The 144,179-nt window shown below is 43.9% G+C and overlaps 2 protein-coding genes across 5 annotated transcripts; both read right to left on the minus strand.

Moving 5' to 3' along the window:
• Window positions 1-3,506: 3,506 nt before the first annotated feature.
• UQCC1 (ubiquinol-cytochrome c reductase complex assembly factor 1) lies at window positions 3,507-111,736 on the minus strand. 4 transcript variants are annotated; one of them, XM_037994976.2, is made up of 11 exons: window positions 111,636-111,736; window positions 95,544-95,648; window positions 91,297-91,422; window positions 85,003-85,095; window positions 82,898-83,005; window positions 75,245-75,317; window positions 67,669-67,726; window positions 48,409-48,517; window positions 15,612-15,689; window positions 7,559-7,672; window positions 3,507-4,993 (listed from the first exon to the last, which is right to left on the minus strand). In XM_037994976.2, exons 1-11 carry the CDS (start codon window positions 111,657-111,659, stop codon window positions 4,859-4,861), a joined length of 1,023 nt encoding a protein of 340 aa, XP_037850904.1. In that variant the 5' UTR covers window positions 111,660-111,736; the 3' UTR covers window positions 3,507-4,858. The 4 variants fall into 4 exon arrangements, with proteins under 4 accessions (XP_037850904.1, XP_007961371.1, XP_007961381.1 ...); XM_007963180.3 differs by lacking the exon at window positions 91,297-91,422; XM_007963190.3 differs by lacking the exons at window positions 85,003-85,095; window positions 91,297-91,422.
• A 22,859-nt stretch (window positions 111,737-134,595) lies between these two features.
• On the minus strand, window positions 134,596-139,636 carry GDF5 (growth differentiation factor 5). The gene is made up of 2 exons (XM_007963220.3): window positions 138,645-139,636; window positions 134,596-136,022 (listed from the first exon to the last, which is right to left on the minus strand). Exons 1-2 carry the CDS (start codon window positions 139,267-139,269, stop codon window positions 135,148-135,150), a joined length of 1,500 nt encoding a protein of 499 aa, XP_007961411.1. The 5' UTR covers window positions 139,270-139,636; the 3' UTR covers window positions 134,596-135,147.
• Between the last annotated feature and the right edge of the window lie 4,543 nt (window positions 139,637-144,179).

Below are 144,179 nucleotides of genomic sequence, written 5' to 3' on the forward strand. Positions count from 1 at the left end.
ACAACACAGAGAAGATTCTTCTGCCAGAAGTCACCATCTCTGGGCCCCAGTGAGCTCCATGACTGCACCCTCTTCAGGCTCCACGTTATGCCTCAAGTCCTGGTGAGTTTTTTCTCAGAAGTGTCTCTGGGGTTTGGGCTTCCCTTTGAATTCCATTTGTCACCCCCAGTATCTCAAGCCCAGATGGCTAAACTCCCTTCCTGACAGAGCCAGTCCATCCTGGTACCACTGTCTCTCCACTGCCATCACACCCCAGTCTTTACCAAGAATGCGCACAGTGGCTCCCTGCTGCCTGGCAGCTGATGTGTAATCTGTGCTACCCCTACTCATGGTCCCTCCTGATCTCTGCAACCCTTCCTTCCCTTAGCAGCTAACTCAACAGTCTGAAGAGCTTCCTGTTCTGTGCCTTCACCTGGACAGCTAGTCCTCAATTCCCGTTTTCCCACCTCCTTAAGCAGTGGACTGGGTCAGAGCCACCATACAGGGTACATCTGGGCATTTCCCTCCTGGAACACGAGCTTAAGAATCCTCACCTGCAAGGCGGCGAGTGAGGTGACAAGTGAAAATACCAAGCAAGCCTGGCACGGAGGAAAAACTCAAAAGATGCCGGCTGAAGTGCGGCCTGGGCTTCAACCGCAGTTTAAGATTCACCCCGTCTTGTATAGCATCGCTATTTCTCATCGGAAGAAGGAAAGGAAAGGAAAGGGAAAGGAAAGGGAGGAGAGGAGAGGAGGGGAGGGGAGGGGAGGGGAGGGGAGGGGAGGGGAGGGGAGGGGAGAGGAGAGGAGACAACACAGAGAGGATTCTTCTTTTCTAAAGAGGCTGCTTCTGCCAGACGTCGCCATCTCTGGGCCCCAGTGAGCTCTGTGACTGCACCCTCTTCAGGCTCCACCCTCTTCAGACCCCCACGGGGGTCTGTCGTGGGCTGGAACACTCTTGGCTATTTCTCATCAGAAGAAATAGCGATGATTTATTTTTTCAAATTTTTAGGTAAAACATAAATCTTAAGTGGTACTGTTCATTACATTGTTCAGTGCTTCTCATTTGAAAACCTCTATAATACAGTCTTCTTTGAAGAGTAAGATGTGTTTCTTCTGATGAGTAAGTACACTTCCTTTTCTGTGACAATGGGAACTCTATAACCTTAGGGCTTTCCACTTTCCACCTTTGACCAGGAAGCTCAGAGCCAGACCTCATACTCAGTTGCAAATCTCCTGGCTGACCTGGGGGAGGGAGGCAGTGTGACATGAGGACAAAGCAGGGGCCCCGGGGTCTGTCGTGGGCTGGAGCACTCTTGGCCCCTTCGTACCCTCAGTCACTCTCTCTAGGCCCCTCTTAAGCTTCAGTTCCCTCACTTGTGTTAAAGGGATAATAAAAATGATGAGGATAACACCTGTTTTACCTGATTGTTGTGAGACAATGCATTTACAGTATTTTATAAAATTTTTAAAAAGTCATATGAAGGTTGCTCATTAGCAGTCCAGGTTTTCTAACATAATTATTTTCCCTCTTTTCCCTCCCAATACCTGGATCTGATCTTTTAAACTTTAAGGTTTTTTTTTTTTTGAGACAGGATCTCACTCTGTCACCCAGGCTGGAGTGTGGTGGCACAATCTCAGCTCACTGCAACCCCCACCTCCCAGGCTCAGGTGATCCTCCTACCTCAGCCTCCTGAGTAGCTGGGACTACAGGCTCATGTCACCACACCCAGCTCATTTTTTGTAGAGACAAGGTCTCACTGTATTGCCCAGGCTGGTCTCGAACTCCTGGACTTAACCAATCTGCCCACTTCGGCCTCCCAAAGTGTCAGGATTACAGGCATGAGCCGCTGCGCCCAGCCTACAATTTTATTATAAACTATGTCTCTTAATTTGCTGTGATCTTTTCTGGAAGAATACAGAATACAAATATTAATAAATGACAAAATCATTCCTACAAAGGAGGCTCCCTGAAGGCAAGAAATTGTGTCCTTCCCTTGTTTCATACAATAATGATTTACATTAGAAAAACTCTTAGCTATGGAAAGAACTTTCCATTTTGGTTCCTATGCTAAGACCAAAGGAAGTACTCAATATTGTTAAAATAAGTGGAACTGTATGGGTCACACTGAGAATGGTCCCGAAGGGGGCTTTTTGGTTTTTTGTTGTTGTTGTTGTTTTGAGACGGAGTCTTGCTCCGTTGCCCAGGCTGGAGTGCAGTGCTGCGATCTCAGCTCACTCTGCAAGCTCCACCTCCTGGGTTCACACCATTCTCCTGCCTCAGCCTCCCAAGTAGCTGGGACTACAGGCGCCCACCACCACGCCCGGCTAGCTTTTTGTATTTTTAGGAGAGGCGGGGTTTCACCGTGTTCGCCAGGATGGTCTCCATCTCCTGACCTCATGATCCGCCCGTCTCGGCCTCCCAAAGTGCTGGGATTACAGGCTTGAGCCACCGCGCCCGGCCCAGAAGGGGGCTTTTTGGTTGGGGTTGTACTGATAACACTTGGTGATTTAGTCACACATTCATTATTTCATTTATCCAAGTATATACTGATGCTGATAATGAACCAGGCATTCGGCTGAGAACTGGAAAAACAACGGTGACCAACACACAGTGTCCACTCCACACTGAGGCGGCTCACAGTACAGTGTGGGAGGTGGGTAAAAAAATCATTTCAACCTGGTAAGGTAAGTGCTATCAGGGCCAGGTGTGGTGGCTCATGCCTATAATCCTAGCACTTTGGGAAGGCAAAGTGGGAGGATCAACATAGTGAGAACCTGTCTCTACAAAAATGAAAAGGTAAGTGCTCCAGAGCAGAGAACCATGTGGGGAGCAGCACGGATAGTGTGCCTGTACCTGGAGGTGACAGGAGAGAGAGGGACGAAGGTTCTAGATAGAGGACACATAGCATGATCTCTCCAGGTAACCCCAAAAGGTTCAGTGTGCTCAGAGAAAAGATGGGTAGAATCATAAAACCAGGAATGGAGGCAGAGGCCAAACCAAGAATAAAGACAGCCTCCAAGGAGCCTGGAATAGATCTTAAGGGGAGGGGGTTGGCAGAGTCAGGGCAAGGTGCTGACGGCCAGGAAGTGAGGGCTCACCGACATCAGACATGACAGATCCAATCTTGCTCCTTCAAAGGCAGCTCCATACTGCAAGTTACTGTGTTTCACGACCACAAAGTCCTGAGCAGACAGGACTAGCTCTCTAGGCAGGGACCGTCAGCTGCTGGAGGGATTCACCCAGGGCCTGCATGAACACTGGCTGACCGGGATGCTAAGAAGGGGAGTCAGGTGCTGGACCAGGGCTGGACCCAATGACCTTTCAAGTTCCTTCCAAATCTGAGCTTCCAGGATTCTAAAGCAAGCCCGGTAGCTGAACTGGTGCCATGGGCTGGGATCTGTGGCTGGGGAGCTACCCTGGGCAGCAAATGGGTTAACGCTCAAATAACTTTTATATATGAATTAATGTGTAGAGTTGGGAGCCAAAATCTGTTCCATTAATTTTTCCATCCATTCCAGGAGCAGTTAGGTACACACAGTAAAGTTTATTTTGGTGCATGGTATACTTCACTCCATTAAAAATAAATTAATCAGCAAATTCCTGCCTGGCTCAGCTCTGGTTTATGTAAATAGTGCCCAGCTGTAATGAGTTACAAGGTGTTATTATCTCACACACACACAGGAGGCTTCACTCTAGAGCTCCGCTCGCAACAAAAGCATCTTAAATAAACTGAGAGAAGGCGGTTTGATTTGTAATGTTTTCACAGAAGTGGGATATACCTCACCCATATAGAGTTTCTTTATATGACTCATTTTATAGCAAGTTAAATGAAGGAAGTTTGATGGGGGAGGAAGGGGCAATATGGCTCCCCACTCCCTTTCTTCACTTTAAGAAAATCCCCCAAGAGATGACCTGCACTGAGGGAGGAGGGGCTGGTCCTCAGGTGCTCAGACTAAGGAGGCTCTGCAGCACGTGCTTCAGAAGTTGGGAAGGGGGCCCAAAGCTGGGCACAGGTCTGGGTCTGCTACAACTAAGCCAGGAGGAATGTTCTCTTCTCCCTAATATCTCATGAAAGGGGAGGCCAAGAGAGGAGACAGCATGTTCCTCATTCAGTTCACTGTGACAAAGGTGACTTTGTTCTCAAGGCCTCCTTCCAAATGACGTAGGATGTGAAAGCCCTTGGTCATCAGAGGCCTCCTGGGTCCCAGACGAGGGGCCTGGCTGGCTGTGCCTTGGCCTGAACAGAGACACATCTCCATGAACTAGAGGCAAGAGCAGCAGCAGAGACCATCCCAGCCTCTTCCCTTTCTCCGTCACTAACTGAGCTGGGTGGTGCCCTCACTACCGCATCCACCAACTCAGGCAAGTTTCTAAGTCCCTGGAATAAAGAAGGGCCATGGTAGAGAGAAGTCTGTTTCTTTTAATGGCCAACTCAACCCCATGGCTGGAAGCCGAGGGACAACGCATGGTCGCCGTCCAGACTCCGCAGCATTACAGTCCACTCCTAGGCCACAGCAGGCCCTGGGGGGTTTCCCTTTTGAACCTACGCCATCCCTTCCTCGGCCTTGGGAAAAGCTGTCAGTCACAGGTAGCTGCTGGAGGGGGTTGGGGACTGTGTGCTGGGGGACTCTCACTCGGGGCTTCCCGAGGGAGAGGACACGCGGGAGAGCTAGGGGTTCTCCCATCCCTGTATCCCAGCAGATCAGACTCCTGGGCACACTAATAGGAAACTCAACACAAATGGGGCCAGGTTATTTGACAGATGCTGTTCAGAGGTCAGTTCAGGCCACTCTCTGCGGGGTCCTGGACCAACAGGCACTTCTCTCCTGGCGGTTCCTCGAAGCCAGCTGGCCAGCCGTGCAGAGGGCCCAGCCCATCAAAGTCCCTCGTCGTTGTAAGTGGGAGAATGGGGCTTCAGGATGCTCTGAGGATTCTTCTCCACTAGAGGGCGCCAGCTCACCTCCCCTGTCAGAAGCAGATCCTCCCCGTTCATGGAATCCAGGTACTGCATCTGCAACCACAGGAGCGGGAAGGAGGAAGCAACAGAGGCAGGACAGACGTGAGGAGCCAGCATCAGGAACTAGCCTCCCAGAGGAGAGGAAGGAAGGGGACGGGGCATGAGGGGGGTTTCTGACCATCCCAGGTCCCAGGCCAAGCCATCTCTGATCTAGATAAATTCACTAAGGTGGTTTGGAGAAAGCAATCACTGGGGAGCTGGGGGCGGGGGGGTGGTTAGGGAATTCCCTATCACACCTCTGAATGGAGATGGACACACATCTCCCAAGGATACTTCTCCCCTACATGACCTCCCTAGACAGCTCCTGCAGGCCAGGAAGTCAGGGCTTGCAGCGCACACAGCCATGCTGTCCACCCCAGAGCTGCCGCGTGACAGTCCTGATTCTGTCCCTTCCCAGTGCTGCTATCCAGGGTGGCCGCTTCCCCTCTCTGAGATTTAAGTTCCCTTGTCTGAGAGAGGGGATAGAAACAGGTACCTCACAGGACACATGAAGAGATTCATATATGCAGTGCTAGTCACTCACACTTTAAGCATATGTATGCCTCTGTTGTCCTCTAGTGGGCCCCTGGTCAGTAGGCCCTAGTATCACCCCTCTAGGACAGTAGGGGCAGACAGCTCTGCCATTAAAATGGTCATCATCCAGAGAAGCCACTGCTGCAAGGCCAGGAGGCTTCATCTTAGGCTTTAGGTCATTCCTCCTTCCAAGAATCCACCATTCCGGTTGCTTCTGCTTCCAGCTGCTGACACTTGAACTCAACCCCAGCCTCTCGCACGCGCCTCAGCTCTGGATTCCCACCTGCCCTGCCATGTCTTCCCTAAAGCCCACTCCTCCTTACAGTGACTCCATTTCTGTCCCCAGTGCCACCACTCTGCCCACCTCCTGGGTTGAAAATCTCAACAAGACCTGTGGTTGGCTCTTGGGCCATTGGCCACACCAAGCAGTCTGCTCAAGGTCCAGCTCCTGCTCTTCCTTTCCCGGCCTTCAGCACTCTGCCCTCTCTGTATCACATTATGGGCTGGCTTACTCCAGGGTTAGCCATGTGCCTGGGCTTCCTCACCAAACCATGAGCTGGCCCCTCGAGGGCAGGACTGGGTCTTATTACTCCTTGCTTTCCCAAGAGTGCCTGGAGCAGCAGGTGCTCAAAAGGTTTTGCCAACATAACTGGGTCCCCACAAAAGCTCCCTGATTTCCCAAGAGCCCCTTCGCTGTTTTTCCACTGCCTCTCACTGGGGCCACATGGGACCTCTTGTAGGGACAATGGTTGTGGCAGCCCCTTCCTAGAGGGCCCTCAGAGAAGTCCCAGGTGTGTCTTGTTGTGGCTTCTGGCACAAGCCCACCATGGCAGATGGAAATACTGGGCAGGTCTCTCAGAAAACACAGCATCTGCTTTGCGAATTGCTACTCCTGTCTGAGGGTGAGGCCAGTCAACAGGTAGTATGAGAATTCTCTGTGGGTGGGGCCCTCTGGCCATGCCATGCCTTCTCCCTGGCTCTGGCAGATTTGAAGAGTGGTCAAACAGGAGTCCTGGCTCCTGGGATTCTCTACCCTGTGGGTCTGCAGAGCCCCAGTATGCGGTTTTTCCAGCAGTTTACAAGCTAGTCCTATGGGCCCTGTCTTCTCAAGAGCTGAGCTCCAGCCTTGCCTTTCCTGGTTGTTGGAGGCTTGAAGACCATGGATACAAGTGAACAAGAGAGTAACTGTGGGGTGACACCCCTTCAGCTCCAGGGGCCAGGTCATGAAGCAAAGGTGTGACTCATGGCACAGCCTGAGTTGTCTGAGGCAGCTGAGGCCTCAGTGGCCACATGAATCACGCAGCTTGGGGCCCTAGGGCAGCTGTGCAGGCTGACTCACTGGGAAGCCCTGGAAGAGCCTCTATGTCCTCTTCCCTGCCAGTCAGCTCACTCATCTATCAAGTATGAGTCTCCCATCAATACAAGATCTGAGGGCAGGGAGGCCAAGGAATTAATTCCCTGGGCTTGAGAAGAGCTACATGGGTAAGCAGCCCCCACTACAGAGCTTTCTCCTAGAAGCTTCGATGTCGGGGAGCCCAGGGGAGCCAGAGGGGTGAGAAACTGAAGTGGGGGGACCCTGCTTGACCATGGACAGCATCTAGCAGGAAGAGGCTGTCTGTGAAATGCTGCCTGCTGCCCAGTCCTGCTGGAAATCAGGAGCAGGAAACAAATCCAAGTGGGTAGAGAAGGGGTCCACAGCGGGCGGCTGCCCGTGCTCATATCTGCCAGGACTCTGTGGGCCCAGCTGCTAGCATAGCACTGGACGCATAGTAGACAATGAGGTGCACAGTGAATGAATGACTCAAAGTTCCTGAGAGCAGGAGACTACTTGATGCCCCTTTCTCTTTCTTCCCATTTCCCGCTCCCTGGCCCAGTTCATGGTTGGACATACAGAAGGCGCTCCTTCTTCAGCGTCTAGCTGATGTGATCTGGTCAGAATTCTCTCAGACTGCTCCTTGGTAACTCAACCTCTCATGATCCCCTGAAAGCCCAAGAGGAGGGCCCACTGTTGCCAGGACTTGGGAGGGGAGGGAAAGGGTCGCTCACCTGTTTCCTCACATACTCTACCAGCAATTCAAGATGTCGAGGGTCTTCACATTTCCCGTTGAAGAAGGTTCTCCAGAGGGCAGCGGCCAGCCCATGATCATCTGAAAGGATCCCCTGGAACACACAGCACAGCAATGGTCTCCGGAGGGATCCACAGAGCCAGGACACAGACGCTAGGGATACTGTGAACATGCTAGCAACCATGGAACCGGCTCAGAAGGACCCTCCACACATAAGAGGAAAATGGGGTAGTCACACAGTAGAGGTGGAAGGGGTCTTACAAGGGCATCTGGCCCAGTCCCTTCATTTTATTACATACAGAGGGAGAACAGGGGGTCCAGAGGGGCCAAGCTACTAGTTAGGTGATGCAGAGTGGGGACTCAGGCACAGCTCCCTCTACTCCGTACTGCGCCTGGCCCAGGCAACGCTTGAGAGGCCAAGAAGAGAAACAGTAGCAGCAATGTTCCCCTTGCTGTCCACAGGGCATGGGCTGGGAATATTGTGAATGTATTTTTCTCCCAGGAATGGAGGTGGGCATGGACTGTGCCTTCTTGCTTGGTCCAAGGACATATATCTGCAAGGCAACTGGCTCTTTGGGGAAGGGAGCCAGCTACCTTGTCTTCACTGTTACCCAACTCTGGGCCCAGCCTCTCCCTAAGTAGAGGAACAGGATGTTCAGCAGGATTGCTGGGGCCACAGAGGGCCAGGCTCAGAGCCTGCATGTGTGTGTGTGCCTAACACTGCCTCTTTTGGCACAGAGGAGACTTCTGTTGGGAAGCTCAAAGATTACAGAGCAAAATGAGAGCCCCAGCCACCAGCTAAGGACATTTTCTAGCTTGGACCTCTAGAGGAGGGAGGGTTGAGAGTCTTGCTTCCTGGGGTGAAGGTGACTGATGGAGCAGGCCCTGAGAAGTTGCTCTGTCCAGGTGCCAAGGTAGCGTGTAGAATCGATGTGCTGACTTGAAGTCAGAAGGCAGATCAAGTCCTAGTTCCACCTCTGCCAAGATCAGTGATGGTGGCAGTTGACTAAACCAAAGTCTCAATCTTGTACTTCTTAAAAACAGATGAAGTTACCTGTTCTACTTACAGCATTCTTGAACTACTTGTTAAGTGTAATCTATTGGATACAAAGATTAGGAGTATGCTTTGGCAGACAGCTGGGATATAGTCAAAACAGTGGGGTCTGGGAGCCAGAGCACAGAGTTCAAATGCCAGCTCTGTTATTTGATGGCCGTGTGGCCTTTGAGAAGCTATTAGCCATTCCTGAGCCTCAGTTTTTCATGAGTTAAACAAGCCTAATAATACCCATCCCACAGAGTTGTGAGAATTAAGAGATACTGGCCATGAATGGCTCTGTAAGTGGTAAACATTAGGCAAAGACCCAGGATCACTTTATTTGACATTATATTGTGGTCTGTCCTCTTGGGCATTGTGGTATATGAGGTCTGGCTCCAGGCCTGCTGCCAGGAAGGGCCATGTCCAGTATGGGGTGCTGACAGTTTGGTAGAAAAACATTCCACCTGTTCCAAATGCTCTCTGATAAACACTCCTTACAGTTCCACAGCTTAGGACTGTCCTGGCACAATGGCTGAGTCAGGAAAACTGGCTTCTTTTGGCAGATGGGGAAAGGAGCAGAGGACAAGCTCAGGCACATCACCCTTCTGCAAACGATTTGCTAGCACAACAGCATGCCTGTGTCTACTGTGCCTGGGCACATGCCAGAGCACTGCTGGCAGCAACCCACATGTGCTGTGCAGAAAGGAATGGGATTGGGAGTGGGTGTTATGGGGACCTGGAGAATGGGCAGAGCTCAGAATGGGAAAATAGGCAACTTTAGCAGCGGGTGAGATGGCTGGGAAGGGGCAACTCCATAATCAGGAATTCCTGAGCCATCAGAAAGAAAAGGATGACTCAGGACTCACTAATAGTGAGAACAACCCAACTGTTCCAGACTGTTAGGGTTCCCTCACACACCTGGCTCCTAATGATTATGTATGCCAAGTAGAACAGATATTCGCATTTGCTTTGCTTTGCTTTGTTTTGAGATGGAGTCTCACTCTGTTACCCAGGCTGAAGTGCAGTGGCGTGATCTTGGCTCAATGCAACCTCTGCTTCCCAAGTTCAAGTGATTCTCCTGCCTCAGCCTCCCGAGTGGCTGGGGACTACGGGCATGCGCCACTGTACCCGGCTAATTTTTTGTATTTTTAGTAGAGACGGGGTTTCACCATGTTGGCCAGGGTGGTCTCGAACTCCTGACCTCAAGTGATCTGCTCGCTTTGGCCTCCCAAGTGCTGGGATTACAGGCGTGAGCCACCGCACCTGGCCTGTATCCCCATTTGAAAGATAAGTAAACTGAGGCTTAGAGACTAGCTAACTGATGACTAAACTAGAACTAGCATGCAATGATGAGGTGGGGGATGGTGACTGACCCACTCTAGTCAGAACACAGAACATAGAGTGGGAGAGCAATCAGAATGGCTGAATACCCAGCATTTTGGGAGGCCAAGCTGGGTGGATCACTTGAGCCCAGGAGTTCAAGACCAGCTCGGACAACATGGTGAAATTGTTTCCACAAAAAATATAAAAATTAGCCAGGCATGGTGGCACACGAGTCGACTCGGGAGGGATGAGGCGGGATGATCACCTGGGCCTGGGGAGGTCGAGGATACAGTGAGCTGTGATCACACTGCTGCACTCCAGCCTGGGCAACAGTGAGACCCTGTCTCAGAAAAAAGAAAAGAATGGCTGAATAAATTAACGAACACAACATCAGCCTTCTTCCCACCACACTGCTAGCGTAAGGCAGTGAAAACAAATGAGACTAATCTGAGGGTGCATATTTCAAACTAAGAAAGCAGAAAAGGAAGAAGGGTCCTGGGAACCAAACATGAGGACACACTATAATTTCCACCCAATCTAATCAGGTGCCTACTTGTTTTCCCTCACAACACAACAAAGCATCCTTCAGAAATTAAGACACCTACGTCTAGAGTAACTGAGAGGAAGCCAAGGGGATTGTTTTGGTTTTGGAGGGTTCTGGTTCTGATTAACGGTTTAGAGTGGCAGAGTTCCACTCAGTGAAGATTGATTTGACATCACTATGTGCTCAGCATAATGACAGGAACACAAGAGTCACCGCAATATGGTCTGAGCTCTCAGGGAACTTGCAATCTAGCTGAAGGGACAAAATCAGTGCACATCTAACAGCAGCACAGAGTAATATCCTGGAGAATGAACCCATGCCAAGCTGCAGAGTGAGACTCAGCTATACTCTACATGGCTGCCTCCTTGTTCTACAGTCTTAGCTTTTATGACAACTCCTCAGAGAGACCTTCCTGGTCCACACTAAGTCATTCCCCCTGTTATTCTCTCTCACTGCACTGTATTGTAGTTAGATATTTATTGCTTGTTTATCTGTTACTTGTTTACTATGTCTCTCAATTAGAAGGTAAGCTCCAGTGGGAAAGAGCCAGACCATGTTTGTTTTATGCACCAATGTATTTTCATGTATCACACATGGTAGACACTCAAAAGCTACCTGTTAAATGGATAATGAATAGATGGATGGGTGTTGAAATTCACAGTAAAAACACAAGACAGCCAGAGAGGTCAGGGAAACCTTTCTGAAGAAGGGGGCCTTTAAGAATTGGGAGAATTGAGCCGGGCGTGGTAGCTCACGCCTGTAATCCCAGCACTTTGGGAGGCCAAGGCGGGCAGATCACAAGGTCAAGAGATCGAGACCATCCTGGCCAACATGGTGAAACCCCGTCTCTACTAAAAATACAAAAAAAACTAGCCGGGCACAGTGGCACCTGCCTGTAGTCCCAGCTACTTGGGAGGCTGAGGCAGGAGAATCCCTTGAACCCGGGAGGCAGAGGTTGCAGTAAGCCAAGATCGCACCACTGCACTACAGCCTGGCAACAGAGAGAGACTCCATCTCAAAAAAAAAAAAAAAAAAAAAAATTGGGAGGATTTGTAGAGCTGCGGATTTTTTTTTTGAGATGGAGTCTCGCTCTGTTGCCCAGGCTGGAGTGCAGTGGTGCGATCTCGGCTTACTGCAAGCTCCACCTCCTGGGTTCACGCCATTCTCCTGCCTCAGCCTCCAGAGTAGCTAGGAATATAGGTGCCCACCACCACGCCTGGCTTTTTTTTTTTTTTTTTTTAGTAGAGACGGGGTTTCACCATGTTGGTCAGGCTAGCCTTGTGACTCTTGGTGACCCACCCACCTCGGCCTCCCAAAGTGCTGGGATTACAGGCGTGAGCCACTGTGCCTGGCCAGCTGCAGATTATTCTAAGCAAGAGAAAATGTTCAAAACATTTACAGAGGGAGTGCCTACAAGGTACGCCAGGTCCTGAACCAGGGCCTAAAGCCGACCAAGACTCAGCTACTGCCCTCAACCCCTCGTTTTAGGTAGAGTCTCAGTCAGACACAGCATATCTATGGGGCAGTACGGCAAACGGCCTAAGAGAGAGCACAAGAAATATAAAGGTAGATAGGGCACATAGCAATGGCAACAGTTCACAGAAGGCCTGGAAGTTCAGGGAGCAATTTGGACCTAATGTCATAGGAAACAGGGAGGTTCCCAGAGCGTCCAGTGAGGGGAAAGAATCCAACCAAGATTCTAGGAAAAGGCTGCTGTACAACAGCGCTGTCCAACAGAACTTTTTGTGACTATGGAACTGTTCTGTATCTGCACCGTCCAAGACAGTAGCCACATATAGTAACTGAGTATCTGAGGATCTGAATTTTCCATTTTATTTAATTAATTTAAGTCAAAATAGTTGCATGTGTTTAGTATCAAATAGCTCTAGAACCTTGTGATTCCAATTGTGGTCTGTGAAATGGCTGCACCCCGATCACCTGCAGCCGTTAGCAATGCAGAATCTCAGGCCCCACCCCAGACTTGCTGAGTCAGAATCTGAATTGTACCTAGGTCCTCTAGGTGACTCACAGGCACATTAAAATATAAGAAAAACTTCTAGAATTGCACATTAAAATCACCTGGGAACTTTTACAACTACAGATGTCCACCTCCACCAGTTAAATCAGAACTTTGGGGGATAGGACCCAGACACTGATATTTCTAAAAAGTGTCCCAGGTTATTAGTATATTTCCCCAAATTTCCTGCTCTTAAAAGTCACCGTGGAGTGACATATTGAACCACCAGGCAGCACTCCTACTGAATTGGAATCTTCAGAGAGGTGATAAAGATTTAGATTTTAAAAGCACTCCAGGTGACTCTTGTGGTCAGGCACAGTTGGGTAAAATGGCTCTGCCAGAATGGACTGGATGGGGGACCGGGAACAAACAATTCGGTACATTTTTATTAATATTGATGAAAGGATCGACTGAGCCAACAGAGCCACCTGCAATAAAGACCATAAACAAAGGCTCATAGAGAGGTGTAGTTCTTCACTCCTAAGCCTCATCCTTTTCTATATAGTAAGGCTTCTATAATTACAATTCGTCCTCTTTTATAATTGATATGTAGGCCAGATGCGGTGGCTCACACTTGTAAACCCAGCACTTTGGGAGGCCAAGGCAGGCGGATCACCTGAGGTCAGGAGTTCGAGACCAGTCTCAACATGGAGAAACCCCGCCTCTACTAAAAATACAAAATTAGCCGGGCGTGTTGGTGCATGCCTGTAATCCTAGCTACTCGGGAGGCTGAGGCAGGAGAATTGCTTGAACCTGGGAGGTGGAGGTTGCGGTGAGTTGAGATTGTGCCATTGCACTCCAGCCTGGGCAACAAGAATGAAACTCTGTCTCAAAAAAAGAAAAAAAAAAGATATGTACACTTGAGCAATAATTCTCAATTCCCATCCCATAACCACCAAAAGCTCATGTTAAGTTAATGATGTGTATAGTATGCAATCTAAATGCTTCCTTCTAATTCAGGATATCTAGTAGAACAGGAATCAGGAGACCCTATTTTAACTGGTCCTATGACCCTAACCAAATCATTTAACTGGATTTTTTTTGTAAGCTTGTCTCCTGGCTTTAATTATTATCTTCAGGCTGGTAACATTTCCTCCAATCTGAACTCCAGTTTCTTACTTTTGTCCTTTTGTGCATTTCTTACTCGGTGACTATCACATGCCAAGCACTATGTCAGGCCACATAAATGCAAACACAGTAGGCATTGCCACTACCCAAAAAGAAATCCCCACCCAGCCAGGGTGACAGATAATGTGAATATAGTAAGCACTGTGAGAGTGCAGGGAGGATGGAATGAGCTGAGCCACAGCAAGTTCAGGAACTGCTTCCCAGGAGGGGTCATGCTTGCATTAAATCTGGAGGTAACCATAAAATCAGTATAAAAGCATCTGGTTAGTTTAAAATATCAGGTGTTCATTACACCATTCTTTCTACATGCTTGAAATCTCCACAATAAATGTTGGGGAGAAAAAAGATGAGATAGATGAACCTCGAGGGCATTATGTTAAGTGAAATAAGCCAGTCACAAAAGGTCAAAAATTGTATGATTCTACTTACATGAATTATCTACAGTAGTCAAATTCACAGAGGCATAAAGTCAAATGAATGGTGGTTGCTAGGGGATATGAGGGAAGGAGGGAATAATTATTGTTCAATAGGGACAGAGTTTCAGCTTGGAAGATGGAAAAGCTCTGGAGATGAATGGTGGTGATGGTGCAAAGCAATGGGAATGTACTTTATGCTACTAAACCATACAGTTAAAAATAGTTAAAATTGTACATTTTATGATATGCATATTTTACAATTTTTTTAAAAAGATGAGATAGATCCAAATGTCCTGATGTGGAAGGACACCCAAGATACACACTTCAGTGAAAAAAGCAAGTTGCAGAATCACGTGTCTAGTGTAACTCCAGTTGCATAAAGAAGGAAAAGATAAAGGTGCTTGTCTATGCACAGACAACATTTGGAAGGACATCCAATAAACTAGGAATTAAGTTTTTGTCTGGAGCAGGGTAGGAAATAGGTCTTCTCTTTTCGTGGTTTGTTTTTTTTTGTTTTTTTTTTTTGAGACCAAGTCTCACTCTGTCGCCCAGGCTGGAGTGCAGTGGCACAATCTCAGCTCACTGCAGTCTCCGCCTCCCAGGTTCAAGCGATTCTCGTGCCTCAGCCTCCCAAACAGGTGGGATGACAGGCGCATGCCACCATGCCCTGCTAATTTTTGTATTTTTAGTAGAGACGGGGTTTCATCACGTTGGTCAAGCTGATCTCAAACTCCTGACCTGAGGTGATCCATCCGCCACGGCCTCCCAAAGTGTTGGGATTACAGGCGTGAGCCACCATGCCCAGCCAGGTCTTCTAATTTCTACTTCAACCATTTATGTACAGCTTTACAAACTTTTATTTTTATTTATCTTTTTTTGGGACAGAGTCTCACTCTGTCACCCAGGCTGGAGTGCAGAGGCATGATCTCGGCTCACTGCAACCTCTGTCTCCCAGGTTCAAGCGATTAACCTGCCTCAGCCTCTGGAGTAGCTGGGATTATAGGCACCCACCACCATACCCGGCTAATTTTTGTATTTTTAGTAGAGATGGGGTTTCACCATGTTGGCCAGGCTGGTCTCGATCTCCTAACCTCAAGTGATTCGTTTGCCTCAGCCTCCCAAAGTGCTGGGAGCCACTGCGCCCGGCCAGTTTTACAAACTTTTAAAATGAGTATGTATTGCTTTCATAATTACAGCCAAAAAAAAAAAAAAAAGTGTATACCACGCTGTTTACATGAATGTCCTCCTCTCTCTGGGAGTACACGGGGATAAGACAGTGTCTCATTTGCCTCTGTCCCTCCATCCAGCACCCAGCAGTCACTCAACAAATGCCAGTTGAATGGTTTGACCATATTAAATACTGCCTTCTTTCCCATACATGTGGCATATTTCCCAAACATGCTGAGTATATTCATTCTCACTGCCCAGTTGATGAATATGAAGAAATAAATACTACGCCATGGTGGTAGCCAGTAACAACGGTCCCTGCAGCTTCCCTCAGAGGCTCTCATCAAAAGCTTTTGCTGGGGGAGGCCACTGTTCTGCCTAAGCCTTGGTAAATGATCTTACCTCATCATATCCCAAGATCGCTGCATAGAAATGATTTGTCATGAGGATCATGTTCTTCTTCAGGATATAGGGATTAACCTACAGAAACAAATGGCAAAAACAAAAGTATGAAAGAAAGAATGAAAAAAACCCAAAAAGTATGATCTTTGACTCTTGGCTATCACAGACTCTTAGTAGAACAGAGAGACAGCCACTAACAAGTCAAGCTGCCGGTCCATTCTCAATTCCCTGACCTGTCAGGATTCTCCCCAATTTGCCAACTTCTTTTAGGTTTTGATCTCAAATTATACAAGTCAGCTTAATGAACTGAGCCCCAAACACATGTTTAGTTTTGTGCTAGATCCTATGAACCAAGTATAAGAAAAGGTTTCTTGATTGGAGGAGCTCAGTCCAATGTAGGAAAATAGGCATATAAAAAATAATTACACTGCAACATGTTGCCTCAAATCCTATTCCAAACATGCTGAGTGATAAATGGGTTTTAGTTTTACCTGCTTGAGGGAGCTGGTAAGTGCTCTCCAGGAGGTAACATTTAAGTGAACCTTGGAGGAGGAGGAATTTGACAGAGGAGGGAGAGAGAGCATTCTAGACAGAAGGAGGTGTGCAAAGGTGCAGGGGCTGGAAAGAAAATGACTGGCACAGGGAGGGTGCCACTGACAGGGAGGGTGAATGGGCAGGATCACAGGAAAGGTATGTTGAGACTAGGTTAGGAGACATCTTAAGGGTCACTCAAGAGTTTGTTGTGATGAAAAAACAAAGAGAAGGAAGTGGTCAGAGATGGGAAGAGGAGGGAGAGAGGCAGGACTGTGAGAGACATGCTGAGGAAAATGGGGGGCCTCTGAGGCTATAGAAAGGAGGGAAGAACAAAGCAGGGGCAACTCTGAAGCAGGAAGAATGTTAAAGTTAAGAGATCATCTTGGCTGGGTGGTGGTTCACACCTGTAATCCCAGCACTTTGGGAGGCCAAGGCAGGCAGATTGCTTGAGCCCAGGAGTTCGAGACCAGCCTGGGCAACATGGTGAAACCCCATCCCTACAAAAAAAATACAAAAATTAGCCTGGTGTAGTGGTGCATGCCTGTAGTCCCAGCTACTTGGGAGGCTGAGGTGGATTACTTGAGCCTGGGAGGCCGAGGCTGCAGTGAGCCAAGATCACGCCACTGCACTCCAGTCTGGGCAACAGAATGAGGGTCTGTCTCAAGCAAACAAACAAAAACTCAGAGACTGTTTTAGAAATGCAATTCTGGTGAGATGGTTGAGAGTCCGGTAGAACTCCTCTCTCCTCTCGGGAACAGCCTGGCCTGGAGGATCTTCAGGGCCCAGAGTGAAGTTCGCTGAATGCCTTCAATAGGGAACAACTCTGACCTCCAGACAGTAACATGCTGTAAGGCAGGGTCCACGTTTTATTCCTCTTCAGGATCCCAGCAGAAAGCCAGTGCAATGTAGAGCACAGAGTAAGGACTCACTGACTATCTGAACTGATGGTTTTGGAAACAGCCAAAAGGCATTTGGAACTTTATATGGAGAACAAGATTTCTGCTTAACAACTCTGATGGTGCCCATGCCCACGGTCATCTCATTTACCAAGTACCTGTCATGGGCCCAGAGCTTTATGGACACTATCTCCTCTAATCGTCACCAGAACTCAGAGGTAGATGTGTTACAGTCACTCAGACTATAAGTGACTGTGTGAGAGACTCAGCCGGGTGAAGTGATGCCTTGTGTCGCAGAGCAAATTCATGATAAAGCTGAGATCAGCATCCAGGTTAGTCTGAATCCAGAGTCCACGCTCCTTTCAGTCTGCCAGGGTTCTGCTTCTGGGAGGATAATTTTACTTTGGGTCACAAATCAAAGACTGAGTGATTTTATCCTGTGACTCATAACTAGTTGGAAGAAATGCAGAAAGGGAGATCTGGATTTAGACTCAGAAAACCTGGGTTCAAGTGATAGTTTTGCTATGTACACAGGATGTTATCTTAAGCAAGTCAACCGGAGACCATTTCTTTTTTTCTTTTTTTCTTTTTTGTTTTTTTTGAGACAGAGTCTCGCTCTGTTGGCTAAGCTGGAGTGCAGCAGCATGATCTCAGTTCACTGCTACCTCTGCCTCCCAGGTTCAAGCGATTCTCAATTCTCCTACCTCAGCCTCCCGAGTAGCTGGGATTACAGGCACCTGCCACCATGCCTGGCTAATTTTTTTGTATTTTTAGTAGAGATGGGGTTTCACCATGTTGGCCAGGCTGGTCTCAAACTCCTGACCTCAGGCAATCAGCCTGCCTCGACCTCCCAAAGTGCTGGGATTATAGGCATGAGCCACTGCACCTGGCCCCTTTTCTTTTAAATGCCCTACACACAGGGCTGTTTGGAAAAGCACGTGAGTTAGCATGCATTCATTCATTAATTTAATAATATGTGTATGCTGAAAGCCTTGGTAAACTGCAGAATGCTCTGCAAATGTAAGGAATTATAAGTAATAACTTCTGGTTTGTTTACATAAAACCAAAACCAGTTCCAATGCTTTACAGTCATGGATAATTTTCAAAAATGAAAGGACTGTGAAGCTCAAGGCTGGAAAATGTAGACTGGACGTAAGTAGGAGTGCAAACCATGACCTATTCCACACACCTTCAACCAGGGCCACATTAGCCATCCATCCTTGGTGTTCTCACAGCTCTCTGGGCATACTTTCTCCCCTGGGTACACACACGGTTTAGAGCTGCTTATGTACCTGTCTCTCCCACTAGTCTGGGAGCTACTCAAGGGTCATAGGAACCATGTCTGATTAATCTCAGCACCCCCATCATCTGGTCCAGAGCCTAACCCAGAGCAGGGGCTAAGACAGGCTTGCTGGTAACTGAATTTTTACAAGGGCCTGTATACTACGCTATGCATAGCATGTTCTATCCAACTAGTTTTCTGGGGGGTTTTCTTCTTCTTTCTTTCTTTCCCCCTGCTGAATACGTTCTGTGTTTCTGGAATTTCAGAAACATATACTGCCAAACTTCTACTGTCCCATCTTCCAGAAAGGGCTGGGGTAAAGGGAAGAGTCAAGAAACAGGCCAGAGCTAGAGGTCGTTCCTTCTGTCATGTGAGGATGAGACTACAACTCAAACCTCCTGATACCCACACTTGGAGGCTCTCCCTACTCCCACGTGAGTTGTTCTCCTGTGTTAGGAATAATCGCAGTGATATCATAATAATATAACGGACAATATCAGAGATATCAAACAGTAAGGCAGGAGCATCTCTCAGAGGAAAACATTCACTGAACCTGCCTAGCAGAGCTAGTTTATGTCATGTATCACACCCTTAAGCTCTGGAGCAGGAAGGGCCCTCAGAGATTACCTAGCTCAATACCCTTGAGGAAAGGGTGAACTGAAACCCAGAAAGAAGAGACTTATTCAAGGTCACACATCATAGTGTCAGAGCCAGGATTAGAACCTGATTTCTGGGTGAGTGCTTTTCCTACTTTACCATCTGCAGGGTATTTCCAGAGATCACCAACACATTCATCTGCAAACCTCAGTTCTTGCTTTCCAGCAAGGCCCACATACATACAAACACATTTTCTCCTCTTGGGATACACCTGCATTCTGGTTGGCTACTGCCCAGGAAAAACAGAGCGCAAGAGTAGAGTTCCTTACTAGCAAGGCTCCTTGACCTTCTGGTCCTATATTCTAACTCCAGTGACCTGTAAGCTGCCTCTCCCTTCACCTCTAGCTGAGACAATGGCAAGCTGCCACAGCTAGAAATGCTTTTCAGAAATCATCACCCAGGCTGGATTAGATTATGAAAAGGGCCCTTCCTGGAAGAGGGTGAAAGTGCAATCAGCACAGACACATGATCTGCAGGGCAACAGGTGAGGGCAAGTGACAGCAGCTTCCTCAACTACCGGACTCACTTGGCGGGGCCCTTCTAGCTAGTTCAGCAGCCAAGGGGAGTGGGGTATTCGCTCTGGTGAATCCCTGCTGGATTTTAGTCCCTCATTTAAGTTTTTGGTTGCTGGTGTGCAGGTTCCCCGCCTCTCCACTGCCAGATCACACCATATGGAGCACTCTGCCCATGACTACACAGCTGCACCCAGCAGAAGAGAAACTCCTCCCAGATAGTGTTGGGCTGTTCTCTTATTAAACTCATCCTTTCCATAATGCTTTGCTTTTCATAAAAACCCATACATACAACGCCACAAGGAAAAGGTTCCTTTTATATCAGTTACTCATATTTTCCCATTTATTTAAGCCATTAAAATTCATGCAGATATTTTATAAGCCATCAGGATTCAGTGACTGGTATTACTGAATGTTTAATAATAAACTAAACAGAAGAAATCAGAGGGTTAAATGATGACTGCAATTCCTGTAATGACTTAATTAAATTTTTATTGAGTACATAAACTATGATGTCACTTCTAGCCAACCATGGGCCTGCTTTCCCAGCATGTCACAGGGAGGGAGCACTCAATAGGAGGCTCGGCTAAATGAGCAGCAGGTCTCAGCTGAAATGGGGAGGGGAGTGAGGCTCATGTAACACACTCAATAAATTATCCGTTCATTTTTAAACAAAGTCCATGAGTTATAATATATTTGCCATGCACTTTTTATGACATAATAAAAATGTTACCTTAAGGATTACTTAACACATACTACAAATGTTATAGCAGAGGCAGGCACAAGGGGCAAAGAAAACAAACATGAGCAGGCCAGGGACAGGTCCTGGAGTTTATGTCCCAGGGGAAACAGCATAGTATATTAAAAAGGGAATGCAAAAAAAAAGGAGGGGATACAAGAGTTCAGGGTTACTAATCAGCAGATTAATGAATGAGACAACCAACAGGGAACACAAGTAAGGCAATAATGAATCTTGCAGGGCACATGTTTAATTAAAGTAGCATTCTCAAGGAGGAATATTAGCTTTAAAGAGATGCCAGTTCATTCGAGGCCAATTCGCTGCTCTCTTTCCCCTTTTCACTGTTGCTGCTCTTAAAGATATTTATGTGACTGCTTAACAGAGGAACCAGACTATGTGGATATAGGGACTGACGGGAGATCAAGTTTTAACTCCTCCGTGAACTCTGCAAGGCTTCTAGTGATCTGCTCTTGGCCATTGTTTCTGCCTCCCCTCCTCTTGCCTCCCTACTGTACCTCACCCTGCAGTCAGTAAAGTATGTGCACAGATACATCATGTTCTCGTCTATTTCTTAGTCACACTGCTGCCAGGAATCCTTCTCTTCTTTATCCACTGATGGAAGGGATGCTAACTCCTTATCCTCTAAGACTTAGCACACATACTATTTTCTCTACTAAGTCTGCTCTCTCACCAGTCTACAGGTGCCCCAAAGTGATTCAAGTCTGGAGACGGACCCCATCATTCATTATTTACCAAGTGCCAATAACTGTGTTACAACTTTACACATTAGCCACTTAAACCTTCCCAAGGACTCTAAGAGACAGGAACTGTTACTGTCTCTGCTTTAGAGAAGAGGAATCTGATGTTTGGGAAAGTTAAAGTTAGACAGCTAAGAAATAGTGAGGTCAAGATAAGAATACAGAGCAATCCAACTCCAGTGCCTAACTGTGTTGGAACAGACACCGGAATGAATGTAGCTGCCCCTTCCTGTGCCCCATAGCTCAGGCTATCTGCAGAGGCAGAAGAAAGAAATGCCAGTGTGGTCCTGGGTAAACACAACTCAGAGATTCCAGTTCCAGTGGCAGCTAGAGACACCCACCAGATGGGTCATCAGTGGCCAGTTACTAATACATCTGATATTCCTAGGATAGCCAAGCTCCACTCCTGGGAAAACCTGAGGTTGGGAGTGGGTGTAATTATGGTGGGGTGGGGGGTGGGAAAATAGAAGAAAGTTGGCATGGAAAACACTGATAAGCACGAAGGTGAGAATAAGCTTTAAGGTTACTGGCTTGAAGCAAAGTTGCTAACAGCAGCAGACTAAGAATTTGCTGGAATGAATGAATGACAAAGGACAGCCAGAGTTGCTGGCTGAAGCCTAAGGACTATATCAAATTCATCATAAGGCAACAATGCAACACAAGATTGTAGGTCATGTTTTAGCTGTGCTGCAGTAGACAGTAATGCCACCACCCATGCTTTGCAGTGCCAACGCCATGTTCTACAGTCATTGTGTGGCAACAGGCTGATGTGCACTGAACATCAGCTAGCCTATTTAAAGTTCAGGTTAGAAATTAGCCCACTGTGGAATATTTTATGAGATACTTAGAGTAAGAGTAGATAGACAAGAGACGGGGACATGGAGAGACCAAACAAAAAAGTCTACCTGTTACTCACATGCATTATGACTGAGAGATCTATTGAGGGTGTTTTAGCAATGATGACAAAATACAAACCAAACTCTGTGTGTGTGTGTGTATGTGTGTGCGCGCACACGCATACACACACACATATCGGGCAGTTCCAGAGAAAATTGTTAATACCAAGAATAAAAAGAAGAATATTTCAAATGAAAGACAATTTCTTTCTTTTTATAAAATAATGTGAACATTTAAATAAAGTATGTTCCCGTTGCGATGAAAGGCCAACCTAAACTCAGCATGAGGAGATCCATTTTAAAATCCATTTTAAACATTTCAAACTTTTAATGTACAAGGGAAGTTTGCTATATGATGACATGCTTTTTAAAAATATTCCCTTCTTGGCTGGGCAAAGTGGCTTACATGTATAATCCCCATGCTTTGCAAGGCCAAAGCAGGTGGATCACTTGAGGCCAGGAGTTCAAGACCAGCCTAGACAACAAAGTGAGGTCCTGTCTCTACAACACAATAATAATAATACGAATCCCTTTCTTATTTATTTTGAAAATTCCTGTTTTGCTGCTTGGGATCTACATGTTCAAGACTGCGTAGCCTGATAATGTCCTGAAAAACAAGGGATATGGTTGGCAGACAGAATTGCAGAACCAGTAGCCCTAATTTCTATACAGTCACGGAGTACAGCAGTCCTTCCCTCAGGCTTGGAAAATAGCCAAGAGAGAAAAGATGTATGTCCTCAGAAATTCTAGTCATTTGTCCAGCTGAGAAAACATGCAAACACATAATATTAAGTCTACAATCATCTTCAAAAGGAGCTGATGAGGTACATTAAGGTTCTGAGATGATCAAACTACCATGGCTATTTAATTTTCTTCTCTTTAGGGCATTTGAATAAGGGGAATATTACAGCTATAATCTACTTTGGTTTCTGGAAGCTTTTTATAGTATACCACATGACAAGTCTCAGGCATACTCATTAGAGAAGCCAACACCTGGCTTGAAAGAGTCGCAGTTTTAACAACAGCACTGATGGTGCGGAGTCCTAAAGGAAATAATCCTGGGGACTATCTAAAATCTGTACTGATAATAATGATGGCAGTCATGGTGGTAACAACGATTACACAATGCAGTTGATAATATTTTCATTTTATGATCTTATTTGTGCCTCACAACCACAACCCTGCCCTCGAGGAGCTCACAGCCAAACTGCTATTGTTGTCCTGACTCTATCAACAAGGAAACAGAAGCTCAAACGTGGCTCATGCCTGTAATCTCAGCACTTTGGGAGGCTGAGGCAGGCAGATAACCTGAGGTCAGGAGTTCGAGACCAGCCTGGCCAACATAGTGAAACCCCATCTCTACTAAAATACAAAAAAATTAGCCGGGCATGGTGACGTGCACCTGTAGTCCCAGCTACTCAGGAGGCTGAGGCAGGGGAATCATTGAACCCGAGAGGCAGAGGTTGCAGTGAGTCGAGATTATGCCACTGCACTCCAGCCTGGCAACTGAGCAAGACTCTGTCTCAAAAAAAGGAAAAAGAAAAAAAAATGTTAAGTGACTTGCAATCAGATCACATCCTGCTTGTAAGTGACAGTGCTGGGACTTTTAACTCAGATGGCCAGTCTCTAAATCTACTGTCTAAGCCATCACACCTTTCTGCTTCTGATGAGTCATACGAGAAACGGAAGAACTATACAAGCACAAAGCTAAAATTGCTCATTTCTGCACTTTGGAAAGCAAGAGTAAAACAGACTCTTTTTAAATTTAGAAAAACTGTCCTTAAAAAGAAGATGAGATTCGACAAGGTCAAATGCACAGTATTATGTCTATATCAAAATAAAAAAAATAACAAGATGTAGCAAGGGTCTGGCCAAGTAAACGTAATAGCATACCAGAGCAAATCTCCCTCACGAACAGATAAATCAGAAATATGAAAAGGTAATTATTATTACCTATATTAAAGGAAAAGTCATATGCAAAGGTCAAAAAGTTTTCTTTCCTCATTTATTTTAATAGTCAAAAGTCTTTGTCTTAGCAACCATACTTAAGAATGAACATGGAGAAACCAGAGAGGTTTCAAGGAAGAATGTCAGATATATATGGTTACAATGGGTTGGCACTGGTCACAGGCCAGGGTGTTCAAGATTCTATGGCCAACAGAAACACCCAGAGGCTATTCCATGGATTGGTTAGGTTGCCTCCATCATCTGCCTCAATGGATCAGTAGATCTTAGAAGTACTCCGACACTGAGGTCTCTATCTCTCTCTGCATTTCTTCCTTATGTTCAGGACCTACTCTTCCCCAGTTCCATGAGTTGGCAGGCTGTTGATCCTAGAATGCTGTCCCCTCATCGCAGAGATGGACACATAGCTGAAGCTTAGCTAATCAGACTCTTGCTTCTGAGAGCAGAAAAAAACAAATATGAAAGGAAGCTAAAGTTGGATCACCCTTGGCAGGACACGGTGGCTCATGCCTGTAATCCTAGCACTTTGGGAGGCCATGGCGGGAGGACTGCTTGAGGCCAAGAATTAAAGACCAACCTGGCCAACACAGCAAGACCTCATCTCTAAAAAATAATAAATAAAATAGTAAAATTGGGTCACCCCAAAGAGACTATACATAAGTTCCTATTGCTAAGATCACTTAGCTGCCCTGTATCTTTCCTTCCTGAGCCCTGTTATTAAACTCTCCATTCTGTGAGCCTTAGTTACCTTCCAATAAATACTTTGCTTGCTTAAATTAGCTAAAGTCAGCCTCCCGAGTAGCTGGGATTACAGGCACGCACCACCACACCCAGCAAATTTTTTTTTTTTTTTTTTTGAGATGGAGTCTCACACGCTCGCCCAGGCTGGAGTGCAGTAGCGCGATCTCGGCTCACTGCAAGCTCCACCTCCTGGGTTCACGGCATTTTCCTCCTGTCTCAGCCTCCCGAGTAGCTGGGAATACAGGCGCCCGCCTCCACGCCCGGCTAATTTTTTGCATTTTTAGTAGAGACGGGGTTTCACTGTGTTAGCCAGGATGGTCTCAATCTCCCGAACTTGTGATCCGCCCGCCTTGGCCTCCCAAAGTGCTGGGATTACAGGCGTAAGCCACCGCACCTGGCTGAGCAAGATAATTCCATTTACACCCACTAGGATGGCTATAATTTAAAAAGAAAAGAAAAATAAGTATTGCCAAGGATGTAGAAAAACTGAAACCCTCATGCATTGCTGAAGAAAATGTAAAATGGTACAGTCACTGTGGAAAAACAGTTTGGTGGTTTCTCAAAAGGCTGAACATAGAACTACTGTATGGCCCAGCAATCCCACTCCTAACTATATATCCAAAAGAATTGAAAGCAGGAATTGGAACCAATATATTTGCACACCAATTTTCATAGTAGTATTATTTATGACAGCCAAAAGGTGGAAACAACCCAAGTATCCAATGACAGGGAGAAACAAAATGTGGTACACATATACCAAGGGATATTATTCAGTCATAAAAAGGCATGAAATTTTGAGATATGCTATAACATGGATGGACCTTAAAAACGCACTCATAAATGCATTATGCTTAATGAAATAAGTCAGACACGGGAGGACAAATGTTGTATAATTTGATTTATATGAGGTACTTAGGCACCTTCAGAGACAGAAAGTAGAATAGTCTACCTGGGGCTGATGGAAGGAAGAAAGGGAAAATTATTATTTAATGGGCACAGAGTTTTTGTTGGGGATAATGAAAACGTTTTGGGTATAGATGATTGTTACAAAACACTGCGAATGTACTTAATGCCACTGAATCAAGCATTTATGAACGGTCAAAATGATAAATATTACATATGTATATTTTACCACGATAAAGGAAATCTCAGTTATAAACAGTTCTTCTCAGACAGTCATTTCAATCTGTGACTTAACCATGTGTATATTAAAGCCTCTCTTAGGACACTTATCCATTCGGCACAGTGGTATTATGAGCTAACTGATGTTCCTCACCAGACTATAAACTGTCTTGGTACAGAACTCTACACTGCATTGTACATGATTGATAAGCATGTATTGAGTACCTGCTGTATTCTACTGTGATATATGCTGGAGGTAAAAAAACCCAATAAAACACAGTACTTGTCCTCAAGAAGTTTATAATCTCATGTGGAAGACACACCTAGCACGTTGTATATAAAAATAGCAATGGTATAGGGACTGAAAGGCTTGAGAGAAGAGGCAACATTTATTATAGTGTGCATTAAAGGGTGAACAGGTATGTTCAGACAGAACGGTATGTATAAAGGCACAGGGACGTGAACAAGTACAGCATTTTCAGAGGAAAGTTTGTAAAACACACACACAAAACCACAGAAGCTGCTCATGGTGGCAAGAATCAGAAGGTGGAGCTGGAAGGGCAATTTTTGTGAGATTGTCAATGGCCCTGAATGCCACATGAAGGAAAGAACAAGGAAGGGGTCTAAGCACAGGGAAATTGCATGGACAGATTTATTTTCAAAAAGTAACCCTAGAAGTACAGATCACGAAGTTGGGGGAAGGTCCAGAGGCAGGCAAACCAGAGGAGACTGCTACAATGGTCTAGGTGAGAGTCTGTAAGGAACTGAAACAATGTTAAGTGACAACAGGAACAAAGACGAAGGCATGCTTTCCAGAGAAATGACTACAGCCAGAGCAATCGGATTTGATTATCGAGTAGATGAGGAGGAGGAAAGGGGAGGCCATGACTTGCACATAATCAGACTTCACTGAAGAAAGTGGAGAGAACAGAAAGATGAAGACAGAAGGCAAGTTATATGCATCATACACTGATGACTTTCTGACCCTGGCAGCACCAAGTGTAGACAACCAGTCCTGTATGATTTTAGCCATCGCCATGCCCTTCATGTCTCCTATGTTGTGGTAATGGAAAATCTTACTTGGATAAGATGTAATATGAGCAAGATGTGTATTTAGTTTGAGCCCGGCAGGCGTCTCCAGTGGAGCACAGGCATAACACACCAGGGCCTAGGAGCCTGAGCCCCTTTTCCAGTGATTTGTTCACTACATGTAGGTCGGTATCATTCCTCCCGGCCCTCTGCATTCTGACTGCAGCCATGAGGTCTGATTACGGTCAGCAACAAGATGCTGACACACTCAGGTTTCCAGAGACACTTGGAGGCTGCTAATTGCACCGTGAGCCTCATGACTACATTTATGAGTGCAGAAAAGCTGCAGGCACTACTTGGCTTTTTTAATGATTTTCTATTAAATTTAGGCAGACTGGGTACAGTGGAAAACTACAGGATGTTTGTTCCCCATCACTAACAACCACATCAACTGCACAGACACAAAAGGCAAACAGATGAATATACATCAACAAGTTAGTCAGTTCTCTGCTAATAGAGCTGAGCCACTGTCACTTGTCATGGATGCTGAGGCTCTGAACAACCTAGAGGATCTAAAGGCAACACTGAGATCACTGACCCGAGTCCTTTCCCAGTGATCCCAATATAGATATCATATTGCCCAGATAGCAACATTTTCTCAGAGGACCCAAAATTTAGCCCCTTACTGATCTTGAGGTTCCTGACCCTTCATCCAACAGCGCTTCCTTCTTCTTCTTCACAGCAATGAAGAGTGAAAGGGGCCGGGCCACCCTGATGAACCGAATCACAGGAGTTAACTGGTAACTCCACCTGGGCACGATGGGTCAGACCAAAGTCTAAAGCCCAAAACAGTAAAGCAGACATTTACATTGTTTTACACAGGTCACAGAATGTTTGTCTTTCACTGCTGTGTCCTAACTGCTCACTGTTCAGAGCTGTACAATTGCCAAAATACTGACCCAATGGTAATCTGAGAAAGAGGCTGTTCCCTGCTGAAGACATAAGGAAGCAAAGGCTCAGAAAGGTCAAGTGACTCACCCAATTATCACTTGGCTAATAAATGGTCAAGAGGTTCACAGAGACAGGGTCTTCTGGCTCCTAGTCCAAGTTTTTTTGTTTGTTTTAAGGCTCAAACAGAATTGCCACTCAGCAGATAGCTTATACATTCCTGTAGAAGCATCCCGGGAATGGCTGAGCCCGGATCCCAGGTAGAAGCCATATGATCATTCTTACTTAAGTAGTGAGGTGGTGAAGGTTGAGGCCAGGAGTGAGGTTCAAATATCCCTTAAAATGGAACTGACACAGCCGGGTGTGGTGGCTCATGCCTGTAATTCCACCACTTTGGGAGGTTCAGGTGGGCAGATCACCTGAGGTCAGGAGTTTGAGACCAGCCTGGCCAACATGGTGAAACTCCGTCTTTACTAAAAATACAAAAATTAGCTGGGCATGGTGGTGTATGCCTGTAGTCCCAGCTACTAGGTAGGCTGAAGCAGAATTGCTTGAACCGGGAGGCAAAGATTGCAGTGAGCCGAGATTGTGCCACTGCAATCCAGCCTGGGAAACAGAACAAGACTTTGTCTCATAAAAAAAGGAAAAAAACAAAAAACAAAACAAAACAAAAAAATCATGGAACTGACATGGCCTGTGAATTCTGAGAGTGACCCCATCTTTATACGGTAATTCTCTTTTGTCCTCTTTTCTCAGTAAAATGTTCTTAGAAAGGTATTTTATCCAAAGGAAAGAGACAAACTCAGAATGCTGTATGTTAAAGAGATGCTGTCTTTGGTGTTCTGTATTTAAGTCCCAACTCAGACCTAGGAAACACACTGAAATCTGAGTAAATTTTGGGCCCCAACAGCCCTGTTTCCCCACCTTGTGAGTCTGAAAGATTAATCACTCTGAGCCTCAGTTTTTCTCACAACTATGCAAAACTGCCTTTCCTTTTCCCTTTTTATTTTATTTATTTATTTATTTATTTATTTTTTGAGACGGAGTCTCGCTCTGTAGCCCAGGCTGGAGTGCAGTGGTCAGATCTCAGCTCACTGCAAGCTCCGCCTCCCGGGTCCATGCCATTCTCCTGCCTCAGCCTCTGGAGCAGCTGGGACTACAGGCACCCGCCACCTCGCCCGGCTAGTTTTTTTTGTATTTTTCAGTAGAGACGGGGTTTCACCGTGTTAGCCAGGATGGTCTCGATCTCCTGACCTTGTGATCCACTCGTCTCGGCCTCCCAAAGTGCTGGGATTACAGGCTTGAGCCACCGCGCCCGGCCTCCCTTTTTACATTAACAGATGAAAATGCTTAACAGTAAGTAAATTAGTGGCAAACATCTATTTTGCTCTCAGGCATTGTTTAAAGAACCTCACATGTGATAACTCATTTATCCCTCACAATGCTACAAGTGATGTAAGGTGGGTATTACAGTTATCTCTATTTTATGGAGAGAAAACTGAGGCATAGAAACGAAATAGGCAGAGACCTTGCCCAAGGTCACATGGCTAGGGCGGGATTTAAGTCCAAACTGGCTTCAGTATGTGAGTATTCTCAGCTACTCTGTGATACTGCACTGGAAAGAAGGTTATAAACTCAACCCAATCCCCCATGTGGAGATGAGGGCCTGGAAGTCTCTGAAGCTTCTCTCGGGACCTCGGGGTTTACCTACTCTCCTGCCTCATCCTCCCATCATACTCAGCCCTGCCCTGGGATAACTCCTAGAAGAAGCATGCAGTGAAAACAAAACAAAAAAGCAAGTGAACTCCTATCTTTCTCGTTTGTCTGTTTCGTGAGGAAGTGAACCCAGGAAAGATTCAACTTCCTTTCTCAGAATAAACTAGATTGTAAGCCCTGTAAGATCCCTTATCTCTGGTATATTCTCTACCAACCACATGCAGGGATTGGCATGTGCTGAGAGACAAAAATGTTCCTTGAATAAATAAATGAATGAAGCAATCCTTAATAAAACCATACAAATTAATAACGTTCCTGGATCTAGAGGAAATACATTCAATATTGCCTTCATCAAATGTATTCAGCACTAACCAGGCATCAAGCACTGTTTTAGGAGCTGAGGCTACAGCAGTAAACAAGAGACAATTTCTGAACTCCGGGAGTTTAGGATGATTAGTCAGGCTGCTGAATAATTTGCAGAATGAATCTGAGATGAAGAGTTAAGAGGCAGGAGGACCGGCGAAGAAGCAGCTGACAGCGAGTTTAGGTGAGAGGTCAGGACTGGATCTGAGCATCAGTAGGACAGTTGAGGCCCTGATAGTGGTTGTTTTAAAGAAGGGCTCCTTACAGTTCCTCCTGCTCCTTTGAGAACCAGGCACATCATATGGATGGCAAGGATCACTGACATTCAGAAAGACCAGCTAAACAGAGGACAATGAACATGGAAAAACAAGTCCCTCCACTCCAGCCAGGCCCCTTCAGCTCCAACCAACCCCATAGGGCCATTCACCTAGCATTTTGGGGAAAACAAAGCAAGAAAAGAGTGTTACAGCAGACTCATCAATGGATCCAGAAATACTCATGGCGCACCCAGGGCAGCTGAAAGGAGCATCTACCTCTACTGTATCCTGGGTCTGACCCTAGAGCCTCCAGAACTTTTTTACATAGCCCCACCCAGATCCTGGTGGAGCCACTGCCCTCTGGTGGTACCCAATGCGGGAGTTAAGCCCACAGGAGAAAAGAGCAGACAGCTGCCCACCTTGTGGTAGGACATGGAATGAGAGGCATATTCAGCCCCAAGAGCTCGTCACAGTGCCTGTATGTCTTACTATTGCAATCACTGCTCTTCCCAAAGACACTATTTACAGAAAACTCTGGTTAAAATGCAAGAGTTATCTGGGACCATTAAAACAGATCTTACTGGCATCCATTAATGATTTGGCATGAATTTAATCAGGTAAATTGCAGTGTAAGTATAGAATTGATTCTAAGAAGATGGGGTTAGGAATAGACTCTGTGAGTTCACTCACTCATTCACCATTCAACCAACATTGGATGAAGCCTTATCATGTGCTAAGCACTGTGCTAGACACTGGAATGCTGACCTTAACAGAAAAGGATCAGGAGGTCTTTGATTAGAGGCTTCTCCCAGCAAGACAAAATGCAGGGTATGTGTAGTGGCTCTAGAGAACAGCAAAGATGACAGTATCATGTAATGAAAAGAGCAACAGAATGAATCAAGGGAAGTGAGTTTTAGTCTCTGCTACTACCACTACTACACGACACTGACCAAGCCTTTTTCCTGCCCAGGACTGAGTGTCCTCACTTGGAAAGGGTTGAATTAGGATCATCTTTGCGGCTGTCAAGCTTCTAGGAGCTTGGCGGCCACTGAAATGATTAGGAGATGGCATAAAATAAACACACTGACTGCTTGGCAATTCTGACCAGCTAGGGCTAGCCCTGGGTGGGGCTTCCCGTCATCAGCCAGGGCATTCTAAAATTCCTTTACATAGTCCCTGAGGATCATCATCAAGTGAGATTCTTCTGACATCCATACCCAACCACTTCATCAGACCAGATACCCCTAGCATGTTATGAACCCCACATTTGTCCCCAACTACCCTAGTCTCTTCTAGTCCTTTTGAACTGAGGCTATTAGGGATGGAGCCAGTTCTTCCAGTGCTATCGGGCAAGAGAGGCTTGGAGAAAAGTAGGAAGTTTTGCAAACTGCTGTTCACTGTTGTAAATTCTACCCTGGGCTGGAAAATTTTTGTCTCATGGATTTTTTTTCAAGCAGAAAAGGCCCTTAGAAATAACCTGGTCCAGGCTCTGCATCAGAGCCTGCTGGTTAAAGAACTAAGTCTAACTCCACTCCTGTAGCTCCAAGACTGGTGTTTTTCAGTTCTCCTACACTGTCCTTCTAGAGGGAGGCTCTTCTCTGGTAGCCAACTCACCCTGGGACCTAAAGCACAGAAGACGATAAACACCTTCTGTCTTTGAAGGAGAAGGAGTATAGCCACAAACACCTATCGGAAATGCCAAAGACAATAAGGTTCACTTGAAATCTGAAGAATCTTAGCAAAAGAGCATGGGACAGGGATGAAAAGAAGAGCAGGAGACAGAAGGCTGCTTAGCGCTTAACAGGAACCATCTCCTACTTGCCCCGTAACCATACACACACCACAAGCCAGCTGATTCCTAACCCCAGCAGCTAAACTGCCCAAGGCCTAGGTAAGGGGCAACACACACAGTTTACACCTTTTATTATTCTGATCAAAATTTCTCTCCTGGGAGCAGAAAGGGGTCAAAAGTCCAACACCAAAAATATATATCTTTATAAGTCATGGGCAAAGAAGTATTACAGCAGACAGTTATTAAAAAAAAAAAAAAAAAGCTACAGTGAACACAGCAGAGTAGGAGGTGTGAGAAAACTCACTCCAAGTAATTTATTCACTGGGAACCACAAAGGGCTTTCCCAAGAACAGCAAAAACACCATTAATTTCTCCATTACCCTCCTTTCAAAGGGCTCCAAACACTTCACACATATCGTTTTAAATTGTCCTCAAAGGCTCCAAAATAAGGGGTTACTATTTCCTCAGGTACAGATGGAGAAACTAAACCATTTACGCCCACCCTGCTCTGCCCAAGTCATCCTAAAAGATTCAGCCAACATCAACTGAGTGCCTGCTATGTGCCTTACTCATGCCAGGCAGAACAGGAGACAGAAGGATGAAAGATAGGATCTTTGTCCTCCAGAAAGCCAGAATCTAGTGGGGTGTCACAGATGCACCTATAAATCCCTTCAAAAGATGACAGCTTATGCTAGGTGCTATTGAAAAGGTCCAAATATAGCATCCTGATAGCTCCAATTTATCAAGTACTTAGTATGTGCCAAACACTGTGCTAGGCCATATTGTTTAAGTGACATAACTGTGCATGACTTACCTTATAGAGGATGGAATGGAGACAAGGAGAGGTAAAGAGACTTGCCTAGGATCTCAAAGCAACATTGTGGAAGAGCAGAGATTAGAACTCATGTCTGTCTGGCTCCAAAGCCCACATGATGGGAGGTGAACTGTTTGGAAAGGTGGGCACTGGCCTCTCAACTTTTTAGCACTGAATGCCACACTTCGGAGGCGAATAGCAGAACACACAGGGGCCCTCACTAGATTTTGGGGGAATGGCCTGTTTCCCGGGCCCAGAATTGTATGTGCATGTACTAACTGGGATTCTCCATGATAGGGACATCTGAAGCCAAAGGTTGGTGTGTCTACCAAAAGGGAACAGAGCTGTCTCTGGGAAAAGAAGAGCTGAAAGGTCCTGAGCTCTTCTTGCTACTTTGTTAAGTACTAAAAATGGAGCAGGACTAGAGGGTATGGGATTCCCAGGCTGGTTTTAACAGAAGGTTCACAGCCTGCAGGACAGGCATGGCAGCTGCAGCACACATGCAGTACAGTATCCTTTTCTCAGAGCCAGAGTGGAAGGAACTCTTGCTGGGGAAGGAGTCCTCTGCCGGAGAAGGGCCTGGCTTAGTGACAGCTCTGCAGAGCTTACCTGGTGGCAGCAAGTGCTGCCTCTTTTGCCAAAGCCCCATTTTGGAGGCCAAGGAAGAAAATACCAGACTTGGAGAAAGGAGAGCTCCCCACACCAGACAGGTTACAAAGAACATGGTCAGTCCTGGGGAATGCCTAGGTCTTAGCAAGGGCTGGGCTAATAAATCACTCTATTTTAAGCCCATAAGACATAAGACAGATGGGAGAAAGAGAAGGTCCTCCAAACTCTGGGACCAAAGTTGAGCCTGGAACTAGGAAGCCTAATCCCCAGCCTAGCATTCTCCCCACTTAACTCATGGCATCCTTCTGTAATTGTTTCATATCTTAATTTCAACCTAACGAAACAAGAACAAAAACCCTTTGATGGAGCCAGGTACTTCGGTGTATTATTATCTCATTTAACGTAAGTGACTTGTGCTTCTATCGATGGATCAGTTAGTCCATCAGTTCACTCATTATTACTTATATTCTACCTATTTCCAAAAAAAGGTTCAAGTTGGATTACAACAAAAGGCACATGTTATGGTCAAAAGAGCCAATTTTTTTGGAGCAAAGATTTTGAAATCCATCAGATCTGGCCTTGTGACTTACTATGGCGGCCACAGCCAAGTCCTTTAAGTTTTCTGCCCCTTGGTTCTCCTCAGTTGTAATATGGGGACACTCTCAACTCTATTGCAAGGTAATTTGTGAGGATTAAATGAGATGATGTCTGTAAAATTCCTGGCACATAGTTTTGCCCATAGTATGCACCTCAAAATAAAAGTAAGAGAAAAGAGTTAAGTAATAGTCTGTGGGGGGCGGGAGAAGAAAGGGGATAATGAATACTTATATCAAAATATCTAAATAAGGGAAGCTCTGTACTTGTTGGCAGTTGTGGCAAAAGGAAAGCGGGACTGCTATACCATTCTCATTGTTTAATAAAGAGAAGCATGGAAATTCATCAGGACAGAGAAAGTTCTTATCTCAATGCAGAAGGGCGCATAAATACACGAGTGACTGTGTGACTGTGTATGTTACACACATACACATGCTTATACCACTTCTCTCTCCAACAGGAACAGGGCAAACAGCTCTCCAGAGTCCTGCTGCCCCCCGACACCACACTATTGTGGTGTACAGAGAAGTACTTCAAGAGTTAAAACATTTTTGTGCCAATATTTTAAGAGTGCAGAAGGTTCCAAATTACATGTAAAATAAACAATGCCAGACTGTGAAAACTCTTGGCTGCAATGTTCTCTGATGTTAACAAGAGTTTCTTTATTACTGTAACCTTTCAGAAGTGAATAAAAATTATTTCTCTGCCCTAGTTTTGCCCTCCAGTAAAAGTGAAGAGAGCAGTGACCATGGAAAGAGCTGTACAATGACCTCTCATGAAGGCCGGGGGCTGGGAAGGGGGCAGTTTAGAACACAAAGCCTTCCATATATGCTTCTAGGTTAAAGGCTAGAAATGTAGTTTGTGCTGTGCTGATCATATTGTAAAATTTTACATTCCTAATACTTTTATGTAACCAAAACCCTTAGAGAGACAAGAAGGCATTTTCGAGAGCCCAACCTGAGCTGGTGCTATGGAGAAAACCCAAATCTGGACCATGATCCCTCAACTACTCAGTGAACCCCCTTACTCAGAAATTGAGTCTGAAGTGTCCTTAACAAAGAAGGAAGAAGTACTGCGTGTGACCAGTACTTAAGACAAAGCATGTTACTTCTCAGACCTTTAAGTGTGGATGAGTCTGTAAATATCACACATACACAAGGATCTCAAAATGGAGCTAGTCTGGATAAGGAGAATCTGCATTTACCACTGCAGGAAAAGGAAGAATGTCACCAAACAAAGCCAAACATTGTTTGCCTTCTCATACCAACTCGGTGCCCTTATCCACACTATTCCTCTGCCTGGAATTCTCTTCTTGTCTAGCAAACACCTACTTATCTGAAAAGATTTAACTCAAATGTCATCTATTCCCAGCCTGTCTCCTCTGGGCATTCTCAGCAATTTAAAAACATTATAATTTCTTAATATTATAATTATCTGTTTATGTTTATCTTCTCCTACTAGACGAGGGAGTCATGGAAAATGTCTTAATCATCCTTGTATCTCCAGTGCTTTTAGCACAGTACCTGGAAGCTAACAGGCCACAATAAAATGGATGGATAGATGGGTAAAACTTTGTTTGTGTCTGGGAACAGAAATCAGACAGAGAGTGATGAACTGCTAAAAAAACAGAACACACGCTCTGGGATTTAACACAAGGCTAGCTTTTCAGACTTCCACAGAGTTGCAGAATGTTAAGTCTGGAAGAGAATGTAGAAATCATCTAACTCTTCTCCCCAGAGAGGTGATGTGATGTGACTTACTCAGGCTTACCCAAAGAGTGGCCAGGCCAGGCAGAACTCGTTCCATTATGCCACACTGTCCCTTCTTATTACTGTCTAAGCTGTAGGTAAAATAAGTAATGATTAAGGTCACATGTCTAATGTTTTTTCATTATAAACAAATGAACAATGGAAATCATCTAGGAATTCAAACAACTTGAAAAAAGATACAATATCTGAATTCTTCAAAAAGTTTACATAGTGTCACCATGTGACCCAGCAGTTCCACTCCTGGGTATATCCCTCAGGAAAGCTGAAAACATATGTTCAGACATAAACTCACATATGAATGTTCACAGAAGCATTATTCACAAAAGCTAAAAAGTGGAAAGTGGAAAGACTAAATGTCTATTAACTGATTAACAGATTTTTAAAACATGGTATCGCTACACAACAGACCATCCCAAAAAGGAAAGATGTTGGTGGGGGGAGTTGGGCAAAAAATAAACAAATGAAGAAAAATGACAAAAAAGGAATGAAGTACTGAAAATATGCTACAACATGAGTGAACTTTGAAAACATTCTGCTAAGTGAAAGCAGCCAAACATAAAATACTGCATATCATATGATCCTATTTATATGAAATGTCCCAAATATGTCAATCTGTAGAGACAGAATGTAGAATAGTGGTTTCCAGGGGCTGGGGATAAGGGGAATAGGGGTGACTGCTAATGGGCACAGGATTTCTATCTAAGGTGATTAAAATATTCTGGAATAGTGGTGATGGGTACGTAACACTGTGAATTTACTAAAAAGCAAATTTACATGTTATGGGATATAAATTATATCTCTATTTTTAAAAACATAAAAATGGAATATCTGCCCTCTAGAAGCTAACTAACTGGAGAAGCTAGGACCAACATATAAGATGCTTGGCCAGGCATGGTGGCTTATGCCCAGCACTTTGAGATGCCAAGGTGGGATGCTTGTGCTCAAGTGTGGGCAACATGGCGAGAACCCATCTCTACAAAAAACCCCACAAAAACAAAACCTCAAGATGCTTAAGGACTATAAGGTTCAATGCTACAATACAAGTGGATACTGTGGAAGTTAGAAGAAGAAAAAAATAACACTTAGGTTAAAAATCTTAATGCCAATGCTAGAGCCATAGTTTTTAGGTAAGTACAGAGTAGTAATTAAAAGCACAGGCTCTAGAGTCCAGAAGGTTTGGGTTCCAATCCAGGCTCCCATATTTACTGTGTAAGTCTAATTAAATTGCGTAACAGTGGTAGGTAGGCTGAATTTGGTCTCCCAAAAGATATCCATGTCCTAGTTCCTGGAACCTGTGAGTATTACCTTATATGGTAAAAAAGGATTTTGCAGGTAGGGTCAAATTAAGACACTTGAGACGGGGAGGGAATCCTGGATTACCCAGTTGAGCCCTAAATGCCATCATACATATTGTTCCTTTTAAGAGAGAGGCAGAGGGAAACTAGGCTCAGATAGAAGAAAAGGCAACATGACTACAGAAGCAGAAATTGCAGTGATGCAGCCACAAGTCAAGGAACATGATTAGCCACCAAGAGCTGGAAGGGGCAAGAGTTTCCCCTAGAACCTCCAGAAGAAGCACAGCCCTGCCGACACCTTAATTTCAGCCTCATGAAACTGATTTCTGGCCTCCAGAACTGTAAGAGCATAAATTTTTGTTGTTTTAAGCCACCAAGTTTATGGTAATCTGCTGTACCTGCTATGGGAAACTATCTCTGAGTCTTAGTTTCCTCATCTGTAAAATGAGGCTAGAAATGTTACTGATCTCACAGGTAAGACTGTTGTAAGATGTTATAAAATTCAAATGGTGCTTGTAAAGTGCATGAAAAAAAGAAAGTGCTCAATAAATGTTAGCTATTACTATTGGGGAACTCTGCTTCTGAATTATACTGAAATCCTCAAGTTTCACATGTCGTTAGCCCATGCCTAGACCCTGCTCCTCTTAGCAAAGAGAGCAGCAAGAGTGGCAACCAAGACACCCGAGTTCTACTCTTCAGTCCGTTTCTAATTTGTACGCAGCTCTTCCAGAGCCAATTTCCCAATCACCTAAATGATAGAATTAGTTTAGGAGCAGTGGTTCTCAAACTAGAGAGCTGGTGAGAAGACAGACTGTTGGGTCCCACCCCGAAGATCAAGGGTATGCCCTAGAGCTAGCATTCTTTTTTTTTTTTTTTTTTTTTTTTTCCCTGAGACGGAGTCTTGCTCTGTCGCCCAGGCTGGAGTGTAATTGCAGTCTAGCCTCATTGCAACCTCCACCTCCCAGGTTCAAGCGATTCTCCTGCCTCAGCCTCCCGAGTAGCTGGGGACTATAGGTGCACGCCACCACACCCGGCTAATTTTTGTATTTTCAGTAGAGATGGGGTTTCACCATGTTGGCCAGGCTGATCTCAAACCCCTGACCTCATAATCCGCCCGCCTCGGCCTCCCAAAGTGCTGGGATTACAGGCATGAGCCACCATGTCTGCCCTGAGCTAGCATGCTTAACGAGATCCCAAGCAATGGTGAGGCTGCTGGTCTGGGGACCACACTTTGAGATCTCTGGATCAGATTATTGCAGTGTTCCTTTCCAGTTTAAACAGTCTAAGATTCCCCAGTAACATCCAACAGATGCAGCACTCAAGGAATAAACACTGCTGTACCATGCTGAAATAGCCTTAAAACGAAGTTCTTTTCCTAAGTAAGAGTGGGAGGGTGGGAGTGTGAGTATGAACTACATGGTAAAGACTAGTTTTAACTCCTGAACTAAGCAGATTGAGAAATCTAAAGCAATGGTGGAAACAGGAAGAGACTGTCCCCTTATCCAACACGCTGGCCCCATTTTAATTTATCTTAATCCCACCTTTCTGCCTTTTCACCAGACCCCTTCCCCTCACAGGCTCCTCTAGAAACACATCTAGGTGTCTCCTGAATTCATTTATTGGCTTTGCCGCACACAGTATAATACCGCCTTTGTTAGTCTCCTGGCCTGGCCCCTTCAAGCACGGTGTTCAGTCTCGGTGTTCCTCTGCCCTTAAAAAACACACAACCAAGGAGTCTCTGAAAAATAATTGTAAAATCAACTAAGGCAAATTCAGACGATGTAGAGACATTCAGACTCTAAACGATGGAAAAAGAAACAAATTCAGAACATTGTCAGCATTCTCATGTCTTTTTTTCCCCCCTTAATCTCTATTAGTCCTGTTGAGTAGGAAGTCTCTGCCGTATTGGATTAGAAATTGAGTAAAAGAGGCCTCAGGCTTGGGAGTGCACTGAAGAAATAAATGCAATGCCTTTAGATTCAAGAAAAGCTGTCCTCCTGGTCTTTGGCAGTGCTTGGTAATAAGACAGGAGAAAAGGTTTCTTTCTTTCAATTGGAAGGTATCATGGTATAGTAAAGAGGACACTGGACTGGAAATTGGCGTAATCTGGTCTTGGTCCTCATTCTGCTATTCTCTAGTTGTATGAGCTTGGCCAAATCAATGAACTTTTCTGGGCATCCATTTCCTCACCACAGAAATGAGAGGGTAGAACCTTAACCAGAAATATGCATTAGAAATCTTTTGGGGCCGGACGCAGTGGCTCATGCCTGTAATCCCAGCACTTTGGGAGGCCGAGGCAGGTGGATCACTTAACGTCAGGAGTTCGAGACCCACCTGGCCAACATGCTGAAACCCTATCTCTACTAAATATAAAAAATTAGCCGGGTGTGGTGGCGTGAGCCTGTAGTCCCAGCTACTCAGGAGGCTGAGGCAGGAGAATTGCTTGAACCTGGGAGGTGGAGGTTGCAGTGAGCTGAGAACACACCACACACTACTGCACTCCAGCGTGGGTGACAGAGTGAGACTCCGTCTCAAAACAAACAAAAAAAAAAAATTTGGGATTTTTCAAAATGCATATACCTGAGTCTCTTCACAGACTTAAAACCTCTGAGGCACCCAGTCTGACATTCCAAGGTTCACCCATCCTATAAAGCAGATTAAAAGTATAACCAGGATGAAACAAGAGCCAGGGAACCCATGAGGCAGGGCAGAGAGAGAACGGACCTTTTTCAAAAGGGGAGGATGGTAAGAGAAATTGAATCCAAGTGTAATCAGAGAAGATCATTCTTAAGTCAGTATTTGGAAGACAAGGCTAGCCAGACGCTAACAAAAGCAGCAAGTATTTATGTTCATCTAACACATATTTGAGTAGTGACTACTGTAGGCACGTGGTTTAAGACACCAGAATCCAAGAATCCTTATCCCATCTAATAGGAGTGACCTACATAAACCACGAGCACACCATGGTAAGTTCAGAGAAGGCCAGATATATTAACATTATTGGTGAGTACCGGGAAAAGCTTCTTAGAGGAGGTATTATCCAGTTTGTGTCTTATAGTGCCGTGAGCAGAGTAGACGGGGGAGAAGACCAGATCAGATGGAACAGCATAAACAAAAGCCTAGAGGCATAAAAGAACATAGCACACTTGTGGCACCAGTGAAAGCCTGGCATGAAAAGAATATGTATTTGTGTGCATGCACTTGAACTTTTTTGGAAGGAAGGGGTATGATTTGTTGGAGATAAAACTAGAAGAATGGGTTAGAGGCAGAACATGAATACTTCTTTTCTCTCCAATTTTTTTGCTTTGAAGAATTTCAAAAAAATTTTAAAGGACATAAGAGTAATATAACAAAAATGTATATAAGTTGTTTTGGTATCTGCAACTTCAAATGGTTCAGCAAAAGAAAAGAGTGTGTAGATGCATGGGTAGAGATAAAGCAAATGTTGCAAAAGATTAAACCTTTTGCACAATCTTAGATGCACATCTTTAGATGCACAATTTTTAATTTTCTGCAACATTTGCTTTATCTCTATCCATACATCTACACAACCTTTTCTTTTGCTAAACCATTTGAAGTTCCAGATATCAAAACATTTTACCCCTAAATACTTCAGTATGTATCTGCTAAAAAGAAGCACATTCTCAGCTGGGCGCGGTGGCTCACGCCTGTAATCCCAGCACTTTGGGAGGCCGAGGCGGGCGGATCACAAGGTCAGGAGATCGAGACCATGGTGAAACCCTGTCTCTACTAAAAATAGAAAAAATTAGCCGGGTGCAGTGGTGGGCGCCTGTAGTCCCAGCTACTCGGGAGGCTGAGGCAGGAGAATGGCGTGAACCCGGGAGGCGGAGCTTGCAGTGAGCTGAGATTGCGCCACTGCACTCCAGCCTGGGCGACAAAGCGAGACTCCGTCTCAAAAAAAAAAAAAAAAAAAAAAAAAAAAAAAAAAGCACATTCTCCTATGTAACTACAAGGGTTCTATATGCATCCTTACCCAATCTAATAGGAGGGATCTATATAAACCAGTAATTACAGGACACCATCGTTAAGTTCTATCTCTGAAGTTGGTGTAGTGCTGCAGTAACGCAGAGTCTGATGTGCCACTGAGAAGGACAGGACTGGCACCCTGACTGTATGCACCCATGCGTCTGACCAGTTGTAAAACTGCTTGAGGCACCTACTCCTCTAACTCTTGCTACCTCTTAAGGCCTAGGGGTAGGAAACATGTGTAAAGAAAGGCATGTATCTTCCAGAGGTACATTTTCAGTAGGACCCTGCTTAAATTCGTAAGCCAATCCCAAAATGGAATTACTCTGACTTCTAAGAATTTAGCCTTCTCTCCCAAAACTGACTATCCACTCCAACAGCTCAGGCCATTTTAGATACTTTCAAAAGAACAGCTGGTATCTGAGAACATGTGTTCTTATTTTCATGGCCTCAAGCCCAAGGGATTGTCCTTTAGTTACACTCACACCATTTTTCCCCCCACCCAAGGAGTGTAATAGTGCGATCACAGCTCACTGCAACATCAAATTCCCTGGCCCAAGTGATCCTCCCACCTCAACCTCCCGCAGAGCTGGGACCACAGGCATGTGCCACCATAACCGGCTAATTTTATTTTTGTAAAGCTGGGGTCTCCCTACATTGCCCAGGCTAACTATACCTTTTGATGTGCTCCTTGTCTTTAAAAACAATACCTTTGGCAGTGAGTTTTAATTCTGACCTAAAGATGCAAAACAGTACAATTTTTATATCGTTGTAAAATAGAAGAGGTCTGAAAATTTTTGTGGGGAAAGAGAGGAGATTTGGTGATGGGTGGTGATTACAGAGGCCTGAAAGGAAATTTTCAGAAAAACTAAAGTATCTTAAAATGTAATGCCTTTGTTAGTTTAGACACAAAAAATACCAGCCGGGCGCGGTGGCTCATGCCTGTAATCCCAGCACTTTGGAAGGCCGAGAAGGGCGGATCACCTGAGGTCAGGAGTTCGAGACCAGCTGGGCCATCATGGCAAAATCCCGCCTAAAATTACAAAAATTAGCTGGGCATTGCGGTGCACGCCTGTAATGCCAGCTACTCAGGAGGCTGAGGCAGGAGAATCGCTGGAACCCGGGAGGCAGAGGTTGCAGTGAGCCAAGGTTGCGCCACTGCACTCCAGCCTGGGTGACAGAGAGAGACTGTCAAAAAAAAAAAAAAAAAAAAAAAAGAAACATAAAACACCCTATGTATAAACTGGCGTTTTTTAAAAATCAAGTAATTCCGTTAGAAGATGGAAAAGTATGGGAAAAGCAACTAAACAGTTGATGGTGGGGGAAACGATTTCTTATTTCCTTTTCTTCCAATATTTAAGACTAACATAGCAAACAAACATCCTTAGAATAAAACACAGTATCTCCTTGCCCCACTTTTTCCAGTACACATTCTGGGCCTGCAGGACTGTCTTCTTTCATTCTTCAGATAGTTACTGGGCACCTATTCAGGAAAGGGGCAATAACAGGCACTTTGGAGACAGATGCACGTGATCCTGCACCACAGGAATTCACCTGGAAGACAGTCAACATAAGTGAATGACAACGATACAAAACAGAAACAGTAAGAGCTGGAAGAAGGGTAGATATAAATCATTAAGGTACTTCCTTAGGGGAAACTGGGATTGGCTTCCAGTTAGCTGTGGAAGGATGTGAAGGAATTGAGGCTGGGGTGTTAGGGTAATCTAGGCATATGCACCAAGTGAGCAAAGACACAAGACAGAAATAGCAAGGAATTTAGCTTGGCTGGAGTGAAGGGTATGTGAAGCAAGGATGGAATGTGATGTTCACTGAGTGCTTACTAAGTGCCAGGCACATGTGCTAGTAGGTTTCACATATTTGAGGTTCAGGAAGAACTAGGGGAAATGAATTTGGAGAGGTAGTCTAGAGTGTGATCATAGAGGACCTTACGAAGCAAAATGGTGGTTCTGAGAAGCAAGGCAGAATTACACAAGAGTCCAGTTCAGCCCATAGTTCCTCCATTTTTCCTAGGCCCTCTGCACCATCCCATGAAGCAGCTCTGCTACAGAGACAGCAGGGGACCATGAGGTGACAGAAGGTGCATTCTTACTCTGGAAGTCTCGCTGAGGCAACAGGCATGCCAGGGACCGCTAATAAGGGTAAACTGTAATTTCTCAACTACAGCCCACTCCCATCCCTTCCCATCTCTGTCTTGGAAAGCTTGAGCCTGCTCATTGTGAGCCACAAGGTGGAGATGTCTGGCAGGGCAGAACTGAGAGGAAGTCGTTTAGCCAGCCTAAGGTTACCATTAACACTTTGAGCCACTGCCATGAGCTAATTTTTATGTTTGTTTTTTAAGTTTGGTTGAAATGTCACAAATGGAAAAATTAAGTAAAGCGCCCCGGTTAGCCACAAGACTGGACACACCTGGCTGCAAACCCAGCAAAAGAAACTTACTTCATTAGTAGGAGAGGCAGAGAGTGAAATTTACATCTGAAATCTGCCTGCACCAGGAGAAAGTGCTGAGGCCAAAGGCGCTGTCTGTTTTTACAGCTGTGTCAAGTCTTAGTTCTTTACTGTTACCAACACTCAGGAGTGCGGCAAGGGCCCAAGGAAAAACGGTCTCCAACCTCTTCAGCTGCAACTCAGCTCACAAAGATTTTTAAGAAGCAGTTAATGAAATAAAACAAGACCAGATGAGGTGATATAATGAACTTTATTTCCACAGCTAATTTATAAGTTTAAATCCCAAATAATGTTTTTTTAAGTCAGAACACTCTAAATTATTGATGTGATTTTTGTAACCTCAAATTTAACACCTGCTTTTTGTACCAGCTTCACGATGATATATGAGTCTGCTCCATTTTTCACAATAGTTGGGCTCCAAAAAGTTGGTGAAAAGCAAATTTTCGTAAAATAAAAATTTTCCCACCAAATCAGAATAGAATTCTAATTTCAAAGGAGTTTTTGATGCAAATTTATTATTCATCACTAACTCAAAAGTGGCTCTCTTATTTCTTGATCTTCCACACACCAATCCACTCAAAGCAATCACCTCTAAGATTTTGGCATGAGAAAAATCACTACTACATTGATCAGTTTTATAAATTCTACTTTTTATATGAGTTTTCTTACAGAGGTACACCTGGGATGCCAAATAACACAGACATAGATTTGCAAATTACCACCTTCAAATCAGATTTTCAAGCTGAAAAAAAGCTGAAAACTTGGGGCTCTGGCAGTTAGGCCTCCCCTGTCCCCCCACCCCTTTTTTTTTTTTTTTTTAACACAGAAACTGAAGCACAGAAGAGGAAAGATTTGCCTGTCAGGGCGAGAACCAGGCCAGACTGGCTCTACACTGCCTATTACTTCTCCCTAACCATATGTCCCATTTATAGGTTGTACACACACAGAAGACTGAGATCCCCTCAAACACACACATGCACTCACACTCATTCATGCATGCATTCACAACCCACTGGTTAATATACAATTGTCTTGCCTATATAAGGCGTGTCTATTTATGCCATGAGGTTAAAAGGAGGTATCAAGTCAACTATAGCAGAAAAGCAATAAATAGTAATTCCCCAACTCTTCCAAATCTGTTATTTTAAAACCATCATCCTTTACTTACAGTCTTTGTAACTAAATCGGAACTTGGGCACTTGTCTTCATAAAGGCAATTTAAGAGCCTGTATTGGGGTACCACCTAAAGCCTTGTTATTGGCCCCTACCCCACCCTCGTCACTAGCAACATCCGCATCACCTGGAAGCTTTTCAGAACTGTAGATTTTCTGACCCCTGTTCTGAAACTTACTGAATCAAAATCTGTATTTTAACAAGATCCTCAGGTGAACCACAGGCACATTAAGGTCTGAGAAACGCTTACCTAAAACACTTCCTTATGGGCAGCACCCTATCTACAACAATCCAAACAGAAAAAATGGCTTGATAAAATGCAATAGGGGAAAAATTCCCCTAATTCCTGCAGGACTGCACTGATATACACTTGGATCAGAGACTAATAAATCAGGTATGATTTATCTAATAAATGTTAGCTTAAAAAAGAATTCCAAAGGCTGGTATTCAATATATTCATTCATTTGACAATTATTCAATGTTTACTGCATAAGCAAAAAACTGAATAAGATGGTTTTCTGCTTTTATAAAACTTACAGTTAGGTAGAAGGGACACTACATAAGAATTAACATGGGAGAAGGCTCAAGTGTTGACTACTGTGATGAAGAGAGATGGATGTCCAGAAGGAAATTCACCTGCGGGCAGAGGCAACTAAAATATTCCTGTGGTCCAGGAGTCAGCAACCTATGGCTCATTAAGCTATTCAGGATAGGGACAGCTGTGGCCCATAGGGCTCTAGTGAGACAACTTCCAGCATAGTCAACAATGATAAGAACAGGTTCACTAAAGGAAGAGCTACTGCGTAACTGCCTGGCAGTCAGCCAGGACTTTGGCAGACCAGGAGGTATCTCTGGCCGTCATTAAATACGACTGAGATTGCCAACACGACCTTATGTCCACTGTGCGCTGCCACGGAGTCGGGTGGTAAGTACTTGAGGGCATGTGGGAACACTCAGCTGGGTGAATACCTTAAAGGCTGCTGATCTCACTCCGGGCAGCTGTGATATTGTGAAATATATATTTAGTCTTCAACTCCTTTCCTGGCATACAACTCCTAAAATCTCTGGCCTCTCCAAAGTGGTGTCTTTTTGTATGCTAATGATTGACTGGTGGCTGGCCAGCACTTAGGTAGCTTCAGGAGAGGGGCTGGTCACTGAAAAGATCAAGGGAGGATTAGGTTAGGACTTTCTGTCCCATCTCCCAAACTCCAAGGAGGGCAGAGAGGCTGACTGATTTCCAATGGCCAGTGGTTTAATCAGTTGTGCCTACATAACGCAGCTTCCATAAAATCCCTAAATGGACTGGGGTTGGGGCACTTCAGGATAGCTGAACAGGTGGATGCTTCTGGATGGCTGCACACCAGGAAAGGTATGGAATCTCCTCACTCCTTCCCACATCTTGTCCTATGCATCTCTTCATCTGTATCCCTTGTAATATCCTTTATAATAAACCGGTAATGTAATAAGTGTTTCCCTGAGTTCTGTGAGCCGCTCCAGCGAATTAACTGAACCCAAGGAAAGGGTGGGAAACCCCAATTTATAATCGGTTGGCCAGAAGCACAAGTAAAACAGCCTGGAGCTTGCAACTGGTGTGGCAAGTTGGGGGCAGTCTTGTGGGCAAAGCCCTCAACCTGTGGGATCTGACACTATCTCCGGGTATACAATATTGGAATTGAATTGGGTTAGAGGACACCCACCTGCAGACCTCTCTCCAGAATTGATTGCCTGTTTGCTGTGTGGGAGAAACTCCCACAAATGTGTCACAGAAACCTTCTGTGTAATTGTAATTGAGTGAGAGAACAGAAAAAATACTTTCTTTTCCTATATTATACAGCAGCCAAGACAGTAAGAAAGCATAACAGTGAGAAAAATGAAAAAGGAACCAAAGAGGATGATTACAAAGATAGCTCTCAGGTGAAGGATACGCATCAACTCAAAAATGGTTACTTTTCTCCTTCCTTGAAGGTAAGAAAAAATAACATAAAAAATAAAAAAGGTTACTTCTGGGGAGTTAGACTGGGGAGAAAAAAGACACTTTTTTTTACACTCAATACTTTTTACTCTTTGATTTCTATTCTATGAGCATATGTAACTTTTATAATATGTCCATAAACTTTGTTTACTTCTCAGTCCACAGGGATAACTTTGCCCTGTAACAAAAGAAACCAAATTAACCCATTTCATGACCCAGTCATGGTTCTAATTTGGATGCTCCCAAGCTGGGAGGCAATGAAATGAGAAGTAACAGGGAACTACAAGCTACTAAAACATGATCTAGGTACACAAAATACACAACACAAACAAAAGAAGATACTATTGAAAGGTGAAGCCAGCTGGGCTTCTGGGTCGAGTGGGGACTTAGAGAACTTTTCTGTTTAGCTAGAGGATTGTAAATGCACCAATCTGTGCTGCGTATCTAGCTAGAGGATTGTAAATGCACTAATCAGCATTCTGTAAAAACGTACCAATCAGCGCTCTGTGTCTAGCTAAAGGATTGTAAATGCACCAGTCAGCACTCTGTAAAAATGCACCAATTAGCGCTCTGTGTCTAGCTAAAGGATTGTAAATACACCAATCAGCACTCTGTAAAATGGACCAATCAGCAGGACATGGGCAAGGACAAATAAGGCAATAAAAGCTGGCCACCCTAGCCAGCAGCGGCAACCCACTTGGGTCCCCTTCCACACGGTGGAAGCTTTGTTCTTTCGCTCTTCACAATATATCTTGCTGCTGCTCACTCTTTGGGTCCATACCACCTTTAAGAGCTGTAATACTTGCCGTGAAGGTCTGCAGCTTCATTCTTGAAGTCAATTGAGACCACGAAGCCACCGGAAGGAAGAAACTCTGGACACACCATCTTTAAGAGCTGTAACACTCACTGCGAAGGTCTGTGGCTTAATTCTTGAAGTCAGCGAGACCAAGAACCCACCGGAAGGAACCAACTCTGGACACACTATGATCTGTATAACCAACTACATTCTAGTGTTTTGGTTTCATTTTTCTTTTTTTTCTTTTTTTTTTTTTTTTGAGACGGAGTCTTGCTCTGTCGCCCTGGCTGGAGTGCAGTGGCCGGATCTCAGCTCACTGCAAGCTCTGCCTCCCGGGTTTACGCCATTCTCCTGCCTCAGCCTCCCGTGTAGCTGGGACTACAGGCGCCTGCCACCTCGCCTAGCTAGTTTTTGTATTTTTTAGTAGAGACAGGGTTTCACCGTGTTAGCCAGGATGGTCTTGATCTCCTGACCTCGTGTTCCGCCCGTCTTGGCCTCCCAAAGTGCTGGAATTACAGGCTTGAGCCACCGCGCCCAGCCTGGTTTCATTTTTCTATTGTCATTACATCCCATGTGACATATATATACAATATACTCCCCTTTCTCAGGTTAATTATTAAATGTATCAATGTACATTTTCAGTAGGTATGTCACTAGACTCTTCTAGGTTGCTAGTGATCAAGGAGCTTGAGTTTCAGTTCCTGAGGAGAGTGTAGGCCCCATACCAGGGCCTCCCATCAGAACTAATTTATAGGACTGGTTCAAATATTGAATTGGTGTCAAAGGTATAGTATCCTTAACTGGATTATCATTTGATTCCCTTCATTCACCAGATCCATCCCTCCTATCACCATGATTTGGGCTTTACAATCCCATCTCCATACAAGATGACTTCATACTGACAAATCACAAATAATGTGTACAAACACATAAAGTATCTGTGAAGTATGAGTTTCCACAGAGGCAGAAAAAGTGACTTTAGCTGAACTGCCACTTGATATTAGGCAGCATTTCACAGAAATCTAAAAGCAGGGCCATTTTAGAACAGATAAAACTCCAAACTGAAACCCTTCTCTAGAATTGTCCAGGACCAGCATCTGACAGCACTCACTTACCCCCATGACTCTGCCGCGCTGCTGAACATCCTCCCACATAAAATGAACTATGATACGACACATGTACTTCCCACTCCGGCCTTCCTGCTTCATTCGGACTAGACACATCCTAGGTGGGAAGAAGACAAAAAAACTCTTGGCTGTTTGCATTTTTCACATCACACATTTCCACTGAAGGTCTCCTCATCTAAGAGTGAGTTTAGCAAAGGGCACCAAATCAAACTGGAAGTGAACTTAGTTTTTTTTTAAAAAAAACAAAAAAAAAAACTTTTACTGAAATATAACAAAGATACTATTAACTGTATAAATCTTAAGTGTACAGCGTGGATGAATTTTTATGTATTATACATACACCCACACAAGCACCACCAGATCAAGATACAGATTATTTAGGGCACCTCGGATGGCTCCCTCATACCTAGAGGGAACCACATTTTGTGGTTAGAAGATAAACAAGTCTGAATCCTTCATTTTACTGATGAAAGCAGAAGTCCTAAAGAAGGAAAGTAATTTGCCCAACACCAGAGTCCATAAAACTGGGTATAGAACTGTGCTGTCCAATACAGTGGCTCCACTGTGGCTACTGAGCATTTTAAATATGGCTAGTCAAAGCTGAGATGTGGCACAAGTTTAAGATTTCAAAGATTTAGTTCAAGAAAAAGAATGTAAAATATCTCATTCATTTTTAACACTGCTTTCATGTTGAAATAATATTTCAGATATACTGGGTTACATAAAACCTATTAAAATTTGTTTCTTTTTACTTTTTCAAATGTAAGTACTAGAAAATTTTAAATTACATACATGGCTTGCGTTATACTTCCGTTGGACAACACCTGTCCAGAACACAGATCACAGAAAGTATTATGATTATATTTCTGTAATTATCAAATTGTTTCCCCCACCAGAATGTAAGCTCTACTGAAGATAAAGATCAAGTCTGGTTTTTGTCAACATTTTATTTCCAGGGCTTAAGTACAGTAGGCACTCAATATACACTTGCTGAATAAATAAATGAACAAATACCACAGGGCCAAGGTTAGGACCTTTTCCCCTATACCACATTTGCCTCTAGTCAGTCCAGAGGGTTTTCTGCTCAAGACCTTACATAATCTAAACATACAAGAATTATATTTTATTATATATAGGAATATAAGCAGGGTCCCCAACTTTTCAAACTAGTTCCTCATCTCGTGACCATAGTTCATTCTTTTCTGTTTTCCCCTTTTTGAGACAGGGTCTCATTCTGTCACCCAGGCCGGAGTGCAGTGGCACAAACACAGCTCACTGTAGCCTCGACCTCCCGGGCTTAAGGGAGCCTCCTGCCTCAGCCTCCTGTGTAGCTGGGATCACAGGTGTGTACCACCACGCCCAGCTAATTTTTTATTTTTTTGTAGAGATGAGGGTCTCACTTTGTTGTGCAAGCAGGTCTCAAACTCCTGGGCTCAAGACTTCCTCCCACTTCAGCCTCCCAAAGTGTTGGGATTACAGGTGTGAGGCGCTGTGCCTGGTAGACCATACTTATTTTTATTGTTTCTCATTAAATAGCTCATTAAGCAGCTATAATAGGATTACTCACCTAAAAGACAATTCCTGTTATAATTATGGAATAGTTAATCCAACCTGACAATTCTACCTCCATACACAATTGATCTTGCCAATTAAAATCTACCAGCAATAGTATGGTACAATGAAATGATTACAGCTTGGCCTGTCTCAACATCTTTGTTAATAACTAAGATGGAGAAAACAAAACATATTTACCAAATTTGCAGATGACAAGAAGCTGGGCAGGAGAACAAATGTGCTAGATGACCCAACCATGAACCAAAAATACTTCAACAGGTTGAATCTAACAAGATCAACCTAATAGTGATAAATTCAGGATCCTGCATTTGGGTCTGAAAGAACAACTGTAAAAGTACAGCACAGATGAGTCATGCCTACCTATGTGTGAAAAGACTTACAGGCTTAAGTTGATATTATGTGCTCGGTAGGAATCAAGAGGATAACAATGTTGCCCTCCAAATTAATGTGATTTTAGATACAGTAATGCAAATATAATATCCTCAGTGTGTAAAGTGAGACTTTTGTTCTACTCAACACAAACCAGAACCTATTTGGAATACTATCCACAGTTTTGAACATTATATTTTAAGAAATAGGAGGACCAGAAGTATCTTAAGAAGACCAGAAGATATTTAACCTAGAGGAAAACAGGAAAGTTGACTTAAACATTGTAGAAAAGTGATTAAACTGTTTACCAAAGAGAATCAGGCCACGCCTGGTGGCTCACACCTATAATCCCAGCATTTGGGAGGCCAAGGCAGGGATCACTTGAGCCCAGATGTTTGAGACCAACCTGGGCAACACAGTGGGACCCCGTTTCTACAAAAAATATGAAAATTAGTCAGGTGCCGTGATGTATGCCTGCAGTCCCACCTACTCAGGAGGCTGAGGCAGGAGGATCCCTCAAGCCCAAAAGATCAAGGCTGCAGTGAGCCATGATGGTGCCACTGAACTCCAGTCTGGGTAATGGAGTGAGACCCTGTCTCAACAAACAAATAAAACCAAAGCGTTAGAATCAGAACCAATGGGCAGGTCACAGAGGGAGAAAGATATACTCAACATTGAAGAGCAAAATCAAAAGCTTACTAACAGGAATGTCTAAAGTTTTGTTTTTTTAATTTTAGAGACAGGGTCTTGCTCTGACACCTAGGCTACAGTGCAGTGGCACAATCATAGCCTACTGTAACTTCAAACTCTTGGACTCAAGCCATCCTTCCACCTCAGCCTCCCAAAGCCCTGGGATTATAGGCATGAGCCACTGTGCCTGGCCTGAGTGTCTGAAGATTTGAATAATGAAACTGACAACCTCAAAAAGTAGAGAATTTGCCTGTCTCTGAGAAATGAATCAACGCTTGGTGGGAACTCAGGTATCTGACAGAAGGTCAGGTGCAGTGGTTCACACCTGTAATCCCATGGCCGGGGGCCGATTCACATGGCCGGGTGCAGTGGTTCACACCTGTAATCCCAGCACTTTGGGAGGCCAAGGCTGGCAGATTACCTGAGGTCAGGAGTTTGAGACCAACCTGGCCAACATGGTGAAACCCTGTCTCTACCAAAAACACAAAAATTAGACAGGTGTGGTGGCGTGCACTTGTAATCTCAGCTACTCCAGAGGCTGAGGCAGGAGAACTGCTTGAACTCGGGAGGCAGAGGTTGCAGTGCCAAGATCACACCACTGCACTCCAGCCTGGGTAACAGAGTGAGACTCCATCTGAAAATAAAAAGAAGGCTGACTACGTGATCCCAAATGAGATTTACTGATGTGATTCAAAATCTGTAGACTGGGTGCAGTGGCTAACGCCTGTAATTCCAACACTTTAGGAGGCTGAGGTGGGCGGATCACCTGAGGTCAGGAGTTCAAGTCCAGCCTGGCCAACATGGTGAAACCCCGTTTCTACTAAAAATACAAAAATTAGCCAGGTGTGGTGGCATGCGCCTGTAATCTCAGCTGCTTGGGAGGCTGAGACAGGAGAATTGCTTGAACCTGAGAGATGGAGGTTGCAGTGAGCCGAAATTGCGCCACTACACTCCAGCCTGGGCAACGTAGCAAGACTCTCAAAATGAAAAAACAAAAAAACTATAACCTCTGACCCCAGGTAGTGCTTAAGAAATAGCACTTTATAGGCTGGGTGTGGTGCCTTACACCTGTAATCTCAGCACTTTGGGAGGCTGAGGTGAGCGGATTACTTGAGGTCAGGAGTTCAAGACCAGCTTGGCCAACATGGTGAAACTCCGTTTCTACTAAAAATACAAAAATTAGCCAGGTATGGTAGTATGCGCCTGTAATCCCAGCTACTTGAAAGACTGTGGCAGGAGAATTGCTTGAACCTGGGAGGCAGAGATTGCAGTGAGCCAAGAACACACCACTGCACTCCAGCCTGGGCGACAGGGTAAGACTCCATCTCCAAACGAACAAACAAACAAAAAGCGCACTTTGTGACAATAATGAAACAGGGCACAGAAAAAGATTTGGCTACTTGATAGGACACAGAGCATATTCCACAGCAGAAACAAACTGGGAAAAAGTTCAACAGTCCTTTTTCATAAGACTTTTCTAAAAGTTAATCAAATCCCTCATGTCAGCCTCTCACCTGAAAAGACGCTGTGTGTTTTGATGCTTAAGTGCTGTCAGAGGCCAATTCATCAACAGTAATAGTGAGGTAATGGAATTCTTCATTTATTTGAAAATTCTGTAGTTTGTTAATACACCTGCCCTCTGAGGTTTAAAAGGCACAGATTTTCTCAGACCATAAACTTTCTAAACATATCAACATGGGATGAAGTGTTTTTTGTTTCACAACAGTTTGTTCTATAGCCCTTACAGATAACAGTGGGCTCAAATGGTTATCCAGTTGAAAAGATAAGGCAAAATGAAGACACTTTCAAAATGGCAACTGACAATTCACTCAATGAACATAGGAGTCCCTATTGTGTGAAGGTGTACGGCTGGATGCTGTGGGGATTACAGTGACGGCGAAAACTAGAACCCAGCTTTTATGGAGCAGTTTCCTCTAGGTGAGATAAGGTATGCCACACATAAACAGCCCTAAAAGGGAATGCCATAGATTTCTCAAGAGAAGAGTGCAATGGAGTTTAAGAGGATGACTTTTGGCCAAGTAGAATCAGAGAAAGCTTCATGGAAAATGAAACACCATACCTGGATCTTGTAAGGATAAGCTGAAGTTGAACAGGCTGAAACAAAAGACAAAGGGAATGTCCAGCTGATGGACTGTTCTAAGCAAAGGCAGGCCCATGGAAGAGTTCAGGATGTCAAGGTAACAATGAATACCTAGATTGTGGGGAGGGCAGGGTATAGGATGCAGAAAACTGAAGCCATAAAGGTCATGAAGAGCTTTAAAATGACTTGCTAAGAAAAAGTATGGACTTTACTCAGCAGGCAGTGGCCAGCTACTGGAAGAAGATTTGCTTCTTAGCACTGAGAACAGATGAGTCTCTGAGAAGTTAACCCTTTCTTCCCAGCCTCAATCCTATAATAAAATATAAATATCACCAGGGCTGGAAAAGCACAAATTTGGTTAATATAGTCATGTATAACATTACGACATTTTGGTCAACAACAGACCACATAAATGAGAGTGGTCCCATAAGATTATAATGGAGCAGAAAAATTCCTATCACCTGGTCTAGATGGTCCTGACCTGGTAGAGGCCTAGACTAATGTGAGTGTTTGTGTTACAGTTTGGTTTTTGTTCTTTTTTCAGAGACAGGGAATCACTTTGTCACCCAGACTGCAGTGCTGTGATACAATCATAGCTCACTGTAACCTCAAACTCTTGGACTCAAGCTATCCTCCTGCCTCGGCATCCCAAGTAGCCAGGACTACAGGTGCACGCCACTGTGCCCAGCTAAGTTGTTAATTTTTTTGTAGAGACAGGGTCTCACCATCTTGCTCAGGCTGGTCTCGAATTCCTGGGCTCAAGTGATCTACCTTGGTCTCCCAAAGTGCTAAGATACAGGCACAAGCCACTGTGCCCAGCTCTATGTCTTAATTTTTAACAAAATTTTTAAAAGTAGAAAATAAAATTTAAAAAAAAAAAATGGAAACAAGATTACAGAATAACAATATAAAGAAAGCTGTATAGTGTGTGCTTTAAGCTTAAAATGTAAGAATCAAAAAGTTTTTTTAGGCTGGGCATGGTGGCTCACACCTGTAATTCCAGTACTTTGGGAGGCCGAGGTGGGTGGATCACTTGAGGTTAGGAGACCAGCCTGGCCAACATGGTGAAACCCCATCTCTACTAAAAATACAAAAATTAACCAGGCCTGGTGGCGCATGCCTGTAGTCCCAGATACTCAGGAGGCTTAGGCAGGAGAATCACTTGAACCAGGAGGCAGAGGTTGCAGTGAGCTGAGATCATGCCACTGTACTCCAGCCTGGGCAACAGAGCATGACTCTGTCTAAAAAAAAAAAAAAAAAAAAAAGTTTTTTTAAATTAAAAAGTTTATAAAGCATAAATGTTACAGTAAGCTAAGTTTAATTTATTATCGAAGAAAAAATTTTTAAATAAATTTAGTGTAGCCTATGGCCAGGTGTGGTGGCTCACACCTGTAATCCCAGCACTTTGGGAGGCCAAGGCGGGCAGACCGCTTGAGCCCAAGAGTTCAAGACCAACTGAGGTAACAAAGTGAGACCCCACCTCTACAAAAAAATGTAAAAATCAGCCAAATGTGGTAGTGAGCGTCTGTAGTCCCAGCTATTGAGAAGGCTGAGATGGGAGGATTGCTTGAGCCTGGGAGGTCAAGACTGCATTGAGTTGTGGTTGCACCAACAAATTCTGGACTGAATGATGGAGTGAAACCCTGTCTCAAAAAAAAAAAAAAAATTAGCTTAAGTGTACAGTGTTTATAAAGTCTACAGTTGTATACAGTAATGTCTGACTCACCCAGAGCAACTTCTAGTTCTGCAAGCTCTATTTATGGTAAGTACCTTATACAAGAATACCATTTTTTATTTCTTATATTGCATTTTACTGTACTTTTTCTATGTTTAGATACATTTAGATATACAAATACTTACTATTATAACTGCTTGCAGTATTCAGAGTTGTACAGGTCTACAGCCTAGGAGCCATAGGTCATACCATACATCCCAGGTGTCTAATAGGCTATACCACCTAGGTTTGTGTAAGTATACTCTATGATGCCCACACAATAATGAAATACCTAATGATGCATTTCTCAGGACAGATCCCCATCATTAAGCTACACACGACTGAATTTACTTTAATAGAACTATCGTTTTCAGAATATTCTGATCCAGAAATATAAACTAAAGATTATACCTGCCTTTTGAGAAATATACAACCAGCAAAGATTGTTATAACCTGTACCTAATTTTGCTGATACTAACAGTTTAAAAAACATGGATCGATGCCTGAAAATAAAAGGAGGGCAAATTCTCATTACTCCTAAAACGTTGGACCCAGTAAGTTCAACAGACCTTTTATTGATGCAGAACACTAAATATTGTAACTCCTCATTTAACATCACAGATAGATTCTTGGAAACTGTAACTTTAGGCTTAACAACATAAAACGAAACCTATTTTACCGTAGGCTAAGTGACATAAACAAGAGTTATATTCCTACAGTATATTTCTGGTCACAAAAACACCACTAAACTTCTAAATAAAGACCCAAAAGACTTCCAATATTAAACACTGAAAGAATGTGAGCTATGCATACATTATGGCAGGGCACACTCAGACCCACACCCATTCCAATAAGGACAATTTAGACATGTCAGTTCACCTCGTGTGCACATCTTTGGGATGTGGGAGGAACAGGAGGACCCAGAGAAAACCCACCTAGACATGGACAGAACATGCAAACTCCACACAGACAGTGGCCCCAGATGAGAATTGTTATTTTTTTCCTCATCACTGTTATAACAAAATGACATTGAACAGAACAATGTAATTTGAAGAACTGCTATATAAACCTCTACAGCAAATCTCATTACACATAAAGCTGTAAGTTCAAAGCAAAGAATCAGTCTTCCTATCAACCTGAAGTTACTGAAGATTCCCATGAGTTCTACTGGGAAAATAAGATTCTGATCCAGAGGGCTGTCCAATCACCAGTACCACATTCAGCTAATTAAATGCTCACCTAATTCTTTCCCTGAGTTTGTGAATCAAATTCACTAGGTAGTTAAGGACAGAAAAGTAGTCCTATTGTGAAGGACTTTTTTGTTTATCCTCTTCAAGGGAAAAGCAGAGCTCAAGGCTGGGCCAAAATCTTAAAACAGTCAGCTGCCTGGAATGTCCAGACAAGCAGCTGAATACCAGTTCTTAGGCCACCTGACCTTGAAGCCTATCACGTTCAATTTACTCTTGTTTGATAACTGTTTTGAATAGGTAATACATGTACATAGTAATAAAAACCAAGTCTCACTCCTACCTTCATCCCCTGCCAACCAGTTCCTCTCCCAAAGGCAACCTCAGCTACTAGCTTCTTAGGAAACCTTCCACATATAACCTATACACACACAAGTTTATGTATGTGTGTATTCTTTTTACATAAATGGTACCTTCTTTATCTTCCCTTTTGTGCTAGCACTCTACACATACTATCTTTTTTTTTTTTTTTTTTTTTTTTTTTTTTTTTTTTTTTTTTGGTTGGAAACGAGGTCTGGCTCTATCACCCAGGCTGGAAAGCAGTGGTACAATCTCAGATCACTGCAACCTCTGCCTCCTGGGCTCAAGTCATACTTCTACCTCAGCCTCCCGAGTAGCTGGGACTTCAAGCATGCGCCACCACGCCCAGCTAACTTTTGTATTTCCTGTAGAGATGAAATGGGGTTTCGCCACGTTGCCCAGGCTGGTCTCAAACTCAAGCTCAAGTGATCCTCCTGCCTTGGCCTCCCAAAGTGCTGGGATTAGAGGCGTGAGCCACTACACCCAGCCAACGTACTATTCTCAGACATTAAGAAAAAATTACGCCGGGCGCGGTGGCTCAAGCCTGTAATCCCAGCACTTTGGGAGGCCGAGACGGGCGGATCACGAGGTCAGGAGATCGAAATCATCCTGGCTAACACGGTGAAACCCTGTCTCTACTAAAAAATACGAAAAACTAGCCGGGTGAGGTGGCGGGTGCCTGTAGTCCCAGCTACTCGGGAGGCTGAGGCAGGAGAATGGCGTAAACCCGGGAGGCGGAGCTTGCAGTGAGCCGAGATCGCGCCACTGCACTTCAGCCTGGGTGACAGAGCGAGACTCCGTCTCAAAAAAAAAAAAAGAAAAGAAAAGAAAAAATTACATCTGATACTGGAATAGAAGGATGGAAGTGAAGAAATCTCAACTCCAACTCTGTGTTCCATCCACAGACACCCCAGTGAAAACTTTTGGACACCAGAATGGATTCCTGCTAATTTATTTGACCATTGTTAGGGTGACATCTGATTGATGCTGAATTCAACTAGTTTATCTGGCAATTTTTCCTATTCTAAAAATGACTAACAGGAAGAAAGAAAAAAAAAAAACTTAAATAGCAAAAACGGACAAGTGCTATAATTAACAGTTAACACAACTACATGCCAGGCACTAGGCTAAGTGATTTGGATGCATTATTTTTTCTAATCTTTACAACAACTCCATGAAGCTGATACTGGTGTCCTTACCTGTCCTCATTTCACAGGTGAGAAAATTTGAGTCTTAGAGAAGTAACTTGCCCAACGATACAAACCTAGTAAGTGCTAAAACTGAGATCTGAACCTAGACAATCTGATCCCAGAGTCCTACTAAGGTTTTTGTTGTTTTTGCCTCCTTCAATGATTAGAACAAACCCTCCAGAATCTATTGACCCTATTTTTCATTCAGTCCTCACAAGTACAGTAATTTAAGCTTCAAAACTAGCATCATGTTAGAAATACCACATCAGAAAAAAAAAAAAAAAAGACTGGTAACTGGAGGCAAGCATACCTATAACAAGAGTAACTGCTAGCAGCCTAATAGGAAAAGAGGAAATGAAAAATTTATTTAATAGAGACATGAAAAAACTAGCAGAGCAATTAAGGTTCAACAGGTACAACTCAAAGACAATAGTCTGGCAAAATACAGTTAAGAGTTATCAGGACATGAGTTATTAGGAAAACATTAGTTATTAAGAATTATCAGAACATCATGAGTTATTCAGAAAAGGCTAAAGTATGTTGAATGGTAAAAGAAAAATAAATAGGCCAGGCGCGGTGGCTCATGCCTGTAATTCCAGCACCCTGAAAGGTCAAGGCGGGCAGATCACCTGAGCTCAGGAGTTCGAGACCAGCCTGGACAACATGATGAAACCTCATCTCTACAAAAAATGCAAAAATTAGGCCGCGCACGGTGGCTCACACCTGTAATCCCAGCACTTTGGGAGGCTGAGGCGGCCGGATCACCTGAGGTCGGGAGTTCAAGACCAGCCTGACCAACATGCTGAAACCTCGTCTCTACTAAAAATGCAAAATTAGCCAGGCTTGGTGGCGCATGCCTATAATCCCAGCTACTCGGGAGGCTGAGGCAGGAGAATTGCTTGAACCCGGGAGGCGGAGGTTGCAGTGAGCCAAGTTGGCATCATTGCACTCCAGCCTGGCAACAGAGCAAGAAACTGTCTCAAAACAAACAAACAAACAAACAAACAAACAAAAATTAGTGGGGCATGGTCGTGCATGACTGTAGTCCCAGCTATTTGGGAGGCTGAGGCAGGAGAATTGCTTGAGCCCCAGAGGTAGAGGTTGCAGTGAGCTATGATTGTGCCACTGTACTCCAGCCTGGGAGACACAGAGCTTGCCTCAAAAAAAAAAAAAAAAAAGACATAAAGAAAGAAAGAAAAATAAAACAAAGTCAAAATGGTTAATAAAAATTAAAGACTTGAAGATCCTGCTACCCACTGCAAAACAAAGCCAACACTTGTCACAGACTCTGACCATATAACAATAATGTTGAGTCATTAAGTAAGCTATTTCACAATACAGCTCACTTTAAATCACATCATGGGTGTATATCTTCATAATAAATGTCTAAATTTAACATTGAGAGGTCAAATTACATTTTGTCACTGATTTAAAGTCATAATGTCAGACCTCTGTTGGAAACGAGGGGGAACTGAGGACAGGGGGCATTATGGAGGGAATAACACACTTCTATGCTAAAACATAATAAAATAAATAAAAACTGCCCTTAAGAATGCAGGCTGGGCGCAGTGGCTCATGCCTGTAATCCCAGCACTTTGGGAGGCCAAGGCGGGTGGATCACCTGAGGTCAGGAGTTCGAGACCAGCCTGGCCAACCTGGTGAAACCTCATCTCTACCAAAAATATAAAAATTAGCCGGGCGTGGTAGCAGGTGCCTGTAGTCCCAGCTACTCAGGAGTCTGAGGCAGGAGAATCGCTTGAACCTGGGAGGCAGAGGCAGCAGTGAGCCGAGATCGCGCCACTGCACTCCAGCCTTGGCATCAACAGTGAGACTCCGTCTCAAAAAAAAAAAAAAAAAAAAAAAGCAAAATATCAGTGTGCCAATCTGTATCCAGGGGAAAAAAAAAAAAAAGAATACAAAATAAACTTTAAAAACTATCTTGTAATGAGAAAGATTCCTATATTAATTAATCATTTATTGAATAAGTATTACTAAGCACCTACTCTGAATATAGACTGAATCTGTGCAGAAGCTACTACTCTCTGTTTAGGATCAACTCAAGGTGCTCCTCCCAAGTTTGATGTGTCACCCAGGCTGGAGTACAGTGGTGTGATCTCGGCTCACTGCAATCTCTGTCTCCCAGGTTCAAGAGATCCTCCTGCCTCAGTTTCCTGAGTAGCTGGGATTACAGGCACCCACCACCACACCCGGCCAATTTCTGTATTTTTAGTAGAGACAGGGTTTCACCATGTTGGTCAGGCTGATCTTGAACTCCCGACCTCTAGTGATCCACCTGCCTCGGCCTCCCAAAGTGCTGGGATTACAGGCGTGAGCCACTGCGCCTGGCCTGATGATGTTCTTAAACCCACAATTTATTATTTAGGTTTTAAGCTTCACAGTACTATCCTTGTCTCTCAGTGATTCCAGTGGCTCATACATAATACTGATCTCTTTTACATATAAGAAAGGCAAGTAATCCAGCTAGCAAAGTAAAGAAAAAAAAAGGAGTGTTCAAACCTGGCACCCAGATATCTCTAAAAGGCAAGCATGGAGACAGGACAAAGGAAGAAAATGTCACTCACTAGGAGTATCAAATGATAAAGGGCTGAAGCTATCAATCCTGCCTTATGGAAAATAATAATAATGATTACTACCATTTACTAAGTTCTGTAATATGAAACTTGTCACTGTAAGATGCGTTTACATTCATTCTCTCTCTCAGAACATTATAACTATCCCTGTTTCACAGAAAAGAAAACACACTCTGAAGAGGTTAAGTAACTTAAGGTTGCACAGTAAAGAAGAAAGGGGCTGGAATGAAGCCTGAGCTCCCCCCTTTTTCCCCCATTCTGTGATAACACAGCACCAAGAACCTCTTCCTGCTAAATAAGACAAGTAGGAAGGCAACAATACTGTCTGCAGAGTTCAAAGGAACAGGAGAGTTTCCTGGCTATGATTTCCTCCTCTCAGCCTAAATCTGGGAGGGAAGACTCTTGTTATTCCTGATGCTGACCTCCTGCCAGGTACTGGCAGCTCTGAGCATCCTGTCTCGCTCGCTCTGTTTGGGCCCTCTGACAATGCCAGTTGTGTTTTGGCCTTGTTTCTCCGGCATGGTAGTTTATAAGCTGCTTAGAGTAGATCTGATTTTGAATTAATAAAGACTAGCAGGCACTTGGGCAGGTTTGTCACTCTGGTTGCTATGAAGGAATCCCAAAGGGGACTTTCACACAGCTTGTTTCCCTTACTCTGTCACCAGCTGAGGCCAAGAAAGCAGAGCCTAGATGGCTACACTCAAGCCCCAGCAGTGTGCTAATGAATGAGTTTACTGATCTGTAAGCTGGCACGCTGACCCTTTTCCAGGGCTGTGTACAAGGCTATCTCCACCTGGTTTCCCAAATTCCCTCACCGTGAAGCCTAATCCTTCTGGGGGGAGCATGAGGGCCACAGGACAACCTATGGGCAAACAGACAAGTTGGGTGAGGTACTTTCTCAAGCCATCTCACCTGACAACAGGCCTCCTCCAAGAGCTACACCTGGCCTGCAGCTTGCCTGTCAGATCCACTATAAATAATAAGCCCCTGGGTAGCGGGTATCAGCGCACTTAGGGTATGCAATGTTGGTAAAATGCTGCTGCATAGGCCTTTGGTTTGGGCAATAAAGCTACAAGCGTGGGTGTTTGAACACTGCAACTCTGGCTGGGGGAGGGTAACAGAGGATGTGCACATGGCCAGGGCTCACCATGTATAGCAGGCCTGGGGTTGCTGGAATCCAGCAGAAGCCTGAATGCCCTACAGCTACAATAAAAATGCTGTGGTGGTTTTAAAGAGCCTCTGCAGAGGCTGCCAGTGTCTGCCAGCGCAGTTCTCTGGCTGCACTGAGACTGGCACCAGTCTGCTTTCTAACCTCTTCCCATCCCCACACTTTAATTCCTTCTCTTCTTTCCCAAAGGCTTCTTCCCTTCAGCTTACAAAATCGTTCCAGTGTTTCCCCCACTTTAAAATAAAAAACAACTAAATGCTTCCCTTCTAAACTGTTTTTCCCTCAAGTGATCATCCCCTCATTTGAAACTTCTTAAAAAGTAGTTTACAATAACTTCTTTGCCTCCTAATTACTCCTCAATCCCACATAGTCTGTTCTAGCCCCCAGAAGTCCAAGGCAACTGCTTTCCTTGACCATCCCCAGGCAACCCCCCTCCCCTGTGATCCCATATAATCTGTACATCATCCTGTGCTAGTTTCAGGTTCACCTGTGGCCTCTACCGGGACACACATAGTGAGCGCCAAGAAACATGGGGCCCATCATAAAGCTGGTGATCCGTAAATGTTTGCTATGCTCATATGACATGTTCATACTCAGGGGAAGAGACCCCTATCCCCTGACCACCAAATAGGACAATCAGAAAGGAAGCAAAGTGTTTAGAAGGGGCAGGTAACCACAGTTAACTTCAGAGTTGTCTCGGGTCCTCCACTACTGAGTAAGTGGCCTGAGACAATTCCTTAAAATTGCCAAAACTGTCTCCCCATTTGCAAAATGAGAGAAGTGGACTAGATCTGTAGTTTTTAAATTGCATTCTGAGTTTCCACGGAACTACCTAAGGGTCTTTTTTCAGTGGGCATGTTGTGAAGATGTGAAGCAAGCAGGTCATTCCTACCTCCTTTTATCATATATATCATATTTGGTGGCTGAGCATAAGATTTCATTTTTAAAAAGGACTCTGCTGATAAAAAGTTTGAAAATCACTAGATCCCTCTAGCTGGAAGGCTTTTTCATCCACTCTTTCGCTTGCTAACTTCTATTCACCCTTTAGGTGTCAATGTAAATGTTCTCTTCAGTGAAGCCTTCCCTGACTGACCCACCCCTAAACTAAATAAGACGCCCAGCTTCTCCCACATACCTTGTCACATCCTCGCATCACATCTATCACAGCTGTGATTTGTTTAATGTCTCTCTTCTCACCTAAGCCCTAAGAGGGCACGAAATAAATTTGTCTGCTATACACAGTGTCTTCAATCAAGAGAATAAATGCCATAATTTTATGAATCTATGTTTAAGCAGGTACTTAAGTATTAATTAATGTTAATTTAAGTATTTAATTAGTTACTTTAGTAGTTATAATTACTAAAGAGGAAAGCAACTTAGTGCTTTGAATTAGCCAGACCAGCACCTGAATTTCCTCTCCACCACATTCTAACTACTTCTTTGGGAAGGTTCTCTGACTTCTCTAAGACCCTAATCCCTCATATGTAAAATGAGAATAAAGAAGTTGTGAGCATGTGTGAAATAATATATGTAAATAAATAAAAGATAATATACATAAAACACCTAGTAGTAAGTGTATTTATGAAATACCTGACTTTAAAATAATCTTTAAAAACAGACTACATTTTACTCCCTCTCCATCCTACCTTCATTACAGGTATGTTCTAATTTTATTAGTTCCATTCCATTGTATAAAATTAATTTCTGCATTGAGAAGGTACTAGTGCTCCATGACAATTTCAATTTCTCTACAGATCTGTTAACACTTACAATGCCAACACAAATTCCAACTACATAAATCTCCCTGCCCAGAAGAAAGGGAATGCTTCAAAGCAGAGATAATACCTGAATTGGATACAGAAGGAAAAACAGGAATTTTTCAGGTGGAGAGGAGGGGGAAGGGCCTTCTAGGCAGAAGAAACTTCGTGCAGAAGACTTGATATTTCTACTATATCGTTTTGCTTTTTCTTGCAGAGAAGGGAGTAGTGATGCTAATGATGCCTAGAATAGCAACAAATGAGACTAGTAAAGGCACCATAGGTCACATCTGATCAGATGTGAATGTAGTGATATGAAACTTATTTTATTTATTTTATTTATTTTATTTTCTGAGATGGAGTCTCGCTGTGTCATCTAGGCTGGAGTGCAGTTGCACCATCCCAGCTCACTGCAACCTCAGCTTCCCAGGTTCAAGCAATTCTCATGCTTTAGCCTCCTGAGTAGCTGGGACTACAGGTGCCCGCCACCATGCCTGGCTAATTTTTTTGTATATTTAGTAGAGACGGGGTTTCCCCATGTTGGCCAAGCTGGTCTTGAACTACTAACCTCAAGTGATCTGCCCACCTCAGCCTCCCAAAGTGCTGGAATTACAACTGTGAGCCACCGGGCCCGGCCAAAACTTGTATTTTATTCTGAGAAACACAGAGAACGTTAAGGAGTGAGTGCGTGTGTGTGCGTATGTGTGTGTTTCTGTGTGTGCTGACCCCATTTGTACTGAGAAGGCCAACAGAATGGGGATAGGGAAGCTAGAGGCCAAAGACCACTTTTCAAGTACAGTTGGTTGCAACTCAGTGTAATCAATTTAGTGGGTGACATCATCAATGTCTGTTTAAAATGAATTCAAATGAAATAGAAAATATCGGAGGTTCCCTCTCTTGGCCTTGGAGCCTCCCTCCCTTGGTCTCTGTACAGAGGAGCTACTTCTTTCTTCCTTCTCCCTTCTTTCTTGCCTATTAAACTCCCTGCTCCTTAAAACTAAAAAAAAAGAAAGAAAGAAAAGAAAGTATCAGAGATTACCTGACATTACAAGGATAAATTTTACAGAACTTTTGTACCAGATTCATGTGTCCATTCACATGTCCATTCTGGTCACAAAGTAACATGCATTTGTTACTATGGGTCAGGGTCAAAAAAAGTTTGAGTTAGGTGACTGAGCAGGTGAAGGGGTGAGGGAAGAGACAAAGGAGGGCTCCCAGGTTTCTGGTGTGGGCATGATGCCAGTGGCCAAGATAGGGAATATGGGAGGAGGCCTGCTTTTATCAAGTCCACGTGGGGATGCTGGACAGCAAAGACAGCGGCCTTTCTCAGCATTTTTTCAGCAGCCACAGTCAACACTAATCTTGTTCAGCAAAGACAATGAACACATAGTCGTTGCAGCTGCAAGCTCAAGTGAATATACAACTGATAAGGGTCCTCTAGGAGCTGGAGGGCGTCCCAGTCCTAAATCCCAAACCACAGAAAAACTGTGAAACTAAAAAAAAGCAGACAGGATAAGTGAAACACCATTTCCTCCAGGGAACTAACAGGGTGTGAGAAATCTTATCCTTATTCTAAGAGTCAACAGGGAACCCTTACCCTTGGGAACCTAAGCAAACCTTCTGAAATGTCAGCCACCAGGGTATTTTTGTTTATTAAGAGTTTGTTTGGTTTTGGTTTTGTCTGGGGGAGGAGGCATTATTTCTACTTTTCTAACTGTTTTCTAAGCCTCCTACCCCACCCCACACTACCATCTCCAAGAGGTACTTCAACCCCTACGCTTCTAGCAAGTCCACTGAGTCCTGTAACCTTGATGTGGCTATCCTTTGGTTACCCTCCTGGAGCTTCAGGCTAAAAGAGCAGGGCCAACAGAACAGAACATGGCTTGGGGGGGATCCATCATTCCTCCTAACCGCCTGCCCCGCCCCCCATCCCCCTCCATTCCATTAGAAGAAAGAGTTCTCCAATTCTTGGAGTATCACAGCACAACTGAGCCCCAAACTAACTACTTTCCTGGTGACCCTTCCACTACATTCCTCAGTAAACCTGCCCCAGACATGTCAGGTAACTGGCTGCCCTCAAATACTCCATGTTCTTGTACATGTTCTATCTTTTGTTCTCAATATTTCCTCAACCTAAAATGCCCACCCTTTCTCTGACAGAAATTCTAGTCACTCTTCGTGGTGCATCTCAAATGTCACCTCTACCACAAAGCCACTTTTTATCCAACACTCCACCCCATCACCAAATCTGGATTTAGTGACACCACTTTGTGCTTCCACTGCATCTGCCTGTGTCTTAGGCACAGCATTTCTTTCACTGTCGTGCATTATAGGCAATCGTGCTTTTATGTCGTCTGTTTTCCACTAGACTTAACATTTCTTGAAGATCCAGACACAGAGCCTGTATCTGATTTGCCCAAAAGAAACGACCAGAAAAGAACACATGTCATACCCTTCTCTCCAACATCCCATGGTCCTGCACACACAGGAGGTCCTCAAGAAGAGTGTGCTGATTCAAACTGAAAAGCTACAGATTCTTTCCACCAAAACCTGCAGACCATCAGAACTAGGGGAGAGAAAGAGTGGAAGGGGAATCAAGCGTAGATTTGAAGCAGACAGCTTCCCTCTCTCGATTGAACTAGGGGTGGTACACCCTGCTCCTCAGAAATTAAACCAACCTCAGCAAGGAAGATTCAGCAGGCAGTTTGGAAACTTTAAAGAACTATAAGCAGTTTCAAGGTTCTCCCAGCTGCTGTTAGTCGAGTATTGACCTTGGGATGTGGTCACAGGGATTATATATTTTATTTTGCTATCCACTCCCTCTAACACTGATACCTCGAGCTATATGGGCAATAAAGAGTCTTTCATACAGGTTCTGAATATTATCTTTGAGTTTCTCTGGGAACACCCTAGCCTTCTTGCAACCCTCCCACCTTTCCAGTGAGTAATTTTACAGTGCCACCTCTGCCGTCCTCCTCTTCTGAAAAAGCACTTTTTCCCCTCAATATATCCAGCTTCCCTCCCTGAACGCTATGCCCTAAGCTTCACCATTAAGACAATAGGAAGGCAGTGTGCCTTCTAAGCTACCTGATGCGTGGCACATTTCAAAGAACTAACAGGTAGAAGTATAAGGGTTTTGATAGTTGCAGCTTCCTTTGTGATCCTATAAGTACTTCTCACTCATATTTATTATATAACTTAGGCATTCTGATTTATAATTGACCATTTTACACAACTTATCTCCCTCACTTGACTGTAAGCTTCTTGAGAACTATTCTCTAGTTCCCACAAAGTGCCCAGGACATGGTGTGCACTTAATAAACTACTGCTTAGAAAAAGATAGCATAGGCTGGGCACGGTGGCTCACGCTTGTAATCCCAGCACTTTGGGAAGCCAAGGCAGGTGGATCACTTGAGGTCAGGAGATTAAGACCAGCCTGGCCAGGATGGTGAAACCCTGTCTCTATAAAAATACAAAAAAATCATCTGGGCATGGTGGTGGGCTCCTGTAATCCCAGCTACTCAGAGGGGCTGAGGCACGAGAATCACTTGAACCCAGGAGACGGAGGTTGTAGTAAGCCGCAATTGCACCACTGCACTCCAGTCTAGGCAGCACAGTGAGACTATGTCTAAAAAAAAAAAAAAAGGAAAAAAAAAAAAGCATAAAATAAACTGCCACCTTAGGCCCCCTAAGCCAAACTCAGTGTAACTGTGTGAGTATAGAGGAAGAAACATTTCAGAGGTGATCAAAACCAAAAAGTATATAGTAGTCAGTTGTGCAATGCAAAGGCTCAGCTGAAGGCAGTCTCAAACAAGGGTTCTTTTGACAGGGCAGCCATTCCCATGTTCCTCAGATACTCACTATGGTCAAAGTAGTAAACTTAGTTCTCCAGAATTTACTTTCCCAAGATCTGGCAGTTCAATAAATACATTCCCCAGCCCCCCACTTCAACGACTCTCCTATATCCTTCTGACCTTTAATACTGTGTAACGTTAGATGAAAAATTGATTTTTTTTGGCTACTTATTTCACAGCTGAAGAAAAAATATACTGTTTAAGGTGTTAAATATTTTTACATGCAACAAACCTGGCATGAAGCTAACTTGTATGCACATTTTAGAGGTACAGGCGTAAATGTCAGTGCTATAATTTGTTATAGGTTTCTGATGACCAGCAATGAAAATGACCACGGATTCTCACAATTCAAACCACTTTTACGTAAATGTGAACTTTCCTAAAACAGCCAAGGGAGAGAAAACTTTCCATCCAAGCTCATAGCGTCTCTTAAGAGATACTGATAGCATTGTTCACTGGGTTAGGTGTTCTTTGAAAAAATCCTACAAATATTAGTTTTCTTCTGGGCCTATGCTTTGACCTTTAATAAAAATGTGCTTCAAGACACCAGTTATTAAAATGAAAGGAACAGTTTTTAACACTTGAACAACTGCCATTTCATATAATCAGCCCTGCTGAGGGCTATACCTTACAAGTCAACAGTGTTTTAAAAAAAAACATATTTAGTGACTTCATTTAAATTGCTCACTTACCAGACGTGGAGTAGGGTTATAAGAAACCATGAATTGAATGTATCAGGCATCTGACACCCTAGAAAATAACAATAAGGTATAAGTATGTGAGGGTTTAAAGGAGGCATATTGACCATATTTTAAACATTGGCAGGCACGGTACTTACAGCGCTCTCTGATTATGCTATTGCAGAAAAGTCCAGCAGAATAGGGAGAGACTATGGGATAAAAGAACATTGAATCATAGTGCGCCAGGAGTAAAAGAAAAAAAAAGGATGGATGCAGTGGTTCACACCTGTAATCTCAGCACTTTAGGAGGCCAAGGTGGGCGGATCACCTGAGGTCAGGAGATCAAGACCAGCCTGGTCAACATGGTGAAACCCCATCTCTACTAAAAATACAAAACTTAACCAGGCATGGTGGTAGACACCTGTAATCCCAGCTACTCAGGAGGCTGAGGCAGGAGAATTACTTGAACCCGGGAGGCAGAGGTTGCAGTGAGCCAAGATCGAACCACTGCACTCCAGCCTAGGCAATAGAGTGAGACTCTGTCTCAAAAAAAAAAAAAAAAAAAAAAAAAAAAAAAAAACATTGAATTCAGTCTGACCACCAGCCTTCTAGTTCTAGCCCTGTTACCAGCTTGTTATGTGGCCTTGGACAAATCACTTCTGCCCTTTGAGTCTTGGTTTTCTCACCTTGTGGAATGTGGCCTAGATTATTTCTATGGTTCCTTCTAGCTTCCGTGTGATTCTACAGTATTTTCCCTCCATGCGCTTGAATTCTGAAAAGCTAGGCAAACACTCCCTCACTTTTTTCACTTGGGCTCCACTGAGAGGCTTAAGTCTTTCTAGTACCCTTTTCCTGTCTTCTTTCTGTAAGGTACCCAATGTGCTATGGATATGGGTGTGCTAAATGATTTGCCCAAAAGAAATCACCAGGAACTGGGTGCAGTGGCTCACACCTGTAATCCAGCACTTACGGAGGCTGAGGCGGGTGGATTGCTTGAGCCCAGGAGTTTGAGACCAGCCTGGGAAACATAGTGAGACCCCGTCTCTACAAAAAAATACAAAAATTAGCTGGGCATGGTGGCATGCACCTATAGTCCCAGCTACTTGGGAGGCTGAGGTGGGAGGATTACTTGAGCCAGGGAGGTGGAGGTTACAATGAGCCAAGATCATATCACTGTACTTGAGCCTGAGTGACAGAGCAAGACCCTGTCTCAAAAAAAAAAGAAAAAAGAAAAAGAAAAGATCAGGCGAAAAAAGTCAGGGCTCTAAGGAGCTGCAGCTGAATAAGAAAGCATATTGTATTTAGTGAAAGGCTGTTCATCACCCCCTAGAAATAACAAAACTGGGAAGGGCTTCTCCTTGGTTTCAGATCCCACAAATTAGTTCTGTGCCCAGACATCAAAGCCTCTCAATTCTCACTCAGCTAAGAAAAGCCTCCTGCTGGATGAGGAGTCTCCCACTGAATGTGCCCTCCTTATTACATAACAGGGAGAAAAGCCAGAGCAAGAGGAAGATGCAAAAAGAGAATAAATAAGTGGGGAATTTGGGCCCTTATGGTAGAATCTGTCCTTTGGGGCAATGACTCAAGAAAGAAGCACTATTCTCTGCTTTTCAGCAACCATCAAGGTATACAAGGTACTAAATGATAACAAAGAGGGGTCACCAGGAGATAAAACATAGGCCCGGACCCCTGTGAGGTACATTAACAGCACCAGTAATAAAGAGCTGTAATTCACTGCAGGCTTACTACGTGCCAGATGTTCTACTGGGTTCTTTACATCCATGAGCTCAATGAATCCTCCCAACAACCCTGAGGTAGGCATTGATATCCCAAATTGACAGGTAAGAAAAGTGACTCAGAGAGACCAAGACAATTGCTGTTCAAGGTCATGAAAAGAGACACCTGAGATCAAATTCAGATCTACTTGATTCCAAACACTGTGTTCTTAATCCTGCTCTAACAGCCTCTCTAATACCACTATCAGAAACTAACACTCACTAAGAGCCCATCTGCATACCAGATCTACTGCAAGCCATGTCAATACATTATCTCACTCAATCCTCACTTTAACCCTGGAGGGAAGCATTACACTCCTCATTTTAGAGATGAGGAAACAGACTCAAACTAAGTAACATGTGGGCAGCCACAATATTAACAAGCTAGTGGCAGGGCTGCAGTTTGAATCCAAGTCTGTCACAAAGTGACACCAAAATACTTTGGTGAGCTTACTGGGAGGTGCCTAGCAGCTGTCAAGTTGACTTCCTCTCAGAGCCCAGCAGGAGGGAGCTGAAGGCTGGTCTGGCCAGCCATACAGCTATTAAGACACATGCCATCTGAGAATGGGCCAACCACCCTCCACCTAGACGAGAATAGCCCTGAGAAACTCTCAAGCCCGGATCTGAAGTTGGGTCTTTTTTGGATGCTAGAACAAAACATTAAAAAGAAAAATTTTCTTGGAAGTCTGTCTTTCAATCTGGAAAATGAAATTTGGCTGCTTCTAAAGGACAATCTGTTCAATTGCTACCTCTACATCAAAGCTTCTCGGCAGCCTCCAGGAGCCTTTCCAATTTTCTCAGAGAGGGAATCAGTTCTTGGGCTGGAAAGCACAGACAGACAGACAGGCCAGCAGCTGGACGTGGGTCACAATTTCCCCTTCTGGGGTCACCTCAGGGCTGAGGGTGGGAAAAGTGCTGGCATATGATTGAGTCCCTATACACACTGGTGTCAGAACAGAAACCCACAGGGTAAAGCCCTAAAAAGTAACACCAATGACTGTTGACTGTGAACTACGCAAAAATACAGCAGATTCTTTAGTTCAGTGAAATGCATTTAAACATTTCAAAGTTAAAACCTGCTGTAGTATTTTGCCACGATCACACTCTTGCTCCAATGCACATTCAGTACTTCAGTTTCTGAAGCTAGGCACTTTCTTTCTTGACATCAAGTTGGATACAATTAAATAGTTCATTACTGTTATGGGAAGGCAGCATAACACGGTTGTACATTTAATGTGGGGTCAGACTGCCTGATTCAATACTTTGACTCTACCTCTCACTCACTATGTGACACTGGGTAAAATTACGCAATTTTCTTCTCTGTAAAAATGAGAAAAACAAGATAACTGACCTTGTAAGATTTTTGTGAGAATGAGATAAGGCCTATAAAATGTTTAGCAAAATGGTTAGTATTAAGTTAGTAGGTACTCAATAAATATTCACTATTGTTGGTTTTCAGCCAATTATTTAAATAGAATTGAAATTATCTTTGAAAAACCTCATTAATTATTTCAGATTGTATCAGTGATAAACCTCAACCACAGACTCAGAATGTATTCATTAAAGAACCTCCTCTCCAATGCCTCTAGTCTCTTAAGGGTTAAAGACAAAGCAGTCTGCAGACAACACTGTGGAATTAAACAGGAACTCTACTGACTGACCACCTCTGCTCCAAAGTGCTCTTCAGAGCAGAACATCTCTAAAAGACCAGTCAGCAAACCGCTGTGTATTCATCAGTGCAACACGCTCAGACAAAAGACATCCTCAAAATATCTAAGAAACAGCGGGCGGCTGAATTCTCAGGACTCCAAAAGTTAAGCCCTAAAATACCACAAGTCCAAGTGAGCAATGACCACTTTAAAAAGTACAATCTTGGGAAGCAATATATACATTGCTTTCTCTTGTTTCATTCTTTTTTTTTTTTTTTTTTTTTTTTGCCCAGGCTGGTCTTGAACTCCTCAGCTCAAGGGATCCTCCTGCCTCGGCTTCCCAAACTGCTGGGATTACAGGTGTGAGCCACTGCACCCAGCCCCTTTCTCTTATTTCAAACCTGTCTCACCTACTCTTTAGAATCCAAGCCACAGGAAAGTCAGTGTAATTATTTTAAAGATATTTGTAATCTTCTGCCTCCAGATGGCATATTCTAGATTTGTTCTCTTTTTATTCACTAGCCACAGTTTGGAAGCACTTTGGTTTGATATGAAAACTTAATCTACCCACAAATGACTAAGATGGGCCACAATAGAACGTAATAAAAATGAACATGCTATTGGTCTCAAAAGTAAATTCTCAAACTGAGTCTCAGAAAACCTGAAGAGTGGCGTTACTGAAAAATTTACTTTCTCCCTAGGTAACTACTTCAAAGGCTAAGCTAGGACAAAGCTCACCAATAGGTACACACTATAGTTAGTATAAACATCGGTTTCCAATACCAATAGAAAATCTCACAGAGATAGTTTGCATTTAAATATAACAAAATACAGAAAATATTAAAATGTATTACATTTTCTAATTTGCAATTACACTCATTCACAGGCAATATGTTATAGTGGAAAAATCCCTGGATTTTAAACCAGACAACACAGGTTCAAGGCTTGGCTAGGCAACCCTGGGTGAGTCACTTAGCCTCTTTGAGGCTCAACTGTTTCTGAAAACAAAATAAAACAAAATGAAAATAATACAAGCCCTTCCTAGCCCACAATATTTTGTAACTCCTAAGTGAGACAAATGTAAAAGCATACTATGTGAGCTAATAGTATAAAAGTTATTTATAAACTTTTCTTAAGTTTTATAAGTAGTTTACAACAGGCTATGAATTGAAACATGATATGTTAAATATGTAAAAAGTCTTATTATTCAATACTATAATATTAACTGAAGAACCTTCAATAATGAACAGCTGGCCAAGACAAAGATATCTAGTAAGCATCCTTTCAAAATAATTCTAAGAAATGTCTGAGTTATTTATTGAATCAAATATAAAATAGACATTAAATAGATGTCTGAGGATGAGGGTTGTTGTTTTTTTGTTTTTGTTTTTGTTTTGTTTCTTTGAGACGGAGTCTTGCTCTGTCGCCTAGGCTGGAGTGCAGTGGTGTGATCTTGACTCACTGCAACCTCTGCCTCCCGAGTTCAAGTGATTCTCCTGCCTTGGTCTCCTAAGTAGCTGGGATTAGCCCACCACCATGCCCAGCTAATTTTATTGTATTTTAGTAGAGAGAGGGGTTTCACCCTGTTGGCCACGCTGGTCTCGAACTCCTGACCTCAAGTGATCCACCCGCCTCAGACTCCCAAAGTGCTGGGATTACAGGCGTGAGCCACCATGCCCAGCCTGAGAATGAGGTTTCAAAAAGACATGATGAAAAATACTTCACACACGGATTCACGAAGGCACTTAAAGAAAAAAAAAAGGCCGGGCGCGGTGGCTCAAGCCTGTAATCCCAGCACTTTGAGAGGCCGAGACGGGCAGATCACGAGGTCAGGAGATCAAGACCATCCTGGCTAACACGGTGAAACCCCATCTCTATTAAAAAATACAAAAAACTAGCCGGGCAAGGTGGCGGGCGCCTGTAGTCCCAGCTACTCAGGAGGCTGAGGCAGGAGAATGGCGTAAACCCGGGAGGCGGAGCCTGCAGTGAGCTTAGATCCTGCCACTGCACTCCAGCCTAGGCGAGGAAGCTGAGGCAGGATCACTTAAGGCCTACGACCAGGAGTTCGAGACCAGCCTGGGCAACATAGTGAGACCCTGTCTCTACAAAAAATAAAAATAAACAAATTACCCAGGCATAATGGCATGTGTTTGTAGTCCCAGCGACTCAGGAGGCTGAGGTGGGAGGGCTGCTTGAGCCAGGAGTAAAAGGATGCAGTAAAAGGGCTAGAGCCACTGACTCCAGCCTAGGCGACAGAGCAAGATCGTCTCTAAAAAAAAAGAAAAAGAAAAAAAGCAGTTTCTAATATTAATAGCTTCATCAGGTAGAGAAAAAATATTTTTTCCTTTTGGACTAACTTATCCTAGACTAACAAAGAAGCAGGAAAATATTCTTTCCAGGTTATGAATAAAGAAGAAATGAAAGGTGGACATTAAATTGGAATTATAATTCAGTATGGTATTTTAGTTTTTGGTATCAGTCTGCTGAGACAGTAAAATAAACAAAATGATTTGTATTTATTTGATTTTTAAAAACTAAAATAGGCCAGGCCCCATGGCTCACACCTGTAATCCAGAACTTTGGGTTGGGAGGTCAAGGCAGGTGGATCACGTGAGGCCAAGAGTTTGAGACCAGCCTAGTCAACATAGCCAAACCCTGTCTCTACTAAAAAAAATACAAAAATTAGCTGGGCATGGTGGCATGCACCTGTAGTCCCAGCTACTCAGGAGGCTGAAGCACAAGAATTACTTCAAACTGGGAGGTGGAGGAAGCAGTGAGTCAAGATGGCGCCATTCCACTCCAAACTGGGCAATAGAACAAGACTCAAAACAAGTCTCAAAAAACAAGACGAAACAAAAAAATAGTTATTAAATAACCAAAATTGCATCCAGCTTTCTTCATTGTTGTGAACACAATTATATGTAAATATTTGCTGCTAGAGAAAAATCTCAAATGTATACATTTAGGTGTATGCTGCTTTGAGGATGTGACTATTACCACAGAAGTACACAGCATACATTTCCTTCCAAAATCTGTGGAACTGGAAATGATTTAATCTCTCCCAATTACAAGTACCTGCTTTAATTAACTTTGTTAATAATATAACTGTTTACAGCATCAAAATTAATACTGTGATAACAATCAACTGCTTCTGATAGTCTAAACCAGCAAAACCCTTTTGGAAAGCAATTTATCAATGAGGTAAACATAATAAAATTATATGTGCCTTTTGACCCAATCATCTTTTAACATGAGAAAAATAATAATCCAGGATTAATCATGGATTAATTTTAATTAATCCAGGATTAATTAAAACAAAACTTAAAAACAAAAGAGGAATAGTTGACCAAAAGTCCATGTCAAAACGCTAAGTAAAACATCCAGAATGGGCCGTGCACAGTGGCTCACGCCTGTAATCCCAGCATTTTGGGAGGCCAAGGAGGGCGGATCACATGAGGTCAGGAGTTTGAAACCAGCCTAGCCAACATAGTGAAACCCCATGTCAACTAAAAATGCAAAAATTAGCTGGGTGTGGTGGCGCATGCCTATAATCCCAGCTATTCGGGAGGCCAAGGCAGGAAAATTGCTTGAACCTGGGAGGTGGAGAGGGAGGTTACACTGAGCCAAGATCACACCACTGCACTCCAGCCTGGGCAACAGAGCAAGACTCTGTCTCAAAAAAAAAAAAAAAAAAAATTCCAGAATGTAAAACAGAATATGTTTACTACGAATACTCTTATGTAAAAAGATACACATGTGGACAAGAGAGATAGTGTCAAAGTACAGTTTGTTTGTTTTTTCAAAATAAGCAAAATGTTTTATTTATAGGATCCTTTTGCTCTCTGTTTACCCTATTAAAAAAGAAAAGCAGCTGGGTACAGTGCCATGTGCTTTTAGTCCTAGCTACTATTCAGGAGGCTGAGGTGGGAGGACTGCTTGAGCCCAGGAGTTTGAGGCCAGCCCAGGCAACACAGCAAGACCCTGTCTCTAAAGAAATACATACAATAATTTTTTTAAAGAGAAAAATAGGCAGTTTGGATTATATGCTTTGTGCAGGAAAAACTGTTTCACTAGGGACTAAAAAAACCTATCCTATTAAAACACAATCATAAAAATGAAATGTAGATTTGTTCTCCTTCTCAGTACTATCAAACAATAACTTACTTAGAAAGAATTCCTCGAAGTCAGTTTTCTCCACACAGCTAGTATACATGCGCAGGGCCGCAATCTTAATCTTCTAGACAAAGAGAATAAAACCAAACTCAAGACATGACCAAGTGGATGTTCTATTTCCATTAGACATGGGTCACAGAATCTTATATTTCTTCAACTAGAAGGAAGGGTCCAAACCTCTCTCAGGTAATTTAAACCAATACAAATATTTTTTGTTTTCTTAGAGTTTAGCCATTCATACAGACTTCACACAATTTTCATATTTTAGGACTTCAGCATGAAAACCTCAGAAAGGCTTTTCCAATATTTAAATGAAATCTCTCATTTAACTCCAACCTACTTCACCACATTTGTGGCTCTAAATCACTGTTCAGCATTATCCACACTAACTCTTCAGTATCTGAAATCCTTTATAGAAAAAAATTACACATTCTTCTGGCCAAAATCAAACAAAAACCCTCAAGCCTTTAATCTTTCCTCAGAGGCACTACTATCTATTCTATAAATCTCTGGGCAATGGAATAAGAGGTATCTTTTTTCCAGATTTTCTTTAGTTTTATAGTTTGCTGATTAACATTGTATCTGTAAATAAGGGTTTCTAATGAGTGCAAAATATAAGAATCAAACTTTTACTAATCCCAAAGCACTAGGAACTCTCTTAGGCTTTTGATATGAGTGGTGGTTTTAATTTATTCACTGAGCTGTATACTTAAGATTTGTATATTATACTGTATATAAATTATGCCTTAATAAAAATAAATCTAAAAATAAATTATTTAAGAGTTGACTTATAGGTCTGAAGACCAACTCAGCACTATAGGAACAGGTATTTTAAGGACTTCCAAACATTTCATTAAGGATATAACTAAATAAATGAGTACATCAACAAGGCTTCTAGAAGCTGATTTTTTCTTAAAACAACAGGGAAAGTTACAAACTCAAATATGCATAGACTAAAAACAAATGTATACAGGCTGAGAATGACATAGCAACTGAAGAAAAACCAATCTAGAACTTAGTGGAGCTATGATATTAAGGTTTAAAGTCACCAAGAACATACTATACCCAAAACTATATAGTGTTCATATTTTTCTATATTCTCTAGAGTTAAAGCAAGTGTCTCTGATAGGTAGATACTCATAACAAATTAAGGAATGATTACGTCTCTGATTGTAATTAAGATATTTTATATGATAATTTGAGATCTGTCATATTTTTAAGAGCTTCCAGTCTAAAGTTAATACAGGGGAAAACAGGACATATAGAAATAGACAATAGAAATCAGATATCCCTATCTGGGGAGTAAGTCAGCATTAGAAGCCCACATTTAAACAAAACCCATGATGAGACACTAGAAATGAAAAGCAAATTAAACCTAAAAGCAAGCAGAAAGAATGATACAGTAAAGAGCAGAAATCAACAAAACTGAAACAGAAAAATAAAATAAAGAAAATCAAAGCCAGGTCAGGCATGGTGGCTCATGCCTGTAATCCCAGCACTTTGGGAGGCCGAGACAGGCAGATCAGCTGAGCCCAGAAGTTGGAGACCAACCTGGGAAACATGGCAAAACGTTTCCATCTCTACCAAAAATACAAAAATTAGCTGGCCATGGTGGTGCGTGCCTATAGTCCCAGCTGCTCAGAAGGCTGAGACAGGAGAATCGTTTGAACCTGGGAGACAGAGGTTGCAGTGAGCCGAGATCGTGCCACTGCACTCCAGCCTGGGTGACAGAGCGAGACTCCACCTCAAAAAACAAAATTTTTTTTTCAATAAAATTGATAACCTATAAAACTGATCAAGGAAAAAAAAAAGCCCAAAACACATAAGATACAAATTTTCAATGTCAGGAATCAGAGAGCAGACATCACTACATATCCTAAAGACATTAAAAGGATAATAAGGGAATACTATGAACAACTTTACTCCAATGAATGTGATTACTTAGATGAAACGGACAAATTCCTTGAAAGATACAAACTATCAAAGCTCACTAAAATAAATAACATGAATAGTCTTATATCTATTAAATAAATTGGATTTGTGGTTAAAAACCTTCGCACAATGCAAACTGCAGACCCAGATAGCATCACTAGAGAACTGTACTGAACATCTAAAGAAATGTTACGAAATCAGCCAGGCGTGGTGGCTCACGCCTGTAATCCTAGCACTTTGGAAGGCTGAGGCGGGTGGATCACGAGGTCAAGAGATTGAGACCATCCTGGCCAACATGGTGAAACTCCATCTGTAGTACAAATATAAAAATTAGCTGGGCATGGTGGTGTGCACCTGTAGTCCCAGGCTAAGGCAGGAGAATGGCTTGAACCCAGGAGGCGGAGGTTGCAGTGAGCCGAGATCGCGCCACTGCACTCCAGCCTGGCGACAGAATGAGACTCCATCTCAAAACAAAAAAGAAAAAGAAAAAAAAGAAATGTTACGAAATCTACACAAACTCTGCCAGAAAACAAGAAACGATATTTCCCAGTTCATTCAATAAGGCCAACTTTATCCTGATATCAAAACCAAGGTCATTAGGAGAAAACAAAACTACAGAACAATAGCCTTCATGAACACAGGTGCAAAATTCCTTAAAAAAATATTTTAAAATTAAATCCATCAATATTTTTAAAAGGACAATATATCACAATCCAGTGAAATTTAACCCAGGAATGCAAAGATAATTCAACACTGACAAATCAATCAGTTTCACCATATCAACAGACAAAAAAATAAAAGCCTGTTTAATTTTGTTAACACTTGCAGTTCTAGGAAGTATTTGACCACAGAACACATCTTGGGAAGCACTGGTCTGTGCCATTACCAAACTAATGATAATCTAATAATATCACGATCCTAATAATTTGGCCTTGACAGGTCTACTCCTATCCTTAAGACAAGGAGTTCAGGACATCTGCCCCAGCTCCTTGCTTCATCCAATAATTCACTGAGTACATAACTCAGTGCCTGGCACTGATCTGGATGATGAGAATAGAGCAGTAGACAAAACAGAAAAAAATCCCTGTTCTCACAGAGCTTATGGCCCAATTCAGCTATAGACAAGCATGTAACTTTAAAATTTCTAATCACCTATTTCTTGATCTTTTTTTTTCAAACTTGTAGTCTCCTTCAGATTCCTAGATATAAAATCCTCTGGGTTCATAATTAATCACCTTGCCTGGAGACTTGCCTTTAAGGCCCAAGGCCCAAGACTTTCCTTTAGAAGGAAGCTTCCCCAACAACACGTTTGTGAAAAAGCATTCATCACAAACAATGAAGACTTCACCAGATTGGCCAGAGTATGTTTTCAGTGCTTATGCTATGGCAATCAGGAGTATTTTATAGTTCTTCACTTTTCCTGCTGCAAGGCCAAGCCTTTATTCTTGGATGAGCCATTTTCCTGGACAAATCTCTAAAGCAAGTCCCTTAAGACTATCACACAGAGATTAGAAATAATAACTTGAGGAAAGAACCTCTTCAAGAATCATGCATGGATCTGAGTTAAGGAGGTAGGGGACTGAATTTTCAACCAGTCAATACAAGCTGTTTGGTCCTTGGATGACTTCATATTTATTTCATTTTAACTTTAGAAGACTTCATCAGTCATTTTTTACTTGAGTAAAAGAGAGGCACCTTGAACAGCTTTAGGAAATGAAAATCTGCTCTCCCATGAACTGATGCATTTTTTAACATCCTACAGGATGAAAAACAAATCTAGTAAAAGGATTGCATTAACAGCTATGTAAGAGTTTGAAAGGGCCTGGCGAGGTGGCTCACGCCTGTAATGCACTTTGAGAGGCTGAGGTGGGCGGATCACGAGGTCAGGAGTTCTGAGACTAGCCTGGCCAAGAGACCAGGCTGGCCAATATGGTGAAACCCCCTCTCTACTAAAAATACAAAAATTAGCTGGGCGTGGTGGCGGGCACCCATAATCCCAGTTACTTGGGAGGCTGAGGCAGGAGAATTGCTTGAACCCGGGAGGCAGAGGTTGCAGTGAGCCGAGATCGCGCCACTGTACTCCAGCCTGGGTGACAGAGCGAGACTCCAACTCAAAAAAAATAAAAAGAGTTAGAAGGGTCTTTTAAATCATTTGAACCTTCTATTGTCTACTGGAAATCCTTCTACAGCATTCTTGATTCACAGTCAACCATCTGGGCCTCTGCTCAAACAAGACCAACGACCTTGTACCTATCCCACCGCAGGACAATTCTTGTTAGATTCTTATTTTGCTAAACTTAAAATCTGCTTCATGTAACATTCATTGAACATTATTCTGCCCACTGGAATACCTTCTTTTTTTCACAGTTGCCCCTCAAATACCTGAGAAGAATCATCCTGTCTTCTCTTTTCCAGGCTAAGCATCCCTACTTCCTTCAACCATTCTTAACAGTTTCTAAAGCTTTCATAAGGCTCACTGCCTACCTCTGAATACATTCCAGTTTGTCAGTGTCCTTCAGAAAAGGAATAACTTTTTGGCTTAATGCTCATATGGAAACCTATTCTATGCCATGTGGCTGAGTTGGGTAAATATTATCCTTATCTCACCTGATACTGCATATAAAGATAATTTTTTAAAATGATGACTCCAGGATACTCACATAGGTAAGGAAAAGTTACATTTAAGATCCTAAATATGATTACAGAACATGGGAATAATATATGAAAACATTAAAGAAAAAGAGAAAAGATAGCTGATACTGCTGATATGGATAGACATGCAGGTATTTTACTCCCTAATCAAATACATGTGAAAACACAAAACAAATAATTTTGCCAGTGCAATCCAATACAAGTGTATTGATTTGAATCAACATTGCTGAAAACGGTTCTGTTTTTCAAAATGAAAAGTTACACATACATTTTCACATCTCAATTACACTAGAATGTCATACTTTGATACTGTGATGTAACAAATTTTAAAATGAAGGTTACAGGCTGGGCGCAGTGGTTCATTCCTATAATCCCATCACTTTGGGAGGCCGAGGCAGGTGGAATCACTTGAGGTCAGGACGAGACCAGACTGGCCCAACATGGTGAAACCCCAACTCTACTAAAAATACAAAAGTCAGCCAGGTGTGGTGGCATGCACCTGTAGTCCCAGCTACTTAGGAGGCTGAGGCAGAAAAATTGCTTGAACCTGGGAGGCGGAGGTTACAGTAGGCTGAGATCACGCTACTGCACTCCAGCCTGGGTAACAGAGTGAGACTCTGTCTCAAAAAAAAAAAAAAAAAAAATTGGGCCGGGCGCGGTGGCTCACGCCTGTAATCCCAGCACTTTGGGAGGCCGAGGCGGCGGATCACAAGGTCAGGAGATCGAGACCATGGTGAAACCCCGTCTCTACTAAAAAATAGAAAAAAACTAGCCGGGCGCAGTGGCGGGCGCCTGTAGTCCCAGCTACTGGGGAGGCTGAGGTAGGAGAATGGCGTGAACCCGGGAGGTGGAGCTTGCAGTGAGCTGAGATCCGGCCACTGCACTCCAGCCTGGGTGACAGAGCGAGACTCCGTCTCAAAAAAAAAAAAAAAAAAAAAAAAAAAAAAAAAAAAAATTAAAATAAAATAAAATAAAGTAAAATGAAGGTTATAGAAAGTACAACTATCACATTATAAAAGAGTTTTAAAATGCAAACATCAGGGATTTAGTTGATATCACAAGGGAACCAAGAAAAATCAGAGGCTAACTTAGGATAAAAGAGTGAAGGAATTTTCCTGATGATTTAGTAATCCTCCAAATGATAGTCAATTTTCCCTCTAGAATCATTAAAAAACAGCCTATACAAAACATATGGTAGCAACCAAGTGGAACCCAATCACCAAGAAATGAATAAAACTGTAAATGTTTCTTTTCTTTTTTTTGTTTTGACTTCCCTCTTAATTTCTAATTTTCAAACAAAACATATACTTTAAGTTTGTAAATCCAAATGCCATAAGCACAACATTTTTTTAATAGGGGAAAAGATTCTACTTAAAAACATTACCAAATATACCAACAATTATCAAGTGTCAAAAAATTAAGATATTAAAAAATACAACTTTAAAGAACATAACTAATATTTCACTGGCAATTAAGAAGATACTTCATACCTTAGGGACTCAAGAATATCATTATCAGTATTTGTGTTCTTTCTATATTTTTTCAAAGCCCTTTAAAAACAAAACGCTTGTGGAATTACTGTTCACTTTTCGGAATTCAGGTAAAAGAGTAATTATAGAGAGAAGCTCTTATTTGCTGTAGTGAGAACTGTTAGAAAGAGAACCAGACACCATAAGAAGAAACCACAAGTAGAAGTCTATAATAAAATTGAAATTCGAATTTGAATCCAACTTGTTAAAATGGTGTAACTGGCATTACTTGGTTGTTCTGAGTAAAGCTTTCATATTTTCTAGAAACATCTTCCCTACTGCTTTGAGTGGGCTTGCTTTGACTTATGACCGATTCGGCTTACCCAATATTCCAGCAACCCTGAAAGGCATTAAAAGGCATTTCTGCCATAGTGATAGAGAGAAATGGTATCACAGGTTGAGTACTCCTTATCTGAAACGTGCGGAAACACAAGTGTTTTGAATTTTGGATTTGGGGGGATTTTGGATTCTCTGCATTACACTTAACCAGCTGAGCAACCCAAATCCAAAAATCCAAAATGCTCCAATGGGCATTTCCCTGGGGCATCATGTCTAAAAACTCCAAACGTTTTAGATTTTGGATTTCCGATTTTCCAATTTGGGATGCTCAACCGTTCTAGGAGATAAGTGGTCTGAGAAGAACTGAATTGCTGATGTTTTATTTCTATAATTGGTCAGAGGTATTATTATAAAAGCCTAGGGGCAGTATACATCTGAGGCAGAGAGGACATTCATTCATTTACAGCCACTACTATTATAACAGATAATGTGCTAGGCCAAGAGTTGACTGGGATTGACACAGCTAACAAATATCCCTCCATAATAAGAATTACAATAGATCGTGGGCTTAATTACTTAATAAAAAGATGCTGATTAGTAAAATTTTAATGAAAATCCCTTATAAAATATAGGTTCATCGGAAAGTAATGCTTCCTTAAGAATGTGGCCCATCAGAACATTTGGCCCATCTGACCCCTCAGAAGTCGTCTATATATGACATAACATGGAGCAAGGGAAAGCCCAGTCTTATTGCCATGCCTGCTACTATGAGACGCTTCTAAGGAATCAGGTGGAGGGACTAGTTCAGTCCCACATGTTGCATAGATCTGACTGGAAGCAGTGAGGGGTAGTGGCACGTGGGCAGAGATATTTTGGAGAAGTTCTCAGAATAATATATGGACCTTGAGAGCTTACTTGAAGGTTCTGGCAGTGGAGTGCAGCTACTTATATACCCTTGATCAAAGAATGGTCCTCCTGTATTGCAGAAGGTCATCCTCTTCAACAAAGAACACAGCTTCAAAAAGGTCGCACATGGAGTGGTCAGGAAGGAAGGGAACACCTGCCTACCCAGCCAGATCAGCCGAATCAACCCTAGTGATCAATGCAGTGACAGATGTCACAGCCAGATCGTCCTCACATCCAAAATAATGTATGAATTCCATGAAAGCAATGCAGAAGCTTTAAAAAATCTATGAGGAGCAGAAAGCACAATGCCCAAAAGGAAAAATGAGAAGAACTTAAAGGACTTTACCCATTTACTGTATTTCAAAGGTCCTGTGAATCCCATGGCTTCTATTATCTTTGTGAAAGCACCAACCTTCTCCTCAACAGGCTGTGGGGAACCTTTGGTAGTAGAAAGCTGATTAACCAAAAAGAAAGAAACTAAAATTAGTTGCAAAAAAATTTTAATAGAATGCTTTGTTCCTCATCAGGTCTGAGAGAATTTTTTTTTTTTTTTTAAATACAGTCAGAGTCTCCTCCTTTCACCCAGGCTAGAGTGAAGTGGCACAATCATAGCTCACTGCAGCCTCAAACTTCTGGGTTCAAGTGATCCTCCTGCCTCAGCCTCCCAAGTAGCTGGGATTACAGGTGCATGCCATCACGCCAAGTCAATTTTTAAAATTTTCTGTGGAGGTGGGGTCCACGGCCTGTTGTTCTGTGGAGAGCAGGATCCACAGCCTGTTGCCTAGGCTGGTCTCAAACTCCTGGCCTCAAGCAATCTTCCTGCTTCAGCCTCCCCAAATGCTGGGATTACAGGTGTGAGCCACCATGCTCGGGCTGAGGGCATTTTTATTGCTTAGATTTTTGTTTTCACCTATAATTTTTAATTTTCATTTTTTTAAGCATCTTATCATTCAGTGAAAACACATTTGGAACTGAACCTAATAGATGCCCTCCAAATTTCAGAGCAAGACATGTCCACCTCATTGACTGTATGTCTATTAACCCATATCTAGCAGATGACGAATGTGGGGTATTAGAACAAAAGTTCTTCAAAAAGAGGACTTTCAAAAGGAAATCTTGACCCCCATCTCCCAAGAACAATTCTGAGAAGTAAAACATTCTATGCTTATTGATGTAATAGGAAAAGGAAAAAAAAAATACTGCCTGAAAGCAGTCAAAAGTCATTCAAGGCCGGGCGCGGTGGCTCAAGCCCGTAATCCCAGCACTTTGGGAGGCCGAGACGGGCGGATCACGAGGTCAGGAGATCGAGACCATCCTGGCTAAGCCGGTGAAACCCCGTCTCTACTAAAAAATACAAAAAACTAGCCGGGCGTGGTGGCGGCGCCTGTAGTCCCAGCTACTCGGGAGGCTGAGGCAGGAGAATGGCGTGAACCCGGGAGGCAGAGCTCGCAGTGAGCTGAGATCCGGCCACTGCACTCCAGCCCGGGCGACAGAGCCAGACTCCGTCTCAAAAAAAAAAAAAAAAAAAAAAAAAGTCATTCAAAACTGCAATCAAGTACTGAATGTTTTTAAACTCTTGCATTTTTTAGTAAATGCAAGAGTTTCACAAATTTTATTAATGACTACAGAAAATATGAGTCTTGTAGTTTGCAAATAACCTCCAAGGAAAGTCTGTTCTAATGTTAACCCTCTCCAAGCAAAGGCAAGCTATTTAACCAATAAAAAATTATCCAAAAGTTAAATATCACTTTATTTTTAACATGTAAAAAATTCATACGTTTTCCTCTTAAGTGTTTTCCAGACAAGACAATGGAAGAATAGTTCCAAATATTCAGGCTGGCATGGTGGCTCACACCTATAATCTCAGTAATTCCAGTACTTTGGGAGGCCGAGGTGGGAGGATCACCTGATCCCAGGAGTTCAAGGCTGTAGTGAGCCATGATCATGCCACTGCACTCCACCAGGGCAACAGAGCAAGGCCTCATCTGTTAAAAAAATTTTTTTAAACAATCCCAGCACTTAGGGAGGCTGAGGCAGGAGGATTGCTTGAAGCCAGGAGTTTGAGACCAACCTAGGTAACAAAACAAGACCTTGGTTTCTAAAAAAATTTAAAAATTAGCAGTACACAGTGGTGCATGCCTGTAAATCTCAGCTATTCAGAAGGCTGAGGCAGGAGGATAGCTTGAGCTTGGGAGTTCGAGGTTACAGTGAGCTATGATGGCACCACTGTACTCCATCCTGGGTGACAGAGCAAGATCTTGTCCCCGAAAAAAAAAATTCATTTTGTCTGCCACTTACTTAGCATCCTTGTGACCTTGGGCAAGTCACTTTACCCCCTGGGCCTCACCTTCTGCATTCGCTAAAACTCAGCTAGCTAACAATTTTGTTGAGATCCAAAGAACACCTGTGTGAAAGCACTCTATAAACATAGAATGCACTGATAATTCTCACCTTATGTGTGGCGTGATACTTCCTATTCAGCTGTATGTCTATTCCAGGAATCTGTTCTGATCCACATACTCGGGACTGGCTCATCTGGGGCCACTGAAGAATAGAAATATAGATCTATGCAACACTGAGCACTTACAGGGTTAATCTGAGCAGAGCTGTTTCAAAGTAAAGACTATAGGATCTTTCCAACCTTACTTAGCCCACTTCCCAGCGATCAGCTCACCAAGAAGATCTAAGATCAGCACCTACAAGGGTGTCTACTACATAGCAGATGCCCAATACATATCTGTTGAATACCTGAAGAAATAAAAGAATTTGGGCCAAGCACAAGAGCTCACACCTATAATTCCAACACTTTGGGAGGTCAAGGTGAGAGGACTGCTTGAGGTCAGAGGTTTAAGACTCAGTCTGGGCAACATAGCAAGACTCTATTTCTACAATTTTTTTAATTGGCTGGGTGTGGTGGTGCATGCCTACAGTTCTAGCTGCTCAGGAGGCTGAGGTGGGAGGATCACTTGAGCCCAGGAGATCAAGGCTGCAGGGAGCTATGATCACTTCAGCCTGGGTGACACAGCAAGAGCAATACCTTGTTTGTAAAAAAAAAAAAAAAAAAAAAAAAAAGGAGAGAGTGAATTCAAAGGCTGGGTGGCGTGGCTCATACCTATAATCCCAGCACTTTCGGAGGCCGAGGCGGGTGGATCACTTGAGGTCAGGAGTTCCAGAGCCTAGCCAATATGGTGAAACCCCATCTCTACTAAAAATACAAAAAATTAGCCAGGTGTGGTGGCACGCACCCGTAATCCCAGTTACTCAGGAAGCTGAGGCAGGAGAATAGCTTGAACCCAGGAGGTGGAGGTATCATGCCACTGCACTCCAGCCTGGGTAACACAGCAAGAATCAGTCTCAAAAAAAAACAGAATTCAGCCCTGGAAACCTGGAACTACATCTAAGTCAACTCTAGGAAACAGAATTGTAGTAAGTATCTATTTAAATATGGGCAGCAGTGAAGTATATCGGGAAAAAAAAACAAAGACACCCGTCACTTTTAGGTTTAAAACCTGCTTCTGCCACCTGCAACAAGCTCAGTGGCCATGGAAAACTTACTGAACCTCAGTTGCAGTAAGGATGAAAGAAGATAAGATATATAAAGTGCCTTTCACAAAATAGGCACTCAATAAATAGCAGAAGTTTCCATCATCACTATCATCATCAACACTATTGTTTGGATCACAATCGCCACCTTTTTTATGTTCACATTGCATTTAAAAGCAATTTGGCAATAAAATAGCCATTATTATGTGCCAGATACTATACAGAATGAAAACTGGGAGGAAAGTTCACTAAGGAGATGGTTAATTAAAGTTCAGTCACTCAGTGGAAAATCAGGTATCCACTGAGGATTTTTTGTTGTTTTGTTTTTGTTTTTTGAGACAAGGTCTGGCTCTATTGCCCAGGCTGGAGTGCAGTGGCGCAATCCCAGCTCACTGCAACCTCCACTTCCCGGGCTCAAGCAATTCTCGCGCCTCAGCCTCCTGAGTTGCTGGGACTACAGGCATCTGTCATCACACCCTGCTGATTTTTGTATTTCTATAGAGACAGTGTCTCCCTATGTTGCCCAGGCTGGCCTCAAACTCCTGGACTCCAGTGAGTGATCCTCCTGCCTTGAACTCCCAAAATGCCTTGAACTCCCAAAATGAGATTACAGGCCTGAGCCTGGGTGCCTGGCTGGGATTTTTTTTTTTTTTTTTAAACAGCAGTTTTAGGCTCATAGCAAAACTGCCTGGAAAGGGCAGAGTTCCCACATACCCCTTCCCCTACATGCACAGCCTCCCCGGCCATCAACATCCCACATCAGGGTGGTGCATTTGATACAAAGTATGAACCTACACTGACACATCATCATCACTCAGAGTGCACAGTTTACTTAGAGAATATTATTGTTAACATGAAAAAATGCTTATAATATGTATAAAATTATAGGTTAAAAACATGACTGCATAGACTGCATATAGGTAAGTTTAGAAAGAACACACAAGAAACCAGAGAGTTATTTTGTTCAGTTAGAATTATGGATAAATGTAAGCATCTATAGCCAAAATAACTCTGGCAAAAAATAAAATAAAATAAAATAATCTAGCTTCCAAACTCTCACTAATGCTTTATTACCTTTACAATAAAAAGAGGTGAGAGGGAGCAGGAAGAGGACTGACCCTTCAATTCTGGTTTATTCCAAGAAGAAATGGAACACATGGAATGAAAATGATTTTTTTTATTTAACCCTAATGAAGAAAAAATAGAATTTCTAATTGTGGAATGTTACTATTTACTTTTCTTTCCAAACAAGGATATTAAAAGATTAGTCAGGATTCTTCTGGTCAGTCCCAAGGACACTTAGGCTTTAATTCATAAGTATCAAGCAGGCTTTGTAAAACACAGACTAAACACAGAACACCTCCCCATTACATCACATACATCAATGCAATGGTCCATCTAAAACACAAAGCACTTAAACTGGTTCAAAGAACACAGCCAACAGCAGTTTCCACAAGCTGTGCTTTGGGCTGGGTCCTCTTCTGTTAGGTTCTATGAGATCCTTCTTTTTCCTCACAGTTCCAGGAGTAACCAGTGGATTTCTTCTGTGGCTGTCCTACCATCCACTGTATTTCTATCCTACCATTATTCATGAGCTAACATTCCACACTATACTGAACTACTAAAGTACCTATGTATCTAGTATCAAAGACAACATCTAGTTTCTCCACACCTACACACTTATAAACACACACATTTACTTTTTTGTACTACCCACTCTTGTCCTTGCACTTCCCACAAAAAAAATCACTCGACCCTTAAAGACCTCAATTTTTCCTTTGCTTAGATTAAAAAACATCAATAGGCTGGGCGTGGTGGCTTATGCCTGTAAACCCAACGCTCTGGGAGGTCGAGGCGGGAGGGTTGCCTGAGTCCAGGAGTTAGAGACCAGCCTGGGCAACATGGCAAACCCCCATCTCTACCCCCCTCCAAAAAAAAACAAAAATTAGCCAGGCATGTGCCTGTAATCCCAGCTACTCAGGAGGCTGAGGCAGGAGAATCGTTTGAACCCAGAAGGTGGAGGTTACAGTGAGCCAAGATCATGCTACTGTACTTCAGCCTGGGTGACAGAGCGAGGCTCTGTCTCAAAAAATAAAAATAAAAATAAAAATAAAAATAAAAAAACAAGAATGACAGGGGCAGAGAAGTAGAAAGGGGGTGCTGGGATGAACTCAAGCAATTCTTGAATACCATGGGTGTGTGCATCTGCTCCTTTTAGCAACTATAAGCTCCACCAGGGCACAGCCCATCTTATACATCTTTCATTTTCTGTCCCAGTGCTCAACACCATTCTGGGCATGAAGTCACTACTCAATAAAAACTAGGTGGATATTTTTTTTTTCAAAGAGGACAACTTTGGAGAACATCCAAAAAAAGAACCACAGGAATGATCAAAGAGATGAATAAAAGGTCCTAGTGGAAAGGTCAAAAGGAATTTAGGCTGTTTAGCTTGGAGAAAAGGCAACTGAAGAACTAAAGAGTAACTCAGAATAACAGCACTTGAGCTGGAAGAAATCTCAGAGATATTCTGGTCCAACCTTTTCACTTCACAGATGAGGAAACTAAGACCAAGGGAGAGGTTGCAATTTGGTAAAGGTAATTTTAGGACAACTTTTTTTTTTTTTTTCAGTTTCATTTCAAACAGAGAGGAGAAAACTTTCCCAAGTAACAGGAACATAAATAGCAACAAAAATAGCAATTGCAACTTATTGAAAATCTCCTGTATGCCTAGTACCTACCTACATGCTTGGTGTTTTACTTACGTTATCTCACAACAATCTTATAAAGTATATTTTCCTATTTCTTTTTTTATTTTTTTGAGACAGAGTCTTGCTCTGTCGCCCAGGCTGGAGTGCAGTGGCATGATTTCGGCTCACTACAACCTCCACCTCCTGAGTTCAAGCAACATTCCTGCCTCAGCCTCCTAAATAGCTGAGATTACAGACGTGTGCCACCACGCCAGCTAATTTTTGTATTTTTTTCAGCAGAGACAGGGTTTGACCATGTTGGCCAGGCTAGTCTCAAACTCCTGACCTCAAGTGATCAGCCCACCTTAGCCTCTCAAAGTGCTGGTATTACAGGCATGAGCCACCACACCTGCCCTCCTATTTCTTTCTTTCTTTCTTTCCTTTTTTTTTTTTTTTGGAGTTAGGGTCTTGCTGTGTCACCCAGGCTGGAGTACAGTGGTGTGGTCATGGGTCACTGCAACATTGACCACCCCCCCCCGGACTTAAGGGATCCTCCTGACTCAGCCTCCTGAGTACCTGGAAACACAGAGATCCAGCTATTCTTGATTTTTTGTTGAGATGAGGTCTTGCTGTGTTACTCATGCTGGTCTCAAATTCCTGGCCTCAAACAATCCTCCCACTTTGGCCTCCGAAAGTGCTGAGATTACAGGCATGAGCCACTGTGCTTGGCCTATTTTTTCCTACTTTACAAATTAGAACGTGAAGGTTCAAAGAAGTAAAGTTCATTAAAGACTAGAATATATATTCAAAGCTATGTTCTGTCCCCTATATCAAGCTGCCTTCAAAAGTCTGAGTAGAGTTCAACAACACAGGCTCATGCACACTTAATACTCAGATCTTGATTTCTAAATACTGTTCTCCAATAAAAGGAATTAGGGTCGGGTGCGGTGGCTCACGCCTGTAATCCCAACACTCTGGGAGGCGGAGGCAGGAGGATCACCTGAGGTCAGAAGTTCAAGGCTAACCTGGCCAACATGGTGAAACCCCTTCTCTACTAAAAAACATAAAAATTAGCTGGGCATGGTGGTGTGCACCTGTAATCCCCAGCTACTTGTGAGGCTGAGGCAGGAGAGCCACTTGAACCCAGGAGGTGGAGGTTGCAGTGAGCCAAGATTGCACCACTGCACTCCCACCTGGGCAACACAGCGAGACCCCATCTAAAAAAAAAAAAAAAAAAAGTCAGGACTCCTTGGAGAAATGTTTGAATCTAGGGCCAGGCAAAGAAAATATAGCACGAACCTGAAACATCTTGTGGTGTCAGCAAATAAGACAGTATTCAAGAAATGATGGGGGGCATGTATAAAGGTGTTCCCAATAGAACCGAACAATGAGATCACTTGGACTCGGGGAGGGGAACATCACACACCAGGGCCTATCATGGGAAGCGGGGAGGGGGGAGGGATTGCACTGGGAGTTATACCTGATGTAAATGACGAGTTGATGGGTGCTGATGAGTTGATGGGTGCAGCACACCAACATGGCACAAGTATACATATGTAACAAACCTGCACTTTATGCATATGTACCCTAGAACTTAAAGTATAATAAAAAAAAACCAAAAAACAAAAAAAAAAGGTGTTCCCAATAGCCCAAGGTGAGACAATCTAATCAACAAAATAACTAACTGGAAAATGAATTATAAGCAGTGGCTCACACCTGTAATCCCAGCACTTTGGGAGACTGAGGCGGATGGATCACGAGGTCAGAAGATGGAGACCATCCTGGCTAACATAGTGAAACCCCGTCTCTACTAAAAATACAAAAATTAGCTGGACGTGGTAGCTTGCACCTGTAATCCAAACTATTCAGGAGGCTTAGGCAGGAGAATCGCTTGAACCCGGGAGGCGGAGGTTGCAGTGAGCCAAGATCTTGCCACTGCACTTCAGCCTTGGCAACAGAGCGAGACTCCCTCTCAAAAAAAAAAAAAGAAGAAGAAAATGAATTATAACTTAGAAGAAAATAAACATCCATGAGCTCATACTGGTATAAATAAATAATTGAATAAATAAATAAATGGGGAAGAAGTGGCAGCTCTTTCTTACAATAGAATTCTAGTTAATAAATGTAGGAATGATGGAAATAAAAAATCATTAGACAAACACCACAATAATGATTACTGCAGTTAATAACCATCAATGTAATTATCATATAATCCATCAATCCTAATTCTGGGTATATATCCAAAAGAATTCAAAGCAGGATCTCTAAGATATTTGTACACTCACGTTCACTGCAGCATTATTCACAATAGCCAAGAGACAGAAGGAACCCAAATGTCCGTTGATCCAAATGGATAAAGAAAATGTATATATATAAAATAGAAGAGTACACAGCCTTAAAAAAAGAAGGAAATCCTGTCATGTGCTACAACATAGATGAACCTTGAGGACATTATGCTAAGTGAAATAAGCATACGCCAGTTATAAAAGAACAAAAACTGTATGAGTCCACTCACATGAAGTATCCTAAAGTAGTCAAAATCACAGAAACAAGTCCGGGGGTGATGGCTCATGCCTGTAATTCCAGCACTTTGGGAGGCCGAAGTGGGTGGATCACTTGAGATCAGGAGTTTGAGACCAGCCTGCAAAAACATGGTGAAACCCCGTCTCTACTAAAAATACAAAAATTAGCCAGCCATGGTGGTGAGCACCTGTAATCCTGTACTCAGGAGGCTGAGGCAGAACTGCTTGAATCTGAGGGGCAGAGATTGCAGCGAGCCGAGATTGCACCACTGCACTTCAACCTGGGCGACAGTGAAACTCCGTCTCAAAAAGAAAGTAGAAAAGTGGGGTGGGGAGAGAATTAGTGTTTAGCATAGAATTTTGCAAGATGAAAAAGTTTATAGAGATCTGTTGCAAAACAATGTGAATATACTTAACATTATTGAACTGTACACTTATAAATGGTTATGACAATAAATTTATTGTTAACATATCATTTAAAAAAACCACCAATGACTGCTAAAATTAGTAAGCAAAAGTATAATGTGAAATGGGTATCTGCACAGTCTCCAAGTATCTCCTGACAAGATATTTACTAATTACAAAGGAAAAATACTAACTTTAGAGTTCAGGAACCTGACAAACACCAATGTAACCAAGTGGCCAAAGTTATAAGACCTACTAGCATTATATATCCCCTGATATGATGCACTGAGAAGGGAATAACATCATTTTTGCCAAAAATGCATAACCTCAATCTCATTATAAGAAAATATTAGAAAGGTCAGGCGTGGTAGCTCACACCTATAATCCCAGCATTTTGAGAGGCTGAAGCGGGCGGATCACCTGGGTCAGGAGTTCGAGACCAGCCTGGCCAACATGGCAAAACCCCTTCTCTACTAAAAATACAAAAATTAGCTGGGTGTGGTGGTGGGCACCTGTAATTCCAGTTACGCGGGAGCCTGAAGGAAGAGAATCACTTGAACAGGAGGCAGAGGTTGCAGTGAGCTGAGATCACACCACTGCACTCTAGCATGGGTGACAGAGCAAGACTCTGTCTCAAAAAAATAAATAAATAATAAATAAAATAAAGAAAAAAGAAAAAAAATATTACACAAACTCAAATTGAGAAACATTCTACAAATAACTGACTAGTACTCTTCAAAAGTGTCTAAATCTTGAGAAGAAAAAGAATAAGAAAATGTGACTAGGCACAGTGGCTCATGCCTATATTCCCAGCACTTTGGGAGGCCCAGAGGGGTAGATCACTTGAGGTCAGGAGTTTGAGACCAGCCTGTTCAGCAAATGGTGAAACCCTGTCTCTACTAAAAATACAAAAATCAGCCAGGTATTGTGGCACACACTTATAATCCCAGCTACTTGGGAGGCTGAGGTGGGAGGATTGCTTGAACCCAGGAGGTGGAGGTTGCAGTGAGCAAGATAGTGCCACTGCCAAGATAGTGTCATCCAGCCTGGAGGACAGAGTGAGACTCTGTCTTAAAAAAAAAAGAAAAGAAAAGAAAATGTAACAGATTGGAGAAGACTAAGAATATATGACAACTGGATTTGTTATCACAGACCAAAAAAGGACATTCATGAAAAAAAAAACTTGACAAAATTGGAACAAATAGACTCATTAATAGTATTATTTCAATGTTAACTTCCTGGTTTCAGTAATTGCACCATGGTTATATAAGAGGTTAACATTAGGGGAAGCCAGATAAAGGCTATTTGGGAACACTACTACTTTTACAACTCTCATATAAGTCTAAAATTATTTCAAAATTTTAAAAATATTTTTAAGTAGACAGAACTTCAAGAGGCTAATTAAGACAAAGCTAAAAGTATGTCTCTAGCTCTTTGAAAACAATAATAGGGCCGGGCGTGGTGGCTCACGCTTGTAATCCCAGCACTTTGGGAGGCCGAGACGGGCGGATCACGAGACCATCCTGGCTAACATGGTAAAACCCCGTCTCTACTAAAAATACATTTAAAAAAATGAGCCCGGCGTGGTGGCAGGTGCCTGTAGTCCCAGCTACACGGGAGGCTGAGGCAGGAGAATGGTGTGAACCCAGGAGGCGGAGCTTGCAGTGAGTGGAGATTGCGCCACTGCACTCCAGCCTGGGTGACAAAGCAAGACTCCATCTAAAAAAAAAAAAAAAAAAAGAAAACAATAATAGGATCATAGCATTGGACATTATCTTACAGATATCTGATACTACCACTCATCTAAGGAAGGATTCCTTTATGTCAGGCCCTTGACATACATTCATCCTACCACTGCCTGAATATTTCCAGTAAGAGTAAATTTACTACGTGAAAAACACAGCCCACACATCCCATTATGCACAATTCTAATTAACAAAACTCTTTCTCATTCTGAGCCAAACCTTCTTCCCTGTGAGACATGTACCTGAGGATGCCATTCTGAAGCAGAAGTTTACAACCAGGGAACCTCAAAGATAGGAAGATACTCCAGTAAGTTACAGTCGATAAAGGTCCAGTTGATTTACAATGACTAAAATTACATCTGGTCAGCATGAGATAAACCACCTTGAGTTATTTACATAAATGCTTTGCTATAAGGTTGTCCCAGAGCCTAATACAGCACCTGGTACATATTAGGTGCTCAAGAAACGTTTACTGACTCAAAGAGTAGGGCACAAGTCAGAGATTCATATAATGTGTTCTTTTCCCCTACCATCTACGCACATACAAATAACAAATGCTATTAAAATTTTGTACAAAAAGTAACAGAACACAGTCCCAACTCTGAAAAGAAATACCTGCATAACTACCCAAAGTAGATGCCTCTTCTGTACAGGCATATTCTCCATTCATTCACCATACACTTAGTGACTACTCTGTGCCAGGCATAGTGAAAAGACCAGAAAATACAAGAAAAAAACAAGATGTCCTCAGAAGGGCAGGGCTTACACATTAATTGGAGGGAATTTTAAAGTAGATTATATATGTTACATAAATTATATAATATATATAATTACATAGAGCAAACAATTTTAATTGCATCAAATATGAAAAAGAAAGTTAATGGCTACAGATAAAAATCATAAATTGGTAAGAAAAATGAGTTCCCAATAGATGGAGAAATGCTATAAGCATACAATTTTCACAAACTGAAAAACAACTGATCAACACAGAAAATATACATAACCCTGAGAGCTAAACAAAGAAATACAAGGTAAAACAAGGTAACATTTCTACCAATTTATTTAAGTTAAAAAAAACTCAACTTGAGAGAGGTAATGATGAACTAGTTATATATACACTGCTGATGGTAGCATAAATTAAAATAATTTCTTGAAGAAGCAAACTGTTCATACTCTGACCCAAGGCATGCCTTCCTAGAAATTTAATAAGTAATTAAAAGTAAGAAAAAAATATGTGCTAAGACAATGGTAAGAAAATTAAAGCTTATAATGGTAAAAAAAAAAAAAAGGAAAAGATTTTCATATCAAAGACTAAGTAAATAAAATATTATATGGCCATTAAATTTTTAACTACAAAGTCTATCAAAACAATATGAATAATGTCCACTCTAATAAGTGAAAAAGTACCAGAATATAAAATTCTGTGGACATTTGTTAGGGTACTTCAGGAATAAAATACATATACATACACACACACACACACACACACACACACACACACAGAGACACACACAGAGGCTATAAAAGAACCAGCAGAGATGAAAATACTGACGTTTTCAGATTTGAAGTTGTAGGTGATTTTTATTTCCCTTATTACTAAATTATTTGTATTATTAACAAAAATCAGGAGGGGAGAAAAGCCCTCACACAAGGTCCAAGGTGAACTACATTACAATGAATTAGGTGGTCAACGGTAAATGAATACCTCAAATAATTGTTTCTTGGATTTCATATTCATATAAAGGAAAAAGAAATAATTCTCACGCCCAAATAAAAGTAGCACAAGGCGGCTACAAAAAGAAAACTGAAAAAGGTTAACTCGGAGATGAATATCTGGAAATACTCCCTAACAGTAAAAATCATCAGACTGTAGCATGGTATCCTAGGCTAAGTTCCACTGCTAGGGCATTTAGAAGCAACGCCCTAGACACCATACTTTAGGAATCAGTCCTAAGCTGGCACCACAGAGACCCAGAGTGGTCTCATGAGGTTTTTCCATCACACAATTTGGTTGGCTAATCTATAAATACATGACATTTGCACATAAACACTAAGTTTTTCATACTAAGCAAAAGAACAACAAATCTTACCTGGGAAGTGCCAGACAGAGCCCTGCCACCCTGTCCTTGGGTAGAAGACACAGGTATCAATCGGCTGCATACTGGAACCCACTGGGAAATGCTAGTCTGGTTCCTCTAGAGAAAGAAAAAAATAATCTGTCAGGAATCTAAATCATACTCCCTACATGGAAGGCAAAGAGTATACCTGTGACAGTCATATAATTAGAAATACACATTTGGTCTTCATCTCTAGTTCCTGGCACAGAGCTCCTAAAACCCTTGGAATTTCTGAGTGATGGGGCTGTCTGTAACTCATAACAAGCCCCTTTCAACCATACCTGAGTTTATGCTAATGAGGTGATTCATGCAGGATGGAGGCTGGTTGCCAGAGGAACCAACCACAGGAGTAGAGGGTTGGAATTCAACCTCAACTCCTCACGGCATCCCCACCTCTTTAGAGACTAAGCCAATCGCCAGTACCCAGTGATTGAATTAATCATGCCAACCATAAGCCTCCATAAAAATTCTAAATGACAGGGTTCAGAGAACTTCTGGTAGAGATGAAAAACTCTTTTTTCTATACTCAACACTCCACTTCTGATACCAAATGTGCAGGGGCAAGAGGTCTCCATACCAAGCAATTCTCCAATTCTCTGCAGACACCAACTGGGTGTCCTACAATTTAACTTAATTCTTACACTAACTGCCTGGAGTCAGCAGAGACCTCACAGCTCCATCCAACAGGATTGTCCCCACTTCAGACTCCCATCACAAGTAGTGAGTCCCCAGGTTACTCACACTTTTGTCCAACTTGTCCATACATTGGGGATTCCCACAGCTGCCTCTTCAGATTCAATAATTTGCTAGCACGGCTCAACTCAGGGAGGCACTTCACTTACGTTTATCAGTTTATTATAAAGGATACGCCTCGGGAAGAAGAGCCAAATGGAAGCGATGCAAAAGACGAGGTATGGGGTGGGAGCCTGCTCTCCGGGTGTGCCACCCTCCCTACATTTTGATATATTTACTAACCCAGAAGTTCTCCAAACCCAAGGATTTCTATGGAGGCTTCATTATGTAGACATGATTGACTATCACTGACCTTTGGTGATTAGCTCAATCTCCAGCCCCTCTCCCCTTCCAAAAGTCAGGGAGGAGTGGGAGAAGCTACAAGTTCCAACCTTCTACTCACATATTTGTTCCTCTAGCAACCAGCCTCTACCCTCCAAGAGTCACCTTATTAACACAAACTCATTGCTGGGCATAGAAGCTCATGCCTTCACTCCTATTATCTCAGCATTTTTGAGAGGCTGAAGCAGGATTACTTGAAGCCAGGAGGTCGAAACCAGCCTGGGCAACAAAGTGAGACCCCCGGCTATACAAAAAAAAAAAAAAAACCCCATAAACTTACATATTTTTGAAAGGGGCTTATTATAAATAACAAAAGACACTCCTCTCACCCCAATCACTTTGCAAGGGTTTCAAGAGCTCTGTGCCAGGAACCAGGGATAAAGACCAAATATATATTTCTTCTCTCACAATATCATATCTGGGTTGCAGCCACATGCCAGGAGGGTGGCACACTCTAATTCCACTGGGACAGAAGCAACTGTACTCAGGATCATTCCAGATCTGACCTTTAGTACCTAAGTTTAGAAATCCTGCCAGAATAGGGTATCACATGAATGAAGAACTTCCAAAACGGGACCAAGACCAAGCCTCCACATGCTCATTTCTCCAAGGATAAGATATACCACTGCCTACTACTGGTTCCACAGACTAAAATAATTCTGGTAATAGGTGACTCAAGCAGTGGGCATGGGCTCCCTCTGGGAAGAGAAACAAAATAAGCAGACTTCTGGCATTTTATGATTAGATTATAATTCAAATTACAGTTTGCAATGTCTTTTTTTTTTTTTTTTTTTTTTGAGGCCGAGTCTTGCTCTGCCACCCAGGCTGGAATGCAGTGGCATGATCTCAGCTCACTGCAATCTCCACCTCTCGGGTTCAAGTGACTCTTATGCCTCAGACTCCCGAGTGGCTGGGACTACAGGAATGAGCTATCACATCTGGCTAATTTCTGTATTTTTAGTAGAGACAGGGTTTCAGCATGTTGGCCAGGCTAGTCTCAAACTTCTGACCTTAAGTGATCTACCTACCTCGGCCTCCCAAAGTGCTGGGATTACAGATGTGAGCCACTGTGCCTGGCCTCTTTTTTTTTTTTTTTTTTTAAGAGACAGAGTCTCACTACATTGCCCAGGCTGGAGTCCAGTGCCTAGTCATGGTGCTAACATTGCACACTACAGCCTCAAATGCCTGATTCCTGGGCTCAAGTGATCCTCCCACTTCAGCTTCCCAAGTAGCTGGGACTAAAGGCTTGCATAACCTGTGCCTGGCTTACAGTGAGTTTTCATAAACACTGACTTCCTTACCTGATCTTCATAGAATCCCTTTATATTAAGCAATGCTGAGATCATCATCATCCCCAAAAGGAGGAGGAAACTAGGGTAGAAGTTTTACAGTGGGAAAACACACACGGGCAACTTGATTTCCAAGACAAGAGAGATTACATGGCTGTTCAGGTAGAAACTGAGATTCACAATTTCCCTCTAACATGAAGCTCACTTCAGAAAGGTCTCTTGGCCAAAGGGAGAGGCTAGGCTGGAGAAAGGGAGAGTTCTGTCTTGTTAAATGAGAAGTCTGCTTTATTTTAAGAAGCTGAAATACATTCTACCATATAAATAACAGCTATGTACATAGCACTGAAAATCTTAATTTTAGGAACCAACTCTAGGGATCTGAGGGTTTTCTTCACTTGACCTATAGACCTTATAGGGCCATAATGAGGACTACACACATAAATTCCTTGAAAATCCTTTGCAAGGCATAATGTACAACACAGTCAGCCCTCCACAGCCATGGGTTCTGCATCCATGGATTCAGCCATCCACAGATTAAAATATTCAGGAAAAAAAATGCCAGGCATGGTGGCGTGTACCTGTAGTCCCAGCTACTCTGGAGGCTGAAGCATAAGAATCACTTGAATCCAGGAGGCAAAGGTTGCAAGTGAGCAGAGATTGTGCCACTGCACTCCAGCCTGGGCAATAGAGAGGGAGACTCTGTCTCAAAAAACAAAAAAAAAAATCAGGCCAGGGGCAGTAGCTCCTGTAATCCCAGCACTTTGAGAGGCCGAGGCAGGTGGATCACGAGGTCAGGAGATCGAGACCATCCTGGCTAACACGGTGAAACCCCGTCTCCACAAAAAGTACAAAAAAATTAGCCAGGTGTGGTGGCAGGCGCCTGTAGTCCCAGTTACTCAAGAGGCTGAGGCAGGAGAATGGCATGAACCCGAGAAGCGGAGCTTGCAGTGAGCTGAGATCACGCCACCGCACTCCAGCCTGGGCGACAGTACAAGACTCCATCTCAAAAAAAACAAAAAAATCAGGAAAAAAAAATACGCCATACTAAACATTTAGACTTTTTTTTCTCGTCATTACTCCCTAAATAATACAGTATAACAACTATTTACATAGCACCTATATTGTATTAAATGTAAGTAACCTAGAGATTATTTAAAGTACATAGGGGGATATACATAGGTTATATGCAAACACTATGCCACTTCATATCAAGGACTTGAGCATCCATGGATTTTGGTATCTGAGGGAGGTCCTGGAACCAAAGGACCAGGAATACTCAGGGACAACTGTACTAGCAGTCAAAGATTCTAGTTTAAATTCAGCTACTCTAATATTATCTTTACAAGTAATTTAACCTCTGTGACATTCAGTTTCCTCACAGCAATTATCAGGAATACTTAATGAGCATTTGATGGCAGGCACTTTTTTGATACTTTACATATATGAACTCATTTAAACTTCACAATCACCACTCATGTAGGTATACTATTATCCCATTTATATAAAAAAGGAAACTGAGGCATGGAGAGGATAAACAACCTCCCAATATCACACAGTTCTAACAGCAGGATTAAGATATGAACCCAGGGATGAAAGGGTAGAGTATCTGTCAGGTACCTTCTAGCTGTAAGATTGTATGACCTAGTCTGGAACCAATTAAAACAGCATATTGTGGAAAGTGCCACATAACTAAAGGCAGAAAGTACTGCTCAGAAGCTACATATCAGATAATCACCTCTATGAGCCTTGGTTGTCTCTTTTTATCAAAAATAAGACAAAATCCCTACTTCTCGGGATTTTCTTTAAAATTAACAAATGTACCTTGCAGTATGTTCAGCACAATATTAAGTTGAATCTGAATCTCCATTTTCTCAGGTAGACAGTAACAGGTTGAGGTGGGGGGAGAAAGGCATTAAATTTTTAAACCTACAGATGCTTTCTAAAGTGTCTCACCGTTCTAAAATTGTATAATTGCCACTTACAGCACCTTATATTTCAAATTAAAAGTGGAGCTAAAAATATTTTATTTGAGCTGCGGTTTGATCGGTTGAAGTGGTTTTCCAAATGAGAGACAGTTACTGGTGTTTTGTTTTACAAACACTGACAGATTTACTAGAATCATTCAATGTCAGATGTTCCTGTTCTAAAAATGTTAAGTATGGGGTAAGAGGAAACTGCTTCAGATTCAGGGCCAAGGGCGGGGGGGCAGGGGGAGCAAGAGGAAATTACAAGTTGAAACAATGCAAACTTTTGGAAGATTTTCTGAAGAATTTCATCATGTAATTTCCAATGTCAACAAAATTTTTCTCTGTAATTTTGGCTCCGGTTGGTCTTAGGCCAATACTTTTAAATCAGTTCTTATTAGAAGAAAGGAACAATCAGCTGTTCTTTCCTTCTCCAATCCTACAATTCTTGTCCAAATCCTTAATTGAAACCACTGAAGTGTAGCAGAAAAGGTAATCCCAAGTCAGCCATCAAATAGCTGTGAACTGGTTACTCAACAATCTGGGCCTCCATTTTCCCTTATGAAAAATGGGAATAATAAAAGCTATCTCATAGGAGTGTTCCCAGGAACATTTCTAAAAGCACTTTGGTAACAGAAAAACACAACCAACGGCATCACTGTTATGAACAACGGTTATTGAATTATGCAAGCCCTGCTTTCCCCAGCAAACTGAGAAGCAAAAACCGTTTTCTTAAAATATTGTTTGGAATCTGGCATTCATTCCCTTTCTCAAAAGAGGTTTCCAAGGACCTCTTTATTGTAACTTAAATACCTGATCCTTACTGGTCTTTACCAATTGGATCCCTCTAAACTCATAATACTTACTGTGATTTCCACTCAACAGTTTCAAAACCTGACTCAGATTCTCTGGTTTGGGAATCACTGCTCCACTCCACACATGTTAATTCCCTTGTAGTAATTTCCTCTGGGACTCTCCTCTTCACTCCAACCCAAACTATAAGCTCAATTGCTTCAAGAAATCTCTCTAGGCCGGGCGCGGTGGCTCACATCTGTAATCCCAGCACTTTGGGAGACCGAGGCAGGCAGATCACCTGAGGTCAGGAGTTCTAGACAAGCCTGGCCAACATGGAGAAACCCCATCTCTACTAAAAATACAAAAATTAGCCGGGCGTGGTGGCAGGTGCCTGTAATCCCAGCTACTCGGGAGGCTGAGGCAGGGAAAATTGCTTGAACTCAGGAGACAGAGGTTACAGTGAGCCAAGATCATGCCATTGCACTCCAGCCTGTGCGACAGAGCAAGACTCCACTCAAAAAAAAAAAAAAAAAAAGAAATCTATCTAGATGTCAGCTTGTGGTTCTACTGGCTTTACTCAGTCCTTTTTTTTTTTTTTTTTTTTTTTTTTGAGATGGAGTCTTACTCTGTCACCCAGGCTGGAGTGCAGTGGCACCATCTCAGCTCACCACAACCTTCGCCTCCCGGATTCAAGCAATTCTCCTGCCTCAGCCTCCCAAGTAGCTGGGACTACAGGGGCACGCTACCATGCCCGGCTAATTTTTGTATTTTCAGTAGAGGCAGGGTTTCACCATGTTGGCCAGGCTGGTCTCAAACTCGTGATCTCAGGTGATCCACCCCTCTCGGCCTCCCAAAGTGTTGGGATTGCAGGCATGAGCCACCGTGTCAGCCTCTACTTGTCCTTTTTTCTTTCCACCTCTTCCAACACTTCATCTATAAATAAATATCTGTGGAAGTACTTATCTCTCTCTTAAGGTACTAAAATATTAGGCCTATAACAATTAGCACATCTCAACTTCTCCCAAGTTCAAAAAACATCTATAGCCATTCCCAATGGCAAAAAATTATTCCTTTAACTTAAGATAAATGCACTGTTACTAAGTGGGAACTAGTTTTATTGTCATTTTGCCTTTCCAACACTTCAAAACCAAAATTTTTAAGATAGGCTTCATGTTTTTGTTTCCCGTGCACATTGCTAATTGCAGTGATTTTTACATCAGTATTTCAAAACATTCTGACATACCACCTCTTGTACTGACTACCCTTTAATCAGTCCACTGACAGGCCTGTAATTGTGCATGTGGTTTTTTTAAGATACACAGTATTTTCCTTGGCTCATTCATGAGCTAGAAAACGATTTACAGGTGTAGCGGATTCTAGTTATTCACCATAAAATCACCACAAACACTGAGTGAGCAAATACTGAACACTTGCTTCTAGAGGAAATGCCAGACTTAGGTTCCTGCAAGCCTCTGGTCACAACATTCATCAACCAATCAATACATAGCCTTGCTTTATGGGTTTCTGTTGAAAAACACCCTACTTAATATACATTGTTGATTCATTAACACTGAACTCACAGCCAACAGCACTATAACTCACTTAGCAAAATTTACCTAATAAACATATTTTCCCATAAGGCACATTGTGGCCTTCTTGCACTCAGCAATGCTAGATAGCATTTCCATACTACACTTGGGGGACATTTTAAAGATGGGATTCACCAACAAAAGCACAAAAATATGAAAAATATGGCACTAAACAGGCCATGAAAAGAATACTTGTTACAGTATGAAAACTGAAACAAGAAGGCGGAATGTTGACCCACCTCAGCTAGGAACACGCACATTGGCAGCTCAAATTCCTTACCCTCTGCAAATGTCCACAAATGACTATAAAAGTGCCGCAAGTATTGATTTTGGGGTTTCAAATAAATTTTAGCAACTAGGTGAGTTCACAAATATAGAATCTGTGAATAATGAAAATCAATTATAAACATGAAATCCACTTTTTTTTTTTTTGAGACGGAGTTTCACTCTTGTTGTCCAGACTGCAGTGCAATGGTGCAATCTCAGCTCACCACAACCTCTGCCTCGTGGGTTCAAGCGATTCTCCTGCCTCAGCCTCCCAAGTAGCTGGGATTACAGGCATGCACCACCACGCCCAGCTAATTTTGTATTTTTAGTAGAGACGGGGTTTCTCCACATTGATCAGGCTGGTCTTGAACTCCCGACCTCGGGTGATCCCCTGGCCTCAGCCTCCCACAGTGCTGGGATTACAGGCATGAGCCACCACGCCCAGTCGAAATCCACTTTATAAGTCACCGCTGGTGCTTATATTCCAAATGCCATGGATATTAATTCAATTCCGGAGTCCAAAGAACAGACACTACGGTAACAAACTTTCCTTCCAGTTACAATGTGGCATGCTATAATACAAAAGGATATTTCCACAGAGGGAAGAAGAGAATGTTTAACCATTCCTTCAAAAATTACTGAATACAGGCCGGGCATAGTGGTTCATGCCTGTATTCCCAGCACTTTGTGAGGCCAAGGTGGATCAATTGAGGTCAGGAGTTCAAGACCAGACTGGCCAACATAGTGAAACCAGTCTGTACTAAAAATTATATAATGTATATAAATAAGCCGGGTGTGGTGGTGCGCACCTGTAATCCCAGCTACTCAGGAAGCTGAGGCACAAGGATCGCTTGAACCCAGGAGGAGGAGGTTGCAGTAAGCAGAGATCATGCTGTTGCACTCCAGCCTGGGTGACAGAGTGAGACTCCATCTCAAACAACAACAAAAAATTACTGCAGCACTTTGGAAGGCCAAGGCAGGCAGACTGCCTGAACTCAGGAGTTTGCAACCAGCCTGGGCAACACAGTGAAACCCTGTCTCTACTAAAATACAAGAAAATTAGCCAGGCATGGGGGCATGCACCTGCAGTCCCAGCTACTTGGGAGGCTGAGGCAGAAGAATTGCTTGAACCCGGGAGGCGGAGGTTGCAGTGAGCCAAGATCGCGCCATAGAACTCCAGCCTGGGGGACAAGAGCGAGACTTCGTCTCAAAAAAAAAAAAAAAAAACATTACTGAATACACTGCCTCCTCCCACTTTGTTGGGAGTTTTCAATCTGAGCTTTCAAAAGATTGATTACACACAGGAAAGATTTGAGTAAATCAATAAATACATTAAGGGTGAAGGGTCAGGTTTCTATCAGAGAAAGGAATTAACAAATATGGCAAGGCAAAAGAGTAGAACAAACTCTGTGGTATTAGAATGGATTTAGAATAACTGGTGTGGGCTTTTAATATATAAAGAAAAAGATATATGCATGTTTATGTATATATATAGACATATATATATTTCCCACCCACATCCTCATAGGGCCTGCAGACAATGACACTCCAGTAGCAATGAGCACATGTAGCACCCAGATTTGGTTTCTAAATAGCAACAACCACTAAACGAACTAGTCTCCTCAAGAGAAAAGTTGACTCCAGAATGGGGATGATGTTCATCAAAGCCTTACAAAGAATTGGCATTATTCAATCTGTCTGATAGTTCCTTAGAAGGCCCTATTTCAAGGCTGTCTTAGAACTCACCCAGTGTGAAAAAAACCTTTTCCCCAGGAGCACCAGTTGAAAACAAATAGAGGTAACTGTTTGACTTCATGGCTTCCTGAGGCAGTGAACAACAGGTGGAGAAAACAATAGACTAACCAAAAAGGTTTAAAGGAAAAGCTGGTGAATGAGACATCCACAGGGGCTTAGAAAAGTCCCAACATATGCATGGCATCTAGGAAGCCATGAACATACCCAGGTCTGTGCACATACCCAAAGTTGTGCACATGCTCAGGAAAGATCTAAGAACATCTCTTACTTGTGGTTGACCTTGAGGTTCTGCACAGCAGGAAGTGAAAGTTAAGGCGTAGTTATCGAATGTCTGGCAGAGAGTTATAGGTACATCCCAATATGCACACAGAGCCCCACAGGAAAAACTGGGATACTCACTGCTTCCAGGCAGTGATAACAGAATTTTAAGAAATTTAGGCCGGGCGCGGTGGCTCAAGCCTGTAATCCCAGCACTTTGGGAGGCCGAGACGGGCGGATCACGAGGTCAGGAGATCGAGATCATCCTGACTAACGTGGTGAAACCCCGTCTCTACTAAAAAAAACACAAAAAAACTAGCCGGGCGAGGTGGCAGGCGCCTGTAGTCCCAGCTACTCAGGAGGCTGAGGCAGGAGAATGGCCTAAACCCGGGAGGCGGAGCTTGCAGGGAGCCGAGATCCGGCCACTGTACTCCAGCCTGGGCGACAGAGCGAGACTCCGTCTCAAAAAAAAAAAAAAAAAAGAAAAAGAAAAAAAAAAGAAATTTAACAGAAATTTAAAGAAATTTGCTTAATCATTACCTGACCACTAAACTAAGCAGAGACTTCAGTGGCCACAAACGACAAAGAATACAGACTACAGAATCAATTCAGAAAAGTCACTAAACAAAAATGCAACAACAAATCTTGGGAAGGGAAACAATCTGATTTCCAGAGTGGTCATATTATTTAAAATGTCCAGTTTTCAACAAAAAAAAGTTATAAAACATGCAAAGAAACAATAAAGTATGGCCCACACACAGGGGGAAAAATGCAATCAATAGAAACTGTCTCTAAGAAAATCCAGACAGTAGACAAAGAGATTATTAACAATTTCAAATATGTTCAAAGATCTAAATGAAAACATGTCTAAAGAACTATAGGAAAGTGGCCGAGCACAGTGGCTCACACCTGTAATCCCAGCACTTTGGAAGGCCAAGGCAGGTGGATCACCTGAGGTCAGGAGTTTGAGACCATCCTGGCCAACATGATGAAACCCCACCTCTACTAAAAATACAAAAATTAGCCAGGTGTGGTGGCAGGCACCAGTAATCCCAGCTACTCAGAAGGCTGAGGCAGGAGAATTGCTTGAACCCAAGAGGTGGAGGTTGCAGTGAGCTGAGATGGCGCCACTGCACTCCAGCCTGGCAACAGAGCTAGACTCTGTCTCAAAAAATAAATAAATATATAAACAAACAAACTATAGGAAAGTGTGAGAATGACGTCTCACTAAAGAGAATATCAACAGAATGAGAAGTTATTTTTCTAAAGACAAAATAAATTCTGGAATTGAAAAGTCCAACAACTAAAATGAAAAACTCATTAGAGGGGCTCAACAGCAGATTTCAACAGTCAGAAGAAAAGAATCAGTGGTCTTGAAGATAGGTCAATTTAGATTATCCAGTCCAAGGAACAGAAAGGAAAAGCAATAAAGACAAATTAATAGCTTCAAAATGAAAAGCAAAAAAGAAAAAAAGAAGAACAAATTTAACAGCCTCAGACTGTGGAACACCATCAAACACACCAATATATGTATAATTAGTCTCAGAAGCACAGAAAATAGAAGGACAGAAAAATATTTGAAGAAATAATGGCAGAAAACATCCTAAACATAATGGAAAATGGTAATTTAGGAATCCAAGAAGTTCTACTAACTCCAAATAGCACAAACACAAAGAGAGTCACAGACACATCATATGCAAGCTGCCAAGAGACAAAGATTCTTTAAATGAGCAAGAGAAGAAACTCATCATATACAAAGCATCCTCAAGAACATTAACAGTTGATTTCTTCTCAGAAACTGTAGCAGCCAGAAGGCAGTGGGATAAAATAGTCAAAACACGGAAAGACAAAGATTTTCAAACAAAAATTCTATATCCGGCAAAACTATTATTCAAAAGTGAAGGAAAAACGAAGATTTCCCAGATAAGCAAAATGGAAAGAATTTGTCAGTAGTAGACTTGCCCTGCAAGAATAAGGGAGACTTTCAGGTTGAAATGAAAGGAAACTACAGAATAACTCAAATCTACATGAAGAAATAAAGTAGACTAGTAAAGGTAACTGTTTACGTAAATAAAAAATATGGTATACATGGATTTTCTGTTTGTAATTTTTTTCTTTTTCTTTTTAATTTAAAAGACAACTACAAGAAGAAATAATTATAAATCTACGTTGGTAGACATATAATGAATAAAGATGTAATTTAGATGCCAATAACACAACCTGGGGGAAGGAACAGAGCTACATAGAAAGAAAGTCTTTACATATTACTGAAATCAAGTTGGTATTAATCCAAACAAGACTGTTATGAATTAAGATGTTCATTGTAATCCCAGGGCAGTTCACTAAGAAAACAGCTCATAAAATATAGTAAAAGCTTGTAACATGTACACAAATTAGCTCAAAATGGATAAAAGACCAAAATGTAGGACCTAAAACAATAAAACTTTTAAAAGAAAACTTACAGGAATGGCTTCATGACATTGGATTTTGCAATGATTTCTTGGATACGATATCAAAAAAGTAGGCAATATTAGGGCCAGGCATGGTGGCTCACGCCTGTAATCCCAAGCACTCTGGGAGGTTGAGGTGGGCGGATCACTTGAGGCCAGGAGTTCGAGACCAGCCTGGCCAACATGGGAAAAACCCCTCTCTATTAAAAACATAAAAATTAACCAGGTGTGCTGGTGCATGCCTGTAATCCCAGCTACTCGGGAGGCTGAGGCGGGAGAATCGCTTGAACCTGGGAGGCAGAGGCTGCAGTGAGTCTAGATTATGCCACTGCACTCTAGTCTAGGTGACAGGGCAAGACCCTGTTAAAAAAAAAAAAAAAAAAAGAGTAGGCAATAAAAGAAAAAAGAAAAAAAAAGTTGGACTTCATGAAAATTAAAAACTTTTGTGTATCAAATAACAGTATCAACAGACTGAAACAGCAACCCATAGGATAGGAAAAATACACGCAAATCATATATCTGATGAGGGACTGATATTCAAAATACATAAAAAACTTGCCAGATGCGGTGGGTCATGCCTGGCCAACATGGCAAAACCCCATCTCTACTAAAAATACAAAATTTAAGGCTGGGCACGGTGGCTCACACTTGTAATCCTAGCACTTTGGGAGGCCGAGGCAGGCAGATCACCTGAGGTCGGGAGTTTGAGACCATCCTGACCAATATGGGGAAACCCCGTCTTTACTAAAAATACAAAATTAGCTGGGCGTGGTGGTGTGGGCCTGTAATCCCAGCTACTCGGGAGGCTTAGGCAGGAGAATCATGTGAACTCGGGAGGCGGAGGTTGCAGTGAGCCGAGATCACGCCATTGCACTCCAGCCTGGGCAACAAGAGCGAAACTCCATCTTAAAAAGAAAAAAAACCTGAAGAGGTGCCCAATATCATTAGCCACTGGAGAAATGTAAATCAATACTACAATGAGATACCACTTCATAATTAGAATGGCTATTGTCAAAAAAAAAAACAGAAAATAAGGCCACGTGTGGTGGCTCACACCTGTAATCCTAGCACTTTGAGAGGCAGAGGCAGGAGCATCACTTGAGCTCAGGAATTTGAGACCAGCCTGGGCAACATGGCAAAACCTCCTGTCTACTAAAAATGTAAAAATTAGCTGGGCGTGGTGGCACACACCTGTAGTCCCAGCTACTCGGGAGGCTAAGATGAGAGGATCACTTGAGCCCAGAAGTCGAGGCTGCAGTAAGCTGTCACTGGACCACTGCACTCTAGCCTGCGTGACAGATCAAGACCCTGTCTCAAAAACAAACAAAAACCAGAAAATACCAAGTGTTGGCAAGGATGTGGTGCAACTGAAACCCTTGTGCACTGCTGGTGAGAATGTAAAACAGTGTATCTGCTGTGGAAAACAGTAGGACAATTCCTCAACAAATTAAACAGGCTGGATATAATGGCTCACGCCTGTAATCCCAGCACTTTGGGAGGCCGAGGCAACAGAATTGCTTGAGCCCAGGAGTTCAAGACCAGCCCAGGCAACATAAGGAGACCCCATCTACAAAAAAGAAAAAAAAAAATTAGCCAGGCACACACCTGTGGTCCCAGCTATTCAGGAGGTGAGGTGGGAGGATCACTTGAACCCAGGAGGTCAAGGCTGCAGTGAGCTATGACTGAGCCACTACACTTCAGCATGCATGATAGAGCGAGACCCTATCTCCAAAAAAAAAAAGATAGAAAATTCTGACACATGCTACAACATGGATGAACCTTGAGGGCATTATGCTAAATGAAATAAGCCAGTCACAAAAGGTCAAATACTGTATGATTCCACTTATATGAGGTACACAGAGTAGTTAAACTCACAGAGACTGAAAGTAGAACGGTGGCTGCCAGGGGCTGGGGAGAAAAGACTATAGAGAACTATTAATAGGTTCAGAGTTTCAGTTTTACAAACTGAAAAGAATTCTGTGGATAAGGGTGGTAAAGATGGCACAATAGTGTAAATGCACTCAATACCACAGAAATGTATACTTAAAAAGTGCGGGCCTATAATCCCAGCTACTCGGGAGGCTGAGGCAGGAGAATCACTTGAACCCAGGAAGCAGAGGTTGCAGTGAGCCTAGATCACGCCATTGCACTCCAGCTTGGACAACAAGAGCAAAACTCCATCTCAGAAAAAAAAGAAAGTTTAAAAAGTAAATTTTGTTATATGTATTTTACCACAATTTTTAAAAATTTTCTAAAGTACAGGGTGGCTTTCTGTAATTTTTACGATTTCCAAAGAAAAGCAAAAACGATCACCAATGCCCAGGACAACTCATAAAAACCATAAGTATGTCCAGTTCTACTGATCAAATGCCCATGCTCTCTGCTGTAGTCACTCAACAATAGCAGTGTTTGTTTCCTCCTGCTTCCCAAACCCATCACTGGAGAAGGGAAAATATTGGCTGACAAGACAAAAAGAGGAAAAAATAAGGCAAGACTAACAAGAATGTTTCAGGAATACTTTTTTTTTGAGACAGAGTTTCACTCTTTCACCCAGGCTGGAGTGCACTGGCGCAATCTCAGCTCACTGCAACCTCTGCCTCCTGGGTTGAAGCAATTCTCGTGCCTCAGCCTCCCAAGTAGCTGGGATTACAGGCGCCCACCATCAGGCCTGGCTAATTTTTGTATTTTTAGTAGAGACAGGGTTTCACCATGTTGGCCAGGCTGGTCTTGAACTCCTGGCCTCAAGTGATCCACCTGCCTCAGTCTCCCAATGTGCTGGGATTACAGGTGTGAGCCATCGAGCCTGGCCAGGAATACTTCTCCTTTGGTTCAATTTTCTTATCTGTAAAATAGAGGAAATAACATGCTCTCCTTTCCAAAGGAATGTTATAAGGATTAGGGAAGTATTTTAAAGTGCTTAGCACATAGTAAGTGCCCTATAAAATGTTAGTTATCAGGCCAGGCTCAGTGGCTCATGCCTGTAATCCCAGCACTTTGAGAGGCCAAGGGAGGCAGATCATGAGGTCAGATGTTCGAGACCAGTCTGGCCAACATGGTGAAACCCCGTCTCTACGAAAAATACAAAAATTAGCCTGGCCTGGTGGCACACGCCTGTAATCCCAGCTACTCAGGAGGCTGAGGCAGGAGAATCGCTTGAACCTGTGAGGCAGAGGTCGCAGTGAGCTGAGATCACATCACTGAACTCCACCCTGGGTGACCGAGCAAGACTCTGTCTCAAAAAAAAAAAAAAAAAAAAAAAAAAAAAAAAAATTAGCTGGGTGTGGTGGTGCATGCCTGTCATCCCAGCTACTCGGGAGGCTAGCACAGGAGAATCGCTTGAACCTGGGAGTGGAAGTTGCAGTGAGCCGAGATCGCACCACTGCACTCCAGCTTCGGCGACAGAGCAAGACTCTGTCTCAAAAAAAACAACTAAAGGGTGGGAGGGGAAGAAAAAAAAAACCACTAAATTCAGATCATATTAATTGCCATTTCCCCAGCAGTCCTCATTTCTGAATCAATTTCTGGCCTGAAATCAAACAATCACTTCACCAGGTGAATCTTTCTGGCAGTTACGGGGGGGATTCTACAATTAAAAATTTACTGAACAGCAATTCAGGGTACCTCACTCTGCTACGCTGGCAAGGAACACAAGAAGTAAAACTGCCGTCCTTGTAAGCCATATATAAAAAGATCAAAAACACAAATGTAAAATAACAATTCAAAAGATATCCAGAGGCAGGAATAGACCATGTCTACTATGAAAATCTATGTCTTTGACCCAGTATTTGAAGACTCGCTAAAATTATAAACCCTCCCATCTCTCCATGATTAAAAACTAAGCTCTGTATCCTAACGTTTTTTCTGCTGCCACTTTCTTTTCTCTTTTAATTCCTAGACGAAAGAGTATGCTAGAAGGATCAGGACTAAATCTCAAGAGGTGCAGTAGTTTCATACACGGGTGCTAAAGAGTCTAGTAGTCTTTCCTTACTTCATTCATTTATTCAACAAGTAATCATTTAGCACCTATGATGTGCCAGACACCATGCTAGGCAAAGTGAAAACGACCGAGACAGACATGGCTCCAATTCTCACGCAGCTTTCAATCTAATAATCTATATTCCACCTAACTGTACAGTTAAGAACTGACTTATGACCTATGAAAGAAACACTGAGAATCTCAGAATCTAAAGGGACTGCAGGAGATAAATGTCCTCGTTTTTCACATAGGGACAATGAGGCCCAAAAGTGGCATGCTTAAAGTCACCCTATGCATCAGTGACAGTCAGGGACTAGAACCCAGGTCTCCTGAAACTCCAATCAGTGTCCTACATGCTCCTCTCCTTGAGGGGAAGCAGTTACATGGAGGACGGAAGGAAAAGCAAACTCCATCAAATAAAGGCCAGATGTCACTCTTCCCCTCCTCGAAAGATAGGGGAGCTAAGGTCAAAACGGGGGTAGGAAGAGGTAGGAAGCTGCCTCAGTTTCCCCACGGAAAAGCGGCCACGCAGCCTAGCTATAACACAGGCTCCCCTCCTGCAATTCCTTCCAATCCCTCACGCCCTGCCTTGTCGAACTCCAACCCGGGACCCAGAGGGCTACCGTAGAAAATTACTCCTTCACTCACAAGGACTCGCACCAGCAACGCCATGTTCTTCAATAACCATTTCCGGGTGAAGAGTGAGCTTCCGGTGTCCCCTTTTCTACGTCCTCCTTTTGCCTGCGAAAGACTGGCACGGACGACGCAGGCGCAGAGAGGCCGCTAAGCGCACCCGCGCTTGCTTTCTCGGCTGTGCGCCAGGCTGTCGTTCCCGGGCACGCGCCTCCCTGCTGTCTTCCTCACTACACGTCAGAGTAGCTCAAATCCTTCTCCCACGCCCGTCTTCTTGACCCAGACCTCGGGCTTTTCATACCCCTCTCTTTATTCCCCGCCTAACCCAGCCCCACTCCTCAGCTCTTCCTTCCCAGACTCCATCCCAACACTTTTCAATGGGGGTTTAAAAGAACAGGACCGTGGGAAATCTCAGTCTTTAGAAAGAGCCAGAGGGCCGGTCGCGGTGGCTCACGCCTGTAATCCCACCACTTTGGGAGGCCGAGGCGGGCGGATCACCTGAGGTCAGGAGTTCGAGATCAGCCTGGCCAACATGGCAAAACCCCGTCTCTACTAAAAATACAAAGAAAGTAGCGAGGCATGGTGATGTGTGCCTGTAATCCCAGGCGGAGGTTGCAGTGAGCCCAGATCGCGCCACTGCACTCCAGCCTGGGCGACAGAACAGGACTGTGTCTCAAAAAAAAAAAAAAAAAAGTCAGAGAAGGAGACTAAGATAAAAGGAATACGGGGGACAACTGAGTCCTGAAAGTCAAGGCAAGAGGGCGGTCATGTGCCTGGTAGAGGAAGAAATTTTTGGGATTTGTGGTTGGTTGGTTGTTTAAGGAGAACCTATTTGAATATTGATAGGAAAGGATTAGTGAAGAGTATACAGGGCCATGCCTGGTGGCTCACGCCTGTAATTCCAACACTTTGGGAGGCCGAGGCAGGTAGATCACCTGAGGTCAGGAGTTCAAGACCAGCCTAACCAACATGGTGAAACACTGTCTCTACTAAAAATACAAAAAAAATTAGCCAGGCATGGTGCCCTGTGCTGTAATCCCAGCTACTTGGGAGGCTGAGGCAGGAGAATCGCTTGAACCCGGGAGGCAGAGGTTGCAGTGAGCTGAGATTGGGCCACTGCACTCCAGCCTGGGTGACAGAGTGAGACTGCGTGTCAAAAAAAAAAAAAAGAGTATACAGGAGAATGAATCAAGGAGGCAAGGAGCTTCCTGAGGAAAGTGGCAGAGAACGGCCTTGGTAGAAGACTCCTCTTCCATTATATCCCAAGAGAAGAGAAGACAAAGTACTGGTGCTTTGGGGGTTGAGGGAGCAGAGGGGCAGGATGTTGAAGGACTTCTTTCATTTCATTCAGTCAACAAAGACCTATTGAGTCTTCCCTATGTACTGAACGCAAGACATACTGGCTTCGTGGAGTTCTTAGACTGGTGGGGGAGGCATAGGAACCCAGTGAAAAAAATAAAACCTGGGGAACTACTTTAGTTAGGTTGGTAAGGCCTCTCCAAGAAAGTGACATGTAAAATGAAATCTAAAGGAAGAAGAGGAGCTAGCCATGGGAAATAGCTTCACTCTATTATTCTTTTATTCTTTTAAAAATTTATTGATTTTTTATTAATTGAACAAAAAATACATATTGTGTACAACAGGATGTTTTCTTTTTTCTTTTTTTTTTTTTTTTTTTGAGACAGAGTTTCACTCATGTCACCCAGGCTGGAGTGCAGTGGCGCAGTCTCGACTCACTGCAACCTCCACCTCCCGAGTTCAAGCGATTCTCCTGCCTCAGACTCCCAAGTAGCTGGGATTACAGATGCACACCACCACGCCTGGCTAATTTTTGTATTTTCAATAGAGATGGGGTTTCGCCATGTTGGCCAGGATGGTCTGAAACTCCTAACCTCAGGTGATCCACCCACATCAGCCTCCCAAAGTGCTGGGATTACAGGAGTCAGCCACCGTGCACCTAGCCAGGATGTTTTAAAATATGTATACATTGTGAAATGGCTAAGTCAAGCTAATTAATGTATGCATTACCTCATATTTTTGTGCTAGAAATGCTTAAAATATGTTCTTTAAGCAATTTTCAAGAATACGATACATATTCATAGTAGCTACAGTTCCCATGTTATACAATAGATGTCTTCTGTTTTTTGTTTTTTTGTTTTTTTTTTTTTTTTGAGACGGAGTTTCACTCTTGTTGCCCAGACTGGAGTGCAATGGCGTGATCTTGGCTCATTGCAAACTCTGTCTCCCGAGTTCAAGTGATTCTCCTGCCTCAGCCTCCTGAGTAGTTGGGACTACAGGCATGTGCCACCATGCCCAACAATTTTATATTTTTAGTAGAGACGGGATTTCTCCATGTTGGTCAGGCTGGTCTCAAACTCTCGACCTCAGGTGATCCACCTGCCTTGGCCTCCCAAAGTGCTGGGATTACAGGTGTGAGTCACCGTGCCTGGCCTACAATAGATCTCCTGAATTTATCTCTCCCAACTGAAATTTTGTATCCTTTGACAAACATCTCCCCAGCCCCTAGTAACCACCATTCTACTCTCTACTACTATGAGTTCAACTTATTTAGATTACACATATGAGAGAAATCAAGCAGGATTTGTCTTTCTATGCCTTGTTTATTTCTCTTAACATAACTTCCTCCCAGTTCATCCATGTTGTCATAGATGTCAGCCTTTCCTTCTTTTTTTTTTTTCCTTGAGACAGAGCCTCGCTCTTGTCACCCAGGCTGGAGTGCAGTGGTGCAGTCTCGGCTCACTGCAACCTCTGCCTCCCAGGTTTAAGCAATTCTCCTGCCTCAGCCTCCCGAGTAGCCTGGACTACAGGCATGTGCCACCACATGCAGCTAATTTTGTATTTTTAGTAGTGACGGGGTTTCTCCGTGTTGGTCAGGCTGGTCTCAAGCTCCCGACCTCAGGTGATCGGCCAACCTCGGCTTCCCAAAGTGTTGGGATTACAGGCATGAGCCACCGCGCCTGGACAGCATTTCCTTCTTCTTTAAAGCTGAATAGCATTCCATTATATATAAAAATCACTTTTTTTTTTTTTTTTTTTTGAGACAGAGTCTTGCTCTGGCGCCCAGGCTGGAGTGCAGTGATATAGTCCCAGCTCACTGCAGCCTGTACCTCCTGGGTTCAAGCACTTCGTGTTCCTCAGTCTCCCGAGTAGCTGGGACTACAGACACGTGCCACCATGTCCAGCTAATTTTTGTATTTTTAGTAGACACAGGGTTTCCACCATGCTGGCCAGGCTGGTCTCGAACTCCTGGCCTTAAGTGATCTGCCCGCCTCTGCCTCCCAAAGTACTGGGATTACAGGCATGAGCCACTGTACCTGGTCATAAACCACATTTTCTTTCTTTCTTTCTTTCTTTTTTTTTTTTGAGACGGAGTCTCACTCTGCCACCACCAGGCTGGAATGCAGTGACACAATCTCAGCTCACTACAACCTCCCCGCATCAGGTTCAAGCGATTCTCCTGCCTCAGCCTCCTGAGTAGCTGGGATTACGGGCATGTGCCACCACACACCCAGCTAATTTTTGTATTTTTAGTAGACATGGGTTTCACCATGTTGGCCAGGATGGTCTTGATCTCCTGACCTCATGATCTGCCCTCCTCGACCTCCCAAAGTGCTGAGATTACGGGCGTGAACCACCACGCCCGGCCACCACATTTTCTTTATCCGTTCATCCACTGATGGACACTTAGGTTAATTCCCTATCTTGGCTGTTGTGAATACTGCTGCAATGAACATGTGGGGTCATATTTTAAAAAATCATTGCCGAGAACCAAGTCATGTAGCTTTTCCCCTATATTTTCTTCTTCTAATAATTTTAGTTTGAGGTCTTGTGTTTAAGGCTTAAATCTATTTTGAATTGATTTTTATTTGAGACAAGGTCTTTCTCTGTCGCCCAGGCTGGAGTGCAGCGCAATCAAGGCTCACTGTAGCCTCGAAGTCCTGGGCTCAAGTGATCCTCCCCCATCAGCCTCTTGAATAGCTGGGTCCACAGGCGTGTGTCACCACGCCCGGCTAATTTTTTTATTTTTAGTAGAGACGGGGTACGGGGGGTCTCCCTGTGTTTCCCAGGCTTGTCTCAAACTTCTGGGCTTGAGCAATCCTCTCATCTTGGTCTCTCAAAGTGCTAGGATTAAAGGTGTAAGCCTTAACACCTAGCCCTTGATTTTTGTATATGGTATGAGATGAGAGTCTAATTTCGTTCTGCATGTGGATATCCAGTTGTCCCTACACTGTTTATTAAAAAGACTGCCCTTTACCCATTGTGTGTTCTTTGCACCTTTGTTGAAAATCAATTGACTATAAATGCATAGGTTTATTTTGGGGCTCTATTCTGTTCTATTGGTCTATGTACAAATGCTATTCTACCAGCAAATGTTGGGAAGTGGGAGAGGGAAAGAAGATTTCAGAACAGTCTTGAGGTAGGAAATAAATCAGTGTATTTTAAGGATGGGTGCAGTGCCTCATGCCTGTAATCCCAACACTTTTGGGAGGCCAAGGCAGGTGGATCACCTGAGACCAGGAGTTCAGAGACCAGCCTGGGCAACATGGCTAAACCGTGTCTCTACCAAAAAATACAAAAAATTAGCCGGCTATGGTGGCAGGTTGCTCTGCCGCCTAGGCTGGAGTTTAGTTGCGCAATCTCAGATCACGGCAACCTCCGCCTCCAGGGTTCAAGTGATTTTTCTGCCTCAGCTTCCCGAGTAGCTGGGACTACAGGTGGGCACCACCATGCCCAGCTAAGTTTTGTATTTTTAGTAGAGACGGGATTTTACCATATTGTCCAGGCTCTTCTCAAACTCTTGACCTTGTGATCCGCCCTCCTCGGCCTCCCAAAGTGCTGGGATTACAGGCGTGAGCCACCGTGCCTGGCCGGAGGAATTATATTTCAAGAGACAGGATCTCTCTATGTTGCCCAAGCTGGTCATGAACTCCTGGGCTCAAGGGATCCTCCTGCCTCAGCCTCCTGAGTAACTGGGACTACATGTGAGAGCCACCATACCCAGCCATTGGAGGATATTAAGTAGGGAGGGCTACCTAATTCATATTTAAGAAGTTGACTTTGGGCCATGCACGGTGGCTCACACCTGTAATCCCAACATTTTGAGAGGCCAAGGTGGGCAGATCTCTTGAGCCCAGGAGTTTGAGACCAGCCTGGGTAACATGGCAAAACCCTGTATCTAATAAAAGCACAAAAAAATTAGCTGTTTGTGGTGGTATGTGCTTGTGGTCTCAGCTACTCAGGAGGCTGAGATGGGAGAATCACCTGAGCCTGGGGAGGTCAAGGCCACAGTGAGCATTGATCATGCCACCGCACTCCAGCCTGGGTGACAAAGTGAGACCCTGTCTCAAAAAATATATACATGAATTAATTAAAATAAAAAATCAAGAAACAGTTTTATTGTTGTTTGTTTGTTTGTTTGTTTTTTGAGATGGAGTCTTGCTGTGTCACCGAGGCTGGAGTGCAATGGCGTGATCTTGTCTCACACAACCTCCGCCTCCTGGGTTCAAGCGATTCTCCCGTCTCAGCCTCCCAAGTAGTTGGGATTACAGGCGCCCACCACCGAGCCCAGCTAATTTTTGTATTTTTAGTAGAGTCAGGGTTTCACCATATTGGTCAGGCTGGTCTCGAATTCCTGGCCTCAGGCGATCTGCCCGCCTCTGCCTTCAAAGTTCTGGGACTACAGGCATAAGCCACCACACCTGGCATTTTAAAATTTTATATAGAATTTTTGTATAGATCCAGTTCATTTTAACAACTGTTCTATCAGCCGGGCACGGTGGCTCATGCCTGTAATCCCAATACTTTGGGGGGCCGAGGTGGGTGGATCACTTGAGGTCAGGAGTTTGAGACCAGCCTGACCAACATTGAGAAACCCTGTCTCTACTAAAAATACAAAATTAGCTGGGCTCGGTGGCGCGTGCCTGTGATCCCAGCTACTCAGGAGGCTGAGGCAGGAGAATCGTTTGAACCTAGGAGGCAGAGGTTGCAATGAGCCGAGATCACGCCATTACACTCCAGCCCGGGCAACAAGAGCGAAACTCAGTCTCAAAAAAACAAAACAAAACAAACAAACAAAAAACCTATCATATGCCTATACCACAGATATGGTATAGTTGATAGACAGCTTATTTCCATTTTTTTCTAATAACCAATATTTTCTTGAACATTCTTGTACATTTAAGAGAAAAATAATTTTTTTTTTGAAAACAGGATCTCTGTCTCCCAGCCTGGAGTGCAGTGGCACAGTCATAGCTCACTGCAGCCTCAACCTCCTGCATTTAAGTGACCCTCTTGCCCAGCCTTCTAAGTAGTTAGGACTGTAGGCAGGGGCCACGTACGCCCAGGTTAAGAACAAAAATGTTAATGGCATCAGTCTGTTTCTGTGTGATTTTTCTCCAGTCATTTGCTGTCTTAGTATCAGCAGGAGAGAGAGCTAGAGTTGGATTCAATGAAGGATTAGGGTGTTTCCAGGTCAGCAATGGATGTAATCAGAGCATAGAAAGTGCCAATGTTGTCTGGATCAGCAGGTCAATAGATCGAGACCATCCTGGACAACATGGTGAAACTCCATCTCTACTAAAAATACAAAAAAAAATTAGCTGGGCATGGTGGCATGCACCTGTAGTCCCAGCTACTTGGGAGGCTGAGGTAGGAGAATCACTTGAACCCAGTAGGCAGAGGTTGCAGCGAGCCGAGATCATGCCATTGCACTCCAGCCTGGCAACAGAACAAGACTCCATCTCGCAAAAAATAAATAAATAAATAAATAAATAAATGCCGATGTTGTCAAGAAAGTTTCAAATGATAAGCCAGGAAATCTGTATGGTGAAAGAAATAAAGAGAGGGAGGAGCTGTTAGAAAATATAAAGGAACAAATGAATAAAATAAAATGTTAAGAGAATAATTGAATGAGAACTTAAAAGATAAGAAATTGGGGTCAGACAGTGAGATGTTTGAATTTAATATTTCAGAATTAGAGGTGGCTGTGGAAGAATGTGGCTGAAGTGAAGTGAAACTGAAAAGTCCCTGAAGTGAAGGCCTTGAACGAGTTGAGAACCCAGAATTTAGGATGTGTCATGTACACAGACATTTAAGTTGCCTAGGACGATGGCTAGACTCAGAATGAAGAGGCATACGCAATGTCTGATGCCAAAGCCTACGATAAACAGAGTATCCATCAGGTTGGTAGTAGAATGAACATATAGCATGAGCCTTAGAGGAGCAGCAGGTTGGGGTAATGGACTGAAAGTATGTGACAGCAAGTGGATGAAGACTCCAACTCCAGTCTTTTTTTTTTTCTTTTTTTTTTTCGAGACAAGTTCTGGCCCTGTCAACCAGGCTGGAGTACAGTGGTGCAATCTCGGCTCACTGCAACCTCCACCTCCCAGGTTCATGCAATTCTCCTGCCTCAGCCTCCCGAGTAGTTGGGATTACAGGCGCACATCACCACACCTGGCTAATTTTTTGTATTTTTAGTAGAGACAGGGTTTCACTATGTTGACCAGACTGGCCTCAAACTCCTGAGTTTGTGATCCACACACCTCAGCCTCCCAAAGTGCTGGGATTACAGGTGTGATCCACCAGACCTGGACAACTCTCAGTCTTAACACAAACAGAGCATGCAGTGGTGACAGATAACATTCCAGGGAGGGCTACAAGGGAAGTAATATTCAAATGGGAAGGCCAGGTTTCATGAATGCAGAAAGTAGAAGAACTTTCTAGAACAGGCTGGCAGTATAGACAACTTTATCTCACATAGATTCCATAGTCCTCTCGCAGAAGACTCCCCATTCTTCTTAACCTCAGCTCCCCAGTGCTGCTCAGCTTCCCTCCGCTGCCAGAGCTCCTCAACTTCTTATGCCCCAAACCCTCAGCCTGAAGCCCTGGCGATCTCCACTGTTCTCCCTAAGCTCCATCTGCCCATCTTTCTTTTCACAGTGACTTCACCCCTCAGAATTCCCATACTTCTTTATAGGCCCCACATTGAAACCTAGCCATTTATTTAAAATAAAACAATTGGGCCAAGCATGGTGGCTCATGCCTGTAATCTCAGCAACTCAGGTGGCCCAGGCAAGAGGATCACTTGAGGCCAGGAGTTTGAGACCAGTCTGGGCAACGTGGTGAGGCCCCATCTCTACAAACATTTTTTTTTTTTTTTTTTTTTTTAGAGAGAGTGTCGCTCTGTTGCCCAGGCTGGAGCGATCTCAGCTCACTGCAACCTCTTGGAAAACAGTCTGGCTGTTCTATGAATGCTAAACATAGAGTTACCATATGATTCAACCATTCCATTCCAAGGTATATATCCAAGAGAAATGAAAACATATGTCCACACAAAACTTGTTTGCAAATGTTCATCACAGCATTATTCATAATAGTAGAAAAGTAGAAGCAACCTAGATATCCACCAACCAATGAATAGATAAAAACAATATGGTGGCCAGGCACAGTGGCTCACACCTGTAATCTGTAGGAGGCCGAGGCGGGGGATCACTTGAGGTCGGGAGTTCGAGACCAGCCTGGCCAACATGGCAAAACCCTGTCTCTACTAAAAATACCAAAAAAATTAGCCAGGCGTGGTGGCAGGCACCTGTAATCCCAGCTACTTAGGAGGCTGAGGCAGGAAAACTGCTTGAACCTGGGAGGTGGAGGTTGCAGTGAGCCGAGATCGTGCCATTGCACTCCAATCCAGCCTAGGCAACAAGAGCAAAACTAAAAAAAAACAAAAAACAAAAAACAAAAAACAAAAAAAAACCCACAATATAGTATATCCAGACAATGGATTATTATGCAGCAATAAAAAGAAATGAAGTACTAATACATGCTACAACATGGATGACCCTCAAAAAACATTAAATGAAAGAAATCAGTCACAAGAGGTCACATATTGGATTATTCCATTTCTATGAAGTGTGCTTCCCCACCCACTCCCATGGCCAATTTTAGACCTCATCACCAGAATTGTTTGAATTCTGAAATTTTTAATTTATGTCATTCTGTGTTCTCACCATCCTATTATTCTGGTTTTCATTCATTACTCCGAGTACACCTGTCGTTCTACCCCCATTGAGACACTGCACTTTTTATCTCTTCTCTTTATAGTCTGTTCACCCTCTCACCTGTTTGGTTCTTCCATCTAGTTCCCATCCGGTCTATCGTTTTAATTTCTCTCTTGCCAGTATTAACTCCCTTGCTCAATTGTCTTCCTATCTTGTCCACTTAGAAAGACCTCAACCCTGCAATTGTGTATTTTTTCCATGCCTGCCTCTGGATTCTTGAGTACTATTGAAGAAAATCAAGCAAAGATTATATTGGTACCAATAAATATGGTTTTCAACTTTTACTAAGTTCTACTCTGTCCTCCTTCTCCAAAACCACCATTTATAACTACATTAGATTGTTAGGGTTGCCATAACAAAGTGCCACTAAGTGGGTGGCTTAAAGCAATGAAAATTTATTGTTTGGTAGTTATGAAGTCTGGAAGTCTGAAATCAAGATGTTGGCAGGGCTACGCTCTATCCACAGGCTCCAGGAGAGGAAACTTCCTTGCCTTTTCTAGCTTCTGGAGATTGCCAACAATCCCTGGCATTTCTTACCTAGCACCTGCATAACTCCAATCTCTGCCGCTGTTATCACATGACATTCTCCCTCCCTGGGTGTTTGTCTCTGTGTCTCTTCTTCTTCTTCTTCCTTTTTTTTTTTTTTTTTTTTTTTTGAGATGGAGTCTTGCTTTGACACTCAGGCTGGAGTACAATGGCGCTGTCTCCACTCACTGCAACCTCCACCTCCCAGGTTCAAGCGATTCTCCTGCCTCAGCCTCCTAAGTAGCTGGGATTACAGGCACCCACCACCACGCCCAGCTAATTTTTATATTTTTAGTAGAGACTGGGTTTCACTGTGTTGGCAAGGCTGGTCTCGAACTCTTGACCTCATGATCCACCCGCCTTGGCCTCCCAAAGTGCTGGGATTACAGATATGAGCTACCATGCCCGGCCAATACATATGAATTCTATCTGCACCTCTCCAATCTCCACTGCCTCCTTCATAGGTAAGACTATAGTCTTCTCTCACCTGGGCTACTACAACTGACTTGGTCAGCAAGTTATGTTAATAGAGCATTTCAGGCAGAAAGAACAGCACATGAAAAGGCATTGAGGTAAGAATTGGCTTGATTTTGAGGGCAAAAGGAAAGCCAAGGTCAGTGTGACTGGAAGGTAATGAGTAAGGGTTGCAGTATAAAAGATGAGGTCTGAGGCCAGGGGCAGTGGCTCACGCCTGTAATCCCAGCACTTTGGGAGGCCGAGGTGGGTGGATCACGAGGTCAGGAGGTTGAGACCATCCTGGCTAACTCGGTGAAACCCCGTCTCTACTAAAAATACAAAAAATTAGCCGAGTGTGGTGGCAGGCGCCTATATTACCAGCTACTCGGGAGGCTGAGGCAGAATGGCGTGAACCCGGGAGGCGGAGCTTGCAGTGAGCGGAGATGGCGCCACTGCACTCCAACCTGGGCGATAGAGTGAGACTCCATCTCAAAAAAAGAAAAAAACAATGAGGTCTGAGAGGCAGACAGAGTCCAGATTTTGGAGGCCTTGAAGGTCCATGATAAGGAGTTTGCATTTTATTTTATTTTAAGCAAAGCGGTGATATGTTTTAAAAGGGCTCTCTTAGCTGGTTTACAGAGAATAGGTTGTAGATCATAGCGTAGTTTACTTCTAGCATGTTCTCTAGGCTTGGCAAGGTGAGATGTTAATGCGACCCCAATTTTGGGGCTTGCTCTAGCTTGCTTTCACTGTATATGAAACTGGAAAGCTATCCAAGTTGTTTTCATTTTAGCTTCAAATAAGGAAACCTCTTCTATTCTCTGTTAACTGCCAAGGATCAAGAGTCCCTCCCTGGAAGAGGCAAGGTGATACATTCTTTCCCTGGGGAAAAAAACTGTCACAGGAAGCCAGAAAGAAGAAGGGAAGGGGGGCAGTGTCCCAATCCCATTGGATTACGCAATCAAGCTGAAGGTACCCAACTCCATTCAAATAAAGTGATTGTGCTTTCCTAAAATGAAAAGCCATTGTCTATCAAGAACTTATGCTCATTTATAAATTTATCTATGTGAAAATATTTAGGAAAGTTAAATATTTAATAAATCACCTTTTTTTTTTTTTTTTTTTTTTTTTTTTTTTCTGAGACAGAGTCTCACTCCGTTGCCCAGGCTGGAGTGCAATGGCGTGATCTCGGCTCACCACAACCTCTGTCTCCCAGGTTCAAGCAATTCTCCTGCCTCAGCCACCTGAGTAGCTGGGATTACAGGTGCCTACCACCACGCTCGGCTAATTTTTGTATTTTTAGTAGACACGAGGTTTCACCATGTTGGCCAGACTGGTCTTGATCAACAAGTAATGTTGATAGCACATCCTGACCTCAGGTGATCCACCCGCCTCAGCTTCCCAAAGTGCTGGGATTATAGGTGTGAGCCACCACACCCAGCCAATCACCTTTTTTTTAGAGACAGGGTCTCCCTCTGTCACCCATGCTGAGTGCAGTGGCATGATCACAACTCACTACAACCTCAAACTCCCAGCTCAAGTGATCCTCCTGCCACAGCCTCCCAAGTAGCTGGGACCACAGGCACATGCCACTAGGCCCAGGTAATTATTTTTACTTTTTGTAGAGATGGGGTCTTGCTATGTTGCCCAGGCTGGTCTCAAATTCCTGGACACAAGCAATCCTCCCACCTGGGCTTCCGAAAATGCTGGGATTATAGGTGTGAGCCACCATGCCCAGCCATAAATCATGGTTTGTTTTTTGTTTTTTTGAGACAGTCTCACTCCATCACCCAAGCTGGTGTGCAGTGGCATGATCTTGGCTAACTGCAACCTCCGTCTTTAAAAGATTCTCCTGCCTCAGCTTCCTGAGTAGCTGGAATTACAGGTGCACACCACCACATGTGGCTAATTTTTGTATTTTTAGTAGAGACAGGATTTCACCATGCTTGCTGGTCTCAAACTCCTGACCTCAAGTGATCCACCTGACTTGGTCTCCCAAAATGTTGGGATTACAGGTATGAGCCACTGACCCTGGCCAAATGACCTTTATTAAAAAGACGAATTTTATACTGAAACTGTTCTAGAACATTCAGAATATATATACTCCAGGACAATATTTGCCAATGGGATCAGTTATAATGTCTGTTTTTCTTTGAGGAACAGTCTGTGCCCTTTACCTATCAATTAACCCAGCAGAGAGCTGGTTTCCGTGTCTTATTGGCCCCCACACAGAATTGTTTTATTTGCCCCTTAGTGCAGTGCAAACAATTTTTTTTTTTTCCTGAGACGGAGTCTCACTCTGGAGTCGCCCAGGCTGGAGTGCAGTGGCTGGAACTCAGCTCACTGCAAGCTCTGCCTCCCAGGTTTACGCTATTCTCCTGCCTCAGTCTCCCGAGTAGCTGGGACTACAGGCGCCCGCCACCTCTCCCGGCTAGTTTTTTATATTTTTTAGTAGAGACGGGGTTTCACCGTGTTAGCCAGGATGGTCTCGATTTCCTGACCTCGTGATCCCCCCGTCTCGGCCTCCCAAAGTGCTGGGATTATAGACTTGAGCCACCGCGCCCGGCCAGTGCAAACAATTTTAAGAAACCATTCTATTGGCCAGGCACAGTGGTTCATGCCTGTAATCCCAGCACTTTGGGAGGCTGAGACTGGCGGATCACTTGAGGTCAGGAGTTCGAGACTAGCCTAGCTGATGTGGTGAAACCCTATCTCTACTAAAAATACAAAAATTAGCCAGGTGTGGTGTCATGTGCCTGTAATCCCAGCTACTCGGGAGGCTGAGGCATGAGAATCTCTTGAACCTGGGAGGAGAAGGTTGCAGTGAGCCAAGATCACGCCACTGTACTACAGCCTGGATGACAGAACAAGACTCCATTTCAAAAAAAAAAAAAAACCTTTCTATGAACCTTATTGTTGTGTTTACTGTAATAATGTAATTGAAGATATTTGTTACATTAGTTTTCAAGAATAGCTGTACAATTTGCTGAGCAATGCTTGATTAACTCAGATGCAATAATCTATGTAATAGCCTATTTTCTTGCTTTGTATTGGTTGCTAGACAGCTTAGGTATTGCTCGCCTGTAGCAGATATAGATCATTATGATCCACATTTTAGCCCCATTCTTGGCTTCATTTTGTTCCCTTGTTTTCTTTTTCTGTTGACTCACATTTGATTTATCTTGTCTTGCTTTTTACATATCTTACTAAGACTTTAAAATCAATTCTTAAACATGGCAAAATAGGAAGGGTGAACAATATTGAATATACTGAAACCTTTTCCAAGCAGGCATTAAATTATATACTTTTTTGAAACAGAGTCTCATTCTGCCGCCCAGACTGGAGTGCAGTGGCACGATCTCGGCTCACTGCAGCCTCCGCTTCCCAGGCTCATGCCTCAGCCTCCTGAGTACCTGGGATTACAGGCATGTGCCACCATGCCCAGCTAATTTTTGTATTCTTAGTAGAGACAGGGTTTTGCCATGCTGGCCAGGTGGTCCCAAACTCCTGGGCTCAAACAATCCATCTGCCTCGACCTCCCAAAGTGCTGGACGGGTAGATCACTTGAGCTTAGGAGTTGAAGACCAGCCTGGGCAACATGGCAAGACCCCATCCCTACAAAAAAGAGATAAATGAATTGTTGGCTGTGGTGGTGCACAGCTGTGGTCCCAGCTACTCAGGAGGCTGAGATGGGAGATTGCTTGAGTCCAGGAGGCAGAGGTTACGCTGAACCAAGATTGCACCACTGCACTCTAGCCTGGGCCACAGAGGGAGACACTGTCTCAAAAAAAAAAAGGTAAAAATATGGCCAGGCACGGTGACTTACACTTGTAATCCCAGCACTTTGGGAGGCTGAGACAGGCGGATCACCTGAGGTCGGGAGTTTGAGACCAGCCTGGCCAACATGGTGAAACCTTGTCTCTACTAAAAATTAAAAAAAAAAAAAAAATAGCCAGGCATGGTGGCAGGCACCTGTATTCCAGCTACTTGGAAGGCTGAGGCAGGAGAATAGCTTGAACGTGGGAGGCAGAGGTTGCAGGGAGCTGAGACGGTGCCATTGCACTCCAGCCTGAGTAACAAGAATGAAACTCAATCTCAAAAAACAAATTAATAAATAAAAAGTAAAAAATAATGGAAATTATTTGTTTGCATTCCTGTCTCTATAACTAGACTGTAAACTCCTTTTGAAGACAGTTATTGTTCATTCATTCAACAAGTACAATGGAGTCACATTATGTACCCAGTTGATTTACTTGACTTCTTAGGAAAAACATAAAAAAAGAAGAAAGACCAATACTCTATGATTCCACTTATGTAAGGTACCTGGAGTAGTCACATTCATTGAGACAGAAAGTAGAAGGGTGGCTACCAGGGGCTGGGAGGAAAGGGAAATGGGAAGTTGCTCAATGGGTATAGAATTTCAGTTTTGCAAGATAAAAAAATTCTAGAGATCTGTTGCTCAGCAATGTGAATATAGTTAACAGTATAAAGTATGTGTTTCAAAATGACTAAGATGGTACATTTTGTTCTGTGTTTATTACCACAATTTTTTTAAAAAAAGAAAAGGAAGAAGAATCAACTAGCGGTGCCTGAGATGAGAATATGAATCTGTGCTGTTTCCATGGCTGGTCTTGGTTCCTTCCTTCATAGAATATGCATCTCGTTGGGCTGAATATGATTTTATTGTTTAAAGATAAATGTTTCTGGCCAGGCGCGGTGGCTCACACCTGTAATCCCAGCACTTTGGGAGACTGAGGCTGGAGGATCACCTGAGGTCAGGAGTTCAAGACCACCCTGGCCAACATGGTGAAACCCTGTCTCTACTAAAAATACAAAAATTAGCCAGGCATGATGGCAGGCGCCCGTAATCTCAGCTACTTGGGAGGCTGAAGCAAGAGAATTGCTTGAGCCCAGGAGGCAGAGGTTGTGGTGAGCCAAGATCGCGCCACTACACTCCAGCCTGGGCAACAAGAGTAAAACTTCATCTCAAAAAAACAAAAAAAAAAGATAAATGTTTTTTACAACATGGCCCCTTCCTGCAAGCCAGCTGCTTACATGGGCCTTAAAAAAAGAAACGGTTTTCGTATTGGAGGGGGAAAATGGTCATACTAAACTCGTTAAGAGAGAGTTAAAGAATCTTCAAGGATCATTTTTATTATATGAGTACTACCAAATAGTACAATATATTATATATCCAAAATATATTACATATACTGTGGAGTTCCTGGTACCAGTTTTTACTACTGTTTTCTTTCCTCACCAACTCTCAAGTGATATGTCTGATCTTTGAGGCCCTGGCTCTTGGGTTTTCTCTGTTTTCCAAGTCAGCACCTCTCAGAAGGCAAGTGGACAGCCTCCAGTGCCCACACCTAAGGGACCTGGCAGCTCCCAGCTGAAGCCATCCTTCACAGAGTCAGTGGAACCAATCATCACCACGATATGATTTTAAGGATGGGAAGATATGTCCTCTGCACCTTGCTTACTCATGGTATTCATTTGCTCATATAGTCCCTATGCTGAACATGCCTTCCTTGAACCCTGCTATGGCTTGAGTATTTTGAGTGTGTCCTCCAAAAGCTCATGTGTTGGAAACTTAATCCCTAATACCATAGCATTGGGAGGTAGACCCTAATAAGAATGCAATTGGGTCATAAAGGGCAGAGCCATTGGGAACTGATTAATGTTGTTATCACAGAAGCAGGTTAGTTATTATGAGTGGGGTTTTTTTTTGTTTGTTTTTTGGGTTTTTTTTTTTTTTTTTGAGACGGAGTCTCACTCTGTCGCCCAGGCTGGAGTGCAGTGGCATGATCTTGGCTTACTGCAACCTCCACCTCCCAGGTTCGAGCGATTCTCTTGCCTCAGCCTCTTGAGTAGCTGGGGTTACAGGTGCGTACCACCATGCCCAGCGAATTTTTCTATTTTTAGTAGAGACAGGATTTCTACTAAGCCCCGTCAGGGCTGGTCTTGAACTCCTGCCCTCATGATCCACCCACCTTGGCCTCCCAAAGTGCTGAGATTATAGGCGTGAGCCACCGTGCCCAGCCGAGAGTGGGTTGTTATAAAGTGAATCCAGCCCCTCATGCCTCTCTCTGTTTCACATGTTCACTTCCACCTTCTGCCCTTTGCCCATGGGATAAAGCAGCACGAGGGCCTCACCGGATGCCACCACCATACTCTTTAACTTCCCAGCCTCCAGAACTGTGAGCTAAATAAATGTCTGTTCATCACAGATTGCCCATTCTGTGGCATTCTGTTATAGCAACAGAAAATCAATCAAGACAAACTCCACCCAAGTTTCATTCAATCTTCAGGACCCAGCTCAGTCCCTCATCCTCCATGAAGCCTTCTTACTATTTTCTCCATTGTTCCACTCACTTGTCATATGAACATTTAATTACCTTCTTTCTGTTATTTACCTGAGTTAAACCATTATGTATTTCTCACATAATTCTTCATTTCTTTCTTTTTTTTTTTTTCTTTTTTCAGACACAGGGTCTCACTCTGTCGCCTAGTCTGGAGTGCTGTGGCATGACCATGGCTCACTGCAACCTCAAACTCCTGGCTCAAGTGATCCTCCTCTCTCAGCCACCCAAATAGCTGGAACTACAGGTGTGTACCACCAGGCCCAGCTATTTCAGAGACAGGGTCTCAGTATGTTGCACAGGCTGTATTCTTTTTTTTTTTTTTTTTAGACAGAATTTCACTCTGTCACCCAGACTGGAGTGCAGTGGCATGATCTCAGCTCTCTGCAACCTCTGCCTCCCAGGTTCAAGTGATCCTCATGCCTCAGCCTCCCACGTAGCTGGGACTACAGCTGTGCACCACCACGCCCAGCTAATTTTTGTGGTTTTAGTAGACATGGGGTTTTGCCATATTGGCCAGGCTGGTCTCAAACTCCTGGCCTCATGTGATCCAGCCGCCTTGGCCTCCCAAAATGCTGGGATTACAGGAGTGAGCCACAACTCCCGGCCCAGGCTATATTCTTTACTTCTTTTGTTATTATTTAATATGTCATGTTTATAGGCCTTGACTCCCCCATTATCAATAAATATAGGTAAAGTTTATAGGCCAGACGTTCTTCAAAGGACTTTTTTATGAACATTATATATAACCTTCCCAACAGCTCCATGACATAAGAACTATTATTGTCTCCATTTGACATATGAGGAAACGTGAGGAAAGATAGCTGTGGTGACTTTGCCCAAGGTCACACAGCAAGAACGAGGCATAGCTGGAGTTTAATTTCAGGCTGTCTGATACCATAGCTCAAACCTATGTTCAATGTGCAGGATTGAAGGGAACTTTAGTGTTTATCTAATCAACTTCCCTCTCTTGCACTGCCCTTTCTCTTCCTCTAAACCAAGGTCAAATCCCTTTTCCAGTTGCCCAAGTCATTATCTTAGCTCTTTTTTTTATTTTTTACTTTCTATTTTTATTTTGTTATTTTTTTTAAGATGAAGTCTCACTGTCGCCCAGGCTGGAGTGCAGTGGCATGATCTCGGCTCATTGTAACCTCTGCCTCTTTGGTTCAGCAATTCTCCTGCCTCAGCCTCCCAAGTAGCTGGGATTACAGGGGTGCACCACCACATCCAGCTAATTTTTTTATTATTATTAGAAACAGGGTTTCATCATATTGGCCATGCTAGTCTCGAACTCCTGGCTTCAAGTGATCCAACTGCCTTGGCCTCCCAAAGTGCTGGGATTACAGGCGTGAGCCACCACACCTGGCCTATTTTTTATTTTTTTGAGACAGGATCTCCTTCTGTTGCCCGGGCTAGAGTGCAGTGGTGTGATCTCAGCTCACTAGTCTCAACCTCTCAGGCTCAAGCAATTCTCCCACCTTAGTCTCTTGAGTAGCTGGGACTACCGGCACACACTACCATGCCCAGCTAATATTTTAATTTTTTGTAGAGGCAGAGTCTCCCTATGTTTCCCAGGTTTATCTCAAACTCCTGGTCTCAAGGAGTCCTCCCACCTCAGCCTCCCTAAGTGCTGGGATTACAGATGTGAGCCACCACACCCATCCCTAAGCTCTTCTTGCCATGGAGAACTTAGTATTTTACCTTTTCCATCTTTAGACTTTAAAAACTCTCTTTTAAATTCATCTGACTTCTGCCTAAGGAGGAATATAGTATAGTAGCTCATCGGCACAATGGAGATTATAGTAGCTATCTCCTAGGATGGTTGTAAGGAATGAATGAAGTCAGGACAAAAGCATTTAGCTCAGTGCCTGGCACAGGAACTGCCGAACACATGGCAGCAATAGGTTATCCTTTACTTCTCTTTATAAATCTGTGCTTTGGAGCCACACAAACCAATCACTTCTCTTTTACCCATGGTAGCCCTTCAATCTTTTTTTTTTTTAACACGGAGTCTTGCTCTATCACCCAGGCAGGAGTGTAGTGGTGCGATCTCAGCTCACTGCAACCTCTGCCTCCTGGGTTCAAGCAATTCTCCTGCCTCAGCCTCCCAAGTAGCTGGGACTACAGGCGTGTGCCACCACATTGACTAATTTTTGTATTTTTAGTAGAGACGGGAATGTTGGCCAGGCTGGACTCAAACTTCTGACCTCATGATCCACCTGCCTCGGCCTCCCAAAGTGCTGGCATTACAGATGTGAGCCACTACGCCCGGCCAGTCCTTCGGTCTTGAAAGCTGTGATCATTTCCTCTAAGTTGTCATCATTCTGCTCTTCCTCCTCCTCCTTTTCTTTTCTTATCTCTATATCTCTAGTTTCTTCAACTGAATCTCACAAAGCGTTGTTTCTAGGCCCCTTACTATTCTGTCCTCCTCTGCCCCTCTCACTGTGGTCACTGAACAGAGTGAAACCACAATTTCCTTGGGTTTATACTGCATGTCTGTTAACGAAGCCCGCAATCGCATTAGCATTTAGGCTGCCGCATTACATTCAGCTAGCTCTAGCTAGCTCCATTGAGTTCATAGCCACCTACAACACCATTTCTTCCCCATCTGAAATTGTGAAATCACATTTTTTTACATTCTGTACGTGTACAGTTGGTTTCATGAATTCAGATGGATAATTTGACGTTTTCTCTCTTTTATTTTATCTCCTCTGATTCAGCCTATCGTATCCTAACATCCTTTGGAATCTTTATTTCTTCTTCCATTTATGCATAGATCTTGAGGACAGGATTGTTGCAAGGTAAGGGAATTCCTGTAAAGCACAAGTACCTGGCATGCAATAAGTCCTTGATAAACATTAACAACTGTGGTTGTTACTATTATCCTCAGCACAGTATCTGGCCCATAGTTGACTCTCAGTAAATAGTCGCTGATTAATGAATGAGTGACTGGATCCATGATTGGTGAAACGAATGAACGTTCCCTCTCCTGAACCCTAAGCCCAGCGAATTTGATATTATCCTTATTTTACATATAGGAAAACTGAGGCTTAGAGAGGTTAAGTAACTTCCCCAAAGTAGCTCACTTGGAGAGTGGTAAAACCAGGACTAGAACTCAGGTCTGCCTGATTCCCAGGCCTGTGTGACTAACACTTCCTCACTATACTTTCTTACATCTGTGTTCAGGTCAGAATTGGTCGTGGAGTCAGAAGACTGAGGGGTTTCCTGAGGTCGTATGTTCCATGCCCTAGAAAAGTGGGTTCTCCTGTTGTGACCTTGGGACAAGGAGATGTGGAGGGACCACGAGGTGGGGAGCAGAGCACTGGAAGCCTCTTCTCTTTTCTCTCCCGTGGGCCTCTCAATTTTCACTGCCCTAAACTCTGCTTAGCTATTCCTCCCAAGAAACTAACAGCACTGTGTGTCCCCAAGGAGAAACTTTTAAGACCAAGGAGCCAAGACCCAGGGAGGTGACTCAACAGTTTGCCAGGACTGCAGTCAGTGGAGTCAAGGGCCCAGAGAGCAGCAGCAAGAATGGTATAAAGAACACTGAGGGCCCAGGGCAGTGGCTCACACCTGTAATCCCAGCACTTTGGGAAGCCAAGGTAGGAGGATCGCTTGAAGCCAGGAGCTCAAGAGCAGCCTGGTCAACATGATGAAACCCTATCTCTACTAAAAATACAAAAATTAGCCTGGTATGGTGGCATGCGTCTGTAGTCCCAGCTACTTGGGAGGCTGAGGCAGGAGAATCCCTTGAACCCAGGAGGCAGAGGTTGCAGTGAGTGAGCTGACATTGTGCCACCGCACTCCAACCTAGGCGACAGAGGAATACTTTGTCTCAAAACAAAAACAAAAACAAAAACAAAAAACAAACAAATAAACAAAAACCAACGAGGGCCAGGTGTGATGGCTCATGCCTGTGATCCAGAACTTTGGGAGGCCAAGGTAGGAGGATTGCTTGAGGCCAGGAGTTCAAGACCAGCCTGGGCAACATAGTGAGACCTCATCTCTTAAAAAAAAAAAAAAAAAAAAAAGTTAAAAGTTAGCCAGATGTGGTGGCACACACCTGTGGTCCTGGTACTTGGGAGGCCAAGGTGAAAGCTGCAAGTGAGCTATGATTGTAACACTGAACTCCAGCCTGGGCAAAAAAGCAAGAAAGACCCTGAAGAAGAAGAAGAAGAAGAAGAAGAAGAAGAAGAAGAAGAAGAAGAAGAAGAAGAAGAAGAAGAAGAAGAAGAAGAAGAAGAAGAAGCAGAAGAAGAGAAGAAGAAGAAGAGGGAGGGGGAGGGGGAGGGGGGAGGGGGGGGAGGAGGAGGAGGAGGAGGAGGAGAAGGAGAAGAATGCAGAACTGCAGGAACCCGTAGTTATCACTCTGCCCCTTTGGGTATCAGCTTCCCCATCTGTAAAAAGTGAGGGTGGAGAGTTCTTGCCTTACCTGCTTCACTATGCAAGGCATGGTAATGATAACGGCTAACACATCCTGAGTGCCACCTCTGTGCCTGCTACTGTGTTGAGTGTTTCTCATATCCTTGCAGTTAGCGCCATGAAATAAACATATTGTTTACCCTCTTTTTTTTTTTTTTTTTTTTTACTAATGAGGAAACCAAGGTTCATGGAATTAAGTTACTTGCCCGAGGCCTCTAACTCTAAGTGACAGAACTAAAATTTTGAAACTGTGCAGTCTTCAGAGCTGAGAGACCACTGGCAGGAGAGTGTTTACAAACTCTCAAGTATGATAGATGCCTTGTACCCTTTGGGGCTAGAATGAACAGTACCAGTTTGCAGCTTGTTATGGTTGCGGTTGGAGGTGGGTGGCTGGGGGACAGGGTTTTCCAAGGAGGCCCTTGAACAGATCCTGTGGTTAGGATGGATGACCTGATCGCATCCCCAGAGTCTGGGTGGGAAAAGGCAGGAGGGTCCACAGTCTGAAAGAGAGCCCTGGGGCAGGTTGAGGTGGTAGAGGAAACTCCTAGGGTGTCAATCCAAACAGTCCATTGGGAGCCCAGGCCTTCAGCGGGAGGGGCACTGTGGCTCAGATGACGTGAACCTCTCTGATGGGGCTAAGGCAGAGAGAAGCTCCAGTTCGGTCAGAACTTTCCAAGAAACCAGGGACACGCAGCTCAGGAAATAATACCTGTGGGAGCCAGCCCCACCTGTGACCTCTTCATCTTATCTCTCTGCCCTTGGGTTTCTGGCCCCCCAGCTTCTATACTGCTCCCCCTGGATCCCCAGCCCACTCGCTGGCTTCCCCAGCACCTCCCTTCCAGGCCCATTCTCCCCTCACACATACCACAGCTCTGTCTGCCACGGTAGCTCCTTTGTTTATTTCCAGAGCTGCCAGGCCCACCACTAGCCAAACACAATGAAGCCCGGCCAGCGAGGGGAGGCTCCAGGCTCAGTCTGGCCCCTCAGAGAGAGGTAATGGCCTCCGGACCAAGGAGGCAGCTCAAAGGTAGGCTCCCGCACTGTGCTCAAGCTCCAGGCCTAGAGGGAAAGGGCATGAGGTCTGCCCATAGCTGGGTGGGAATCCCTACTGTTGAAACAGCTTTGGCAAGGAGCCCCGGGAATCAAATACCCAGCTGGAGGGAGGTGGGGGAAGTGTTGAGGTTCGCTGGGTGGGAAGCGGAGGCTTAGACTGCTCCTGGTTCTCCCTGTGTCTCTTCAGCCAGGTAGAACCAGAGTCCTCAGCCCAAGGAACCCAGGTGCCTGTTTCCCCACCAGAGGTCTGTGTTCCCCTCCCAAAAGTCTGTGCCCTGTGCCTCCCCAAAGATTCCAGCTGAGAAAAGGAAGTGAGCGTTTACTCTGGGCCAAGCCCCAAGCAGGAAACATCGTCAGGATATGCCTGGCATTGGTCTGTCTGAGGTTAGTGGGGAGTTGATTTATCTGATGTATAATAATGTATTTATATAATGTGTAATAGAAAGGCAGGGGGCTCCAATTCTGTTTCTGGAGCTGGGGGCTGATGGGTGAGCAGTGAGGGTGCCAAACTGGAGGGCAACAGAGCCACAGACATGGTCCTGTGAGGAACAGTGGTTACTGGCAAGAGGACATGCCCCAACAGGGAGGAGGAGAGCTTTGGCAGCCCAGATTTCCCAGGGGAGAGAGAGAGGACTCTTTCAATGGTGCCCAGGTAATTCTGTGAGTATGGGGGTGGCAGGGGCAGGCAGATATTGGTGAATGATGTAGGAATGATTTTAGAATAAATGAAATCCCCAATTTCCCTCCCTTTTAGGGATCTATTTTGGAGACAACAAACGTGACTAAGGAATGTCAAGAAGAAAATAAAATTCTGTTGCCAGGTCCTAATGGAGAAAATAGAGCTCGGGACCCAGGGGCCTTTGGAAGGAACAGGAATGGGGTTAGAGGTGAGCACTGGCCCTGCTAAGCTGTACTCTCGGTCCCATTCTGCTTCAGTTTCCAGGAGTGGGGGTGAGGATGGGGCTCTGAAAACTGAGTTTATACATGAAGCAACCCACCTTCCCTCCCTGGGTCAGAAATTCTTCAACAGGTCACTGGGTCCCCTGGAGTAAACAAGAAATATGCCACAGTTTTAGGCACAGTTTTGCTTTTTATCTCATCAATATACATTTAAATCTAACAGTCTAACAGCCCCACACTCCTCAACCCTGTCCAAGCCCTCTCCTCTTCTCTCCCACCCTTGCCCAGTCAGCTTCTCATCTGTCCCAGGGATAGGAAGTCACCAGGCACAAATGTGACTTGAGGAGGCAGTGGCACCTGTGGCTCTCCCAAGAGGTGCTTAGGAGAGTCCAGAGGCTGAGGAGGCCCAGGTGAGGAGAAATGGTGGGCTGAGTCTCATTGGAAAACACTGTCTCCTAGGACTCAGTCCCATTCAGAGTCTGTCTCCCTGGGCCTGTGCCTGCCACTGGTCACATCAGCAGACGGGCAGCAATCCTCAGCCAGGGGAACTTGTGGATAAAAGGGGGCCTTTAGCCCAAGTCACACTTGGAGAGCGAGCAAGCTTACTGGAATCCACTTTCATGCAAGCTGTGTAGATACTCCTGCCACAGCTTCCTGACCCCTCTGTGATTCCAGGAGTGCAGGAAGGGGCTCTTGGGATGTGCCACCCAGGAAGACAGAGGGCCAGTGCTGCTACCTGCAGCCACAGGACTCCACGACCATGTCCTCATACTGCTTATACACCACGTTGTTGGCAGAGTCAATGAAGAGGATGCTGATGGGACTCAGCCGCGTGGGCACACAGCAGGTGGGTGGTGTGGACTCGGGGTCCATGGAGTTCATCAGGGTCTGGATGACTGCATGGTTCGTGGGCTCCAGGTGGGAGCGCAAAGGGAACTCGCACAGCCCCTCGCAGTGGAAAGCCTCGTACTCAAGGGGTGCGATGATCCAGTCGTCCCAGCCCATGTCCTTGAAGTTGACATGCAGTGCCTTCCGACTGCACCGAGCCTTAAGGTTCTTGCTGGGTCGCTTGCCCTGGCGAGTGGCCAGTGGGGCCCGCCGTTTTCGCCTCTGGCTGAACAGGTACTCATACACGGTCTTATCGTCCTGGCCAGATCGGGCCTTAATCTCATTAAAGAACAGGTCCCGTTTCTTGGTGCGGCCAAACACCAGGAACAGGGCCTTCTCGTGGACCTGCCGGGCGGCACGGTCGAAGCCCAGGCCACGGAGGTCGACGGACCGGCCCCGTTCCCAGGCCTCCAGCTCCAGGCACAGCTGGGCCGAGTTCTTAAAGTTTCGGAAGAGCTTCCAGATGTCGAACACCTCCCAGCCAGATCCGTCCAGGCCTGGCACGGAGCGCACATCCAGCAAGGCGGCCGGCTGCCGGCCGCTGGGGCAGCTGGACAGCTTCAGCTGGGCAGCCCGCCCGCCTCCGGGGGCCGCTGACTTGGCCGTGTCCGAGGGTTTCTTCCGCAAGATCCGCAGCTCGGCCCCCAGCAGCCCATCCTTCTCCAGGGCACTAATGTCAAACACGTACCTCTGCTTCCTGACCACGGGACCTCGGTCATCTAGAGAGAACACCCAGAAGTCATTCCCTGCAACCTCACCAAGAGAGTCAGTCACTTCGAGGCTGCAGGGGAAGGCCCCAGCTCTCTCCGCGTCCGGAGAGCTTGCTTTCACCTCTGCCCCATTCTGACAGAAGCCAAGAGCCAAACCACTGAGAGCCTTTTTCAAAATGAGAGCACTTCCTATGTAGCCAACCAAGTAGGGGTGTTCACCTGTAGATGTGGCTGGGGATGATTTGCATGCTTCTGGTGTTTGTGTCATGATCTACATGTTATCAGATATTTATCAGCCTTGTAACTGCCTTCTACCTCTCTCTCTCCCAGCCATGAGCTAACGTGGTATCTCATTTGCAAGATAGGTGAAGTGGGCATTAAAATTACTCTTGTTGACTGGGCACAGTGGCTCACACCTGTAATCCCAGCACTTTGGGAGGCTGAGGTGGGCAGATTGCTTGTGCTCAGGAGTTTGAAACTAGCCTGCACAACATGGTGACACTCTGTCTCTACAAAAAGATACAAAAACTAACCAGGCATGGTGGCGTGCACATGTAGTCCCAGCTACTCAGGAGGCTGAGGTGGGAGGATTGACTGACCCCAGGGAGGTCGAGGCTTCAGTGAGCCATGAATTCACTACTGCACTCCAGCCTGGGCAACAGAGAGAGACCCTGGCTAAAAAACAAACAAACAAACAACAACAAAACAAATATACAACAACAACAACAAAAACCCACGCTTTTCTGGAGGAGAATCCCAAGGTTCAGAGAAGTTAGATGACTTGCTCAAATTCTCAGCTGCTTCCACCATCCCTTAAAGGAGACCTTAGTGCTCTTGTTTTACAGATGAGGCACAGAGATGGGGAGTGACTTGACTAAAGTCACACAGCAACTTAATGTCAAAGCTGGTCCACACTGACCTACAGCCCAATTTTCCTGGCTTCCCAGTGCAAGGATTTTGTTGCCTATGTGTCTTACTCTCCTGTGTGTGTGTGTTACAGTTGTATGTGTGTGTGTGATTGGGTTCATGTGTGAATATGAAAGAGTATACGTTAATGTTGGGTTCATGTGTGAATATGAAAGAGTATACGTTAATGACGCATTATATGTATAAATGATTGGGCTTGTGTACTATTTGAAGAGCACATATATGGATGTATGTGCATAATCAATCTTGTGTACACGTGTATGTAAGAAGGTGTGTGTGCACATGCGTACGTGTGTGATTCGGCATGCGTGTACATGTGTGATTCGGCATGTGTGTACATGTGTGATTCAGCATGTGTGTACGTGTGTGAGTCAGCATGCGTGTACATGTGTGATTCAGCACATCTGTATAAACATAAGGCTATGTATGTGTATGTGAGAAGCTCAGTAGTATCTCTGAATCAGCATGCCCTCCTTCCTGAATACCAATTTGCCATTGGGGAGCTTTCATATATTGCTCTAGAAGGTGACTAATTAGGCCTTTAAACTCCCCATCTCCCCCTCTCGAAGCTCCCTTAGTGCTGGGGGGCACAAGGACTTATTTTATGAGCCCCCAAGGGGTCACAGCTTTCCCTGGCTGGGCAGGCAGCCAGACCACCTCCCCCACCTCAGCCAGACCTGCTGCCTCTGTGCCTCTCCCACCCCCCCACGCCCCGCCCCGGCAGCCCCCTCCAGGCCAGCTCTAATGAGAAACCTCTCCCACCCTCTGACCCCTCCCCCACCCTGCCACCCTAGGACCAGAGCAAATGAGCTGCAGGCAACTTGAGCGACCAACAGCCCACCTCCCTCTTCACACTAGGAAGAAACTGAGACCCTCAGAGCGGGAGGGACTTGCTTAGATCACACAGCAAGTGGAGAGAAAAAGCTGCAACAGTAACACTAGGTGGGCAGAGAGAGACAGAGGGGAGCAGAGAGAGACAGAGGGGAGCAGGTAGTCTCCCGAGTTAATGTAAGGAGAATGAGGCGTGTTCAGGACAGGACCTAAAGTTTTCATGTCGGAAGCGCTCTCAGAAACCACCCTGTCCAACCCCATATAGGTGTACAGATGGGAAAACAGAGATCCCAAGTGAGAAGGGGCTTTCCCAAGGTCACACTGCGAGTTAGACCCTAGGTCTGCTCCCTCCCCATATATTCGAACATCATTCCATGACTCCAAGATGCCCCATTTACTGTGCGCACCTCTCTTGCCTCCTCTATCCCCTTGCCTGAGGGCAAAGTTGCAGAACCACGGGGACCTCAAGATTCATTTCTTTCTCTGCCATCTGAGACCACCTACAAACCCCTGGAGGGTGGAAAGTTCGGCCAACCCAGCAGGGACAGATGCACAGCTGGGGAATCAAGTCTTAGAATCCGGTCTCCAACTCTGCCACCAACTGGCAGGTGTTGTCTCCTCTCTAGGCTTTAGTGCCCGCCCTGCACCTTGCAGGCGTTGAACCTGGTGATTCCTAGGTGCCCTCCAGCCCTGATGTGTGGGCAGCTCGGGATCTGCTATGTGTGAGATATGTGTGAGTGTCCCCATACACCCACCCCGGGCCAGATGCACACAGTGTCTCCCACCAGGGCAGTGCCAGGGCTTTGAAAGCCCCTCCATTCATGCAGATGCCCCTCCCTCTGAGCCATGCCCCTGCCACCCCCGCCCCCTCACCTTGCCCTTTGTCAATAAAGCTGGTGATGGTGTTGGCCAGGCCAGCCTCCAACTTCACGCTGCTGTTGCCTCCCTTTCTGTCAGCATCGGACAGCGTCCTGTACAGCGAGAGCATGTACTCATGGGGTGTGATGGGGGGCGGGCGGAACGGCTCCTTGGGCTCTCGCGGGGGCCCGGGCTCCCTGGCCTTCTTCAGCAGGAAGGAGCTGGGGACAGATCCTGCTTTTGGGGGTGCCTTGCCCCCGGGAAGCTGTCCTTTTGGGGTCACAGTCCGGGCTGTAGCCTGCCTTGTTTGGGGAGGGTGTCCTGGCTTGGGTTCAGGGCCACCCGGTCTGGGGGGCAGCTTTTTGGGTTCATCCTTTTTGGGCTGTGTCAAGCCTCCTGTCTGCCCGGTGCCTCCCTTTGCCCTGGCATTGGCGGCCCCCCCACCATAGCTGTGACCCCCTGGCCTGAAGACGTTCCGGGCCAGGGGGGGCCTCTCCTTGGCCTCTGCTTTGGCCAATCCTGGCCTGGTCCCCTGGGGTTTCTGGCCCCAGTCAGGGGCACCCAACACAGTGCAGATGAATTCCAGGTCCAGCCAAGCCAGGTACCAAAGCAAGAAAGTGAGGAGTTTGGGGAGTCTCATCCTCTGGCCAGCCGCTGAATGACACCAAAGAGAACAGCGGCAGCAGCGAAGGTGCCTCTGGTTTGGCAGGAAAAACCATGAAAGGAGTGGACTTTCAAAAGCAGCGGCAGCAGCAGTAGCAGCAGAAGGAAAGGCTTTCTCCTCAGTCTGAGACTCTTGAAGTCTGCCGGGTGTGTGTTTGTATCCAGTCCCATAGTGGAAATGCTCTCGTATCCAGACGTGCACCGTCTCCAGTCAGCAGCTGAAAATAACTTGTTCTTGAAAGGAGAAAGCCGACCGCCCCCTTTCTCCTGCACAACTGACTGAGGGCTTGAAGGAGGCTTGTATAAGGCTGAGGGATTTTTCCAAGAAGGAAGAATGGCGTAATGCTGCCTGTGTGCTCCAGTTTTTTTTTCCCCCTAGTTTTGAATCCTTTCCAGTGAAAATACTTCACACACACACACACACACACACACACACACACACACACACAGGCCTGCAGGTGCTCAGAAAAATCTTTTACAAACCTGAACTCAGGAATTGGAAACGGAATTCCAACCCAAACCAATTTAATTACTCTCTGATGTCATGCTGTCTAAACTCATTTAAGTGCGATATATTTATGTGAAAAAAATCACCGCTGCCCTTTCGAGGCCATGGCTCACGGGGGCTCTTGGCACAGAGCCCCACAGCGGGACTCTAGGCTTAGGGGGCCTCCCCCTCCATGGAGCAGACTCAGGGGTCTTCACCTCCACCTCATGGAGCAGCCCACCCCACCTTCCCAAGGAGTGATGCTGAAGAATGAGCTCAAAGATCTTAAGCCCCAGAAGCATGGGGAGTGTGGGTTTGTAGTTAAGTCCTTAGAGTGTTTTTAAAGCAGTTTCAACTCCTGCATCTAGCCTGGGACCTGATTTGTTGTATGTGTGTGCTTGTGTGTGTGTGTGTGTGTGTGTATTGGGAGTAGGGACAGCACAGATGGCAGCATTTACCCACATTTTCTTTTATTTTAATAAACTTGTGGTGACCCAGAGACTGAAAAGTATCTGTGCCCACTACACCCCCTCCCTACCCCCAAATGCCATTGACTGAGTGCATATTCTTCAGACTTGGGCGCACTGCCGCCCTTAAGTCCACTCCTTGGATGGCGGCAGGTCCAGGCTGTACCCCACCTCCACCCCGGCAAAGACGTCCTCCGAGTTTTCTTAGAAGAGATTGGCTGAGTCTGGGGCAGCAGCGGCCCCTACAGGAGGCTGGAAAAGCCATTTCCCACGTGATGCTTTTCTTTTTTCTTTATTTCTACGGAGTCTCGCTGTGTCGCCCAGGCTGGAGTGCAGTGGTGCGATCTCGGCTCCCTTCAAGCTCCGCCTCCCAGGTTCACGCCGTTCTCCCTACTCAGCCTCCCGAGTAGCTGGGACTACAGGCCCCCGCCACCATGCCCGGCTGATTTTTTATGTTTGTAGCAGAGACGGGGTTTCACCGTGTTAGCCAGGATGGTCTCCATCTCCTGACCTCGTGATCCACCTGCCTCGGTCTCCTAAAGTGCTGAGATTATAGGCGTGAGCCACTGCGCCCGGGACAATTTCCCACATGATGCTTTTCTGGTAAGTCTGGAAGTTCTGAATTCCAGCTGAACTCAAGAGTATTCTAAATGAAAACTCACTGAAGTATGGAAGCTCCCTTCCTCTGGGGGACCTGTGCGATAGAGCCCCTGGGCAACTTACCACAGGGTCAGCGGGGAAAGCGGTTCACTTCACCTGAAATATCCTCCTCTCTCTCTCCCACAACTGGAGGAAGCACTCCACATCCTGAGAAGTTTAGCTGAAAATTCACCTCCTTTGGGAAGTCTTTCCTGGTCCCCAGACAGGGCCAATTACCCCTTCTGTACATTTCACTGCAACAACACTTGTCACACTGTAAGAAGGACGGCAGGGGAGAAGCAATAGTCAGGTAGGCTTTTCTTTTTTTTTTTTTTTTTTTTGAGACAGAGTCTCACGCTGTCACCTAGGCTGGAGTGCAGTGGCATGATCTTGGCTCACTGTAACCTCTGTCTCCTGAGTTCAAACGATTCTCCTGCCTCAGCCTCCTGAGTAGCTGGGACTACAGGTGCACACCACCATGCCTATCTATTTTTTGTATTTTTAGTAGAGACAGAGTTTCACCATGTTGGCCAGGCTGGTCTCAAACTCCTGAGCTCAAGTGATCCACCCACCTTGGCCTCTCAAAGTGCTGGAATTACAGGCATCTGTACTAAAAATACAAAAAATTAGCCGGGTGTGGAGGCAAAGTTGCAGTGAGCCAAGATGGCACCACTGTGCTCCAGCCTAGGTGACAGAGCTAGAGTCCATCACACACACAAAAAATAAGTAGGTAAATAAATAATATTAATACAATTTTAAAAATTGAAATCGTATATTTGTTACCGCTGAACCAGTCCTCTCTGGCATCCCTCCCTTCACTCCCTCCATCATTGCCCTATCCTCCTCACTGCTTGTCCCGCTATGATTCTCCCCTATAACTGGCTTCTAGGCCTCCAAGCTCTCTCTGGTTTAACCCTCCCTCTACTAAAAGCTACCCATCAAACAAGTGCCAACTTACGTGCCACCTCCTCCATGAAGCCTTCTTGCATCCTCCAGAAAATGCACACTCCCCCTGAGCTGCCATCGCACATTTTCTGTGCTCTTTTACATTTTTTAGCAGCTGAAAGTTTATTCAGTCTCTGCCTCTGCCCCCTATGCCAACACAATTTGTTTCTTCTGCTCTGTATTTTTTCATATTTTAAAATCATAACTTACTTCCTTATAACTATAATAATTTCTTTACATACCTGTCTCTCCCATTAGATTATAACTAGACTGTACCATATTTATCTTTCAATGATACCCAGTGCTTGGCCCTGGGCCCAGCACGCGGCAGCTGTCAGTACGTATTATATGAAATGAATCTCTAACTGGCCCTTATTTACAAAAATCATCATTTTCTACTTTGAAGTGTAGTTATTTGTGGACATAACCTGCCTTTCCCATTAGACTGTAAGTTCCTTAAAGGGAAGAATTGTCTTGCCACTTCTTAAGCATTTTTTAAGCTCAGAGCGTGAATAAATGAATGAGTTGAACAACCATGACATCTCTGTATGTGGCTTGATAAAAAGCAAGGATTCTGGAGACAAACAGACCTGGTTTTGAATCTTGGTTCTGCTATTTATGCATTGTGTGATCTTGGGAAGCCTCTAAACCCCTCTGAAACTCTAAACAGGGATAATGATAGTGTTTACCTCACAGGACTCTTGTTGGAGATTCAATGAAATAAATTGCGGCCAGGCCCGTGGTTCACACCTGTAATCCCAGCACTTTGGGAGGCCGAGGTGGGCAGATCCCGACGTTAGGAGATCGAGACCATCCTGGCTAACACGGTGAAACCCTGTCTCTACTAAAAAATAAAAATAAATTGCATAAAGTAATCAACTATTAATGTATTAATGGCAAATATTAATAGTAGCTTTTTTTTTTAGACAGAGTCTTGCTCTGTCACCCAGGCTGCAGTACAGTGGCATGATCTTGGCTCACTGCAACCTCTGCCTCCCAGGTTCAAGCGATTCTCCCGCCTCAGCCTCCCAAGTAGCTGGGACTACAGCGGCATGTCACCACGCCCATCTAATTTTTGTATTTTCAGTAGAGATCGGGTTTCACCGTGGTAGCCAGGATGGTATCAATCTCCTGACCTCGTGATCTGCCTGCCTTGGCCTTCCAAAGTGCTGGGATTACAAATGTGAGCCACTGCACCTGGCCAATAATAGCTATTTTTTAAAAGCACTTATTCCAGTCAACTAGACTCTGGGTTTTGTACTCCATTGCATTTATGTGTTATTTATCTTCATGACAATGCTGTGAAGGTACTGGTTTTCATTGTTGTTTTTTGAGACAGGGTCTCACCTGTTGCCCAGGTTGGAGTGCAATGGCGTGATCATGGGGCTCAGGTGATCCTCCCACCTCAGCCTCCCAAGTAACTAGGACTACAGGTGCACACCACGAGGCCCAGCTAATTTTTGTATTTTTTGTAGAGACGGGGTCTCGCCGTGTTGCCCAGGCTGGTCTCAAATTTCTGGGCTCAAGTGATCTGCCCACCTTGGCTTCCCAAAGTGCTGGGATTACAGGTGTGAATCATCACACCTGGCCGAAAGTAACTTCTTTTAATTTTTTTGAGATGAGTCTCGCTCTGTCACTCAGGCTGGAGTGCAGTGGCACGATCTCAGCTCACTGCAACCCCCATCTCCCGGGTTCAAGGGGTCCTCCTGCTTCAGCCTCCTGAGTAGCTGGGATTACAGGTGTGTACCACCATGCCTAGCTAATTTTTGTATTTTTAGTAGAGACAGAGTTTCACTGTGTTGGCCAGGCTGTTCTCAAACTCCTGACCTCAAGTGATCTGCCCACCTTGGCCTCCCAAAGTGCTGGGATTACAGGCATGAGCCAACACGCCTGGCCCAATACCCTCATTTTAAAGATAAATAAATTTAAGTTCAGAAAGGTTAAATTATTTTTTAAATCTAATTTTGGCTTCAACACATTTTATAACACACAAGCCTAATCTGGTCCCTAGAAACACGAGAAGTGATAGGGCATTGGGGGAAGTTACAGTATTCCTTTCAGTCAACGTCTCACCAGTGGGCTGGGACTTTGGGGACATGGAGGAGTCTTGGGGCCAGGACTATTGTTTGAGGACCAGGAAACTCCCAGAAACAGGGTGGGAGCAGGGAAAGGGGACTCTGAGCTTGGTTAGAAGGCCCTCTCCAGAGAGGAGCCCAGGGTTCCTGCCTGGCTCTCACTATAAAGGTGACTAATCACTTTGGTTCCCTCTGGTAATTGCAACCAGATGCTGCCGCTGGCAGTGCTTCAGTCCCGACATGTTTAATTACAGGGACACAACGTCCCTGGGTC

Source organism: Chlorocebus sabaeus, chromosome 2 (assembly GCF_047675955.1).
Source record: "Chlorocebus sabaeus isolate Y175 chromosome 2, mChlSab1.0.hap1, whole genome shotgun sequence".
NCBI lineage: Eukaryota > Metazoa > Chordata > Mammalia > Primates > Cercopithecidae > Chlorocebus > Chlorocebus sabaeus.

Bases quoted from the DNA above. Each gene is read 5' to 3' on its own strand.
- UQCC1 (XM_037994976.2), bottom strand. From the start codon at position 111,659: ATGGCGTTGCTGGTGCGAGTCCTT. The intron at 85,096-91,296 runs GTGAGTGGACTC...TCTATTCTTCAG, and splicing joins ACTACTTTAGGATACTTCAT to TGGCCCCAGATGAGCCAGTC. The intron at 7,673-15,611 runs GTAAGATCATTT...TGTGTGTTCCAG, and splicing joins CGATCTTGGGATATGATGAG to GGGATCCTTTCAGATGATCA.
- GDF5 (XM_007963220.3), bottom strand. From the start codon at position 139,269: ATGAGACTCCCCAAACTCCTCACTTTCTTGCTTTGGTACCTGGCTTGG. The intron at 136,023-138,644 runs GTGAGGGGGCGG...TGTTCTCTCTAG, and splicing joins CTTTATTGACAAAGGGCAAG to ATGACCGAGGTCCCGTGGTC.